The sequence below is a fragment of the Schistocerca gregaria genome, chromosome 1, assembly GCF_023897955.1.
Source record: "Schistocerca gregaria isolate iqSchGreg1 chromosome 1, iqSchGreg1.2, whole genome shotgun sequence".
Classification (NCBI taxonomy): domain Eukaryota; kingdom Metazoa; phylum Arthropoda; class Insecta; order Orthoptera; family Acrididae; genus Schistocerca; species Schistocerca gregaria.
The window spans coordinates 165043060-165187238 of record NC_064920.1 but is presented as its reverse complement, the minus strand read 5'-3'; the positions used below and the strand labels follow the sequence as shown (position 1 = coordinate 165187238).

At 41.7% G+C, this 144179-nt stretch overlaps 1 protein-coding gene across 2 annotated transcripts; it reads right to left on the bottom strand.

Annotated features, from left to right (window-relative positions):
* Positions 1-97693: 97693 nt before the first annotated feature.
* Positions 97694-131771, bottom strand: LOC126336059 (sulfotransferase 1C4). Of its 2 annotated transcripts, XM_049999546.1 has the most exons (8): positions 131694-131771; positions 131373-131417; positions 123313-123412; positions 122858-123056; positions 120567-120693; positions 120206-120300; positions 105023-105206; positions 97694-99940 (listed from the first exon to the last, which is right to left on the bottom strand). In XM_049999546.1, the coding sequence occupies exons 1-8, from the start codon at positions 131737-131739 to the stop codon at positions 99819-99821; spliced, it is 918 nt and encodes a 305-aa protein (XP_049855503.1). In that variant the 5' UTR covers positions 131740-131771; the 3' UTR covers positions 97694-99818. The 2 variants fall into 2 exon arrangements, with proteins under 2 accessions (XP_049855503.1, XP_049855499.1); XM_049999542.1 differs by lacking the exons at positions 131373-131417; positions 131694-131771 and adding an exon at positions 123941-124249.
* Between the last annotated feature and the right edge of the window lie 12408 nt (positions 131772-144179).

Genomic DNA, 144179 nt, shown 5'->3' with positions numbered 1-144179 from the left:
GGAATCATTGGCCCATTTTTCAGATCTGAAATGATTACTGCATCACGCTATCTGGACATTCTTCGTGAATTTGTGGCGGTACAAACTGCCTTAGACGACACTGCGAACACCTCGTGGTTTATGCAAGATGGTGCCCGGCCACATCGCACGGCCGACGTCTTTCATTTCCTGAATGAATATTTCGATGATCGTGTGATTGCTTTGGGCTATCCGGAAAATACAGGAGGCGGCGTGGATTGGCCTCCCTATTCGCCAGACATGAACCCCTGTGACTTCTTTCTGTGGGGACACTTGAAAGACCAGGTGTACCGCCAGAATCCAGAAACAATTGAACAGCTGAAGCAGTACATCTCATCTGCATGTGAAGCCATTCCGCCAGACACGTTGTCAAAGGTTTCGGGTAATTTCATTCAGAGACTATGCCATATTATTGCTACGCATGGTGGATATGTGGAAAATATCGTACTATAGAGTTTCCCAGACCGCAGCTCCATCTGTTGTTGACAATTGTAACTACTGTAATTTCGAAAGTTTGTCCGCCTGAAAATGTACTGTTGTCCCAAACATATTGCAACAAACGGTGTATTTCTATCGCTGCTCGTTTAGTTTGTATTGCCGTTTCAAATATACCGGTCATTTTAGAAGCACCCTGTATGTTCAAGAGGGTGAAGTGTGGTAGGGAATGGGTACTGGCAGTTGGCAAGAGGACAGCTAGCAGGAGGACGTATTCAGACAGTTGTAGTTTGGGTATGTGCAATGGATTTGACCAAGTGGAGAGGAGCCTCTTGTAGCTGTAGATGTAGGGAATATGCGGCAGTTCTCAGCAGCCAGGAGGCCTATGTCAGTGCAAAGTCTAACAGGAAGAAGAAAGTTCTGGTGCTAGGTAGTTCGCACGGTAGAGGTGTGGGACAGCAGTTGCAGGAAGTGTTGGGGAGTGAGTACCGGGTCACTAGCGTCGTCAACCCTAGTACAGAGTTGTCTCAGGTGACTGACAGCTTAGGGGAGTTATGTAGGAATTTTATGGAAGAGGATCAGGTAGTGAGAGTGGGTGGAGCAGGCAACAGTCTTGACGGAGACGGGAAATATTATGTTGGTGGTGACCTGGTAAAGATTGCTATTCAAACTGGTGGAACTAATGAACATTTCCTGCAACTGTTTCAGCGTCATGATCGGCCTCATCTTAATGCGGCTGGATAGGACGCAGATGGTAGAGGGCATGGGTCACATTTCAGTGGTGCCAGTTGCATCTATCGGTAGATCGAGTTTCACTAGGCCTGCACCTCAATCGGTATGGTAAGGGGAGACTGGCAAAGCTTATAGGCGGCAGTGTAGTCGGTGGTGGTGGGATCAGTCAGGGAAAAATTCCTGTAGTAGTCAGAGTTGCTCCTTTTTAGATTGAAGTCAGCTGATAGGTATACCTGCTTAAATGAGTCCCTCTAACTAAGGGCTCACCTGCAGAGGATGTTATACTTCTAAGTAGAGAAGGAATTAGCATATTTCATCAAAATATAAGAGGTATTAGGGATAAAGTTAGTGAACTGCTTGTAGATGTTGACTCTGATATTATTGGTATGTCAGAGAACCACTTAAATAATTTGATACTTTAGAGGCATCACGGCACTGCACTGAACAGATATTTGAATGTTTTGCAGGGACAATTGAATTCAGTGAAACTACACTTCTAATTGTTGTTGCTTGTAGGTCCCCTAACTCTGATTTCAGAACATTTCTGCTCAAGATAGAGAGGGTTCATGATTCACTTTGTAGGAAGTACCAGAAATTAGTCATATGTGATGACTTCAGTATAAATGTTGTATATGATGTTACAAGAAAAAGGATGTTGGTAGATCTCCCAAATTCATATGATCTGATGCAGACTGTGTTTCTCCCAACAAGGGTGCAGGGCAACAGTAGCACAGCCATAGACAATATTTTTATTCATTCTTCATTACTAGATGGGCATTCTGTTAGTAAAAGCGTGAATGGCCTTTAAGACCACGATGTAAAAAATTTAACTCTAAAAGGCCTTTGTACTCAAACAAATATCACATGTAATTGCAAGCTATGTAGGAAAGTTAATCCAACAGCAACAGAGAGTTTTTTAAACCTTGTCAAGGAACAAGAGTGGCAGGATGTTTATAGTGCCAATAACATAGATGATAAATACAATGCTTTCCTTAACACAATTCTCATGCTCTTTGGGAGTTGCTTTCCATTAGAACATTCTAAACAGGGTACCAGCAGTAATGGGCAGTCCGGGTGGTTGACTAGAGGGATAAGGATATCATGTAGAACAAAGTGGGAATTACATGAAAATGTTAGAGGTAGTCACAATCAAGCTACAGTAGCCCATTACAAACAGTATTGTAAGGTGCTTAAAAATGTTATTAGGAAGGCAAAGAGTATGTGGTATGCAAATAGAATTGCTAATACACAGGATAAAATTAAAACCATATGGTCAGTTGTGAAGGAAGTGTCTGATCAGCAGCACAAGGTAGATGATATAACGTCAGTTCGTAGTAAAAATATTTCTGTTACTGATAAATCAGATATATGTACAGTATTTAACAACCATTTTCTGAGCATTGCTGGTGAATTAAACAAAAATTTAGTTTCTACAGGGAATCATATAACTTTCTTGGCAAATGCCTTTCCGAGATTGATGTCTGAAATATTCCTCTGTAAAACAGACAACGAGGAGATTGAGTCAATAATAAAATCACTGAAGACTAAGGACTTTCATGGTTATGATGGAGTGTCTAGCGGAATATTAATGTACTGTGCTGCACCTGTTAGCCCTGTATTTAGCCATATTTGTAATTTTTCTTTAGAAATGGTAAGTTTCGTGAGTGGTTTAAGTACGCAGTAATAAAGTCACACTATAAAAAGGGAGAAAGAGATAATGTAGACAATTTTAGACCTATTTCTATGCCATCAGTGTTTGCAAAAGTTACTGAAAAGGCTGTGTATGTAAGTATAATTGATCATTTTATATCACAAGATTTGCTATCGGATGTACAGTTCGGCTTTAGAAGTCGTTTAACAACAGAAAATGCTATATTCTCTTTTCTCTGTGAGGCACTGGATGGGTTAAACAAAAGGTTTCGAACGCTGGGCATATTTTTTGATGTAACTAAGACGTTTAATTGTCGTAAAATATTGCTCCAGAAGTTGGACCATTATACGGAATACAGGGAGTGTCTCACAATTGGTTCACCTCTTACTTTAGCAAAAGACAGCAAAAGCTCATTATTCACAATGTTGAGTGTGGCTGTGATGTGGGATCTGAGTGGGGTACTGTCAAGTGAGGGATGCCCCAGAAACAGTGGTCTAGGAGGAGGGGAGCAGGATGGAGAGAGGGGGAGGGGAGGGATGGGAGTTCCCTTGAGTGACCTTGATCGCTGCCCAGTGTTTCGCAAGGGGTTGGAAATGGGGATGATTTTGATTATAAGTCGCCCATTATGAAACCTGACACGAGAAGTTGTTATGAGCTTGAGATAACATCGTTATTTGGACCAGAACCCACTTTGATGACCTACTTCTTACAGTTACGGTGTTCTGTTATCACCAGAAGTGATGTGTCGCCCAGTGTATACGTGTCTTTAAATGAGTCCTGCCCTACTACTTTGGACACCACTAAGGTAGTATTATAATGAAGTAATTGTTTTCTAACACTCTGGTAATGCAGGGACAAGTTCCATACAGTGAAATGTAGACATAGCATGTTGCAAACGTTTACTTGTTTAAATGATGCACTGTAGTATTGTTAAAAATCAAAAGTATCACATTTATATCTTCTTCTTCTTATTCAGTAGCGCTACAGCCCTTGGTGAGCCTTGGCTTCTTCAACAATCTTCCTCCAAACTTCTCGGTTATTTGCTGCTCTTTTCCACCCCCGGACTCCCATATTGGTGATATCCATTATCACCTCGTCGATCCATCTTCTTCTAGGTCTCCCTTTCCGCCTAACTGAATGGATCATACCTTTCATCATTTTCTTTAGAATTCTATCCTCTACCATTCTCTCCAAGTGTCCTAGCCATCGTATTCGCTGTGATTTCACAAATTTTACTAAGTCCCTGCCTTGTATTAACAGTTGTAATTCGGCATTGTAGCGTATTCTCCAGCCTTCTTCCTCCCTTATTGGCCCATAGATTTTGCGTCGTATTTTCCTCTCAATGCTTCATAGTGCATTTTTATCGTGGTACGCTTCGCCTTAAAGTTTTAAATAGGAATGGGAGGTGGTTATATGTTGGAATCATTACAGAAAATACCATGACATTATTAAATTACAGTAGTTCAGACAATAGAATAATGAGCCCCTTTGAATTTCCTGCAATATTTTAGTCAGACAGAGTAATGTCAAAGTGTCTTACTTAGTTTTGGATCATAAATTAATATGATACTTTTTGCCAGTAGGATAACTCCGCTGCTAGCACTTCATCATCCGATGACAATAGGGTACAGCGCATAATTAAAATGATTGACATAATTGGCCTTAAGAGAGAAGGGGAAGGGTAGGAGAGGGGACGATTAGGGAGGGAGGAGGAGAGGAAAAGGGTTGACTTTCCTGCCATTTTTAAGTCATTCTTTTGGGCGAGATCAAGAGTGAACTGTGATCCTGAATTTGGTACAGTAGATTGGTTACCTACATTTTAACGACATTTTCATATCATAAAATTTCACTAGAGTCTTCGGCTTCGGATGGGAGCTATCTTGATACGTGATTGGTATCAGGTTACATTGTGACCCTGAATTTAACATATACAGTCGCCCTAGAGGTGCAGGTGGTCACATTGACTTAGATACACTGTATATGTGGAGTCTGTTCTTTCCAACATGCCCAAAAGAACGGACACCACATGTATAATTAAGCTGAGGACAGCCAATGGTCACTTCAGTGCAGATGCACACCATTCTCGAACTCTTATGGGAATCGGCGAGTGCCACAAATAATAAGGATAATAGGCAAGGGCACTTCATAAGTGGTGAGTGGGTAAGTTGGGAATGTAGGTCTGACGGGGGCACGCTTGGGTAGTCCATGCAATTGCGATGACCACTGGATCTGGATGGGGCAGTGGTCAACACATCTGCCTAGTAAGCAGGAGACCACGGTTCAAATCACTGTCCAGCACAAATCTTCAACTTCCCTCATTGATTTAACTCAATGACCGCTTGATATTAAGGCCATTAAGTCCTTTGTGCATTGACTTATATCGTTATCTGTTACTATTCCCACAATCCTGTCCACACAAGACTAAAAGTAATGAAATGTTTTCTAACGTTCCGTATTCCATGAAGAAAGGTGATGGAAATGAGCGTTTGGCGTCATTGACCGGGAGCCCCCTAACAGGGCAGGTCTTATTACATTCGACGCCACATCGGGCGACCTACGCGCCGGATGGCGATCAAATGATGAAGATAACACAACATCCAGTCCCTGAGCGGAAAAGCAGCGACCCAGCCGGGAATCGAACCCTATATATATATATGGCCCGGGTTCGAGATTATATATGTATTGTTGATCATTGTGTTTGGTCGTTGCGGACGTCACATGACATCAGTTCAAGTTCGTTTGTTGATCCTTCCGCTCAGTTTCTTATTACAGAGGCCAACCGGCTCTCTGACCGAACACGCTAAGCTACTGTGCCGGCTGACCATTCATTCAGCTATCGGGGCGGACGCACGGGTCCACGACGTTGGGAACACAGATTTACTTCAAATTTTTTACACATTTAGAAGCCCATTAAAACAACACAATGCGCAAAGTAGTAAGATGCGCTACTATGGCAATTCCGAGAAAATGGAAAGAGAAGTTTTGCTCGTCTAGGCCGTCCGGAGTGGCAGAGCGGTTGTAGGTGCTTCATTCCGGAACCGCGCGACCGCTACGGTCGCAGGTTCGAATCCTGCCTCGGGCATGGATGTGTGTGTGATGTCCTTAGGTTAGTTAGGTTTAAGTATTGCTAAGTTCTAGGGGACTGATGACTCCAGATCTTAAGTTCCATAGTTCTCTGAGCTTTTGCGCGTCTATTATGTAACTGATGTGTTTGTAGGTAGGTGCCTACCCTCTGCAGCTTACCCTCTGACCAATCACACTGAGCTACCGTGTCGGCACTCGACTTGACCACCATCAGCTCTCACGCCAGGTACCTACCTACAGACACATCAGTTACATAATAGACGCGCAAAACTACTCTTACTAGTATCTTGCAATTGCCAGAGAAGTGCACCTTACTAATTGCACATTATGGTGTTTTAGTGGCCTGCTGAAGGTGTACTAAGTTTGAAGTAAATCTGTGATTCCAAAGTCGCGGCCTCCCCTTGTTAGTGAAAGTGTCCCAGCAGGGTTCAATCTGTGGTAAAGGCGACAGGTAGGCACACCCCATATTGTCGAGTAATGGGTGTCAGGATGCTTTTGGTCAGATAATGTACACTGTCGTTGCTGCGTAGTTCTATGGAGTAAGCCCGAGAGCGGTTTATTTGTGAGGACATGATCTCCATAGCTCAACCTCAAGTGCGTTTTTGCAACAGCTAAAAATGTGTGATTTTCCTTACTTCCAGATGTGTTGTCCGCATGCACATTTTCAAGGTTTTCCACATTATATGACATAATATCACTGTGACGTCCGGCATTATGTATACTTACTGACGTGAAACACTATTAGATACGGCAACAATAAAGTTTACATATATTTTAATGTGGACACAGACGTATTTAGTCTAAGAACGTAAATAAACATTAGCCGTGACGATACCTAATCGTGTTTTACGTCAGGTAGGTAGTGCAGAAATTTGAAGCTATTTTAAACCACAGACAGTAGTGTCAAACAGAAGAAAACAAGGAGAATGTGCTTGCATACTGCTCTTCTAAATGTAGGTAAAATAAGATGAAAAAGGCAACCACAGACGGTGTTTGAAGCGTATAAAACGAAAAGCATATGGAAAAATGAATACTTCTTTTTAGTTGTTGCCAAAACATATCTGAAATACTGTTAGCAGTGACTGACATTAGGACGAAGAACCTTCGGCCATGTGTTGTACAGTGATCTGCGAAGTATGTAAGTAGATGTCGACATTATGAAAACAAAACGCAGAGACACGCGTTATGAGCCTTATGTAAGTTCAGTGCAAGGATGAAAAACGAGCTTCACGGCTAAAAAATTGCCTGTTGAATGCTGTCTCGGATTCTTCGGCTGGCGTTTGTTTGATAACTTTTCCTCTCACAAAGTTTTAAACATGGCTGCTTGGTTCACTGACCGTTTATAAATTAAAATAGAAACAAATGAGCCCTCGGTTACTATTATTTTTAGTCTTATTGACCAGGTGTCAACACTTCTAACAGTGCTTTCATCAGAATTAAAACAATTAAAATTTCCTATAACATAGTTACAAATTTATAGGAAAAGACATATTTTGTATAAAAAGTGTAAGTACTGACTAACAATAGAAGACAGAGGCAGTACTTATATGTCACATATAAAGCCCTTCTGGCTTGTTAATTTTTTATACAATTTTTATATGTGAGATGTAAGTATTGCCTCTTTCTTTTATTGTTAGTCAGTACTTTCACTTTTTCTACAAAAAATTTCTTTTCCTATAAATTTGTAACTAGGGTAAGGTGGGGTAAATCCGACCTAGTAATTTCTTGTGTCTATAAAACGCTTATCCGAGGTTGGGTCTTAACGTTATATACGTTAAATTATAGGTAATATAAAGGAGCAACTGTTTGCAAAATATTTTTGTTATACCATCAATAGTTTTTGAGATATCCGTATTTTAAGAAACGTCCATTTTTGCCATTTGCAAAAATGGTTGGGGTAAATCCGACCCTCTATTTGTTTGGCTGATTTTGCACAGAAATAGTTCTAAATGAACATTTTTTGGGAAATAATTATAAGCAATTACGTCTTTTGCATAAACGAACAAAATGTATTCAAAAAATAATGTTTAGAGAACTAAATGTATTGAACGTTAAATGAATGTAAGTTTAATGGGAAAAAGATTATTTCATTGACGGCGGTGCAACAGCAATGTCGATCTCGGAATGTTAAAATCACGAATGACAGCTCGTAAAGACATTCCCATTTGCATTGCAGCAACTGCTCGGCGAAAATAGTTTTGACTGCGTTTTGTCGTTTTTCGTTTGTAATTTCGTACCATTTTCCTAAAAATGAACAAAAATTCACTTTGTTTCCATAAATAAATAATTCCGTACTCATAGACTTTAAAAATATGCGGTCTGATTTATCCACCATGCCATTTTTCATTTAACACACATAGAAACAATTTACACGAAATTTCCAACAAAAACGATATATACACTGAATAGGTCACTAAATGCACTACAAAATCACTTACCGTTTGTTTTGCGATCGTCTTATTTAATAAGTTAAATCTAGTGATAAAAATGGTTCAAATGGCTCTGAGCACTATGGGACTCAACATCTGAGGTCATTAGTCCCGTAGAACTTAGAACTACTTAAACCTAGCTAACCTAAGGACATCACACACATCCATGTCCGAGGCAGGATTCGAATCTGCGACCGTAGCAGTCACGCGGTTCCGGACTGAAGTGCCTAGAACCGCACAGCCACCGCGGCCGGCAAATCTAGTGATACAATTTCCACAAAAATTAAATTGAAACAATCAAAAACACACTTGTTGTCTTTTGAGTGTCTAAATGTCAATTGCGGCAAAGTTGTGAAGGTGACATTTTCGTTATTTCGAATGCTCTATATGGTAACACTAATGCGAAATCGCTCCGGTTTGCCATTTCTCACAAATAGAGGGCGGTCGGGTTTACCCACCAGGTCGGATTTACCCCACTTTACCCTATGTTATAGGACATTTTAACTGTATTAATTCTGATGAAGGCAATCTTAGAAGTGTTGAAACCTGGTCAATGACACTAAAAATAATAGTGACCGAGGGCTCATTTATTTCAATTTTTCCTCTGACGTTTCGCCAGCTCTAGTGGTTGGCATTGTCAAAGCTTCACACTCCATTGCTGGTGGTGGTTGGAATCGAGTTCGTAGCCGCAGACTACATGTACCTGACGCGCCAACGCCCAAGGACTTTTCCTCGGTCATTACCTCTGCTATTCTCCCATTGCTATCGGCAACGGAGGATCGCCGCAGCACAGGAATTCAAGATCCGTTCACCTTGAGGCTTTCCTCTATCTTGTTCAAGCTGTTGTCATGTTTTGTGTATTTCTGTAGCTTCCCTGAACAATCGGATGTAATAGCTCTTCTCTACAGCAAGATCTTCCGTGTCGGTGAGTTTCACTATGTGGTCGGTCTCACACAGCGCTTGCTTAGCCACGGCAGATTTCTCCACCTCTCCGAACCCGCAATGCCTGGGCTTTTGCCGACTGACCGTCCCGTCGTTCCAAGATAGATTTTTCCAGATGTACATGGCATATGATATATTCTCGACATTGCAAGTGGGTTCCTTTTTTCCTTTGCCGATCTGAGAAACTCTTTGATCTTTTTTTGTCGGAATATAATGTAAGATGGGCATGTCATTTTGATTTTTGTGTTATCGATGTGTAAGTCAGATCTAGTTACGTTACTGTTAAACAATATTTGGTCTTGAGTGAGATTTTCACTCTGCAGTGGAGTGTGCGCTGATATTAAACTTCCTGGTCGATTAAAACTGTGTGCCGGACCGAGACTCGAACTCTGGACCTTCGCCTTTCGCGGGCAAGTGCTCTACCATCTGAGCTATCGAAGCACAGCTGCAGTTCTACCAAACTTGCACTTGCCAGCGAAAATCAAAGGTCCCGAGTTCGAGTCTCGGTCCGGCACACAGTTTTAATTCTGCCAGGAAGTTTCATATCAGCGCACACTCCGCAGCAGAGTGAAAATCTCATTCTGAAAACATCCCCCAGGCTGTGGCTAAGCCATGGCTCCGCAATATCCTTTCTTCCAGGAGTGCTATTTCTTCATGGTCCGGAGTGCTATTTCTTCATGGTTCGCAAAAGAGCTTCTGGGAAGTAAGGGACGAGGTACTGGCAGAATTGAAGCTGTGAGGACGGGTCGTGATTCGTGCTTGGGTGGCTCAGTTGGTAGAGCACTTGCCCGCGAAAGGCAAATGTCCCGAGCTCGAGTCTCGGTCCGGCACACAGTTTTAATCTGCCAGGAAGTTTCAATCTTTGGCCTTGTTGTGGTACAGTCTTTGCCTCTGCATAGTCTGATATACTCTTAATTGAAGTGTGGTACGTGATGCACGTATACAGTAGTGCTGTACTGATTGTGATTGTATCTGCTACATGAAGATTTATTGTAAAGGACAGCAAGGATGACCGTGATGTATACATTGAAAGGCGAAAAGAATATAAATTTTGAATAACATTTTAAAAGAGAGAGAGAGACAGAGATAGAGAGAGAGACAAAGAGAGAGAGAGAGAGAGAGAGAGAGAGAGAGACGAAGTTTTAGGTAAGATTGCAGCTCGGTGCAGCTAGCTTGTCGGAATGATTATTGTCAGCTACTCAACTTTTTTCACTTGCTCAGAGCTGCGAGAACCCCCTCCCTCCCCCTCCCGCTTTCCTGAGTGATGCATTAACAAATAAACTGATTAAACTGTTTGACTTCTTTTATTGAAATTCTCTGTTAACGTTCTACCCTGCCGGCCGCGGTGGCTGGGCGGTTCTAGGCGCTTCAGTCTGAACCCCGCGACTGCTACGGTCGCAGATTCGAATCCTGCCTCGGGCATGGATGTGTGTGAGGTCCTTAGGCTAGTTAGGTTTAAGTAGTACTAAGTTCTAGGGGACTGATGACCTCGGATGTTAAGTCCCATAGTGCTCAGAGCCATTTGAACCATTCGTTCTACCCTATTTAAATCATTGTTCACTTTATTAAGCGTAGTATTGTTCAGATTAATATTATGTGTGAACACCACGCAAAGGTTTACTCTGTCTTTTTGAATAAATATTTCATTATAAAATCGTTGGCTTGGAATATTATTTCACAGAAATAGTTCTCTCCCCGTCCCACTGTTTATCATGCGTCAAATGGTATGCAACACATGGAATATTTATTTAAAAATAGAAACCTAGCTTAGCCGCTGCCTGCTTGCTGTTTGCTGCTGTGCTTTCGAGAAATCTACAACAATATTTTGAAGACGCGAAATAAGGGGAAATTTTGATTAGCGCCAAATAACTGTCTTACTACCGTTGCGCATTTAATATAAACACAAATTGTATTCGGACCAGTTACACTTCCATTAAAATTAGGCTCTCTTCAGTCAAAGGTTAGCAAACGACTTTAAGTTGGATAATAGTTTGTGGGTAATAGGTTCGATAATACGTAGACTTTTCGTGAAGTGAAAGGTAAATTTGGGCTCAGTTTCACACAGAGACACATGGTGGGAAACTTAACAAGAAATGGTCTTTACGCCGTGTTTGCCAATATACTGTCGATTCTATTCTCACTCTGGAAATGTATAGCAGAAAGGCCATACCCGACATTTTTCTCTCCGATGTGTCACTTTGCCGAGTGTTTGAACCTGTAACACTTGTTATATAACTGATGGAGTACCCATTGCACCTCTGGAGGCTTTCTAGGTGTTGCATCTCACGACCGAGGTGCTGAGGTTCAGATATTCATCTTGCTCGCGTTACGAACGTGTTAATCATACCTCTTTTCTACTCGGTTCGTGATCTGATAGTTTGTGCAGGTATCAGTCCATGTATGTCGGTTTTCGATTCACGCTGTGTCTCACGTTTTCAGCGTCCCTCGTGACCAGCGCATCTATTAATGCTAATGTTGGCCCTTTCCTACCTCCATGGTAAATTTTATGTTGGTATAGAGACTGTTCAGGTGTGTTAGGAACTCACAGAGCTGTTCGTCACCGTGACTCGGCACAACGAAAGTATTGTCAACGTATCTGTAGCACACCTTAGGTTTACAGCGTGCCAAGTCCAGCGCCTGACCGAAAAGTTCCACGAAGAAATTAGCCACCCCTGGACTGGTGGACTACCCATGACGACACCTAGCAGCTACTCGTAGAAGTTGCAATTCCACATGAAATAGCTGGTGATGAGATATGCGTGAAAGAGTTTGGCGATGTCTTGAAGGAAAATGAAACCGATATACTCCAGAGAATCAGTACATGGCACTTTAATAAACAAAGAAACAAAATCAAAGCTGACCAAGATGTCGTTTGGTCCTTTACTTCCCCCAGCTTTTCAATGAAGTGTTGTGAGTCCTTTATGTACGTGTCAGTCTTTCCTGCGTGCAGCTGGGGCGGAGAAGCGAAATGTTTCGCCAGTTTATACTTCAGTGCTTCACAATTATATCGAAGTTTCCTCTCTGGTCGGAGCTCAGTATTATCTACTATGTGTACGATGTCGGCGCAGAAACGAAGTGAAGTAAACTTCAAGAAGCAGCACCGCATTACAGGGTGTTACAAAAAGGTACGGACAAACTTTCAGGAAACATTCCTCACACACAAAGAAAGAAAATATGTTATGTGGACATGTGTCCGGAAACGCTTACTTTCCACGTCAGAGCTCATTTTGTTACTTCTCTTCAAATCACATTAATAATGGAATGGAAACACACAGCCACAGAACGTACCAGCGTGACTTCAAACACTTTGTTACAGGAAATGTTCAAAATGTCCTCCGTTAACGAGGATACATGCATCCACCCTCCGTCGCATGGAATCCCTGATGCGCTGGTGCAGCCCTGGAGAATGGCGTATTGTATCACAGCCGTCCACAATATGAGCACGAAGAGTCTCTACATTTGGTACCGGGGTTGTGTGGACAAGAGCTTTCAAATGCCCCCATAAATGAAAGTCAAGGGGGTTGAGATCAGGAGAGCGTGGAGGCCATGGAATTGGTCCGCCTCTACCAATCCATCGGTCACCGAATCTGTTGTTGAGAAGCGTACGAACACTTCGACTGAAATGTGCAGGAGCTCCATCGTGCATGAACCACATGTTGTGTCGTACTTGTAAAGGCACATGTTCTAGCAGCACAGGTAGAGTATCCCTTATGAAGTCATGATAAACGTGCTCCATTGAGCGTAGGTGGAAGAACATGTGGCCCAATCAAGACATCACCGACAATGCCTGCCCAAACGTCCACAGAAAATCTGTGTTGATGACGTGATTGCACAACTGAGCGCAGATTCTTGTCAGCCCACACATGTTGATTGTGAAAATTTACAATTTGATCACGTTGGAATGAAGCCTCATCCGTAAAGAGATCATTTGCACTGAAAGGAGGATTGATACATTGTTGTATGAACCATTCGCAGAACTGTACCCGTGGAGGCCAATCAGCTGCTGATAGTGCCTGCTTACACTGTACATGGTACTGAAACAACTGGTTCTCCCGTAGCACTTTCCATAAGTGACGCGGTCAACGTTACCTTGTACAGCAGCAACTTCTCTGACGCTGACATTAGGGTTATCGTCAACTGCACGAAGAATTGCCTCGTCCATTTCAGGTGTCCTCGTCGTTCTAGGTCTTTCCCAGTCGCTGGCTGGAATGTTCCGTGCTCTCTAAGACGCCGATCAATTGCTTCGAACGTCTTCCTGTCGAGACACATTCGCTCTGGACACCTGTCTCGATACAAACGTACCGCGCCACGGCTATTGCCCCGTGCTAATCCATACATCAAATGGGCATCTGCCAACTCCGCATTTGTAAACATTGCACTGACTGCAAAGTCAACATTACCTTCCTTCAATTGGGCCAACTGGCGGTGAATCGAGGAAGTACAGTACATACTGACGAAACTAAAATGAGCTCTAACATGGAAATTAAGCGTTTCCGGACACATGTCCACATATCATCTTTTCTTAATATGTGTGTGAGGAATGCTCCCTGAAAGTTTGGCCGTACCTTTTTGTAACGCCCTGTATATCACTCTTCCTAGTCAAACGGATGCCAACTCTCGAGCTAAGTGGAATTTGCCCCACGGCGCGTTCAACGTGCAGCTCTGCGTTGTATTGACTCGGGCCGGCCGCAGAGCAAACAGGATTTGTGCACACTGCACCTAGCAAATAGGCCAGGAGATACTGCGTAGCTATGCCAACAGCCCATTATAATTACCAAGTTAACGAGATGCAAGGCGGAATTTCCTCGTTGTTTTGTTTGTCTTTGGTCAAGTAACGGAATGATGCACAAGCATTAAGAAAGACCGTGTAAACATTCATGATATGGTAGCCTAGACAAAATCAGCGGCCTCCTAATTATGCAGAATTGTGGTCTTTTGTTTCTTTATTGTATCATCCTGCATACCCAGAGCGAGAGGCCGGTGCTCTGCCAACATATACGACCGAAAAAAATGCAACACGCTCAAAGACAACATCATTTTCATAATTGTTTATTTACACGTCAAGTTCCGTAGGACCATATTCAGGAGCAACTCTCCAAGGCACATGAAATTACAACATAAAAGTAATAGCAGATAGAAATAAAATGTTTATGAACCCAAAAAAAAGTCTGGCCATAAGTTTCAGTAAACGCAATCAACAGTAACATAAGAATCAGCTTAATTTTTCAAGGAGTTCCTCTACAGAATAGAAGGAGTGATCTCATGAGGAAAGTCCTCAGTCTAGATTTGAAAGTGTGTGGATTACAGTTAAGGTTTTTTAATTGTTGTGGTAGTTTATTGAAAATGGATGCAGCAGTATACTGCACACCTTTCTGCACAAGGGTTAAGCAGGTCCGACCCAATCGCAGGTTGGATTTCTGCCGAGTATTTACTGAGTGAAAGCTGCTTCATCTTGAGAATAAGCTGATATTGTTAACAAGGAACGACAGTAAAGAATATATATATTGAGGGGCCAATGTAAGAATGCCCAGACTAGTGAGCAGAGGTCGACAAGAGTTTCGCGAAATTACACCACTTACTGTCCGAACTGCCCGTTTCTGAGCCAAAACTATCCTTTTAGAATGGGAAGAGTTACCCAAAAAGATAATACCATACGAAATAAGCGAATGAAAATAAGCAAAGCAGATTAATTTCCGTGTCGAACGATCATATACTTCAGATATCGTTCGAATACTAAAAATGGCAGCGTTAAATCTTTAAGCAAGATCCTGAACGTAAGCTTTCCACAACAGTTTACTATCTATCTGAACACCTAGAAATTTGAGCTGTTCAGTTTCACTAATCATTTGCCCACTCTGTGAAATTAGAACGTCGGGTTTTGTTGAACTGTGTGTTAGAAACTGTAAAAACTGAGTCTTCGTGTGATTTAGCATTATTTTATTTTCTGCAAGCCATGAACTTAAGCTATGAACTTCACTGTTTGAAACCGAGCCAGTGGTGCACACAATATCCTTTACTACCAAGCTAGTGTCATCAGCATATCAGCATATCACTTACATAAATAAGAAACACGAGTGGCCCGAACACTGATCCCTGGGGCACCCCCCCCCCCCAACTTGACCGTACCCCACTCAGACCCCACATCACAGACCACAGACATTCTCAGCATTGTGAATGATGACATTTTGCTGTCTGTTGCTAAAGCGAGAGGTGAACCAATTGTGAGATACTCCCTGTATTCCGTACTGGTCCAACTTCTGGAGCAATATTTTGTGATCAACACAATCAAATGCCTCAGTTAAATCAAAAAAAATATGCATATCGTTCGAAACATTTTGTTTAACCTATCCAGTATCTCAAAGAGAATAAAGCATTTTCATTTGTTATACGACTTCTATAGCTGAACTGTAAATTTGATAGCAAATTATGCGATATAAAATGATCAATTATCCTTACATACACAGCCTTTTCAGTAACTTTAGCAAGCACTGATGGCATAGAAATACATCTAAAAATGTCTACGTTATCCCTTTTTCCATTTTTATCGAGCGGCTTTGCTACTGAGTACTTTAATCGTTCAGGAAACTGACCATTCCTAAAGGAAAAAATTATTATGGCTAAGTACAGGGCTAACATGTGCAGCACAGTACTTTAATATTCTGCTAGGGACTCCATCGGTTGACCGGAGTGGCCGAGCGGTTCTAGGCGCTTCAGTCTGAAACCGCGCGACCGCTAGGGTCGCAGGTTCTAATCCTGCCTCGGGCATGGATGTATGTGATGTCTTTAGGTTTGTTAGGTTTAAGTAGTTCTAAGTTCTAGGGGACTGATGACCTAAGAAGTTAAGTCCCATAGTGCTCAGAGCCATTTAAAAAAAAAAAAAAAAAGGAAGTGGTTAAAATGACTATAAGCACTATGGGACTTAACATCTGAGGTCATCAGTCCCCTAGAACTTAGAACTACTTAAACCTAACTAACCTAAGGACATCACACACATCCATGCCCGAGGTAGGATTCGAACCTGCGACCGTAGCGCCTAGAACCGCTCGGCCACACCGGCCGGCCATTTGAACCAGGCACTCCATCGTATCCATGAGAGTCCTAAGTCTTCAGTGATTTAATTACCCCTTGTCAGTATCACAGAGGAGTACTTCAGACATCAGTCTCGGATAGGCATTTTCCAAGAGAGTTATATGATTCCCTGTAGAAACTAAATTTTTATGTAATTCACCAGCAATGCTCAGAAAATGATTGTTAAATATTGTACATATATCTTATTTATCAGTAACAGGAATATCTTTACTATGAACTAACTTTAAATCATTGACCTTGTGCTGCTGGCCAGACACTTCTTTCACAACTGACCATATGGTTTTAATTTTATCCTGTGAATTAGCTATTTTATTTGCGCACCACATACTCTTCGCCTTCCTAACAACATTTTTAAGCACCTTACAATACCGTTTGTAATGGGCAAGTGTAGCTTGATTGTGACTACTAACATTTTGATATAATTCCCGCTTTGTTCTGCAGGATATCCTTATCCCACTAGTCAGCCACCCGGACTGCCTTTTACTGATAGTACCCCGTTTAGAACGGGCAAAAGGTGCCCAAACAGTTGCGTCCACATGCAATGTACGACATGTCAGTTACTTTATGGGCAACAAACGAAAACATACACGTCACCATAGTCCTGTCCGCCCCTGGTAGCTGAGTGGCCAGCGCGACGGAATGTCATACCTAACGGTTCGGGTTCGGTTCCTGGCTGGGTCGAAGATTTTCTCCGCTCAGGGACTGGGTGCTGTGTTGTCCTTATCATCATCATCACATCCCCATCGACACGCAAGTCGCCGAAGTGACGTAAACGCGAAAGACTTGGACCACGCGAACGGTCTGCCCGACGGGAGGCGCTAGCCACACGGCATTTCCATTATTACCATAATACTGGAGTAGACAGCAGTCGCACACATCAGGTGAGTCCTGTCAGAACTGGAGCCTTCGACTTTGAGAAAGTCAAGTAGTTCACCGGAATCTCAACTGTGGTGTCACCGCCAGACACCACACTTGCTAGGTGGTAGCCTTTAAATCGGCCGCGGTCCGGTAGTATACGTCGGACCCGCGTGTCGCCACTATCAATGATTGCAGACCGAGCGCCGCCACACGGCAGGTCTAGAGAGACTTCCTAGCACTCGCCCCACTTATACAGCCGACTTTGCTAGCCGATGGTTCACTGACTTCTACGCTCTCATTTGCCGAGACGATAGTTAGCATAGCCTTCAGCTACGTTATTTGCTACGACCTAGCAAGGCGCCAGTATCCGTACTATTGATATTGTGAATCATGTACCATAAAGAGCGACGTTCGTCATTAATGGATTAAAGTTAAGTATTCCACCAGCTACGTCCGTTTATCTCAATTCTAATTCCCTTGTCATGTTCCAGACCTCACGCCAGCCTGCGTGAGCTGAGACGCGTGAATTTCGGCCTCCTTTAACCATACGGTTGGCTCTCCTGCCAACCACAACATCAACCTTAATATATGAGCAAGACAAATTAAGGCTCATCATTGCGAGACGTTTCCGGTGCTCTGCCTGCCAATACTCATGAATAAAAACCACCTGTTTGGGACATTACCCATAATGGAACCAAGTTTGGATCTACAGGATCTCCACTAGATTGGGTTAACAGTGGTCGGCTCTCTTTATCTTGAACGACCTAGTTTCTCCTAAGTTCCTGTCCGTCGAGATGAACTTCCAATCAGTATGACGCCCGTTGCCAAACTTTTCGCTGTACATTCGTTCGACTCTTCAGTCACTGCATCCTGTTGTCTCCACATAAAACATCACTCACTTCCAATCACAATTAAAAAGCTAAGAGACACAGACATCTGCAGTTTGTGGCATCATGTGCAATACCTCAAAAATTTTTGTACAAAAGATTAGCACACACCTACGTGTGCTGTTTTCGTAGCCGTACAATGTCTAGACATACAACCCATGTGTGCACAAGCTTGCCTGGGGTGATGGAGGCTGCTGCATCCACAATTCTTCTGAACAGATCTCCAAGGTCACTTACAGGGGAGGCAAACACAATGATATTCACATGAGCCCATAGGACGAAAGCTAGAGGGAGATCGCGTTGGTAGCTCTACTAGTCCATCACGTCATATCCATCTCTGTGAAGATCCTCGGTCCAAGAAGTCACGAACATGTAAACTGCTGTGCGGTGGTGCACTGTCCTGATGGAAGATCACATTTGGCTAGTTGCTCAAGCGTTTGTCAAGCTTTTGTCGCTCTTCGCTCTCTGAAGAAAAACGAACCTACTGTGTTGTGTTTTATCACGCTCACCTTTTCGCTGTCTCTGGCTGGTTCCCAAAAATTGTTGTCTTTCTTCGAACCCCAGATGCGAATGTTGTGCCGACGAAACTTCCAACATATGTGGAAGGTTGCTTCGTCATAGAAAACATTTTCTAGACAGTTGGGTTCTTGCCTGATCCAACCGGAAATCTCAAAAGCGCACTCTTGTCGAAGCTGAAAGTCGACTCACTCCATTGGATGCGTAGTTGGAGCTTTGTAAGCCTACAAGTGAAGTAGTCTATTACGTAGCCTGTGAACCGTTAAGCGAGAGATATTTGTCTCTCGTAATGCACGGCGAACTCAGTTTGATCGGCTTCTTTGTAAGGCCTCTCTGATGTCCTTTAGCATTTCATCAGATGTGGATTTGCTGCCAAGCCTCTGTTTACACTACGTATAACTAGGAACTTGTCGTACCATGCCTTGATTATCTTAATGTCTGGTGAACCCCTATGAAATTCGCGTCTGAAATTTCTTTGGACAGCAATACTTCCGCGTACCAGACCGTGCATTCGCTTCTCTCTCGACGTGCAGTCATTTCCAGTACTTTTTCACCTGAAACAAAACAAAAGGAAATGTTTAGAAAAAAAAAATCTACACATAAATTTTTGAATTGCTTTATATGATGCCGCAAACCGTAAGTATTTATGTCACATAGTTTCATTTTTAGTTGCATTTGGAAATCAGGGAGATTTCCTGTGAGCACCGTAATATCAAATACAAGTCTTCAAGATCCATTAACGAACACGGATTCATCTTTGACAACCAATCGTCATCTGTAAACAGCGGAAAAATTTCGCACTGCACACATCATAGGTGATTGTATATTGCTTTTCAAGACACTCCACCAACTCGTCCAGCAACATCTTACTTGCAAAGAAACTTAACCACGTTACAAACTTGCACATAATGCCCGTAACTCATTTAGGACATTCATTCCCTACCCTTGTCTCCATAACTCAGAAAGCAGAAGCGGTGCTAGCCTATCCGTCACTGAGGTGCGAGCATTATCTTGGCACCCCTCCTACCCCTCGCTCCCTCCACCGCCAGCTGGTGAAGATGACTAGCGGGGCTGCTAATTCACTCCTACTACTCCAAAATTTATTGGCATAATTTTGTTTTAGCATTTAGGAAAAAACACATATTATTGAATCTTCATTTACTATCGCACATACAGAACGAAAATAGAATTGCCCATTCAGTTTTGAAAGAAAATAACAAGAAAATATTTACAGAAAAACCACTTCTCGAGTTTTTGTACTCGGAAAATCCGTCATAATGTCACTGGTTTCAACAATGATATCGTGTTCAGTACTAATCAAAAGTAAACAGCTTAGTCTACTTTGCGACAACGTCGACTTGAGGTAATTTTTTATTATTTTTAATGTAGAAAAGGGACTTTCACTGCGAGCTATTGTCAAATTCGGAAATACTGGAAATAAACTGTTTGAAAATAATTAATTTAATGTTTCCAGTGAGGTTGTGCAATCATCTACGAATAATGGTAAAGGTTCTATTTCAGTAAACAGATCGTTTTCATTAATATCGGGATTGACGCTGCTGCTCAGTTTATTTTTTAAACTTGAAGAGAGGCTTTTACTTTTCTTCTGGATCTATTTTTGTCCAGTTATATAAATTCTGTAGAAAAGATAAAGCCGCTTGGTTTTCATTTAAAAATACGAAATGTTAGTCAAATTTTGTTATACCGGTGTCCAGCAAATAATGGTAAAAATATATTTTCAAATGTTTCTTTATGGCTATCTGTCCCCTCATAGATAAAATGCTTTTTCCTGGGACGTGGAGGGTCGGAGGGAGAAACTTTGTCTCGGCATCAATCTCTTCACTTACTTCTCTTGCATTACTGATCATTTCTTTGAACGCGGATTCAGACCGAATTGTGAGCATTTGTTTTTAGCTTAACATATTATTTTGCCCGCTTCTGAAAGAACAACAGTTGATTTTCGTAAGGCTTTGCTACAATGTTAATTTTGGACAGTTTGTCGTACCAGATAACTACGGAGCAGATTAATTTAAAAAGACTTTAATTTTGGCCATATTTCTACCTTCAGTCTCTCTATTATCATCAGAGTAAATGTTATATAAAGCATCACAGATCCTTCCTAAGTTGAAACGAAGTGCTGTCAACGCTTTGACTCTGCTCTCTCATCGCGTGGAGGACAATGGCTTCTAAGTTAGAGTAGGTACTTCGCTAATACGTATTTGCCAACATACTGTGGACACGGCAAAAAAATGAGATTTCTTGAATAATAGAAAAAAGTTGTTATTTTTAGTGAACTTCGGCATCATCCACTTCTAAATTTAGACTGCGTGCCGGGCAAGGGATGTAGACTGCACGTGGGATAGGGTTAGTATTCTTTTCTCGCCTCTCATATTCGCACCATTACCATAACCTGTACCGCGCACATCGGAAATCAGTATGGCATGTTGAAAGACAATCTAACAGAAGTGTAGCTAACTCCTGACCAGTAGTATGTCTGATAGTGAAAAATCCCAAAAAGTATTCCTTTGCAACAGCTTTCTTTGTACAGGAATTAAGAAAAACGAATCGAAACACTACTGAAATTGTTCTTCGTAAGCTAAGCCGGGTTGGCAGTCTAAAGTAATAGCAAAACATTGCGACTGTTTCAAGTTAAAAATAATATTGTTTTTAAATCTGCTTTTATCAGTAAATAAATAATTTCCGTTTGGATTTTATGGCAGAGAAACGTCTAATGTGGGTCTCAGTTTTTTGGACGCGAGCGACGTAATCGTGTAATATCATCGAAATTAGAAACACACTTATTTAGTTATAAATGATTCCGTTATAAGGTTGGAAAAGTTTTTCTGACTTCCCCCTTAGCGCTAAACATTGTCGTGCTAAAAAGTAAATTAGATGAATTATTCTTCCTAACAGAGCTATCCATCTTCTTTTCTCGTGTTCAGTTTCAGATTGGGGCATGGAGTCTTCAGTTCTTCCTTTAAAAATATCAGTGGTTAAATCCAGGAATCTACTGACACTCAACAGATGGCCTACACTGTTTTCGTTACGTTCTGCACTTCTAGACAAGCGCTGCCAATCTTTGTAAACTCTTGTATCATTGAAAGCAGTGACATCGTCATTAGAAAGTTCACGTGAAAAAAATAAACTGAATTATATTATTTTGAATATATGAGCCAGTTTCTTTTTGTAGTTTTGTTATACGATAACTTCTTTGTATAGTATGCATTTAAAAATTATCTTTTTTTAATATTGGTTGGGTAGGCAAATTCATTTATCTCTACTGGCCCATGATCTGTTAAACACATCGTGAGGTTATCCACTATCACTTGAGGCCATAATGCAGTATCAGTCATGGTATCTTGACTGATCATATCTGCCGAAGATACATTGCCACTTTCACAGAAATCAATTACCGGCGACGGTGAAGAAGTAACTGCAAAAACTTTTTGATTTCTCCCTTTAACCATATCTTCGGAAGCAGAAGTTGGGCCTGTTACGGAAATAAAAGCAAATATATTCGATAACATACTATACAGTTCTTTATTGTCTCCAAATTCGTGTCTAGGTAAATTATTAGAAAAGCAAAAGGCTCAGCCACGTGTAAATCAACATCCCAAAACAACTCAGCATTCGGAGTCAGCAAATGTAGACGTTAAGCAGAATGTAATCGATTAAATTATCGGGCAACTCACCGGGATAATGAAATGAACATAAAAAACATCATTTTTTTTAAAAGGGCTGCAAGTGATCGGAAAAAGAAACTTTCTGGTGCACAGAGCAGGAAAAGAAAACTGAAGAAAGAAGAGAATATAAAGCAGATTACTAGTTCCTTAGAAAGAGTGACGAAAAAAGGGTGACGAAGAGATGATTCACACAGTGAAGAAGTAGCTTCGTGGCCAGAGCGAGGAATGACAGCTACAGAGCATACATGCCCTCGTGTCTCAGTGAAGGAAGGAGATGCAGCGAAATGCAGGAAGATCTGCAGCGGGTAGGCACGTGGTGAAGAGAGTGGCAACTGACGCTTTAGATAGACAAATGTAATGTATTGCAAATACATAAAAAGAAGGATCCTTTATTGTATGATTATATGATAGCGGAACAAACACTGGTAGCAGTTACTTCTGTAAAATATCTGGGAGTATGCGTGTGGAACGATTTGAAGTGGAACGATCAAATAAAATTAATTGTTGGTAAGGCGGGTGCCAGGTTGAGATTCATTGGGAGAGTCCTTAGAAAATGTAGTCCACCAACAAAAGAGGTGGCTTACAAAACACTCGTTCGACTTTTACTTGAGTATTGCTTATCAGTGTGGGATCCGTACCAGGTCGGGATGACATAGGAGATAAAAAAGATCCAAAGAAGAGCGGCGCGTTTCATCACAGGGTTATTTGGTAAGCGTGATAGCGTTACGGAGATGTTTAGCAAATTCAAGTGGCAGACTCTGCAAGAGAGGCGCTCTGCATCGTGGTGTAGCTTGCTCTCCAGGTTTCGAGCGGGTGCGTTTCTGGATGAGGTATCAAATACACTCCTGGAAATGGAAAAAAGAACACATTGACACCGGTGTATCAGACCCACCATACTTGCTCCGGACACTGCGAGAGGGCTGTACAAACAATGATCACACGCACGGCACAGCGGACACACCAGGAACCGCGGTGTTGGCCGTCGAATGGCGCTAGCTGCGCAGCATTTGTGCACCGCCGCCGTCAGTGTCAGCCAGTTTGCCGTGGCATACGGAGCTCCATCGCAGTCTTTAACATTGGTAGCATGCCGCGACAGTGTGAACGTGAACCGTATGTGCAGTTGACGGACTTTGAGCTAGGGCGTATAGTGGGCATGCGGGAGGCCGGGTAGACGTACCGCCGAATTGCTCAACACGTGGGGAGTGAGGTCTCCACAGTACATCGATGTTGTCGCCAGTGGTCGGCGGAAGGTGCACGTGCCCGTCGACCTGGGACCGGACCGCAGCGACGCACGGATGCACGCCAAGACCGTAGGATCCTACGCAGTGCCGTAGGGGACCGCACCGCCACTTCCCAGCAAATTAGGGACACTGTTGCTCCTGGGGTATCGGCGAGGACCATTCGCAACCGTCTCCATGAAGCTGGGCTACGGTCCCGCACACCGTTAGGCCGTCTTCCGCTCACGCCCCAACATCGTGCAGCCCGCCTCCAGTGGTGTCGCGACAGGCGTGAATGGAGGGACGAATGGAGACGTGTCGTCTTCAGCGACGAGAGTCGCTTCTGCCTTGGTGCCAATGATGGTCGTATGCGTGTTTGGCGCCGTGCAGGTGAGCGCCACAATCAGGACTGTATAAGACCGAGGCACACAGGGCCAACACCCGGCATCATGGTGTGGGGAGCGATCTCCTACTCTGGCCGTACACCTCTGGTGATCGTCGAGGGGACACTGAATAGTGCACGGTACATCCAAACCGTCATCGAACCCATCGTTCTATCATTCCTAGACCGGCAAGGGAACTTGCTGTTCCAACAAGACAATGCACGTCCGCATGTATCCCGTGCCATCCAACGTGCTCTAGAAGGTGTAAGTCAACTACCCTGGCCAGCAAGATCTCCGGATCTGTACCCCATTGAGCATGTTTGGGACTTGATGAAGCGTCGTCTCACGCGGTCTGCACGTCCTGCACGAACGCTGGTCCAACTGAGGCGCCAGGTGGAACTGGCATGGCAAGCCGTTCCACAGGACTACATCCAGCATCTCTACGATCGTCTCCATGGGAGAATAGCAGCCTGCATTGCTGCGAAAGGTGGATATACACTGTACTAGTGCCGACATTGTGCATGCTCTGTTGCCTGTGTCTATGTGCCTGTGGTTCTGTCAGTGTGATCATGTGATGTATCTGACCCCAGGAATGTGTCAATAAAGTTTCCCCTTCCTGGGACAATGAATTCACGGTGTTCTTATTTCAATTTCCAGGAGTGTATATTGCTTCCCCCTACTTATACCTCCCGAGGAGATCACGAATGTAAAATTAGAGAGATTCGAGCGCGCATGGAGGGTTTTCGGCAGTCGTTCTTCCCGCGAACCATACGCGGCTGGAACAGGAAAGGGAGGTAATGACAACGACACGTAAAGTGCCCTCCGCCACACACCGTTGGGTGGCTTGCGGTGTATAAATGTAGATGTAAACGTAGACGTAGATTATGTGGAAAAATGGGGAGCGTAAAAGAAACATCATTTTTTCTTGTGTGTACGTTTCACTGTGCTCAATAAATAGTTGTTGAAGAAAAAAATATGATACATTACTTTCTGGGCGACCTCGTATATCTGTGGCATCGATGAACATAGACGCATCAATGTCGTAGGCCATGCACTTCGCAAGTTTAGCGGCTTCATTACACCAACGGTGTCTACTTCAAGTGACCAATGACCACGCACGTCGGCCGCCTGGAGAACTCGGCTTATCGCAAATCGCCACAACTACGGCCCGCAACGCGGGCTGAAGTCAGTTTCGCTCCGGGTAGCCAGCTCAAGCTACCGTCCTCTCACCGCCGCTGCACGACATTTCTACGCTCAGCTGGACTCTGTCGAAATTATCACATTGAGCCCCTGTATTCCTGTGGGACTTCATTAGCAGCTTTCGACAATAGGTGATAGACTGTGAAACGTTTCTCAGGTTGTATTTGCTATCGCAGCCTATGTCGTGTGGAAAGGTCAAAACTTGTTCGTGTTACTTACTACACAGTGTCACTGACTGCATTCTGAGGCAGTCGCTGTATTTCTGGAACTTCCAGGAGTCAGTTTCTCCTACTTCCCTCATTTTGTTGAATACTACAAATTTTTTTCTGATACTGAGATTCAGCGTCTTACATCTACATCTGCATCTACATAGGGAGGGCTAGCCATGACAAAACTCATCCAGCTGGTGTGCTAGATGTATGAGAGTGGCGAAATACCCACAGACATCAAGACGGTTGTAGACCTAGTAATCCCAATTCCAACGAAAGCAGGTGGTGGCAGGTGCGAATATTACTGAACTATCAGTTTAATAAGTCATAGCTGCAAAATACCTACACGAATTATTTATAGAAGAATAGAAAAACTGACAGAGTCCGACCTCGGGGAAGGTCAGTTTGGATTTCAGAGAAATGTAGGAAGATGCGAGGCAATACTCACCTTATGACTTCTCTAAGAATACAGGTTAAGGAAAGGCAAACCAATGTATATAGCATTTTTAGACTTAGAGAATGCTTTTCACAATCTTGACTGGAATACTCTCTTCGAAATTCTAAAGGTAGCAGCATGGGTAAAATACAGGGACCGAAAGGCTATTTGCAACTTATACAGAAACCAGACGGTAGTTATAAGAGTCAAAAAGCATGAAAGGGAAGGATGGGTTGAGAAGGGAGTGAGGCATGGTTATAGCCTATCTCCGATGTTATTCAGTCTGTACATTGAGCAAGCACTAAGGGAAACCAAAGAAAAATCTGGAGTAGAAATTAAAGTTCAGGGAGGATAAATAAAAACTTCAATGTTTTCTGATGACGTAATTCTGTTCAGAGACAGCAAGGGGCGGCAGAGCACTTGAAAGGAATGGGCAGCGTCTTTGAAGAAGGATAGAAGATGAATATCAGCGAAAGCAAAACAAAGGTAATGGAATGTTGTCGAATTAAATCATCTTATACTAAGGGAATTAGAGTAGGAAACGAGACTCTACAAGTAATTAATATAAGAAAACATGATCTGCAGTAGGCTGTAATGTAGATGGTCTTTATTTAAATCGTGCGTTTAGCTAATTTCGACGCCTCTTCTTTCAAGCACCTGTAAAAACAACGATAAGTAACACATTACACCCTCACATTAATATACGATCTTACTGTGCACAATTCCTATTTACATGTTTAATATTACGTATTACATGTCGTAAATGTCAAATTATTTTTCACTCCACGTAAAAGGTAGACATATTCCATTCTTACATTGGAAGTAATACACTCCTGGAAATGGAAAATAGAACACATTGACACCGGTGTGTCAGACCCACCATACTTGCTCCGTACACTCCGAGAGGGCTGTACAAGCAATGATCACACGCACGGCACAGCGGACACACCAGGAACCACGGTGTTGGCCGTCGAATGGCGCTAGCTGCACAGCATTTGTGCACCGCCGCCGTCAGTGTCAGCCAGTTTGCCGTGGCATACGGAGCTCCATCGCAGTCTTTAACACTGGTAGCATGCCGCGACAGCGTGGACGTGAACCGTATGTGCAGTTGACGGACTTTGAGCGAGGGCGTATAGTGGGCATGCGGGAGGCCGGGTGGACGTACCGCCGAATTGCTCAACACGTGGGGCGTGAGGTCTCCACAGTACATCGATGTTGTCGCCAGTGGTCGGCGGAAGGTGCAGGTGCCCGTCGACCTGGCACCGGACCGCAGCGACGCACGGATGCACGCCAAGACCGTAGGATCCTACGCAGTGCCGTAGGGGACCGCACCGCCACTTCCCAGCAAATTAGGGACACTGTTGCTCCTGGGGTATCGGCGAGGACCATTCGCAACCGTCTCCATGAAGCTGGGCTACGGTCCCGCACACCGTTAGGCCGTCTTCCGCTCACGCCCCAACAATGTGCAGCCGGCCTCCAGTGGTGTCGCGACAGGCGTGAATGGAGGGACGAATGGAGACGTGTCGTCTTCAGCGATGAGAGTCGCTTCTGCCTTGGTGCCAATGATGGTCGTATGCGTGTTTGGCGCCGTGCAGGTGAGCGCCACAATCAGGACTGCATACGACCGAGGCACACAGGGCCAACACCTGGCATCATGGTGTGGGGAGCGATCTCCTACACTGGCCGTACACCTCTGGTGATCGTCGAGGGGACACTGAATAGTGCACAGTACATCCAAACTGTCATCAAACCCATCGTTCTACCATTCCTAGACCGGCAAGGGAACTTGCTGTTCCAACAGGACAATGCACGTCCGCATGTATCCCGTGCCACCCAACCTGCTCTAGAAGGTGTAAGTCAACTACCCTGGCCAGCAAGATCTCCGGATCTGTCCCCCATTGAGCATGTTTGGGACTGGGTGAAGCGTCGTCTCACGCGGTCTGCACGTCCAGCACGAACGCTGGTCCAACTGAGGCGCCAGGTGGAAATGGCATGGCAAGCCGTTCCACAGGACTACATCCAGCATCTCTACGATCGTCTCCATGGGAGAATAGCAGCCTGCATTGCTGCGAAAGGTGGATATACACTGTACTAGTGCCGACATTGTGCATGCTCTGTTGCCTGTGTCTATGTGCCTGTGGTTCTGTCAGTGTGATCATGTGATGTATCTGACCCCAGGAATGTGTCAATAAAGTTTCCCCTTCCTGGGACAATGAATTCACGGTGTTCTTATTTCAATTTCCAGGAGTGTATATGAAATAAGTACAAATTTCACGAAATATTAAAAATGAGCAATCCATTAACGCTTACGAACCAGACTTAAGGAATACCTTATATTGTAGGCCACTGTAACTGAACTGTGTACACATTAGGTCAATTTGTAAGCCGTCAGGTTGTTGATTGTCTGATACACAACACATCAACTAAGTTTGTCACGCCGGCAGTATATGTAATGTGTCTCTGACATTTACAGTGTTTGGATGTATGTGTATCTTTGATAATTAAATGTCAGCTTTTGTAAGCTGTCAAGCTGCAATATGCAGAGCAAATTTCCCAATGTGATGTTTGAAACTGTCACAATTATGACATCTAATACGTGATATTATACATATAAATAGGAATTTTGCACGGTAAGGTGGTATATTAATGTGAGGTGTGTAACGTGTTACTTATACAAACAATGTATGGAGATATATGCGGACAATGTAATACTCTTTCACGTTGGTTTTACAGGTGCTTGAAAATGACAAGTCGTTGAAATCAGCTAATCACACGATTTAAATAAAGATCGTGTAAGTTACAGCCTGTTACTGACCACGTCTTATTTATTATTTTCTTTTATTAACCGTTTGGATGCTGTGAAACCCCCCCCCCCCCCAAAAAAAAAAACAAAATTAATTATAAGTAGTACACGAGATTTGCCATTTGTGCAGCAAAACAAGTGATGTTGGCTGATGTAGAGAGGATACAAAATGCAGACTGTTAACGGCAAGAGAAACATTTCTGAAGAAAAGAAACTTTTTAACATTGAATACAGATTTAAGTGTTAGGAACTGTTTTGTGGAGGTCTTTGTCTGAAGTGTAGCTTTGTACAGAAACGAAACATGGATGACGAACAGTTTAGACAAGAAGACAGAGAGGTTTTTGAATTGTGGTGCTACAGAAGAGTGCTGAAGATTGGAGAGGTAGATCGCATAGCTAATGAGATAGTACTGAATAGAACTTAGGAGAAAAATATTTGTGACACAACTTTACTAAAAGCAGGCATCGGTTGATACGACAGATTTTGAGACATCAAGGGATTGGAGCGAAGTGTGTGTGTGTGTGTGTGTGTGTGTGGGAGAAGGGTAAAGCGAGACTAAGAGACGAATATAGCAAGCTGATTCAGAAGTATGTAGGCTGCAGTAGCTATTCGGAGATGAAGAGAATTTCACAGAATAGGGCATCATGGAGAGCTGTATCAAACAATTCTTGGGACTGAAGACCAAACAACAATGCCTGATGGTCACTAAATACTGCAGTCGTGAAAGTGTTTGTTTGCTGTAGGTTAAAGATAAGGGCGACGGGGTGTTATTATCATGTGAGTCACGCAGCTTCAGTATCACTGATCATAAACATTACGTATGTAGAGCAGTATTTATAAATGACTCTGAGAACTATTGGACTCAACTTCTGTGGTCATCAGTCCCCTAGAACTTAGAACTGCTTAAACCTAACTAACCTAAGGACATCACACACATCCATGCCCGAGGCAGGATTCGAACCTGCGACCGTAGCGGCCTCGTGGTTCTAGACTGTAGCGCCTAGAAACGCACCGCCACTCCGGCCGGCGCAGTATCTACATCTGGCCAGTACATAAAGACAATACAGTGTGTGAAAGGGGGGTAAGCATTTATTTAGATCATCGACGAATGGCACAAATAACTGGATCTACAGCAGAAACGACGTAAGCAGCAACAGAAAGTGCTGCACTTGCTACAGCAGGACAGCGACACTTGTAACAGCAGCTGACAGTTAAAGTGTCTTTTGCGCGGCTGTTACTCGTGTCTACAACGACCAATCGCGTAACAAATTGTTAGCGTTTCTATGGCAAAGTCTCAGTGCTGCCGCAGTTCTAGGCGGTTATAGTTTTCAGGCATTAGTGACTGTAGCCTTCGTCCTTCGCGAGTAAATACTGGCAACTGCTCTCTTAAATGACAGGTATACTGTCTCGCCTTATGAAGTATACCTGTTTATACTGAGTTGTAACACCTAACGCTACTAGATGACGCTAGCAGACGACATTACGGTGTGAGCGCACACGGCTCAGCACTGCCGATCGCAGATGTATTGCGGGAACCTTCCAAGTTCGCGCGAGAACCAAGTTTGCTGTTGCACATGTGAGTCGCATTTTCAAAGAAAGGAACGTTTTAAAATAAAAAATCAATCTTATTTGATCCATTATAAATGGTTTTTCAAAATCAATATTACAACAATTCTATTTTTACATGAAAGAAGGACATTTATCTGTTTCAAAATAATTTCCACCTACATTAACGTACTTTTTGTCAATGCAAGTCCTCAAGCACTTACAAAGTGCATAAATTCCTTTAGAAAAAAAATTCTTTTGGTAGTCCGCGCAACCACCCACGCAAAGCGTGGCGTACCTCTTCATCAGAACGGAACTTCTTTCCTCCCATTGCGTCTTTGAGTGGTCCAAACATATGGAAATCACTTGGGGCAAGGTCTGGTGAGTATGGTGGATGAAGAAGACACTCAAAATGCAGGTCTGTTATTGTTGTAACTGTTGTAAGGGCAGTGTGGGGCCTTGCGCTGTCATGATGCAAAAGGACACCTGCTGACAGCAATCCACGTCGCTTTGATTTGATTGCAGGCCGCAGATGATTTTTTTAGGAGATCTGTATATGATGCATGTAATGCTCCAAAATGACGGCTTTCTCGTCCCAAAAGAGAGTCAGCATAACCTTCCCTGCTGATGGTTCAGTTCGAAACTTCTTTGATTTTGGTGATGAGGAATGGCGCCATTCCTTGTTCGCTCTCTTCGTTTCCGGTTGGTAGAAGTGAGCCCAGGTTTCGTCCCCAGTAACGATTCTTGCAAGGAAGCCATCACCTTCTCGTTCAAAACGCAGAAGAAGTTCTTCACAAGCATCAACACATGGTTCTCTCATTTCAGGAGTCAGCTGCCGTGGCACCCATCTTGCAGACACTTTGTGAAACTGGAGCACATCATGCAGAATGTGGTGTGCTGACCCATGACTAATCTGTAAACATGCTGCTATGTCATTCAGTGTTACTCGGCGGTTCTCCTTCACTATGGCTTCCATTGCTACAATCTTCTGTGGAGTCACAACTTGTTGTGCCTGACCTGGACGAGGAGCATCTTCCACTGAAGTCACACCATTTGCGAACTTCCCACTCGATTCGTAGACTTGGTGCTGTGACAAACATGCATCACCGTACCGAACCTTCATTCGTCGATGGATTTCAATATGTCTTACACTTTCACTACGCAAAAACCGAATAACAAAAATGGTTAAAATGGCTCTGAGCACTATGGGACTTAACTGGTGAGGTCATCAGTCCCCTAGAACTTAGAACTACTTAAACCTAACTAACCTAAGGACATCACACACATCCATGTCTGAGGCAGGATTCGAACCTGCGACCGTAGCGGTCGCGCGGTTCCATACTCTAGCGCCTAGAACCGCTTGGCCACCCTGGCCGGCCCAAATAACAGAACGATATTCTTCCCTGGTGCAAGTCACAAGTGGGGCGGCCATATTTATACTGACACTGCGACAGTATATGTGCATCTGCACTATGCTGCCACCTACAGGCCATTCTGCACGCTGTTTGTAGCACGCTCACCAACTTACAGGATAACGCCAAATTTCGATTTGTTGTTACAAATTTAAGGTAGGTGCTGCGTCAGAGCCACAAGGAGAGTGATCAGATTGTTCTCGGCTGTGGGAAGTGATGAGATCTGAGTGTGATGAGCAACATGGGGGCGGGGACTGTCGTGTGGCAAAACGATCCCTCTCCTGAGAATGGCATTACTTTTGTTTTGGATCTCACGTCACAGTTTCTTTTAGATCTCACAATTAATGTCTGCGTTGATTGTACTACCCTGAGGCAGACAAGCAGAACACCCTGCCTATTCCAAAACACTGTGGTCTTAACTTTTAGGGCTGAAATTGTTTGATTGAACTTCATTTTCTTAGGTGACGTTGAATGTCTCCATTCCAAGGACTGGTGTTACGACTCCGGTGTACGTGGACTCTGGCTTAAAAATTTGCACCTTTCTTAATAGGTCCTCAGCTTTTTACGATTTACATAAACAATCTGCTTGATGGTATTGACAGCGGCCTGAGACCGTTTGCCGATGATGCTGTAGTCTATAGGAAAGTAGTATCACACGAAAGTTGTGAATAAATAAATGAGGATTTGCAGAAAATAATTGTGTGGTGTAATGACTGGCAGTTATCTCTCAATATTAGTAAGTGCAACCTACTGCGTATAATATGGTGAAAATCCCAATTAATGTACGTGTACAAAATAAACGCCCAGTCTTTGGCAGCGGTAACGTCCGTCAAGCATCTGGGTGTGACTATTCGAAATGCTCTCAAATGGAATGATCAGATTACACAAGTAACGGGCAAGGCGAACTCTAGATTGCGGTTTATTGGTAGAATCCTGAAGCGATGCGGTCCTCCAACAAAGGAAATTGCTTACAATACGTTAGTTCGTCCAGTCTTGGAGTATTGTTCATCTCTATTGGAGCCTTACCAGTTGGGTCTGATTCAAGAGATTGAGAAGGTCCAAAGAAGAGCGGCAGTATTCGTGACTAGTACATTTAGTCATCGCGAGAGTGTTACAAATCTCTTAGAAAGTTTGAAGTGGGACACACTTTCAGAGAGACGGCGCCCTAAACAGGAGAAACTGCTCTCTAAATTGCGAAATCCGATCTTCACCGAGGATGTAGAGCATATATTATTACCACCAACTTTCAAATCGCGCAATGTAAGGGAAATAAGTGCTCGTACTGAGGCGTTCAGACAGTCGTTTTTCCCTCGCGCGATCCGCGAGTTGAACAGAGAGGGGGGGGGGGGGGATATGACTTTGGCGCGAATTGTGTCCTCCGCCACACACCTCTTGGTGGCTAGCGGAGTATATATGTAGATGTAGACAATACTGCTGGAGGAAAGTCATTAACCTTGCTACAAGACTGGTTTTATGGAACTGTCAGCATTTTTGGAAACTAACTTGCGCACGTCTTGCAGTACTGAAAGCATTCTGCGAGTTTCAAACAAAACACTTCTTGAGGCGTGAAGAAATGTAAGATTACGCTACGTGAGACTGATGAAATCGTGTAGCGTTTGTCTTCTAGCTCTTTTTTTTTTTTTGTCGAGTTTCTGCTGCAGGTCATCAGTAAATACGGACGATGCGCACTTTTCATTTCTCATCGTGTACATTTGTGCGGCTACCTTTAAATGCTGTGCATAACTTTCTAATCACTCTAGCATTGTAGCGTTGTCTCCGTGCCCTTTACTATCTACGACCAATCTCGGCATGTTTCAGGTCTGTTGCTTGTAAGAAACCAGTAACAGCGCGTATTTTACAGTCAGCGGCAATTTCAATTGGCTGAACTATTTTAAACACGCATAAACAAAGGTTCATGCAAGTTGCAGCTACCTTAATGGCGTTTCTGGATAGCGAACAGGTGAATACACTTCGCGATCATGTGCAAAATGATGACCTCAATGTATAAAAATATGTGTTCTGCCTTACGGCGGGTCTTGTCACGGCGGAAGCCTCGTCAGAGAGGTCCACCGCCTGAACGTCTGGGGAATTGATTTCAGTGGTGGTTTCTCGTTGCCTTCCACTGATAATGAGGTCGACACAACACCCAGTCCCCGAGCGGAGAAAAATCTCCGACCCAGCCGGGAATCGAACCCCGGCCCCTTGGCGTGACCCACCGTCGCGCTGACCACTCAGCTTCCACGGCGGACCCTCAGTGTGTAACGGCTGTATTTTAAAACGGTACTTACTTAAAAAATTTGCCTCGTAGTTTCCTGCGCAAAAGGGAACTAGTCGGTACCTGCACACCTGAAGGCATTTCAGGATACTGCCATTCATTTCAGTGATATTAAATAGATTAATCAAACACACGGATAGTCTCGTCTCATGTAAAATCGCTGAGTGAGGCTAAGGCTTCCCTCCAGTCACTTGTTGACCAGTGTGGTGTGGCAGTTGAACATAGCAAAACGAAAGCTGAAGTTTGAAATTTCACGCTCAAGAAATCATTCAGGCAGGAAAATAGTACAAACAATCCGTCGTTCGACCATCGAGAAGACTCCGTATGGACGACACAGTAGTAAGCATCCCTGGAGTAGAGAAGCAATTGAAGGAGTTGAAAACAAATAAGTCACCAGGTCCTGATGAAATCCCTCGTTGGTTTTCCGAAGAGTATTCTATGGCGTTGACCCCTTACTTAGCTTGCATTTATCGCGAATCTCTCACCCAGTGCAAAGTCCCTAGTGAATGGAAAGAAGCGCAGGTTACTCCTGTGTATAAGAACGGACCCGCAAAATTACTGACCAATATCCCTAACATCGGTTTGCTGCAGAATCCTTGAACGTATTCTCAGTTCGAATACAATAAATTTTCTTCAGAGCTAGATGCTTATGCCCATGAATCAGCATGGTTTTAGAAAGCATCGCTCGTCCGAAACTCAGCTTGTCCTTTTCTCGCATGAAATACTACGAAGTATGGACAAAGGGCAAAACGAAGATTCCATATTTGTAGATTTCCGGAAAGCGTTTGACGCGGTGCTCCATTACGGGCTGTTAAAGAAGGTACGAGCATATGGAATTGGTTCACAGAAATGTGAGTGCCTCGAAGACCTCTTAAGTTACAGAATCCAGTATGTTTTCCTCGACGGCGAATGTTTATCAGAGACAAGGGTACCGTCAGGAGTGCTCCAGGGAAGTGTGATAGGACCGCTGCAATTCTCTCTATATATAAATGACTTGGCGGACAAGGTGGGCAGCAATATGGCGTTGTCTGCTGACAATACTGTGATGTACGGTAAGGTGTCGTCGTAGAGTATTGTAAGAGGATATAAGATGATTAGAAAATTTCGAGTTGGTGCGATGAATGGCAGGTAGCTCTAAATGTAGCAAAAATGTGGCTTAATACGAGTGAGTAGGAAGAACAAACCCTTAATGTTCGGATACAGCATCAGTAATGTCCTACCTGACACTGTCACGTCATTTAAATATCTGGGCGTAGCATTGCAAAGCGATACGAAATGGGATGAGCATGTGAGGATTGTACGAGGGCAATTCCAAAAGTAAGATATCCTATTTGTTTATAAGTACAGAACTCTGTTTGTGTGGCAGTTGGTCACACTGTTATGAAGAGTGCTTCACAAGCTGTGTGTAAACATGCGCACGCCGCGCTGAGGCGCTCACTCTTGGATTGGCAGCCGTTGAGAATGGAGCTCCCGTTGGATGTTACCGCCAAGTGCGAATTGCGGGCAGTTATTCGGTTTTTGAATGCAAAGGGCACTGCGCCGATTGAAATCCATCGCCAATTGACGGAAGCGTGTGGTGAGCCGTGCATGGATTTCAAAAATGTTCCTAAGTGGTGTAGAGAGTTTGCAGCTGGTCGGACCGAAATTCACGACGAACAGGGGAGCGGGAGATCGTCAATTTCTGAGGAGACAGTGTTGAAGGTTGAGCAAAGCATGCATGAAGATCGGCGGATCACCCTGGATGATCTCTTTACGTTGGTTCCTGAGGTTTCCCTAAGCACCGCTCACAGAATTTTAACGGAAACGTTGAACTAGCAGAAGGTGTGCGCAGGATGGGTGCCACGCATGCTGCCTGAGGACCACATGCCGCAACGAGTTGATGCTTCCCGCGCATTTCTTCACCGCCTTGCAGCCGAACAGGACAACTTTCTGGACTCAATTGTCACGGATGACGAAACCTGGGCTTATCACTTCACACCTGAGATCAAGCAACAATCACGTCAGTTCATAACTTTCTGAACAGCATGGCGGCGAGCTGGTATGACATGGGCATACAAGACCTGCCACAGCGTCTACAAAAATGTATCGACAGAAATGATGATTATGTCGAAAAATAGCGAAATGTCCAAGCTGTAAACTGGTGTAAACCATTGTAGAAATAGACTGGTCTATATACTTATAAAGAAAAAACAGGAGACCTCACTTTTGGGATTATCCTCGCAGTAGGAAAGACGAAAGGTCGACTTGGTTTGTTGAGAGAATTTTAAGAAAGTGTGGTTCATCTGTAAAGGAGACCGCATGTAGGACGCTAGTGCGACGTGTCCTTGTATACTGCTCGAGTGTTCGGGATCCGTACCAGGTCGGATTAAAGTAAGATATCGAAGCAGTTCAGAGGCGGGCTACTAGATTTGTTACTGGTACGTTCTAACAACACGCAAGTGTTAACGGAGATGCTTCAGGAGCTCAAATGGGAGTCTTTGGAGGGAAGATTACATTCATTTAGAGTAAAAATACTGAGAACATTTAGAAAACCGGCATCTGAAGCTGACTGCTGAATGATTCTGCAGCTTCTAACGTACAGCGCGCGTAAGGACCACAAAGATAAGATGCGAGAAATTTGGCCTCATACTGAGGCATATACATATAGTCGTTTTTCCCTCGTTCTGTTTGCGAGTGGAACAGGAAAGGAAGGGACTCTTAGCGTCTTAAGGTGGACTGCAGAGTATTAATGTAGATGTAGATGTAGTTGCTACTAAAAATAATGACGTTCCAGTAGGCTTAAACATTAATGTCAGTTGCGGAGTACATGCGGTGATTTAGTTGCCCCTACCATTTTCTTTCTGGCCTTTATGAACCACCCACGAGTTTTTCATATTCTCCCTCTCTCAATGTACGCGAACTATCAGTCCTATAGAAAAAAAATAGGCATGACCTTTCTGTAGGAAGTGTAATGCTGTTGAATTTTGTACTGGATTTTTTTTTCTTTTTCCAGTAGATTTTCATTTTGGCTGACTGTGCTTCTGTTTTGATCATTTGCAGGCAGGACGTGGAACTGGCGTAGTAAGCGAAAGAAGGTTTTTAGTAATTTTGACTTTTTCTCTGAAAACTCATCCATCCTGAATATCATCAACTGAACTTTCAGCTTCCTGTACATCGTTTTTAACTTGGCTTGCCCAATTTGAATACGATTTAGTTTTTGAAATTGATGAATGTATGCGGGTTCATTCTTTCCAGATGACCAAAAAACATCATTCTCCGCTTCCTCATGCTGGTAACAATGTCTTCTGTATGTTCCTATAATTCAGAGTTGTGTCTTCGGCGGGATTCACCGTTTTCTTTGATAGGGCCAAGGATTTTCCTCAAAATTTTCCGGTCTTTTATTTCAAGTTTTCGTAGTGGTCCTTTCTTCGTCATGTATAAACATTCTGACGCACACAAAGCTGACGGTCTAATTACGGTGTTATAATGAGAAAGTTTTAGGTTTAAAGACAGGCTTTTGCTTTTGTATAAGTCTTTGCACAGATGAAAAGCACCTTCTATTTTAGAACACCTACTTTCTACAGCTGTATTATCTAAACCGTCAGATGTAATTATTTCTCCAAGATATTGAAATTTCTTCGACTGCTTGATTTTCTCTTGTTGTACTTAAATATGAGGTGGAATGTGTTTGACGTTTGTGATGGCAAACAAAGTTTGAGTTTGAGACATGTAGTTCTGAGAGCCGTAGAAATGTCTAAATCTTTCCTCAGCGGCAATATCTGTCAGTAACCAGAGGCAATAATATTCCTAACTCCGGTTAAATGCTGGAATTCGTTATCGCTGGACACCACAGTTTTCGAATCATTCAAGAACAACACGTGACCTACAAACGCGTCCCCCCCCCCCCCCCCCCTACTCCAGCCCCATGCCTCAGGATTTCAAGTATGTTGTTCATGGCACTCCCTCCTACCACTGTACAAAAATTTCCGACTATTCCCGATATTCAACTTTTTTTGTCTCTACTGATGAGGCTATTACATCACTGATACGGTTATTTGTAGCATATGCCTATTGCTGTTCAATTCAAGTAATGTATCCTTGATGCCAAACGAAATAATAAAACAAAACTGATACGGCGACTACTTCGTTAACATTATTGAAGTCAGTGAGGCTAATAAACGAAAAACGACTTTGTTAAGCGTTACGCTGAAACTGATTACGCTGACTGTTCGATTCAAACTGAACCCCACAACCATAGTAGTTTTGCAGTCAGAAGGCCTCTAGCGAAAACGTATCCCAATTCAAAATTTAATGAAATTAAATTTTCTACAAAAAGGTGCCGTTCATTTTTTCTCTAGGACTAATACACTACTCGCCATTAAAATTGCTGCACCACGAAGACGACGTGCTACAGACGCGAAATTTAACCGACAGGAAGAAGATGCTGTGATATGCAAATGATTAGCTTTTCAGAGCATTCACACAAGGTTGGCACCTACAAAGTGCAAGCATGAGGAAAGTTTCCAACCGATTTTCCATACACAAACAGCAGTTGACCGGCATTGTCTGCTGAAACATTGTTGTGATGCCTCGTGCAGCCACGTCTCGATCCCTGAGTCAACAGATGGGGACGTTTGCAAGACAACAACCATCTGCACGAACAGATCGACGACGTTTGCAGCAACATGGACTATCAGAGCGGAAGCCATGGCTGCGGTTACCCTTGACGCTAATTACAGACAGGAGCTCCTGCGATGGTGTACTCAACGACGAACCTGGGTGCACGAATGGCAAAAACGTCATTTTTTCGGTTGAATCCAGGTTCTATTCACAGCATCATGATAGTCGCATCCGAGTTTGGCGACATCGCGGCGAACGCACATTGGAAGCGTGTATTCGTCATCGCCATACTGGCGTACCACCCGGCGTGATGGTATGTGGTGCCATTGGTTCCACGTCTCGGTCACCTCTTGTTCGCATTGACGGGACTTTGAACATGGACGTTACATTTCAGATGTGTTACGACCCATGGCTCGACCCTTCATTCGATTCCTGTGAAACACTACATTTCAGCAGAATAATGCACGACCGCAAGTTGCAGGTCCAGTACGGGCCTTTCTGGATACAAAAAATGTTCGACTGCTTCCCTGGGTAGCACATTCTCCAGATCTCTCGCCAATTGAAAACGTCTGGTCAATGGTGGCCGAGCAACTGGCTCGTCACAATACGCCAGTCACTACTCTTGATGAACTGTGGTATCGTGTTGTAGTTGCATGGGCAGCTGTACCTGTACACGCCATCCAAGCTCTGTTTGACTCAATGCCATTGCGTATCAAGGCCGTTATTACGGCCAGAGATGGTTGTTCTGGGTACTGATTTCTCAGGATCTATGCACCGAAAGTGCATGAAAATGTAATCACATGTCAGTTATATATTTGTCCAATGAATACCCGTTTATAATCTGCATTTCTTCTAGGTGTAGCAATTGTAATGGCCAGTAGTGTAGTTATGAAAATCTCGCGTGTAGTTTAAGAAAGCCAGATATAACATTACGGGTTGCGTAAAACGACATCCAGTATAACCGTTGGCATACAGATCACTGTGCGACATATTTTAGTAGAATGTGTTTCATTTTCAGGACTGAGGGCAGTGGCAGATTTGCCGACAGATCTGCCTTCTACTTTAAGTGACGTTCAGATGAATGTGGTTAGAGTTATAAGGTTTTGTGATACGTGTTAGTGTGTTAACAGGGTGACCGGCTCAACCACGGTTTTTGTAAGTGCTCAGCCAGTCACATTACCCTAAGCTGTTTTTAGCCCTCGTATTTGTTGTTTTAATTTTAATTTTGGTACCTATTACGAGTTTCACAGACTGGCTCACCCTTGTTTTTTTGTAAGTGGTCAGCCAGTCACATTTCCCAGTGCTGTTGTTTTAGCTCCTCGTCATTTTGTTTATGTTAGCACCTTTCAACCTTTCTCCAATGTCTTACGGCGTGTCAGATCGAATGATTGTGTGGGTCAAAGCGAGTGACGTGGTAGTGTGTGTGTGTGTGTGTGTGTGTGTGTGTGTGTGTGCGTGTCATCCTGTACATAAACTTCTTACTGTGTGCCATTTTTAGCCATTTGGTCCACATTCGTTCCTTTTAATATTATTAAGGACGTTGATGACCTTGCCCTTGTGCGGCCATAGCCTCCAAACCCACACACACACACACACACACACTCATCCAATACAGACATTCCACCCGCGCAGCATTTGCGAGGTGAATACCAAAAGCGGGACCTGCTAGTGGTTCCCAAAGTTCCTGCCACCAAACAGCAGAGTGTAGACGTAGATGTAGATTGTGTAGTAGCAGAAGTTTTCTTTACTATGTTAATTTATGCAACACATGACTGAAACAGAATTTGGATCTCTTGTAAGAAGGCACACCATACCCCTCAGTTTACTATGGCACACCATCTCTCTTTTTCATAGTCATATTCTGAAGATCTCAGAATTTGTAACTGGAGATGGCAGTTCCATCATGTAGTAAAATATCTCCTTCGCGACAAGTTGCATCACTGGAAAATTGAGTTGGAAGTATGTACAAATGTGATTCGGATAATAATTCATCCAGGTTAGACATATAACTCTTCTGTCACTACACCAAGTTCTGGAATGTACATTAGTGAGGTGACCCTATTCAAATGCGAGTAACGCAAATGTCACTACACTGAGGACTTCGTTCTGTGTTGAGTTTGAGACATGTAGTTCTGAGAGCCGTAGAAATGTCAAAATCTTTCCTCAGCGGCAATATCTGTCAGTAACCAGAGGCAATAATATTCCTAATTCTGCTCCATGAAGAAGAATACCTGAGTCTAGAATAGTGCAGTCAGCTGAGTCTTCAGAACGCGGCCTCTAGCCTGATGACAGGAGAACGGACACGCGGGCGGTCAGGTTACACTTGCTCCCACAAGATATGCTCGTAGTTTAAGTGGTTAATTAGTGCTTTTGATGTTTAAGTACTTCTAATTGGTGGAGCGGAGGAAAGGCCAAGCGGCCGCCACAGTTTAACGGTGCCAATACGTTCCTTCCACCGACCGGAATAGAGGTATGTTACACAGACAGAAACCATTATTACTAACGAAATGCTTCGCAAGTTAAATATTGAACAGAATGACGGTGATTTTCAAGAACTCAGAGCAGGAATATCCACACTGTCACCTACGTCATTCACAAAGATGTACAACGTTAATTATTTTCCAGTAAAAATGAGATATTTCGACAGCGTCGAAGGAAATGGATGGGGACTAGGGTTTAACGTCCCGTCGACGACCTCGTCATTACAGACGAGGCACGGGCTCGGGTCGGGGAGGATAGGGAAGAAAATGGACGCTGCACGTGACGTTACTTTTGGAATGTTGTTTTCATTATTAACTACGTAATTTGGTTCGTCCCTCGACTATAGTTACATAAAAATTGCTACTCGAATTCTACATCGCCACCGTAGAGTTGTGGCTTGGCTAATGTTCATGTCTCCAGCACTGCTGATCATAGGCACGTGGCGAGAACATACGAATTTCGCGAGCCGAACAGTCACTGTCAAAGGAATTATCCCAGCATTGGTCCTCAGCTACTCAACGAAACGACATAAAATCTAAATCTTGACAGCTTCACTGAGATGTCAATCCCAGTCATCCAGAATGCGAATCTACCGTCTAAGCCACTGCGACATCTCTGTTTATGCCAACGATGCCTTCGCACTACTGTTTGGTCGAAATATCCTATGCGGGAGGACGAAAGAGGTCACGACAAACGGAGGTTTGGAATGTACAGTGATGGAGAAGAAAATTGCCTGTACATTTTTCAGAGGAATCGTTTTGGCATTACCTTAATCAGACTAGATAAATCTCACAAAACCTGAATGAGATTTTCACTTTGCAGCGGAGTGTACGCTGACGTGAAACTTCTTGGCAGAATAAAACTGTGTGCCGTACAGAGACCTTTGCCTTTCGCGGACAAGTCAAGTTTGGACGGTAGGAGGCGAGGTACTGGCGGAAGTAAAGCTGTGAGTAGGGGCCGTGAGTCGTGCTTGGGTAGCTCAGTTGGTAGAGCAATTGCCCGAGAAAGGCAATGGTTCCGAGTTCGAGTCTCGCTCCGGCACGCAGTTTTAATCTACGAGGAAGTTTCTCACAAAAACTAATTATGCATAACCGAATTCAGTTGTCTAGAATACTACGTTTATGCCCTAACTACTGCACTATCTTGCTCATCGTAATCTCTTCACATCTGCATCTGGCGTCTTGACACAAATAATGTACTCACTACAGCACCATATCTCATCCTGCACTATTGGTGGGAGACTAGCATAAACAGGATTAATGAACTGACATCCAAAAAGAGGCAGATGATAACACCAGGGTTAATAATGCTTGAGAATCACAGAGTACTGACAAGTCATGTCACATCATTTTCAACGGTGAAACTTAGTTCTACACTATCTCAGACGATCATCTTCGGCAGTTAGGGGACCTTCTACTGCCAACGTCTGGGAAGGCACACTGGTGTTATGCCTATCTTTACTGTAGTAATGGGACAAAGTGTGTTCCGGCACAATGTCTTATGAGCCCCTCCTCGATCTGTCACTTTTAAGATCACTCCCTCTCCCTTTCCCCTCTGCACACTTTCGATGTAGGCTATTAGGGTTGTTAGCCAGTGTTTATTTAGGATATAATTTATTATCTTCAGGCATTATCCTATTGCTAGGAGGACAGATGTCAGTGTTTATTCAGGATCTAATGTATTACACAAACCATTATACTCATTACTATAATTTATTACCCAATTCAGGCAGGCAGTGGGTGTTTATTTAGAATCTTACTTATGACCCAATATGTCTCCCGTAATCAAATATTACGGTCCAATACGGTGAAAGGTCAATGCATCACCAAGACGTTGGGTACTCAGAGTGACATTTAAGCCCACCCAGAGTCACCCCTGTGGTGTCACAGCGGACATTTGGAAACAGTGGGAAATGAAACCGCTCCAAATGTGATATATTTCATATTGCATGATCCATTTATTTAAAGAGATGGGTAAGAAATGAGGGTTACTATAGTTCCCACTACCCATTTTCAACTACTTTTCAAAGTGATCCAGCTACCTACTTTCAACTACTTTTCAATATCACTCAACTACCTTTCAAGATCGTCATCCGAAGACATTTGTAGATGGTCATAAATACGAGTTTTATTATGTTCAAGCAGTCATCGATGGATTTGTGGTGTGGATAGGTTGGGACAGTGACGTTTATTGATCTAAAAAATGCTGCTCAGGGCCTCTTCTGATCCACTGGACAATTGGCGACAAACGCCATTTTTTGTTGTTATACAACTGATCTCCGCAATAACCCTAGAATGTGTTGTCATTCTTCTATTAGGTAAGTGAGACCATCTCCCTCTTATATTTAGTTTTTACATTGACTCCCAAAACTTCTGTAGCATATTCCGATTAATTGCTCTTTATACTGCTTTTTCTACGGGTTTTTCGAGGTATAGCAATAAATCTGTGTAATTTACTAAATTGGGAATTGTAATGGATTCTGATAGATCTCTCCAACTGTAAGAAAAAAATGTCGCACCACGAAGGAATTACCCGAATAGGACGGAAATCGGTAGATGTGACGCACATGTGTAGAAAAACAAGTGATTACAATTTCAGAAAATTCGGATAATTGATTCAAGAGAAACAGCTTCACAAACTGAGTAAGTCAATAAAGCGTCGTTTCACGTCTGGCCCTTAAGCAACCAGATATGGCATTGATTGACAGGGTTGTTGGATGTCCTCCTAACGGATATCGTGCCAAATTCTGTCCAATTTGGGAGTTACATGGTCAAAATCCCAAGCTGTTTGGAGGTCCCTGCCCATAATGCTCCAAACCTACTCGGTTGGGAGGACATCCAGCGACCTGGTGACTTAGCTAACCAAAGTGTTGTTTGGCAAACAGGAAGACAAGCAGTAGATCTCTCGCCATGGTGGGCGGGCATTATCTTATTGAAATGTAAGCCCTGGATGGCTTGGTGTGGAGAGCAACCTACGGTCGTAGGTTCGAATCCTGCCTCGGGCATGGATGTATGTGATGTCCTTAGGTTAGTTAGATTTAAGTAGTTCTAAGTTCTAGGGGGCTGATGACCTCACAAGGGTTACATCCCCATCGCACCTCCCTCAGATTTAGTTATAAGTTGGCACAGTGGATAGGTCTTGAAAAACTGAACACAGATCAATCGAGAAAACAGGAAGAAGTTGTGTGGAACTATGAAAAAAAATCAAAATATACAAACTGAATAGTCCATCCGCAAGATAGGCAACATCAAGGATAACGTGAGCTCAGAAGCGCTGTGGTCCCGTAGTTGGCGTGAGCAGCTGCGGAATGAGAGGTCCTTGGTTCAAATCTTCCCTCAAGTGAAAAGATTAGTTTTTTATTTTCGGACAATTATAATCTGTCCGTCCGATGCGACGTAACTGCGCCGTAGTATGGGGACGCTACACCTAAAAAACATCGAAACACACGACGTCAGTCGACTACAGCGCACGGAAGAGAGAGTATTCCTGCTAACGAGGCTCCCTGGCTGGCAGTTGACTGTTCGCTACTTTGGACGAGAGTGCATTAAATACATGAGATGTATTCCGTGGGCAATATGAATCCAGCAAATATAGCTCGCGACTTCAATAGCAAACGCACGGTTTTGCGGTGCGGTTGCAAAACACAGACACTAAACTTATTACAGTGAACAGAGACGTCAATGAACGAACAGACAGATCATAACTTTGCGAAAATAAAGAAAGTAAACTTTTTACTCGAGGGAAAACTTGAGCCGAGGACCTCTCGTCCCGCAGCTGCTCACGCTAACTGCGGGACCACGGCGCTGCTCCTATCCTTGATGTTGCTTATCTTGCGCATGGACTACTCAGTTTGTGTATTTTGTTTATTTTTTTCGTAGTTCCACACAACTTCTTCCTGTTTTCTCGATTGATCTGCGTTCAGTTTTTCAAGGCCTATCCACTGTGCCAACTTATAACTAAATCTGAGGGGGGTGCGATGGGGAGGTTCCCTCGTCAGAAGTCAAGTCCCATAGTGATCAGAGCCATTTGAACCATTTTTTTGAAGAGCAGTACAAGGGGACGTAGATACCGTCGACATATCGCTGTGCTGTAAGGATGCTGTGGATGACAACCAAAAGCGTTCTGTTATGAAATGAAATGTCACCCCAGACTATCACTCCCACTTTTTGGGCCTTATGGTGGGCGACAGACGGGTTGGTATCCCATTGCTACTTAGTGCGTCTTCAGACACGTCTTTGATGGTCATCGGAGCTCATTTCGAGGCAGGACTCATCACTAAAGACAATTCTACTAGTGAGATTACAGGACGAAGACGAGTCTGGAGACGTCATGGAGAGTGGTGGGATACCATTATGTGCAGAGCCCTCCAATCACCTCGGGCCAGTTGCACAGAATTTGGCACGATACACCTCATGAGGACATCCAACCAATCTATCAATCAATGCTAAACCGGACAACTGCTCGCATAAGGGTAAGAGGTAGACCAACGCATTACTGACTTGCTCAATTTGTGGAGCTCTTTTCGTGAATAAATCATCCAATTTTTCTGAGCTTGTAAATATTTGTATGTCTTTACATGTACATCATTTCTATCAATTTCCGCTCTGTTCAGATAATACCTTTGTGGTGCGGCGTTTATTTCTATTGTACACACACACATATATAGGAAGTAATTGCAATTTACAACACAAGCATTGGACATTAATGTAAACACTAACTGTAAGAGGAAGGTGACACCACATATATATACTACTATAGGACAGTGATGAAACATTCTAGGATTTTGTATAATGATCCTAGAATGTTTCATCACAGTCATATAACAGTATACATACGTGGTGTCACCTTCCCCTTACATCTAGTGTTTACCTTAATGTCCACTGCTTGTGTTGCAGATTGCAATTACTTCCTCTGTATAATGCTTTTTCTAAGTACATCAGTAAATCAGTGTAATATTGTTAAAATGGGATTTTTAATGGATTCTGATGAACCTTTGCAATATTGGTGACTGATGTCACTGTTCTGAACAACACTGCATCAGTATTTACTTCATTTGAAAACGAATAATTATTGCTATTAGAAGTAGTATAATTTAGGTTGATTAGCAGCTGCAAGTACATTGGTAAGAGCAGTCCATTCATTCTTATATTCCCCTGAGCAGCAGGTCAGATGTTGACGTTCGATACGTGCAAATGATTAGTGTAAACTGACAGGTCTAATCCACGGTGGAGAAAACAGAGGTAGTAAATTATGTGATGTTTTTGTGGGAAGACTGTTAGACACAGAGAAAAAACTACTAACACACTGAAGTGGATACCTATTAAGGTAACAATGATCACCATATCTGCTCTTATATTCCTAACACTAAAAACTAAACTAAACAAAACTCCTCCCGAACAGGCCATGAAGGCCCAACGGCACTGGCCGGCCGCCGTGCCATCCTCAGCTCATGAGGGTCACTGGATGCGGATGTGGAGGGGCATGTGGTCAGCACTCCACTCTCCCAGCCATATTCCTAACACACTGTGTGTGTTATCTTAGAATGTTTTGTCATTCTTGTATTAAAGCATAGAATTGTGGTGTAATCTCAGTCTTATATTGTAACGTAATCATCTATGACAGCAAGTACTTACATTGCTTATTGAGTTGATGCACAGTGATTGCTTATACCTCCTGTCACTTGTGTAGTCCCCATGTGCAAACTTGCTCCCCAAGCTGTTGAATGCTTCTCTTCACATAACCATTGCATCACATTTCCTACATTAATAAGCCGTTTTGTGCTGTCTTCTGGTTCCACAGAGATGAAAAATCATTATGTGGCATGCACGAAGGCAGAATGTATGGAAAAGCAACAATTTTTTAAAACTTGTCATTATTTTAATGAGTATTTTAATAAACATACAATTCTACATATCCCCTTAACTGTATTTTTTTGGATAGAGTATAACAGTATGCATACTAAACACAGTCATGTTGCTTATCATAATACACAAGCATAATTACAGATATGTGAACATGAAAGAAAATATATTTGATGTTTGTACCAAAGTAAACATTGTTATTTCCATGTGTTAACTATCTATATTGTTTTGTCGAAAAACTTGTCTTAGTTATGCTAAAACTGATGTCAAAGTCATCCATACATTATAGTAACCCTCCATGCAAGGGTAATTTCTGAAATTAATTGTTGGTTGTCATTATCGAGTTTTTTTTATTTGGTGGCTTTATGCAGTTACTTGGATGAGACGTACTGTTCGTTTGGGAGTTACATCCTGCATTAAAAAGACTATATTAGTAAATGTATGCCACTAAATTTCCTCTGTACGTATCTGTTTTGGTGTATAGAGTACCACAATGCATACAAGATGCATATGCGTACTGCTTGTCGCAATATGCAACTACGGTTATAGATATCTGATCGCGGGTCACTATCATAAAAAAGGATGAAAACACATACAGCTTTGCAATAGGTAAAGGGCAAGAATGCAACGTAACTGTTAAGCTGCAACATAAGTGGGGGTGATGCCACTTTAATAAATATACACCACTCAATTTATCCCCTATGTAGATTTGTTTAGGTGGAAGGTAACAGCTTGCCGCGCGGGGTAGCCACGCGGTCTGCGGCGCCATTCCACGACTCGCTCGGCTCCCCCCGTCGGAGGTTCGAGTCCTCACTCGGGCATGGCTGTGTGTGTTGTCCTTAGGGTAAGTTAGTTTAAGTTAGATTAAGTAGTGTGTAAGCCTAGGAACCCATGACCGCAGCAGTTTGGTCCAATAGGAACTTACCACAGGTAGCAGCTTCTGTACAAAACACAGGCGGGTTGCTTATCGTAATGCGTTAAGTATGATTACAGATCTCTGATCGTAAGTGAGAGATTCTATCTTGTGTGAAAATGAGATTACATGTATTATTATTTATTAAAATAAATAGTGTTCCGATTACAAAGCCCGTATGGCGCTATTGTTGTAACTTAATTGTTCTATAAAAGTAAAAAAGTAAAAACAACAAGAAAGTGAGAACTTGACTCGCGACGCACCGCCGCGTTAGGCATTGCTGTATATTCAATATACAGGGTGGTTCATGAATAGTGACCGCGCCAAATATCTCACGAAATAAGCATCAAACGAAAACACTACAAAGAACAAAACTTGAAGGGGGAAACCAGATGGCGCTATGGTTGGCCCGCCAGAAGGTGCTGCCATAGGTCAAACGTATATCAACTGAGTTTTTTTTTTTTAATAGGAACTCCCATTTTGTATTACATATTCGTGTAATACGTAAAGAAATATGAAAGGTTTATTGGACCACTTTTTTCGCTTTGTGATACATGGCGCTGTAATAGTCACAAACGTATAAGTACGTGGTATCACGTAACATTCCTCCAGTGAAGACGGTATTTGCTTCGTGATACATTACCCGTGTTAAAATGGACCGTTTACCAATTGCGGAAAAGGTCGATATCGTGTTGATGTATGGCTATTGTGATCAAAATGCCCAACGGGGGTGTGCTATGCATGCTGCTCGGTATCCTGGACGACATCAGCCAAGTGTCCGGACCGTTCGCCGGATAGTTACGTTATTTAAGGAAACAGGAAGCGTTCAGCCACATGTGAAACGTCATAGACGACCTGCAACCAGTGATGATGACCAAGTAGGTGTTTTAGCTGCTGTCGCGGCTAATCCGCACATCAGAAGCCGACAAACTGCGCGATAATCGGGAATCTCAAAAACGACAGTGTTGAGAATGCTACATCAACATCGATTGCACTCGTACCATATTTCTATGCATCAGGAATTACACGACGACTCTGAACGTCGTGTAATGTTCTGCCACTGTGCAGAAGACAAATTACGGGACTATGACAGATGTTTTGCACGCGTTCTATTCAGCGACGAAGCGTCATTCGCCAACAGCGGTAACGTAAACCGACATAATATGCGCTATTGTGCAACGGAAAATCCACGATGGCTGCGACAAGTGGAACATCAGCGACCTTGGTGGATTAATATATGGTGCGGCATTATGGGAGGAAGGATAACTGGCCCAGATTTTATCCATGGGAATCTAAATGGTGCAATGTATGGTGATTTCCTACGTAATGTTCTACCGATGTTACTACAAGATGTTTCATTGCAACACAGAATGGCGGGGTACTTGCAACATGGTGGATTTCCGGCACATAGCTCGCGTGCGGTTGAAGCGGTATTGAATAGCATATTTCATGACAGATGGATTGGCCGGCAAGTTCACAGGATCTGACGTCCTCGGATTTCTTTTTGTGGGGAAAGTTGAAGGATATTTGCCATCGTGATCCACCGACAACGCCTAACAACATGCGTCAGCGCATTGTCAATGTATGTGCAAACATTACGGAAGGCGAACTACTCGCTGTTGAGAGGAATGTCGTTACACGTATTGCCAAATGCACTGAGGTTGACGAACATCATTTCGAGCATTTATTGCATTAATGTGGTATTTACAGGTAAACACGTTGTAACAGCATTCTTTCTCATAAGTGATAAGTTCACAAAGGTACATGTATCACATTGGAACAACCGAAATAAAATGATCAAACTTACCTACGTTCTGTATTTTAATTTAAAAAACCTACCTGTTACCAACTGTTCGTCTAAAATTGTGAGCCATATGTTTGTGACTATTACAGCGCCATCTATCACAAAGCGAAAAAAGTGGTCCAACTAGAACATTCATATTTCTTTACGAACTACACGAATATGTAATAAAAAAATGGGGGTTCCTCTTAAAAAAAAAAAAAAAAACGCAGTTGATATCCGTTTGACCTATGGCAGCGCCATCTAGCGGGCCAACCATGGCGCCATCTGGTTTCCCCCTTCAAGATAGACAAGTTTCGTTCCGCCTAATCAGACTAACGCAACATAAACGAATCAAAATTCTGCCATAAAAGAGAGCAAAGTACTTATTTACATACCGGAAGTGGCAAGAAACTTATTTATAAGTAATTCCGGTAAAAGGTAACAATTTAAGGTGTATTGCTCCCTTTGCAAACGTGACTTCAGCGTAGCACATACTAGTAATACAGAACGTCAGCAGCATGCCAAAATCGAAGGAAACAAAAGCATTGTGAGGAGAATTAATACAACCTCTAATATATCCAGCTGTTTTCAAATATATAGTAAGTACAAAAATTTCAACTGACGACACCACAATAGAGAAGCGGGTATCTGATGATTGAGGCAAAGGCCAAAGGTATTTAAGTCCAGGAGATAAATAAGATTCTTGGGTTTGTTCTCAGTACTCTTGCATCAAATGCGCACATAGAAAGAATTTTTCTTTTATGAACACTAAATGGTCTGATGATAGGAACCGTTATAATGTAGATTTATTGAAAGATGAATTACAAATAAGTGTTAATTTTGTTTAAACATGCGAAGATTTTGTTAAATTTGTAACAAATGATCACAAACTCAAGCTGCTGCCAAAAATGTAACGAAGTATAGTTTAAAGTAAAGAATTCTACAGACCTTCAGTTTGTTATAGTTACGAAGGATTTTTTAGTTGGTTGATCCAATAAAGCTGTTTTAAGATTTAAAAAAAAATACGTTAGACCTATTCATTTCTTCGGTTTTTTTATTAAGAAACAGTTTATCTATTCATACTGATACTAGGTGGCCTGATGGAACCTAGCCAGTTTTTCTATATGATATTGAAATAAATGCGCCTATTCGCTTTACCATACGTGCACCAGCTATCTTTCTTCGTATTTTTCAGCAATGAGGTCATGACACAGTTCCGGAGATGCAGCTTGGTGTCGTAGTTTGATTTCATTTCCACCACAATTCATTGTTTAGTAATTTTTCAGGTAGGCTAACATTTATAACAGACGGCAAGCACCTTTTCCCTGCACAAACCGATCCTATGACGCAACCTTTATTGCACGTCAGCCTTTGCCTAGGCAGTGTGTAACTTCACATTCAATCGGTGCTAGTTAGAAATGCTTTACAAAACCCCTTCTTGCGCTTGTTAAGCTTCTACCACGTCAGTAACTGAGTTTACGAGTCAGACTGCGTGTTTCAGGGCTCCATATTTTAAAATTTGATATAAGTATCAGGATGAAACTTGTTCAAAACGTCGTTTGAACTTCCAATTAAAGTTGTACAAGACGTGGCAGAGTTTCGCGTTCTGTACGAAGCCCTTGAACTTTCAGCCGCTTTGCTCGCTATGAAAGCAAATTAACTAGATATGAAGCGATACGCTCAACTTAGTCTCATATACTACTACAAATAAATGACAGGTTACGGGAATTGGAATGTATGAATATACGCTTCAGTGTATATACCATTTTCACCGTCTTCAAAATCGCTGTAAACGTGAAGCTCAAAATCACACACCTCGCACCGGTCAACACTCGATGCGCATTGCCCATTGTACGACTAAACAAGCTCAAACTTCTTGCAAGTATGCAAATATCTGAACAGACGGTGAAGATAGACATGCTCCACGACATGGTCAATTTTGTTCGTTGACAGATTTTTGTCTCGGCTACAAGAAGAAAGCCGCAACCAAAAATTAGTCATGGTCCACTGTTTTTACTAAAGTCCATAAGTAGTTATGGTTTTCCCACGCTGTCCATATCTGCAGAACACTTGCCAGGCGGTGGCTTCTACCGCCGCTAAGACGGCCTCGGCGTTGAGTTTGCTCAGCTGTTAGCAGGCCGCTGTGGCACGCGAGCTGAAGGCAGCTTCCGCACTCGGCGTCAGTGCGCAGTGAAGCTTTCGTAGTGGTGACTCACACAGGTAATTGTTATTCATTCAGTTTCCTCGTAGAAAGTGTGTGTGTGTGTGTGTGTGTGCGTGTGTGTGTGTGTGTGTGTGGTTCTGGGGCGCTCAACATCGAGGATATCAGCTCGTGTACGAAGATCAGTAGAAATGAATGTGGTTAAAACGTAGGAAATGCCATGAAAGAAATACAAGGCAGTATGAGATGAAACAGCATCCTCTTCCAGTCTCACCCATAATCACCAGCTCAGTCACTCTAGCTCACAACGAGGAAATGAACGTGAAAGATTGCAACATGTTCTAAAACTGTCAAAATACAAGTGAGATGAAAGGAAAATTAAGAGAGATTCACAGGAGTATGTAGCTGGCCGAGCTCTTACAAAAAAAAAAAAAAAAAAAAAAAAAACACAGATGAGCCAGCTACCTTGAAAATACATTGAAATGGTCGCCCGAAAATTCTAGACAGCAAGTTGAACGTTGCCCAAAACTTAAAAAGACACACCAAATTCGTGTCAATGTCATTTTAAACAGAGGACAAATCGTTTGACGAATGAGCTGTTGCTCTCTACATCTACATCTACATCTACACCCACACTCCGCTAGCCACCTGACGGTGTGTGGTGCAGGGTACCTTGAGTACCTCTATCGCTTATCCCTTCTATTCCAGTCTCGTATTGTTCGTGGGATGAAAGATTGTCGGTATGCCTTGTGTGGGCTCTAATCTCTCTGATTTTATCCTCATGGTCTCTTCGTGAGATATACGTAGGAGGGATCAATATACTGCTTGATTCCTCGGTGAAGGTATGTTCTCGAAACTTCAACAAAAGCCCGTACCGAGCTACTGAGCGTCTCCCTTGCAGACTCTTCCACTGGAGTGAGCTGATCTCCGTTGGATGTTCTCTATCTCTTCTATCAACCCTATTTGGTACGGATCCCACACCGGTGAGCAGTATTCAAGCAGTGGGTGAACTAGTGTACTGTAACCTACTTCCTTTGATTTAGAACTGGATTTCGTTAGGATTCTTCCAATGAATCTCAGTCTGGCATCTGCTTTACCGACGATTAATTTTATATGGACATTACATTTTAAATCACTCCTAATGCCTACTCCCAGATAATTTATGAAGTTAACGGCTTCCAGTTTCTGACCTGCTATATTGTAGCTAAATGATAAAGGGTCTTTCTTTCTATGTATTCGCAGCACATTACACTTATCTACATTGACATTCAGTTGCCATTCCCTGCACCATGCGTCAATTCATTGCAGATCCTCCTGCATTTCAGTACAATCTTCCATTGTTACAATCTCTCGATTGCGATGTTATCCACAAGGTCGTTTATATACACTCCTGGAAATTGAAATAAGAACACCGTGAATTCATTGTCCCAGGAAGGGGAAACTTTATTGACACATTCCTGGGGGCAGATACATCACATGATCACACTGACAGAACCACAGGCACATAGACACAGGCAACAGAGCATGCACAATGTCGGCACTAGTACAGTGTATATCCACCTTTCGCAGCAATGCAGGCTGCTATTCTCCCATGGAGACGATCGTAGAGATGCTGGATGTAGTCCTGTGGAACGGCTTCCCATGCCATTTCCACCTGGCGCCTCAGTTGGACCAGCGTTCGTGCTGGACGTGCAGACCGCGTGAGACGACGCTTCATCCAGTCCCAAACATGCTCAATGGGGGACAGATCCGGAGATCTTGCTGGCCAGGGTAGTTGACTTACACCTTCTAGAGCACGTTGGGTGGCACGGGATACATGCGGACGTGCATTGTCCTGTTGGAACAGCAAGTCCCCTTGCCGGTCTAGGAATGGTAGGACGATGGGTTCGATGACGGTTTGGATGTACCGTGCACTATTCAGTGTCCCCTCGACGATCACCAGAGGTGTACGGCCAGTATAGGAGATCGCTCCCCACACCATGATGCCGGGTGTTGGCCCTGTGTGCCTCGGTCGTATGAAGTCCTGATTGTGGCGCTCACCTGCACGGCGCCAAACACGCATACGACCATCATTGGCACCAAGGCAGAAGCGACTCTCATCGCTGAAGACGACACGTCTCCATTCGTCCCTCTATTCACGCCTGTCGCGACACCACTGGAGGCGGGCTGCACGATGTTGGGGCGTGAGCGGAAGACGGCCTAACGGTGTGCGGGACCGTAGCCCAGCTTCATGGAGACGGTTGCGAATGGTCCTCGCCGATACCCCAGAAGCAACAGTGTCCCTAATTTGCTGGGAAGTGGTGGTGCGGTCCCCTACGGCACTGCGTAGGATCCTATGGTCTTGGCGTGCATCCGTGCGTTGCTGCGGTCCGGTCCCAGGTCGACGGGCACGTGCACCTTCCGCCGACCACTGGCGACAACATCGATGTACTGTGGAGACCTCACGCCCCACGTGTTGAGCAATTCGGCGGTACGTCCACCCGGCCTCCCGCATGCCAACTATACGCCCTCGCTCAAAGTCCGTCAACTGCACATACGGTTCACGTCCACGCTGTCGCGGCATGCTAGCAGTGTTAAAGACTGCGATGGAGCTCCGTATGCCACGGCAAACTGGCTGACACTGACGGCGGCGGTGCACAAACGCTGCGCAGCTAGCGCCATTCGACGGCCAACACCGCGGTTCCTGGTGTGTCCGCTGTGCCGTGCGTGTGATCATTGCTTGTACAGCCTTCTCACAGTGTCCGGAGCAAGTATGGTGGGTCTGACACACCGGTGTCAATGTGTTCTTTTTTCCATTTCCAGGAGTGTATATTGTGAATAGTAACGGTCCTACGACACTCCCCTGCGGCACACCTGAAATCACTCTTACTTCGGAAGACGTCTCTCCATTGAGAATGGCATGCTGTTATCTAGGAACTCTTCAATCCAATCACACAATTGGTCTGATAGTCCATATGCTCTTACTGTGTTCATTAAACGACTGGGGGGAACTCTATCAAACACCTTGTGGAAGTCAAGAAACACGGCATCTACCTGGGGACCCGGTCTCTTGTCTGAATACAAAACACAGTCTACTATAATGTGGCGTACTGTGATCTACATGCCACAAACACAACACATTGGAGGGTTATCGCGCTGTAGCAAGAAGAATGCGTCAGAGGACTGCGTCCCATGTGAAGACGAGTGAGAATGACTTCATACTGTCTGCGTGGTTGGCAGGAGGGACGCCACGGCCGAGTTGTGGACTCCACCAAACGCAGTTTGTTGTCTGTTACGTCGAGCCCGTCTTCTTCCCACGGGTGCATGACTCGGTACCTCAACAACGAGGCGATAGCATGCAGAGAGATGATCTGAGGATCCCGACACGCCTCTTTGGCTGCTACGTCCGCCCTTTCACTCCTCTTTATACCCATGTCACCTGTCACCCAGCAGAGAGACACATTCTTCCCCATCATTAGTAAGCGGAGGAGAGCATCATGAACTACTGTGTCGGCTGGATAGAGGCGTTGCAGGACACTCAGGGAGTCGGAACAGACGAGGAATTGAGCAGGCACGTCACATATACCTGCTCAAGCGCCATCAAGATCGCGAATTATTCGGCATCGAAGACAGCAAGGTCTGGAGGCCACCGAATCTTGACGATATCATCAGCCAGTGGAGTCCCCCTTTTTAGACCCATCCGTGAATACAGCTACATAGTTCCTCTACATCTACATCTATATTTACACTCCGCAAGTCACCCAACGATGTGTGGCAAAGGGCACTTTACGTGTCACTATCATTACCTGCCTTTCTTGTTCCACTCGCGTATGGTTCGCGGGAAGAACGACTGCCGGAAAACCTCCGTGCGCGCTCTAATCTCTCTAATTTTACATTAGTGATCTCCTTGGGAAGTATAAGTAGTGGGAAGCAATATATTCGATACCTCATCCTGAACGCACCTTCTCGAAACCTGGACAGCAAGCTACACCGCGATGCAGAGCGCCTCTCTTGCAGAGTCTGCCACTTGAGTTTGCTAAACATCTTCGTAACGCTGTCACGCTTACCAAATAACCCTATGACGAAACGCGCCGCTCTTCTTTGGATCTTCTCTATCTCCTCTGTCAACCCGACCTGGTTCGGATCCCACACTGATGAGCAATACTCAAGTATAGATCGAACGAGTGTTTTGTAAGCCACCTCTTTTGTTGGTGGACTACATTTTCTAAGGACTCTCCCAATGAATCTCAACCTGGCACCTGCCTTACCAACAATTAATTTTATATGATCATTCCACTTCAAATCGTTCCGTACGCATACTCCCAGATATTTTACAAATGTAACTGCTACCAGTGTGTTCCGCTATCATATAATCATACATTAAAGGCTCCTTCTTTCTATGTAATCGCAATACATTACATTTGTCTGTGTTAAGGGTCAGTTGCCACTCCCTGCACCAAGTGCCTATCCGCTGCAGTTCTTAGTGCATTTCGCTGCAATTTTCTAATCCTGTAACTTCTTTGTATACTACAGCATCATCCGCGAAAAGCCGCATGGAACTTCCGACACAATCTACTAGGTCATTCATATTTATTGTGAAAAGCAAAGGTCCCATAACACTCCCCTGTGGCACGCCAGAGGTTACTTTAACGTCTGTAGACGTCTCTCCATTGATAACAACATGCTGCGTTCTGTTTGCTAAAAACTCTTCAATCCAGCCACACAGCGGGTCTGATATTTCGTAGGCTCTTACTTTGTTTATCAGGCGACAGTGCGGAACTTGTGGTGTTGTGATAGAATGTTGGGCAATGGCGTATTAAAAACATAAGCAGGAGTGGAATTTCTCCCACACTGAAGTAAACCTAAAATCTCTCTGCAGTATGCAGGGTGGCAGTCGGTTAAACCTGGCTTTGAGTGTGTATGTGCCTCACATCAAGGGATTGCAGTTCACGCTTCACGCTGATTCCAAACGGCCTATTGCCCGTGGTTTACTGGAGAAAAGGCATTCCATAGTTGGCGAGCAGTGATATGATATGCTGGTGAATTCGGAGCGGAGAGCAACTTACACGTGCCTGACACACAATGAACAGTTGTCGTCAACTAGAAAGAAGAGGTTCCCCAGTCTCAGCACAGATACTGGGTACAGGGTTGGTCCTGTAACCACCCGTTGCCAACCTGATCCCCTTATAGTGGATAGCATCAAGGATCTTCAGGTAAGAAGGTTGTAAGAGGTCCATGAGTAAGGAATTTATTGCTAGCGCACTCGAGGTTACGGAAAGAATTTTTCTGTTCGGAGGTTACACTAAATGTGAATGTCACATTTATTTTTTTTTTGTTGGGAGGTTATATTTATTTAAACTGTTGGGAGGTTACAAGGTCTCACTGAGCCGTATACCGTGCACCCATAGTCCAGCCGCAGTCTCGATGGAATGGTCACGCGATACCTGCGATATGTAAGCTACAATAGAATCGCAGACCAGAGAGCAGTTTTGGTAGTAGTAGCAGCAGTAGTAGTAGTAGTAGCAGCTTGCAGTCGGGCGGTTGGGCCGGTCGTGGAGAGCGATGGTGGTGCCTGTGCGATGTAGTATAAGGTAAAAGCAGCCACGCGCATATGTAATTTGTAACAACTGATTTTGTACTATTGTTATATCAAATACCATGTAAATGTTTTTAAACTTTTAATAATAATCTTTCTTATAAAGATAACTTTTGACAATCACTCATCTGAATTTAAAGAATTTACTAATTTCTCCTATCCATGGTCATGCTGAATATCATAAAGAAAAATCAGTTGTTTCTTTTTGTACATGACAAATCTAGCGGCCAGCATTGCACTGGGCTGTACAGGGTGTTTCAAAAATGACCGGTATATTTGAAACGGCAATAAAAACTAAACGAGCAGCGATAGAAATACACCGTTTGTTGCAATATGCTTGGGACAACAGTACATTTTCAGGCGGACAAACTTTCGAAATTACAGTAGTTACAATTTTCAACAACAGATGGCGCTGCAAATGATGTGAAAGATATAGAAGACAACGCAGTCTGTGGGTGCGCCATTCTGTATGTCGTCTTTCTGCTGTAAGCGTGTGCTGTTCACAACGTGCAAGTGTGCTGTGGACAACATGGTTTATTCCTTAGAACAGAGGATTTTTCTGGTGCTGGAATTCCACCGCCTAGAACACAGTGCTGTTGCAACAAGACGAAGTTTTCAACGGAGGTTTAATGTAACCAAAGGACCGAAAAGCGATACAATAAAAGATCTGTTTGAAAAATTTCAACGGACTGGGAACGTGACGGATGAACGTGCTGAAAAGGTAGGGCGACCGCCTACAGTAACCACAGAGGGCAACGCGCAGCTAGTGTAGTAGGTGATCCAACAGCGGCCTCGGGTTTCCGTTCGCCGTGTTGCAGCTACGGTCCAAATGACGCCAACGTCCACATATCGTCTCATGCGCCAGAGTTTACACCTCTATCCATACAAAATTCAAATGCGGCAACCCCTCAGCGCCGCTACCATTGCTGCACGAGAGACATTCGCTAACGATATAGTGCACAGGATTGATGACGGCGATATGCATGTGGGCAGCATTTGGTTTACTGACGAAGCTTATTTTTACCTGGACGGCTTCGTCAATAAACAGAACTGGCGCATATGGGGAACCGAAAAGCCCCATGTTGCAGTCCCATCGTCCCTGCATCCTCAAAAAGTACTGGTCTGGGCCGCCATTTCTTCCAAAGGAATCATTGACCCATTTTTCAGATCCGAAACGATTACTGCATCACGCTATCTGGACATTCTTCGAGAATTTGTGGCGATACAGTACATTTTCAGGCAAACAAACTTTCGAAATTACAGTAGTTACAGTTGTCAACAACAGATGGCGCTGCGGTCTGGGAAACTCTATAGTACGATATTTTCCACATATCCACCATGCGTAGCAATAATATGGCGTAGTCTCTGAATGAAATTACCCGAAACCTTTGACAACGTGTCTGGCGGAATGGCTTCACATGCAGATGAGATGTACTGCTTCAGCTGTTCAATTGTTTCTGGATTCTGGCGGTACACCTGGTCTTTCAAGTGTCCCCACAGAAAGAAATCACAGGGGTTCATGTCTGGCGAATAGGGAGGCCAATCCACGCCGCCTCCTATATATATATATTATAGGAGCAGATACATACACGTTATCCAGCGACTTCATTGAGGTAAGAATTTTCAATTTATTCAGAATGATCTTTCAGGGCCATGACGCAGCACTGCTGACGTCCAAAATTTACCAGTTTTAATTCTCAGTCAGTTAATTATTGAAAGGTTATATGTGAGCCACAATTTTATTGAGAGGTTAGACACATTTTTATTCCGATTTTACGGAAAGAATTTTTCTGTTGGGAGGTTGCACTAAATGTGAATGTCACATCTATTTCTTCTGTTGGGATGTTATATTTATTTAAACTGTTGGGAGGTTACAAGGTCTCACTGAGCCGTATACCGTGCACCCATAGTCCAGCCGCAGTCTCGATGGAAACTCTCTAAAACAGTAGGAGCCTCGTCCTGTCCACTCTCCAAGACTTGTGGCTAAGCCACTTTAAGATCTTGGCTTCGTTACATTAAAGAGCAGTATGGAAACACAGTACCAATTACCTTTCTTTCAATGCTCGTACGAATACTAATCCCTTGTGAATGAATCCGTCCGAAATAGCATTTACTATTCGTCTCCATGTCTGACGTCGCTGGAACATGACATCAAAGTTGTACTCGATCGCAGAAGGAGACTGTCACTGGAACAAATTTATTATGGTCCCATCTCCCTGCAGCGACTGTGGCTCCAAAGAAGACCTCAAGCATACTTTCTTCGGTTGCCATAGAAGACAGCGCAGGACTACGAAATTCCTGCACGAAATGAACTCCCCACGAACTTGACAACCTCATTAGCAACAAACGGTATAACCACCTCCAAGACAACTTCATACCAGAGTGTCAAAGATAACATTTCAGCTCCATATTTCGGTAAGTGATTAACAAGTTAACGAAATAATCATACTAAACTTAGAGCCTATTATGTAAAAATTGTTGTATGTGCAATTATTCAGTGTTAAGTGATTCTCCCCTACTAGGCAGTCACTGTGGGTTGTACGCTTCCGGCGTTGGGCTACAGAACTCACTGTCGCCTTTGAGAAACAGGAAATCTTCATCCTGAGCAAGTTGGCGGTATAGGGCAATGCCAAGTCACTGTTATATTCCTTCGTTACCAATCCGTTATATCAGGTAAGACAACTGTCCAGTCAAGTAGCCAAAGGGGGGTTCAGGGGATCCAAAAAAACCCTCTCCCCTACACCCAATCACCTAAATGAAATTACAAGTCTAGTTGCTGTGCACTGAAGCTGATTTCCAGTCATACAAGGGAAAAGCTACAGGCACTATCGATAGTCAACAAGGCCATCGACAGATTTAAACTATCAATATATCGATAGCCTTATAAGCTGCTGCACCTCTGCCGAGACCAACATTGTTGGCCTTACTTGAGCTCTACATAATTAAGAGACCAATTCATACAATACAACAGGTGTTAACATGCAGGTGTTAAAATGATTAAAACATAAAAGTGAATGAAAAGTCCAATAGTCCAGTGTAGCTGTGTTTATTTAAATCGATTAGAGACTCACATAACCGCTTACGTTACTTTTAAGTTGCATCTGGTGTATGTAAGTGCTATGTCATGTGGTATAGGGAGTTGTTAGAGAACGCCTCAGAGTGACAGCGTGGCTAAAAATTCTCAGAGTTTCTCAGTTGATAAAAGCCATCATCAATTACGAATGTTCTGTCTGTGTTAAAAGGGCGAATTAACGTAACTTTACCGATTAAAATATGTTCCCGTCGGCCTACGCAACAGACGATGTCCCTCGTAAATGTTATCCCGGATAATGTTGGGCCCGGTTGCCGAAACGTTTGTGTGTGTTTGCCACCAACATGATAGTAATCGTACGTGCTGACAACACAAGTTAGGATGTGTCCGCTGTGTTGTTGGAGCGTGCGCGGTGGCTACCGTCCGGTACTTAAGATCAGTTGCCAATTTACTAAATACTTCAGTTCATACTTACAATTGAATTTAATGTAAAGAGCTGTAGTTTATTGTTTTTGGGCTGCGGGCAGGTGAAGTACACTACTGGCCATTAAAACTGCTACACCAAGAAGAAAGCCGCCCGCGGTGGCCGTGCGGTTCTAGGCGCTGCAGTCCGGAACCGCGGGACTGCTACGGTCACAAGTTCGAATCCTGCCTCGGTCATGGACGTGTGTGATGTCCTTAGGTTAGTTATGTTTAAGTAGTTTTAAGTTCTAGGGGACTGATGACCTAAGATATTGAGTCCCATAGTGCTCAGAGTCATTTGAATCATTTGAACCAAGAAGAAATGCAGATGATAAACGGCTATTCATTGGACAAATATATTATACTAGAACTGGCAACTGATTGCATTTTCACCGCCTGGGCATTGAGTCAAACAGAGCTTGGATGGGGTGTACAAGTACAGTAGCCCATGCAGCTTCAACATGATACCACAGTTCATCAAGAGTAGTGACTGGCGTGTTGTGACGAGCCAGTTGCTCGGCTACCATTGACCAGACGTTTTCAATTGGTGAGTGATCTGGAGAATGTGCTGGCCAGGGCAGCAGTCGAACATTTTCTGTATCCAGAAAGGCCCGTACAGGACCTGAAACATGCGGTTGTGCATTATCCTTCTTAAATGTAGGGTTTCGCAGGGACCGAATGAAGGGTAGAGCCACGGGTCGTAACACATCTGAAATGTAACGTCCACTGTTCAAAGTGCCGTCAGTGCGAACAAGAGGTGACCGAGACGGGTAGCCAATGGCACCCCATACCATCACGCCGGGTGATACGCCAGTATGGCGATAAGGAATACACGCTTCCAATATGCGTTCACCGCGATGTCGCCAAACACGGATGCGACCATCATGGTGCTGTAAACAGAACCTGGATTCATCTGGAAAAAATACGTTTTGCCACTCGTGCACCCAGGTTCGTCGTTGAGTACACCACCGCAGGCGCTCCTGTCTGTGATACAGCGTCAAGGTTCAAAAAATTGGTTGAAATGGCTCTGAGCAGTATGGGACTTAACATCTGTGGTCATCAGTCCCCTAGAACTTAGAACTACTTCTACCTAACCAACCTAAGGACATCACACACATCCACGCCCGAGGCAGGATTCGAACCTGCGACCGTAGCGGTCACGCGGTTCCAGACTGAACCGCCTAGAACCGCAAGGCCACACTGGACGGCGCAGCGTCAAGGGTAACCGCAGCCATGGTCTCCGAGCTGATAGTCCATGCTGTTGCAAACGTCGTCGAGCTGTTCGTGCAGATGGTTGTTGTCTTGCAAACGTCCCTATCTGTTGACTCAGGGATCGAGACGTGGCTGCAGGATCCGTTACAGCTGAAACGTCCCCTTAGAAAAATTATACAAGACTGTGCTTAAACTGACACACAATATTTTTAGCGCAACGCAATCTGACTTTCAAAAATCCCTACAAAAGAATGGCCCTGACTAACATTAACCTATTTCTTTCACAAGTCATTTACCTCACCAAAAATCTACATTACTCGAACTACTGCAATACAGCGAGCGCCACTACTGCCAGCGAAGTAAGACTACGGAAGGCACTAACTACTGATAGGCATAGTTAGCGAATGAAATATTTTAATAGAGAACAGACAATGTATTTACCTTAATAGTATATATATATATATATATATATATATATATATATATATATATATATATCCATGATGTGACACCCATTCTTACAAATTTCAAAACTGCGCCATCTCTCTCCCCACATGCACCACTGCTGGTGGCTCACCTCCAACTACGCAACGCTACGCGCTGTTAACGTCCAGCTGCCCAACACTACAATGGCAGACAACAATGCAAACCAGCCACAAACTGCACATGGCACAGCCAGTGATTTTCATACAGAGCCCTACGTGGCGGCGGCGTTACCAATAAAAAAACCTAACCAGCCTACTTACATAGCCCCCATGCTACCCACAAAAAAATTTACAAATTGTTTTGGGCAGTGGCCAATACAGATTTGAAAACTTTTTTCGTAATTACAATAACAAAGAAATGAAATGCACACACTTATCGATACAATGTTGGTCAAAAGCTAAAATTTTCTCACAGTCCATAAAGACAGTCCTGATCATTCATCAAAGTAAAATTGCAGGCATAGTTAGTGAATGAAAGATTTAAATACAGAACAAACAATGTATTTACCTCAATAGTCATTATATATATATATATATATATATATATATATATATATATATATATATATCAGTTCATGACATCCATTCTTACAAATTTCAAAACTCCGCCATCTCTCTCCCCACATCCACGACTGCTGGTGGCTCACTTCCAACTGCGCAACGCTACGCGCTGTTAACGTGCAGCTGCCCAACATTACAATGGCAGACAACAATGCAAACCAGCCACAGACTGCACACGGCACAGCCAGTGATTTTCATACAGAGCCCTACGTGGCGGCGGCGTTACCAATTAAAAAAACCTAAACAGCCTACTTACACAGCCATGCCGATAAGATGCCCGTCATCTATACTGCTAGTGATACGAGGCCGATTCCATATTCTGCTAACAGCCTTTGGATCTCGACAAACGCGAGCAGCCATGTCGTGATACGATAAACCGCAATTGAGATAGACTGAAATCCGACCTTTATCAAAGTCGGAAACGTGATGGTACGCATTTCTTCTCCTAACACGATGCATCACAACAACGTTTCACCAGGCAACGCCGATCAATTGCTGTTGTGTATGAGTAATCGATTGGAAACTTTCCTCATGTCAGCACGTTGTAGGTGTCACCACCGGCGCCAACCTTGTGTGAATGCTCTGAAAAGGTAATCATTTGCATACCATAGCATCTTCTTCCTGTCGGCTAAATTTCGCGTCTGTAGCACGTAATTTTAGTGGTGTAGCAATTTTAATGGCCAGCAGTGTAGTTTCTAATTACGGATAAGTTTGTTTGTAACAAGGAAGGAGAGGAAAACCGATTTTGATTCGTTCACTAGCATTATTCTAAGTTTAAAACATGTTAACACTATTATAAAAGTCTAATTACCAATCTACTGTAGTTTAATGTTAGCACTAGAGCCGTTATTTGGAGACTGGTAGAATTTTGGGAATTGCAATATTTCAGTATTTCCCAAGGCAGCACAGCCGTAAACAGTATTTCAGTATTTCCCAAGGCAGCACAGCCGTAAATATCATTACAAAGAATATTAAATATCCTTCCTTCCAGGAGTGCTAGTTCTGCAAGGTTCGCAGGAGAGCTTCTGTGAAGTTTGGAAGGTAGGAGAGGAGGTACTGTCGGAATTAAAGCTGTGAGGACGAGCCGTGAGTCGTGCTTGGGTAGCTCAGCCAGTAGAGCATTTGCCTGTGAAAGGCAAAGGTCCCGAGTTCGAGTCTCAGTCCAGCACAAAGTTTTAATCTGCCATGAAGTTTCATATTAACGCACACTCCGCTGTAGAGTGAAAATTTCATTCAACATTAAATATGAATCAAGGCAAAAAAATACACTTGGATTTGCCTGTGTAGCCCAAAAACAGATTTGATCAACGAAACATCCCCCAAACGGGACATTGTTACATTTCTTTTTTAAAAAAATCTCTCAAAATTCCATCATTAGTACCCTAAATGGCAAAATGCCGCCTAACCTGGTCAACGGGGCGGCACTCAATTACGACAACCCGTTCCAATATGGAGCGATGGGCAGCGGTTTGTGGAGAGCGGAAGGGGTATGTGATGACAGCACATTGCACAATTCGTTCGTTCTAGAAGAAGATAAATGTCACATATAAACGACAACATATGTTGTACGTCGTAGAGGACTTACAGTACTAGCAGGAAAGACTGTATACCCACATTAATATGGGTTTATGAGGCCACATACATTAGAAGTCTAGTTGAAGTGAATGTGTGAATCAATGTTAAGATTCCAAAACAGTAGCTGATAGTGTGTGTGTATTCAGTTTTATTTTATCAATAAATTTGGCTGCTACAGTTTCAAGCTGACTGTTGAAATAATAATTTTTTTTAAAAGTTGTTTATCACTTGTGAAACTGAATTATTTTAATGAAATCAACGACACTTTAATAAAATTTGAGACTCAGTTGAGGAACGTGGGATGTTTTGATGTGCTGAAGGAATTGAAATACAAGATAGTGATAGGAGAAAGGTAGCCACTGCGAAAAGAGATTTGAGCCCGTTTAACTTCTACATCTACATCCGTACTCCGCAAGCCACCTGACGGTGTGTGGCGGAGGGTATCCTGAGTACCTCTATCGGTTCTCCCTTCTATTCCAGTCTCGTATTGTACGTGGAAAGAAGGATTGTCGGTATGCTTCTGTGTGGGCTCTAATCTCTCTGATTTTATCCTCATGGTCTCTTCGCGAGATATACGTAGGAGGGAGCAATATACTGCTTGACTTTTTATACGATATTCAGTCCAACGTTAAGCCTCTTTTGCTCTGCGATAGTGAACATTATTGAGCTGTGTTTCATTACCAAAAAAGAGACAATAAATTATATTAGAATTTTAGTTCGTTTGGCAATAAAGGTATCATCAAATATAGAAATATTTAATAGTGAATTTGGACATTTCTCATATACTGACGGAAAAACAATCTCAACACCAAAAAATAATTAATGTAGAACAATGAAATTATGGGAATACATTTGTAAGTGATTAACATTGCAAGATCACAAGGTAATATGATTGCAAATGTGAAATGCTGGTACACTAATAATCGGAGTAAACGCCAGAATGTTGAAAGCAAGCACGCAAATGTGCATGCATTGTGTTGTACAGGAGCTGTATGTCAATTGTGGTATCGACTTCCATGCCTGTTGCATTTGGACGGTCAGTATAGGGACGGTTAATGCTGTTTGTGGATGACGCAGAAGTAGGTGTCCGATGATGTCCCATATGTGATCGATTAAAGACAGATCTGATGATAGAGCGGGCCAGTGTGACATGTCGACACTGAAGAACACATTGGGATGTGCTTGCGTAGAGATACAATTAAGCAGTGGTCTGCCAAGGCATGCGTTACAGAAAACAATGTCAACTAGACAAAATCCGTCCTGGATGCCACACTGTCAAAATAGTTCAGATGGCTATGAGCACTATGAGACTTAACATCTGAGGTCATCAACTTAGAACTACTTAAACCTAACAAACCTAAGGACATCACACAACACCCAGTCATCATGAGGCAGAGAAAATCCCTGACCCCGCCGGGAATCGAACCCGGGCGCGGGAAGCGAGAACGCTACCGCACGACCACGAGCTGCGGACTCCGTTTCTTCCCAAATAACTACATCATCAGTAAAAACTAAACCATTGATATCACCATTTCCTATTTCCTTGATTTCCTATATAATCACGTCCATAAGTGCAATAAAAGGGACAGTACATAGCTCTCTTGCATTCCTGTCTCTGTCCTGAACCGATATGCTATTACGCATTTGTACACAACTTATGCAGCCTTCATAAGGTGTTTGCTTCTTCCTTATTAGAGGGTTTGGAACCATTTGTTTCTCTAAACATTCCCAGATCTTACCGTTTGGCTCTCCACGGGAAACTAAATCCAATGTGATTCCAAATGGCTCTGAGCACTATGGGACTTACTATCTGAGGTCATCAGTCCCCTAGAACTTAGAACTTCTTAAACCTAACTACCCTAAGAACATCACACATAGCCATGCCCGAGGCAGGATTCGAACCTGCGACCGTAGCGGTCGCCTTGTTCCAGACTGTAGCGCCTTGAACCGCTCGGCCACACCGACCGGAGATGGCCAAATAATTCGCTTGAATTGTCCAGAACGTTCTTCAAACGAATCGTGAACAATTGTCGCCAGGTAAGATGGTACAGTGTCATCTATTACAATTCGATCGTTGTTTGGGAACATGATGTCCATGAATGGCTGCAAATGGTCTCCAAGTAGTTCAGGAGGACCCAGTCCGTTACATATAAACACAGCCAACACCATTATGGAGCCGCCACCAGTTTTCAAAAATGGTTCAAATTGCTCTGAGCACTATGGGACTTAACATCTTTGGTCATCAGTCCCCTAGAACTTAGAACTACTTAAGCCTAACTAACAGAAGGACATCACACACATCCATGCCCGAGGCAGGATTCGAACCTGCGACCGTAGCAGTCGAGCGGTTCCGGACTGAGCGCCTACAACCGCGAGACCACCGCGGCCGGCACCAGTTTTCACAATCCCTTGTTGACAACTTGGGTCAGTGGCTTGTTGGGTCCTTCCCATAATCGGAACCTACCATCCAATCCTACCAACTGAAATCGTGACTCGTCTGACGAGCCAACTGTTTTCCAGTCGTCTAGGACCCAACCGATATGCTCACGCTTCCAGGAGAGGCGCTGTAGGCGATGTCGCGCTGTTAGCAAAGGCACTCGCGTCGGTCGGCTGCTCCCATTGCCCACCAACCCCAAATCTCACCGCACCTTCCTAACGGTAAGCTCGTCGTACGTCCTGTGTTGATTTCTGCAGTTATTTCACGCAGTATTGCTTGTTCAAATTTCAGTATGTACACTACTGGCCATTAAAATTGCTAGACAACGAAGATGACGTGCAACAGACGCGAAATTTAACCGACCGGAAGAAGATGCTGTGATATGCAAATGATTAGCTTCTCAGAGCATGCACACAAGGTTGGCGCCGTTGGCGACACCTACGACGTGCTGACATGAGGAAAGTTTCCAATCGATTTCTCATGCACAAACAGTAGTTGACCGACGTTGCCTGGTGAAACGTTGTTGTGATGCCACGTGTAAGGAGGAGAAATGCGTACCATCACGTTTCCGACTTTGATAAAGGTCGGATTGTAGCCTATCGCGATTGCGGTTTATCGTATAGCGACACTGCTGCTCGCGTTGGTCGGGATCCAATAACTGTTAGCAGAATAGAGAACCGCTGGGTTCAGGAGAGTAATACGGGACGCTGTGCTCGATCCCAACGGCCTCGTATCACTAGCAGCCGAGATGACAGGCATCTTATCCGCATGGCTGTAACGGATCGTGCAGTCACGTCTCGATCCCTGAGTCAGCAGACGGGGACATTAGCCAGACAACAACCATCTGCACGAACAGTTCGACGACGTTTGCAGCAGCAAGGTCTATCAGCTCGGAGACCATGGCTGCGGTTACCCTTGACGCTATATCACAAACAGGAGTGCCTGCGTTGGTGTACTCAACGACGAACCTGGGTGCACGAATGGCAAAACATCATTTTTCGGATGAATCCAGGTTTTGTTTACAGCATCATGATGGTCACATCCGTGTTTGGCGACATCGCGGTGAACGCCCATTGGAAGTGTGTATTCGTCATCGCCATACTGGCGTATCACCCAGCGTGATGGTATGGTGTGCCATTGGTTACACATCTCTGGTCACCTATTGTTCGCAATGACGGCACTTTGAACAGTGGACGTAACATTTCAGATATGTTACGGCCCGTGGCTCTACCCTTCATTCGATCCCTGCGAAACCCTACATTTCATCAGGATAATGCAGGATAATTGCAGGCCCTGTACGGGCCCTACTGGATACAGAAAATGTTCGACTGCTGCCTTGGCCAGCACATTCTCCAGATCTCTCACCAACTGGAAACGTCTGGTCAATGGTGGCCGAGCAACTGGGTTGTCACAATACGCCAGTCACTACTCTTGATGAACTGTGGTATCGTGTTGAAGCTGCATGGGCAGCTGTACCTGTACACGCCATTTAAGCTCTGTTTGACTCAATGCCCAGGCGTATCAAGACCGTTATTACGGCCAATAGTGGTTGTTATGGGTACTGATTTCTCAGGATCTATGCACCCTAATTGCGTGAAAATGTAATCACATGTCAGTTCTAGTATAATATATTTGTCCAATGAATACCCGTTTATCATCTAAATTTCTTCTTGGTGTAGCAATTTTAATGGCCAGTAGTATAGATGAAGATCTAGAAACGTGTATGATGAACACCAGAGAAAGGAGAGGAGGTTTTGAAATGTGGTGCGGCAGAAGAAGGCTGAAGATAAGTAGATGTATTACTAATAGAGAATGGGATAGGGACGGGGGGAGTAAATGTGGAATAACCTGGATAAAGGAAGATATAAGTTGATAGGACACATTGCGACCCATCAAGGCAAAATTAATTTGCTAATGTAGAGAAGTAGGGGGGGTGGGGAGGGGGGGGAGGGAAGGGGGAGGGGAGGATGTGGAAGCAGATCATACCTTGACCACATTTCGCAAGTTCAGATGATTATCGTCCATTAGTTACTTATATACAGGAAAAGACGGAAAAACTAGTCTGGAGAGCTACGTGACCACTCAACAACACATCTGGGAGAGTACGGCAACGATTACATGAAGAAGAAGCTACGTAACTGTCTAAAGGTAAGGACATGTATTCAGTAAATATAAACTAAAACCGATTTTTAATTCGTACTTGTTCTGACAAAACTCTACCATCTGGTGAGCAAGATGTATGAGACAGGCGAAATTCTCTCAGACTTCAAGAAGAATATAATAATTCCAATCCCAAAGAAAGCAGGTGTTGACAGATGTGAAAATTACCGAACTATCAGTTTATTAAGTCACAGCTGCAAAATACTAACACGAATTCTTTACAGACGAATGGAAAAACTGGTAGAAGCCAACCTTGGGGAAGATCAGTTTGGATTCCGTAGAAATGTTGGAACACGTGAGGCAATACTGACCCTACGGCTTATCTTAGAAGCTAGATTAAGGAAGGGCAAACCTACGTTTGTAGCATTTGTAGACTTAGAGAAAGCTTTCGACAATGTTGACTGGAATACTCTCTTTCAAATTCTGAAGGTGGCAGGGGTAAAATATAGGGAGCGAAAGGCTATTTACAATTTGTACAGAAACCAGATGGCAGTTTTAAAAGTCGAGGGACATCAAAGGGAAGCAGTGGTTGGGAATGGAGTGAGACAGGGTTGTAGTCTCTCCCCGATGTTATTCAATCAGTATATTGAGCAAGCAGTGAAGGAAACAAAAGAAAAATTTGGAGTAGGTATTAAAATCCATGGAGAAGAAATAAAAACTTTGAGGTTCGTCGATGACATCGTAATTCTGTCAGAGACAGCAAAGGACTTGGAAGAGCAGTTGAACGGAATGGATAGTGTCTTGAAAGGAGGATATAAGATGAACATCAACAAAAGCAAAACGAGGATAATGGAATGTAGTCGAATTACATCAGGTGATGCTGAGAGAATTAGATTAGGAAATGAGACACTTAAAGTAGTAAAGGAGTTTTGCTATTTGGGGAGCAAAATAACTGATGATGGTCGAAGTAGAGAGGATATAAAATGTAGACAGGCAATGGCAAGGAAAGCGTTTCTGAAGAAGAGAAATTTGTTAACATCAAGTATAGATTTAAGTGTCAGGAAGTCATTTCTGAAAGCATTTGTATGGAGTGTAGGTATGTATGGAAGTGAAACACGGACGATAAATACTGTAGTTTAGACAAGAAGAGAATAGAAGCTTTCGAAATGTGGATCTACAGAAGAATGCTGAAGATTAGATGGGTAGATCACATAACTAATGAGGAAGTATTGAATAGGATTGGGGAGAAGAGAAGTTTGTGGCACAACTTGACAAGAAGAAGGGATCGGTTGGTAGGACATGTTCTGAGGCATCAAGGGATCACCAATTTAGTATTGGAGGGCAGCGTGGAGGGTAAAAATCGAAGAGGGAGACCAAGAGATGAATACACTAAGCAGATTCAGAAGGATGTAGGTTGCAGTAGGTACTGGGAAATGAAGGAGCTTGCACAGGATAGAGTAGCATGGAGAGCTGTATCAAACCAGTCTCAGGACTGAAGACCACAACAACAACAATTAGTCTGCACAGCACCTTCTCTAAACTTTTCGTTTTGTGCAGTTATCAGTCTCGATTAGTGGAGAGTTATATTCTGCGCTTTCGCGGCCCTGCCCTTTGGTGAAGCCGTAATGCGCACGGCCGTGAATCGATGTCACCAGTGTCGGATCGACAGGTGCACTGCCCCGTCTGCCATGCGGGCTGTATGGCGCTCGCCGAAGTACGGTTGTGCTGGACGAAATGCTCAAGCGTAACAGGAGCGCACACTGTCGCTTACCGGAATTTCCTGAATCATATCGGTGTTTGGTGTAAAAGTTAAACACTGTTACTTTCCCGTTTGCGTTACATTACACTCAAACGCACAGAGCCGAGTGCAGGGATTTTGTTGCACCTTGCAAAAATTTCAAGGGCAGCCCGCCCTCCTCCCTCCCTCTTCCTTACAATTTTAGACATGGTCAAAAGTTTTCACACGATCATTTGTTCATAACGTCTTATTTTCACATATCACGCGTCTTTTTTTACATGAGTACTTCTTTAAGACAGAGCCAAGAATGGGACACTAGTCGATGAAACGGGAGTGAAAAGTTTACAGTGTAATACAGTTCATTTTTTAAGTTATAAATGCAAAATTAAGTTACATCACCCGCAGACTAAAACTAAAACTAAAATCTGTTCAATGTTTCTCGTCCCTAAGCGGAGAGGGGCGTTCGGCGCGAAGGGAGAAACACCGCGAGCGCTACGAGGAGAATAACAATCGTGGTGTAGAGGCAAGAAGTGTTCTCGCTGTGCTTTTTTCACTCAAAGTTTGCGCCTCGAAGCGATTGCTTGCTCTGGTGTAAACGACACGTGTGTGATACAGGTTTCGTGAAAACTCGTATTTACACAGACGTTTGTCTTCACATGCGGTACTTATACGTAGCACGCTACAAAGAAACGAACTCACCCCTGTTCACTGCGCACTGAACGACTGTCAACTGCAGCGCTGAAAAGTGGTACATTGCATACTACGGTAGAAGCTGCAAAAGACTCGAAACGTTCCGAATTAAGGCAACGGATTCAGAGTATCAAATAACAAGAAAAGTAACCCAGAAAAGGTAGCCTTTTTGGCCGTTAGACAAAGCACACGTAGGCCTACGCTACAGCAAGTCTTTATTAAGAAAATGAATGAGAAAGCACGACACACATAAAAACCTCAAAATTAATAATAAACATACGTTACCTTATATCTTCGACGTCAACGTGCAATAGCCACTCATTCACGACAGGTGGTAGCCACTAGCAGTGGAGAGTATACAGGGTGTTACAAAAAGGTACGGCCAAAGTTTCAGGAAACATTCCGCACACACAAAGAAAGAAAATAAGAAACGCTTACTTTCCACGTTAGAGCTCATTTTATTACTTCTCTTCAAATCACATTAATCATGGAATGGAAACACACAGCAACAGAACGTACCAGCGAGACTTCAAACACTTCGTTACAGGAAATGTTCAAAACGTCCTCCGTTAGCGAGGATACATGCATCCACCCTCCGTCGCATGGAATCCCTGATGCGCTGATGCAGCTCTGGAGAATGGCGTATTGTATCACAGCCGTCCACAATACGAGGACGTAGAGTCTCTACATTTGGTACCGGGGTTGCGTAGACAAGAGCTTTCAAATGCCCCCATAAATGAAAGTCAAGAGGGTTGAGGTCAGGAGAGCGTGGAGGCCGTGGAATTGATCCGCCTCTACCAATCCATCGGTCACCAAATCTGTTGTTGAGAAGCGTACGAACACTTCGACTGAAATGTGCAGGAGCTCCATTGTGCATGAACCACATGTTGTGTCGCACTTGTAAAGACACATGTTCTAGCAGCACAGGTAGTGTATCCCGTACGAAATCATAGCGGTGAAACGAGGAAGTACAGTACATACTGACAAAACTAAAATGAGCTCTAACATGGAAATTAATCGTTTCCGAACACATGTCCACATAACATCTTTTCTTTATTTGTGTGCGAGGAATTTTTCCTGAAAGTTTGGCCGTACCTTTTTGTAACACCCTGTATAAAGTGTGTCGGGGGGATGCGGAAAACTGTGCAGTACTTGTCGTAATGCGGAAACGATGCAATTTATCTGACGTCCAAAAGGGCACGATCATTCGCTTTCAGGCCTAGGATGGAAGCATTTTCGAAAATGCTAATTTTGTAAATTGTTCACGCCATGCCGTTGTTAAAGTATACCGTGTATGGTAAAATGGTGCTATCCAAAACCAGTGTCGAGGCAACCAGAGACCATATATTACAGGGAGAGGGGGGGGGGGGGGCGATGGCTGTGAAGATGTGTACGAGTGAATAGACGTGCAGCTGTTGAGCAATTGACCGCCCAGGCGAACCAAGCGGCTATAGACAGTGGCTCTTCTACGACCGTTCAGCGAACGTTGCTGCGTATGAGCCTATGCGGAAGATGCCTTCTTCATGCACCCGTGTTGGTTGCCGTTCATTGGCGACAAAACGTGGAATTTGCATGCCGAGACCGCAGCTGGGCTTCCACTGAGTGACAACAGATGGCCTTTTCAGATGAATCACATTTTATGCACCATTATTGGAGAATTGGCCTTTGGTTTGTACATCCCTGAACCAAACGTCGGAAGGGTCGAGGCCGGAGAAGAGAGCGTTGTGGCCTGGGGAATGTTTTCGTGGAATTCCTGGGTGAATTCGTCTTTCTGGGAGGCACGAGGTATCAACACGAGTATACGTTTATCTTCCTCGGCAGGATGATAACCCCATACAGGAAACTAATGCGACCTGTTCTTGAGTACTGCTCAAATGTTTGGGATCCATTCCAGGTCGAATTAAAGGAAGACATCGAAGCAATTCAGAGATGAACTGTTAGGTTCGTTACCCAGCAGATGGTATTTAGTTTAAAAGACAAGTTTCCATCAGATGATCCTAGTTGTGTTAAATTTTTGGGGGTGTATTTGGATAATAAACTTTCTTGGAATCCACATATTAAGTATATTAGTGGTAAATTGTCTAGGGTAATATATTTGTTAAGGCAATTAATGCACTGTGTACCTAAAAATTATGTTAGAGTATCTTACTACTTATTTTTCCAAAGCATCATATCCTATGGTATTATTATATGGGGAAACTCCACTTGTGTGCATAATATACTATTGCTGTGAAAGAAAGCTATTAGGATAATTACAGGCTCACCATACAAGGCTCATTGTAAACCTCTGTTTACTCAACAAAAAATCATGACAGTAATAAACCTATATGCTTATTATGTTTTAATCTACACAAAAAAGAACTTGCCTAAAGTAGGACAAACAGCTGTATCTATACACCCTGCCACAGACTACCAAAACCAGTTAACAGTTATGAACTTATGGGCCACAAATTATTTAACAAACTTCCACAAGCTATACAAAATTTACCAGAGCAACAATACAGACAAACACTTTATGACTGGTTAGTTGTAAACCCATTCTACAATATAAAGGATTTAATGACCTGTGATATTAAACTGTAATGTTAATAACAATTCTGTTCTTTTATAGCACGTACTGTATTGTATTATGCATGTGACTTTGTCTATTGCTGTAATGGCTTAAAGACAATAAAATTATTATTATTATTATTATTATTATTATTATTATTATTACCGGTAGGTTCGAACAACGTACAAGTGTTAGGGAGCTGCTTCAGGAACTAAAATAGAAATCCTTGTAGCGAAGGAGAAGTTCCTTTTGGGGAACACTGTTGATAAAATTTAGAGAACCGGCATTTGAAGCTGACTGCAGAAGAAGTCCTCAGCCGCCAACACACATCTCGCATAAGGATCACGAAGACACGACATGAGAAATTAGGACTCATACGGAGGCGTATAGATAGTCGTTTTTCCCTAGCTCTATTTGCGAGTGGAACAGGGGAGCAAATGCTTCCCTAAGTACAGTCAATGCGTTATGTGTACGAAACAGAAAACAGGAAATGGAGGACGTCAGGGTCAAGGAACGAAAACTGAAGTATATGATGAAAACAACTGCCTCAGAGGAGGAATATAAACTGCAATTGGAGAAAGCACAATGTCCTGCATGTGTGAAACCAAAGTTTACATATTGTTTTAAACATAGTATATAAAATATCTGCAATTACAGTAATCAGTAATTACTTGCAGTCATTCGTCAAGTAATCTCTAACTACTTCCATGTCCGAATCCGAGGAATACATTTCAGTATTGGAACTGTTATGTGCTAAGTTTGTAACGTGGCGATCAAGAGACTCCACGGTGTCATCAAAATGCCACATTTTCTCCTCTTTTCTTATGGCGTGCTGTTCTTTATCGCGCCACCGTTCGGCAGTTGCGTATGACAGAGCTTCGTCCATTAGTTCCAGTACGTCTGGCACCATAAGTGTCTTCATTTCTCTCGACAGACCCCTTGACCTGACTTTACATCAGTTCTATTGTATTCAGATTGTAGTGGTACGATAACAACTGAAAAAGTGCAGCATTTGTATCGTATGCTCTATGCCGTGAAAATTGTTTGCCATGTGTCTACGATGCTGGCAACTCTGGTTCGTTTGAGACCACATCTGTGAGTTTCATAGTTCGTCCAACAAGTTTAATTTGTAATGATTTTTGATTAAAATAACCTTTATCAACAATCTTTCATAAAATATCGATAATTAAGAATTTGTATTTGTAATAAAAACTGGAATTTTGCATGTGGTGTGTAATTAGAAACAAAGATGCGCATTTCCCATAAAAATGATATGTGTCAATTAATGTTTTTGTGATTTTATATTTAAATGATGTAGGTATTTGCACTGAAGAGAAACTAAAAAGAAACAGCACATAGGAAGATTCTCATGCTCGATCCACAGATCCATTTGTTCAGTGTTATAGATTACTCCGCGCGTCGAAAAATCTAACACGCCTTACGTTTAACTGAGTCGCCTTGTCACGGTTCGCGCGGCTCCTAACGTCGGAGGTTCGTGTCCTCCCTCGGGCATCAGTGTGTGTGTTGACCTTAGCGTAAGTTAGTTTTTAAGTTAAAGTAGTGTGTAAGCTTAGGGAGCGATGACCTCAGCAGTTTGGTCCCATAGAACTTGCCACAATTTTCCTGTCTTTAATAAACAGTTACTCGGAAAACCTTGAAGCAGATTTTCTACGTGAACTTGTGAAAAACTTTAAGAACAACCTGCTTCTTGTCATTTTAACGGTGTTCCACGTGTTTGTTTCGCAATGGAGCAGAAAGCAGCGTCAGCCATTTTTTTCCTGTATCTATCAACAATGCGACAATTAAACACAAAGCGCTTACGGACGGCAACTGCAAACGAATTGTTAAACTTCGTAGCTTAAGTATAACGGAGTATAACTTTGATAGCTATTGCTACATTAGAATATCTTAACGTTTCATTTACAGTAACACAGTAGTTAGGTACGTAATCCAACAAACGTACCGTCACGCCACCAGTGTGCTTTTTTTAAGGACGTCATATTCGCCGTTGACTGTAGAAATTATTTCTTTCTCTATTGCAAATTCGGCGCTTGAGCCATTTTCAAGTGGTATTGTAGCACATGTCAGACTTTAAAATCCTCCGACATGTACAGGGGAAGTGGTGGCAATGTGAAACAGGATTTTAAAATCCTCCGACGTGTACAGGTAAACGGTGGTAATATGAAACAAGGTTGTAATATGAAACACCGTAGTATTTGGAAACTAATAACACCATCTAGCGGCAGCTTCAGTTATCACAATCGTAATGTTCTGTTTCCGCCACTAGAGGCAGCAGAGATCAGTATCTCATTGTGTACGGCCATGAGTAAACGCACATTGTTTTCCAACCTCTAAAAAGTTTTTGCAAGGTTACATTCAAATATTTTTTGCTGCTACCTTTATTTACAAGTTAGCATATGGTTTCTACTTTACGATTTAGTGATAGAATTAAACCTTCAAATGATAATTTTAGTTACTTGAAATGGTTTATCAAATGCCTAGTTTCATTGGTTAGCTTCGAAAATGGCATTGAGGTGTTCCATATTACAATCCCTCTTTTGTTCTGTAGGTTACACCATGCCAAGATGCATGTTATGGCCTGAAAAAAGGGGAGTGTGAGAGAAATGGCGCTCTGAAGATACTCTTCAAGCAATAATGGCAGTCAGGGATAAAACTGAAAATGAAAGAACAAGATGTTTCAATTTATCAAAAGCCACACTCTTTAGAAAGGTGGCTACAAAGGATATAGGTACAAATACTTTAACACATGAAAAATTGCGTAGGAAACCTGTACTCCCCCGAGAAACTGAAAAGGATCTTGCAGAGAATTGCGTACTGAAGGAAAAGAAGTTTTATGGACTTACTCGTAATGATGGGAGGCGAATGGCTCATCAGCTGGCACTAAGAAATGGAATCAACAATCCATTCACTGACAATATGGCTGGAAGGGCATGATTCAATCACTACATGAACAAACACAAGAATCAGTTTTGAGTACCAAACTCTGAAGGGGCATCACTTGCTCGAGCCACTAGCTTTAACCAACACAGTGTCATGAAATTTTTTGTTATTCTCTGGATTTTATCTTCATTGCTGATGAGTCCAGTCTTAGTGCAGTGCAAAGATAAATTCCACATGTAATTGGCATGAAGGGAAGAAAACAAATAGGAGCCCTTACTGCTGCAGACGGAAGAAGTCTGCTGATAATCATCGCATGCATGAGTACAGATGGCAACTTTGTGCCTATGACGATGAGTTTTCCACATACCAATTGGACAAACAGACTGATGAAATGTGGACTTCCTGGGCTGTTGGAAAATGTCATCCTTCATGCTAGGTATTATCTATTCACTGAATGGTTTACCCACTTCATTAAACATACAAAACCTACAGCCGAATCTCCAGTATTGCTCATATTGGATTGACAGTATTCTCACACCAGAAATATAGCTGTCATAATAAAAACAAAAGATAATCATGTGACCGTTCTCTGCTCACTGCCTTCTACTAACCACAGACTACAGCCCCTCAATTATAGGACTTTCATGAGCCCACAAAAGATATACTACAGTGAGGTGATTAGACAGGCACTAAGAATAGATGGTATGTACATCAATGATATTGAGGAGAAGTTCGGAAAGGCATATCTCAGAATCCAAAGTGGTGCAGTAGTAGTCAATGGATCCAAATTTATCGGCATTTATGCACTAAACAGAGGTGTCTTCAGAGAAGTGGATTTCATTGCAGCTGAACATGAAGCAGAGCAGGTTCCTGACAGTGGTGAAGCACTTTGTAATGATGAAGATCATAACCTATAAACTTCTGGAATTGATACCAGAGGTGATTCGAAGATAGGCGATTGGGGGATGGAGGGAGGGTGAAGAGAAGAGCAGACAGCAGGTCCATCAACATCTGTAGACTATGTCAAGCCATAACACATCTCTCCAGACCAAAGTTAAAAAAAGACGTCAGGCAGAAGTCAGAGAGCGCTTTCAGCTGCTGTCCTAACCGGTTCGTCCTATAAGAACTCACTGCAGTGTTCCATAGACAAGACACAAATTCAACTGAATCTACAGAAGAAATAGGATTCGATTCAGTTATCTCCCTGTTATGGGCCTAACAAAGGTCTCTGAGATCAACCAGGAACATGCAAAATGTCAAACAGACCTACAAGAGAGAAACTGTTGGCATCGGGAGACAAAGGCTTTTCTCAACAACAAAAAGAAATGCGGAGGAGCCGGCCGCGGTGGGCTCGCGGTTTTAGGCGCGCAGTCCGGAACCGTGCGACTGCTACGGTCGCAGGTTGCAATCCTGCCTCGGGCATGGATGTGTGTGATGTCCTTAGGTTAGTTAGGTTTAAGTAGTTCTAAGTTCTAGGGGACTGATGACCACAGCAGTTGAGTCCCATAGTGCTCGGAGCCATTTGAAATGCGGAGGAAAGTTCGCAAGCAAGAGGAAATAGAACTATCATCTGGTTGTTCGAATCTAATGGAATCTGTTTGGAAAGAAGTTGCTGAAAACAATGATCTAGACTGTCTGTTCTGTGGTGAGGCATTGAAAAAGTCAATATTTGGAGAACTTTGGGTTCATTGTGCCATGTCTCTGGAATGGGCTCATACATTTTGCAGTGTATGTGAGACTGAAGTGTTCATTAGCGATTTTTGTTCATGATGAAATTCAAATTGTTGTTTATAGCTCGTAAAAACAATTATACTACAAATTCACACTGTAATTTGCGAATTTTTTCCATCTCACAATACAATTTTATAATTTCATTAATAAAAACGTAAACTGGCATTGTTTATTTTATTATTTATTTTAAATGTTTCATGTTACCACCCCATTTCAAAATGCTCTTAACTTGTAGCAATTAATTATTTAACAGTTTCATTTTTCATCAAAATCATTGATGATTCTTTATAATAGATATATAAACTGACATATGTGACGTTTTTGTATTTTAAATTAAGTATTTTGCTTTATACAAAAAGGTGTTCCATTTTACAGCTGCTTCCCCTACATGTCATTGTGAAAAATAGGCCCTTTCACTGTAAAAATAGAGCAACATCAGGGGAGTGTGGAGTTCTACAGTCAGACATGAGCTGAAGCAAAATCTTTTGCAGTACCTCTTGAAAATGATCCAAAGGCCGAAAGTGCAAAAACAGGTCTAAATAATTTCTACAGTCAATGGCGAATATGATATCCTTTAAAACATTCTATCTGATCACAAGAAGTTAAACACCAGAGTACATGTGCTACGGCTGTTGACCAGTCATCACGTTTGTGTTCGTTTGTATCAGGATTATTCTTATGATGAATGAAGTATAGTGTGCTATAGCAAGTGTTGCGACACTGCAAGTCATTCAAATCATAGTTCTTCTGATGTGCAAAACGAAAGTTTGTTTACCAAAATGGCGTTAGACGAGAACAAGTTGTATGTAACTGGATATCTAGAGTGACCTACTACATGAACATTACGTGAATAGTACCAGAAAAAGTAACACTTGCAAAGAACTTGGCGAGCATATTGGAGTAAATATAACATAGGAATAACTACATGTGACATACTTTGATTTTCTTTAATGGATGAATAGGTTTTTAGTTTTTTATCACTATTTCGCTTTGCGAACTTGTATCTGAATAACATTGTTTACGAAATTGACTCCTATATGAAGAAGGTATTAGTAATTGACTCTCTTCATTCTCCATTGTCAAACAATACCGTATTGTGTCAGAAAAATGTACAAGACTCAAGTGTCAGTAATCACTTTCTCTGAATGTTGTAGCTGAGATAGATCTGGCGATAGTAAATCCAGGATTTTTGGCACAGTGTATCAAAAGCGTTTTCTGACACACTTCAGTCTGTTTGTTTGCAGTTTTATTGCTAAATCTAACCGTGAAAGGATTTGCGCAGCATTATTCTTTTCAAAGTCACCAACGATCACATATGTAAATTCATAGTCTTCTTTCTCACGTAACACAGATATTGTCAGATCCATATAACTTTCGTCCGTTTTACTAGGAGTTTGCCGAACGACTTCATACAAAGTTTCCTACGTATTGTCGCGGCACTGCAGTTTATATGCGATGTACTACAGGCTGAACTACATGCAATAAAATTGTCATAACTTCTGAACGGTTCGCATTAGAACATTCAAACTGCATGGTTGGGCGCAGTGCATGATGGGAATTAGTATGCGCATGCGCACGCGCCTTATTGTTTCGGCCATTTGCACGTCAAAATGTCACAGTACAGCCTGCCTGAACGGATAACGCTTGTAAAGGCCTAATACTCAAGCAATAACAGCCCAACTGCGGGTCAAAGGAAGTTTACTATCGAGTTCAAGCTGAATACAACCGGCCCAAGTATGCTAACAATCAAGAATTTCACACGCAAGTTTGAGAGAATGGGTAGTGTTAATGATGACAGAGTTGGCAATGTCGGTCGTCCAAAAATGGTGAAAACACATGAAAATATCGAGAAGACATGCGTTGTGTTTCAAACCATCCTTGGAGATCTATCAGACGAGCTGCACAACATGAGGGGATCAACCAGGAGACACTGCGACAAATTATTGTAGAAGACCTGCGTCTCTTATCAGACAAAATTTAAACCCATCAGGCATTTAGCTCCAGTGCCATAGAACAGCGGTTGTGTTTTGCTAACACTATTGACCACAGAACTGACAAAAATACTTTGGTGGGAATGTGGTTTGGTTTAGCGACGATTCCCACTTCCATTTGGATGGGTTCGACACTAAGCAAAATTAGCGCATTTGGGGAACTGAGAATCCGCATTTCGCCATCGAGAAGACTCTTCACCCTCAACAGACGACTGTGTGGTGTGCAATGCCCAGTCATGGAACAATCTTTGCAATATTCTTTGATAGTACGATGACTACCGAACAGTATGTGAAGGTTTTGGAAGATGATTTCGTCCCCATTACCCAAAGTGGCCATTATTTCGACAATATGTGACTCATGCAAGACGGAACTCGGCCCCATCGAAGAGAGAGAGTGTTTCATGTCTTGGAGGAGCACTTTGCGAACTGCATTCTGGGTCTGGGACACCCACAGGCCACTGGCATTGGCCTCCATATTCTCCGGATCTGAACACGGCACTCCTTTTTGAGAGGCTATATTAAAGAAAATATGAACAGCAATAACTCCAAAACCAGTGCTCAGCTGAAAACAGCCATTCAGGAGGTCATCGACGTTCCGACACTTCAGTGCATCATGCAGAATTTCGCGATTCGTCTACACATCATCGCCAATGATGGCAGGCGTAACAGTCATGTCATAACCTAAATCTGAATATCTGTAGCGACATTTACATGTCGAATAAAGAGTGTGCAATCCGTATTTTGTAACTAATTTAGGATTTTTTTCATTCAGTACAGTAACTGTCACCCTGTAAATAGTGCACATTGCACTGCACCGCTATGTTGTTTAGTTCCGCTCTGTGTAGTGCTACCTTTAACCTGTGATGATGAAGGTAAATCGTCACCTACTGATGACTTACCCTGATTTATGTCTGCATCTGCATTCGTGCATGAATCATCTTAATCAAAACCTTTATACTGAAAAAAACTATCTAACGAAAATTTAAATTTTTACCTAATTTTCACTTTCAGCTGTCTTTTCCTATACCAACTATCTTAAAGGCACTTCCTGCTGTCAGACATTGTAAGAATTATTACATCCGCAATATGCCTAATATTAACATGTCACGTCACAGCGAGAAACCATTTTCACATTAAACCACTAATTGCTGCTCACATTTATCACAAGTATTGTTTTTTCTTTCCTGGGCAGTCTACAATAGGAATGATAAGATTGGTAACAAATGGTTCAAATGGCTCTGAGCACTATACTACGACTTAACATCTGAGGTCATCAGTCCCCCCAGACTTAGAACTACTTAAACCTAACTAACCTGAGGACAGCACACACATCCATGCCCGAGGCAGTATTCGAACCTGCGACCCCAGCAGCAGCGCAGTTCCGGACTGAAGCGCCTAGAACCGCTCACCAACAACAGCCGGCAGACTGGTAACAGGCCGGCCGAGGTGACCAATCGGTTCTAGGCGCTACAGTCTGGAACCGCGCGACCGCTACTGTCGCAGGTTCGAATCCTGCCTACACACCTACAAAATGATTTTTCGACGTTAATGGAAAAAATAAATTGCGTGTGGCAAATGAAATAAGTTTCCTACAACTATGGCACCTACAGACCTATATCAGCGACGCAAACCACAGTTCGACCACTACATCACGCTTCATTTGCTGCCTAACTCTTAGCTGCAGTCCACTAACAAACGAAGCAGGCGAACACTGTTTATGTACAATGAAACTGCCAATTGCTGGCTGCTGACAACAGGTAGAGGAGAGTTGGCAACGCCGCCGCGGAGACAGAGTGGCAGAGCCGGAGGCAACAATTCTGGCGCAAGTCATGTAGCGACCAACACAGCAGAGCACTGCATTGTTGCCCGTATCGTCGGTGCTTCTGCTATACAAAGTAGAGGATAATAGGACAGTGAGTGACTTGTAAAGGATGTTCATTTTAACTGAAGACATTGAAATATCTCGAAAACTACACATCAGATCAAAAAAAGTTATAATTCCAATTTGTTTGTCTCGAGGGGGACATCCAATGATACCAAATTCTACTCTCCCACCCCACCCCCTGTGAGCGCGTGGATGATAGGTACATGTGCAGGCAATAAACACTCTGCAAGTATTGTAATGTTTAGACACACTATCTGTTCTGCAGCTGCATGATATACGATCTCCGGTTGTCGTGCACTCCCTGTTTGATACGTCATAGTTCGTTACACAGCCATGGTGGCAAGTCGAGTAATCCCCTGTTCGATATTTGGAGGAATACAGAGTCTCGAATGGGATCTCCAATTGGAGAAGTTACTAAATACTGGCCTGTCCTAGCCTCGTAGCATGTAGGTGGGGCCCCATGTGTCATCTGATATTCAGGGGCCATTGGGTAGCAGGTCGTAAATTACGATTGTGTACCCACTGTATGAACAATTCGTGCAATGCAGTTTAGTTGCTTCAGCTCGAAAATATGGTGTAATAAGTTTTCTCGATACGCTCTTAACATCTATTTACTATGGCTTCAACATGAGAAGAAAAGGAAATGAGGGAAAACTTATAAGAAGTTAGATACAACGCAGAAAAAAATTAGGAACCGGCCAGAAGAGCAATGTAAATGGTATTACTGACAGATAAAAAGGAGAGAGAGTGGTGCGGGAAAGATGCCATGCATCTTTCCCTGTATAAACGCTACCTACTCCCAATGACTAGGTTCAAAATATTGTGGCATGTGACAAGCAGCAACATTTGCTGAAATGTCATTGAGGACACACAGTTGGTAGCCCCTTGTTTGATCTGGGTGGTCGGTGCTCAACAGTTGCACGCTTAGTCGACCCTACACATATCTGCAGTCGTAGTTCACGCCCGTCATCTGTGGCCCCTGATGCACCACAGTTGCCTCTGCGCTGGTTTTGGATAGCGCCATTTTGCCACGCACAGTATTCATAACTATGACGCCACGCTGCCATCCTTAGCTTCCACTCTTGGCACGAAAGCCAACGACCATACCCTCTTAGACACCGGATAAATCACTTCGTTTCCTCCTTACAGCGACAGCACTGTTTCAGTCTCCACCGACACGCTTTATATAACCTACACTGCAAGTGCTGCCACGTGCCGTTTGTGATGGTTATTGCACGTTGACGTCAAACGCAAGTGGTGGCAGCATTAACATGACTGGACCGTGTTTTAATCGTCTGAAGCAATACAATTTTTGTGTGCTTCTTGTCAAATTTAATATTTGGGGCACGACACGTTTTCAGAGACACCGTCACAGTTATATCAAAATTTGCGCCTTCATGTAAAATTTATGCGGGCGCCCTCGTGTACACTTACACATTTTTACTCGTATCTTAATGATACTGATTCTTTTCTTCTCTTTCGTAACCCTATCCTGTACCTTCATGTGGATGTGGTCGGCGTATTTATTACTGGATTTGGCGACGTTTAGTGGTAGCGTGTGGCCCTATGCCTTTCCTGTCTACCTCCAGAAGAAATTAGTGTTCCTCGCCTCTCTGCGTATAGTGTCATCCCATGATTTATAAATGTTTGTGAATTGTATAATTGAGGCCCTGTATCCACATACCAAGTGTACCGGTATGAAATGAGCGTTAAGATACAAATGAGTCGATAGGGAGCATTTGTTGTGAACGGGCCTTAACCTTTTTTTTTTTTTTTGCTTAGTATGACGTCTGTCAAAGATGTTTAGTATACATCAAGTCATGGAACAAACAACATCATATGTTTTCATCATGTAAACAATGTCGAATTTTGTACCAGAAAGTGATGATTTGCGGAAAGCATTAATTTTTTTGTTTTCATTTCAAAAAAATTGGTGCAGAGTCGCATCGAATACTTGTCGAGTCATATGGTGATCATGCTCTATCAGAAGCAACATGCAAAAGATGGTTTCAACGGTTCAGAGATAATGATTTTGGTGTAAGACATGAAGAACGTGGAAGACCACCAAAAAAGTTCGAAGACGCCGAATTTCACGCAATATTGGATGAAAATGATACTTTGAGTCAGAAGCAAATGGCAGCAATGCTAAATGTTGCACAACAAACAATTTCTAACAGTTTGAAAGCTATGGTAAAGGTCCAAAAGTGTGGAAAATGTGTGCCACATGAATTGAATGAAAGACAGATGGAAAACCGAAAAACCATTTGTCAAATTTTACTTCAAAGACATGAAAGAAAATCAATTTTTCATACAAATGGAACTGGCGATGAAAAATGGATTTATTTTAAGAATTCTAAACGGGAAAAATCGTGGGTTAATCCGGGACAACAATCAACATCGACAGCAAAACCAGATCGATTCGGCAAGAAGACTATGCTCTGTCTTTGGTGGGATCAGAAAGGTATGGTGTATGATGAGCTTTTAAAACCTGGTGAAACTGTGAATACTAAGCGCTACAGACAACAAATGATCAATTAGAACTATGCATTGGTCGAAAAAAAGGTCAGAATGGGCCAGAAGACACGGAAAAGTAATTTTTTACACGATAATGCACCTGCACACAAAGCAAAACTGGTTCAGGATACAATCAAAACACTTGGCTGGGAGGTGCTACCCAACGCACCTTATTCACCAGACTTGGCACCTTTCGACTACCATTTCTTTTCACCAATGGGACACACACTGACTGAGGAAGACTTCGATTCCTACGAAGGAGTCGAAAATTAGGTGTCTGAAAGGTTTGCTTCAAAAGACGAACATTTCTATTGGCGTGGTGTCCACAAATTGCCAGAAAGGCTGTCAAAATGTATAGAAAGCAATGGTCAGTACTTTGAATAAAATGTTTTTGCTTTTCAGTTCTAGTCAGGTGCGGAAAACCGCGTTAAGGATACTGATTTCATGTGAGGCCAATTTCATTAATCCCAGATTTTTCTAAAGTATTGGCATGTGTAGTTTACTATCAGTTATTGTTACAATGCAAAAGCGCTGTTGTCCCAAAAAGCTATGCAGAATCGTGGTTTGCTGAGTGAGCGACGGGCAGGGGGGGGGGGGGGGCGGGGAGGGGGGGGGGGAGGGTAGCATCGATGCTCGGCTCAAGTTTGAGCTAGGATCACGGGGGAAAATTCTTGTTTAGTCTGGACCAGCGGCCATTTACATAGCCATTCGGACGTCTGTCTTACTATAGCTATGTTAAGCAACACTTGAAGGATGAACCAGCGCCGGGCCCAGGCAAATTATGCGAATCGATTAATTCCTCCACCTCCTCATCATCATCATTTAAGACTGATTATGCCTTTCAGCGTTCATTCTGGAGCATAGCCCCCCTTATACAATTCCTCCATATTCCCCTATTCAGTGCTAACATTGGTGCCTCTTCTGATGTTAAACCTATTACTTCAAAATCATTCTTAACCGAATCCAGGTACCTTCTCCTTGGCCTGCCCCGACTCCTCCTACCCTCTGCTGCTGAACCCATGAGTCTCTTCGGTAACCTTGCTTCTCCCATGCGTGTAACATGACCCCACCATCTAAGCCTGTTCGCCCTGACTGCTACATCTATAGAGTTCATTCCCAGTTTTTCTTTGATTTCCTCATTGTGGACACCCTCCTGCCATTGTTCCCATCTACTAGTACCTTGTTGATAAGGTAACCTGAATCCACCCAGCTTTCGCTCCCATACAACAAAGTTGGTTGAAAGATTGAACGGTGCACAGATAACTTAATCTTGGTACTGACTTCCTTCTTGTAGAAGAGAATGGATCGTAGCTGAGCGCTCACTGCATTGACTTTGCTACACCTTGCTTCCAGTTCTTTCACTATGTTGCCATCCTGTGAGAATATGCATCCTAAGTACTTGAAACCGTCCACCTGTTCTAACTTTGTTCCTCCTATTTGGCACTCAATCCGTTTATATTTCTTTCCCACTGACATTACTTTCGTTTTGGAGATGCTAATCTTCATACCATAGTCCTTACATTCTGATCTAGCTCTGAAATATTGCTTTGCAAACTTTCAACCGAATCTGCCATCACAACTGTCATCCGCATATGTAAGACCGCTTATTTTGTGTTCACATATCTTAATCTCACCCAGCCAGCCTATTGTTTTCAACATATGATCCACAAATAATATGAACAACAGTGGAGACAGGTTGCAGCCTTGTCTTGCCCCTGAAACTACTCTGAACCACGAACTCAATTTACTGTCAACTCTAACTGCTGCCTGACTATCCATGTAAAGACCTTTAATTGCTTGCAAAAGTTTGCCTCCTATTCCATAATCTCGTAGAACAGACTATAACTTTCACCTAGGAACCCGGTAATATGCCTTTTCTAGATCTATAAAACATAGATACAATTCCCTGTTCCACTCATAACACTTCTCCGTTATTTGCTGTAAGCTAAAGATCTGGTCCTGACAATCTCTAAGAGGCCTAAACCCACGCTGATTTTCATCCAATTGGTCCTCAACTAATACTCGTACTTTCCTTTCAACAATACCTGAGAAGATTTTACCCACAACGCTGATTAAAGAGATACCTCTGTAGTTGTTACAATCTTTTCTGTTTCCACGTTTAAAGATTGGTGTGATTACTGCTTTTGTCCAGTCTGATGCAACCTGTCCCGACTCCCAGGCCATTTCAATTATCCTGTGTAGCCATTTAAGACCTGACATTCCACTGTATTTGATGAGTTCTTACTTAATTCCATCCACCCCAGCTGCTTTATTGCACTGCAATCTATTGACCATTTTCTCCACTTCCTCAAATGTGATCCTATTTCCATCATCATTCCTATCCCATTCTACCTCGAAATCTGAAGCATTACTGATCGTATTTTCACCTACATTGAGCAACTGTTCAAAATATTCCCTCCATCTGCCCAAGGCATCCACAGGATTCACCAGCAGTTTTCCTGACCTGTCCAAAATACTTGTCATTTCCTTCTTACCTCCCTTTCAAAGACTGGTAATTACACTCCAGAATGGTTTTCCAGCAGCTTGATCCAATGTCTCCAACCTGTTTTCAAAGTCTTCACAAGTTTTCTTCTTGGGTGCTGCAATTATCTGTTTGGCTTTGTTTCTTTCTTCAACATAACTTTCTCTGTCTACCTGAGTTCTAGTATGTAGCAATTTTTCATACGCCTTTTTTTCCTTTTACAGGCTTCCTTGACTGTGTCATTCCACCAAGCTGTTTACTTCATCCTACTTTTACACACCACTGTTCCAAGACATTCTTTAGCCGCTTCTAGTACTGTGTCCCTGTACCTTGTCCATTCCTTTTCCAATGACTGTAATTGACTACATTCAACTAACTGGTACCTTTCGCTGTCATGTACTTGTGCCTGATTTCCTTATCCTGAAGTTTCTCCAATCTTATCCTCCTACTTTCGGTCTGACGATCCCAATTTCACTGCAGATTAAATAATGATCAGTGTCATCAAAGAATCCCCTGAATACACGTGTGTCCCTTACAGCCTTCCTGAATTCCTTATCTGTTATTATGTAGATCTGTTATTATGACAGATCTGGTTCCCCTGCCTTCCCAAGTATACCGGTGAATGTTCTTATGTTTAAAAAAGGAGTTTGTGATTACGAAGCCCATACTGGCACAGAAATCCAGGAGTTGTTTCCCGTTCCTGTTGGCCTCCATATCCTCTCCAAATTTACCCATAACCTTTTCATACCCTTCTGTTCGATTTCCAATCCTGGCATTAAAATCCCCCATGAGCAGAACACTGTCCTTGTCCTTTACTCTCATATCACTGAGTGCCTCATAAAAACTATCCACCTAATCTTGATCTGTCCCTTCACAATGCGAATATACTGACACAATCCTAATTTTCTTGCTAGACACTGTCAAATCTATCCACATCAGTCATTCGTTTACATACCTTATAGCAACTACGCTGGGTTCCATTTCTTTTCTGATGTAAAGCCCTACACCCCATTGTGCTATTCCTGCTTCGACTCTTGCCAGGTAGACCTTGTATTCTCCCACTTCCTCTTCATTCTCACTCCTTACCCGAATGTAACTAACAGCTAAAACGTCCAGCCCCATCTTACTTGCAGCCTCTGCCAGCTTTAACTTCTTCCCTGAGTAGCCCCATTGATATTAATAGCTCCCCATCTCATTACCATTTGTTTACCAAATCGTATCTTAGGAGTCCCTGGTTTGTCAATTAGAGGTGCGACTCTGTCACCTCCAGAGGTCCGAGGCATTTTGCTCTGATTGTTGCCAGCATCGTAATTCCTTTTGGAAAATATTTTAACAGAGTCGAAATTAATGCTCAGTTAATGGCATCGTTTGTGTGTGCAAAGCATGCAAAAACACATATTTCAGTGAGGTTTCTGAAAGCGCCAGCCGGCCGAAGTGGCCGAGCGGTTCTAGGCGCTACAGTCTGGAACCGCACGACTGCTACGTCGCAGGTTCAAATCCTGCCTCGGGCATGGATGTTTTTAATGTCCTTAGGTTAGTTAGGTTTAAGTACTTCTAAGTTCTAGGGGACTGATCACCTTAGAAGTTAAGTCCCATAGTGCTCAGAGCCATTTGAACCATTTTCGAAAGCGCCACTTCTGTACTTGGAACTTGGTGGATCGATTCCAACTTTTCTCAAAGGTAGGTAATTGGATAAAGTCAAAACGATTTTCTTTATCCAGTAATCTCTATCCGTCCCCAACACACAGAAGTCTAAAGTCAGCTGAATGTAGCACTGGTTTTTCTGGGAAGTTCTTGAAGCACACCACTTTTATACTTTAAACTTATGACTGAATGAATGAAAACTGTTTAAAGTGAATCAAATAAATAAAAGAACGCAATCTTACGATAAAATGGAAAGCTAGGTTTAAATATCTAGCTTCATTCGGATTTGACGTTTTTGTGATTTTTTAAATGTTTCAGATTTAAGTGAACCGCATCAAATTTTGTAGGACTGTAAACAAATACACATAGCTAATTTTGATTCTGCTGTTTTGCAAAAGCAATATTCATTGCCACGATATAAGCTACATGGTACGAAAGACAATAAAAAGACCTACACTGGATCAGGATAAGGGCTTCACTCAAATCTCTTTTTGTAAACTAAGCAAAGCTTTTGACTTGGTAGGCCTGTAGGGCATACACCATTTCTAGAAAAATTCTATGGCATTGGAGGTAACAACCTTAAACTCTTAACACTATCTGCAGAACTGTAGGAAAGTTGTCTGTGTCGGCAAAGAAATGTCCAGTATATAACAAGTTAAGGCAGGTGTTCCACAGGGATCTATACTGGGCCCTTTTTTCTTCTTAATGATGGGTTGGGTTGTTTTGGGGAAGGAAACCAGACAGCGAGGTCATCGGTCTCGTCGGATTAGGGAAGGATGGGGAAGGAAGTCGGCCATGCGCTTTCAGAGGAACCATCCCGGCATTGGCCTGGAGTGATTTAGGGAAATCATGGAAAACCTAAATCAGGATGGCCGGACGAGAGTCCTGTGTCTAACCACTGCGACACCTCACTCAGTTTCCTAATGGATAATGATATTCCATTATTTATTAAATCCATTACAGTGCTATATGCAGATCATACAATTTTTATTCATAACATTTATGATTTAAGTAGCCTTAAAACTTGTGTTGTAAAGACATACAGTACACTACTGGCCATTAAAATTGCTACACCAAGAAGGAATACAGATGATAAACGGGTATTCATTGGACAAATATATTATACTAGAACTGACATGTGATTACATTTTCATGCAATTTGGGTGCATAAATCCTGAGAAATCAGTACCCAGAACAACCACCTCTGGCCATAATAACGGCCTTGATATGCCTGGGCATTGAGTCAAACACAACTTGGATGGCATGTACAGGTACAGGTGGTCAAACAGCTTCAACACGATTCCACAGTTCATCAAGAGTAGTGACGCGTATTGTGACGAGCCAGTTGCTCGGCCACCATTGACCAGACGTTTTCAATTGGTGAGAGATCTGGAGAATGTGCTGTCCAGGGCAGCAGGCGAACATTTTCTGCATTCAGAAAGGTCCGTACAGAACGTGCAACATGCGGTCTTGCATTATCCTGCTGAAATGTAGGGCTTCATAGGTATCGAATGAAGGGTAGAGCCACAGGTCGTAACACATCTCAAATGTAACGTCCACTATTCAAAGTGCCGTCAATGCGAACAAGAGGTGATCCAGAACCTGGATTCATCCGGAAAAAATGACGCTTTGCCATTCGTGCACCCAGGTTCGTCGTTGAGTACACCATTGCATGCGCTCCTGTCTATGATGCAGCATCAAGGGTAACCACAGCCATGGTCTCCGAGCTGATAGTCCGTGCCGCTGGAAACGTCGTCGAACTGTTGGTGCAGATGGTTGTTGTCTTGCAAACGTCCCCATCTTTTGACTCAGGGATCGAGACGTGGATGCACGATCCGTTACAGCTATGCAGATAAGATGCCTGTCATCTCGATTGCTAATGATACGAGGCCAATGGGATCCAGTCCGGCGTTCCGTATTACCCTCCTGAACCCACCGACTCCATATTCTGCGAACAGTCATTGGATATCGACCAAAGCGAGCAGCAATGTCGCGATACGATAAACTGCAATCGTGATAGGCTACAATCCGACCTTTATCAAAGTCGGAAACGTGATGGCACGCAATTCTCTTCCTTACACGAGGCATCACAACAACGTTACACCCGGCAACGCCGGTCAACTGCTGTTTGCGTATGAGAAATCGGTTGGAAACTATCCTCATGTCAGCACGTTGTAGGTGTCGCCACCGGCGCCAGCCTTCTGTGAATGCTCTGAAAAGCTAATCATTTGCGTACCACAGCATCTTCTTCCTGTCAGTTAAATTTCGCGTCTGTAGCACGTCATTTTCAGCGAAGTTTCGATCATCGTTACTCGTGGTTTATCGACAATGACTTTCGATTTTCCACTGACAAAACCGTTTGCGTGAATTTCTGACTGCACAGTGGGTTCCTTTCACCGTCTTTACATCTTGGGGATGTTGCTCTTCTGTTCGTTGAAACAACGAAGTTCCTGGAGCTCACGCTTGATGGAAAACTTCCTTGGTCCTCCCACGTGTCTTACCAGGCTGCACGCTGTATCCAGTACCTCAGTGTCCTTAGTGTCCTCAACGGTACTTCTTAGTGAGAAGATTGGACCACCCTCCTCCATTTGTCCCGATGCCTTGTTTGTTCGAAACTAGACTATGAATGTTTCATTTATTCATCTGCACGTCCTTCCACCTTATGCTGTCTTAAAACAATCCGCCATCACAGAATACGTTTGGCCACTGGTGCCTTTACACTAGCCTGGTTGAGAGTCTTTATGCACAAGCTGCCAAACTACAACTATCTTAACAGTGTGATGTTCTCCTCAGCAGATACACATGCCATTTGTCTTCCATGCTCAGCCACCCATCCTATACTCCCTTTTTCAACGACACCCTTACTGCCAGTATGGGGCATGCCGTTCTTCTCTGTTACCTTCTGAAGTTCGCTTTTGGCAGCTGCTATGACAGCTTAACTTCACGCTACTTGCCACGTTACAGATGGGTGTGAACCTTTCACCAGGTTGTCTTTGTGCGGTGGCCTGTGTTCATCTTGCACTTCATTTGCTTCCCAATGAAACCACTTCAGATTCGACCTATCACTGTAAGTTCCTTGACATTTGTACACAACTTAGCAATAGCACCTTTTAAGTCAGAGGGTGGGTGTGCCTTCGTCATAGGCACCAACTATTTTCGGTATTGGCTTCCAGAAAACTGCTCAATATTTAAAGCAGAGATCTTCACCCTGTATCAGGCCACCCAGTACATCTGGTGCCATAAGCTCCAATTATCTCAGTGCCGTTCTGAGCCTCTGTGTGCTGTTCACAGTTCATTGCTTAGTTCAACAGGTCCTAGAAAGCTTCCACTAGCTAGCTGTTGAGGGAGCCACTGTAGAGTTCATATGGGCTTCTGATCACATTGGTCTGATGGGAAACGAGGCTGCTGACGTTGCTACCAAAGCTGCAGTCCTCCTACATTGTCTCTTTCATTCCTTCTGATGATCTCTGGCTTGCCATCTGTCGCCAGGTGATGTCACTGCGGTATCTCTTCATGAGACCAAGCACTGGAAAATTAAATTTCTACCAGCAGACTGGCCGACCCCCTGTTCGCTATGAGGAGATCACATTAGCTAAGTTATGTGTTGTGCGCTGTCTTTTGAGGCATCGCCATTTGTTTCGTGGTGATTCCCCACCACTTTATGTTAATAGTCATCAGCCTTTGATGCTTTGCCATTTTATAACCGAATGCCCTTTTCTTTTTAACTGATTATGTCCTAGTGTATGTTTTTCCATCTGAGTTATCGATCATTTTAGAGAACGACGCGCGAGATGTCGACCGCATTTGCTTTTTATCCATCGTAGCAATAGGACAAAGAAAATTTAATCTTTGGTTCCAGACCTTTGCTGTTTCTACAGCGTATTTTGTTGACCTACCCCAAGAAGAATCCTTGTTTTCAGCTCTCTTTTCTTCCGTTGATTGGGCTTAAGGTGTAGTCGCTTTTAACTTCTTTTTCGTTTTAGTGTTCTAAGGTTATGACATGGGCGCTTCTGACCTCATTGGTTTTTGCGCACTAAAACAAAACAAAACAAAAATATTTGTGCATACCGTATTGGAGTAATGTGCCCGCCCGCAACGTTAGAGACTTTTATCTCACCACCCGTTTCTGATATAGCATCAGTGCAGATGCAGATCACGGACCTCACTGCACAGGTTGCCATACAGCGAACATGACTTTGCAGTCGTCGACCTCAATGACATTATTCACCGGGAAAACGCAGCCGATCACCTTTTCCAAAGATGATTTCCTGGTACCACAGAAGTTTTGGACCTCAAGCATAGGAACACACTCCACCATGCGAGATGGGAAACATGACAGGAAATTAATAATGACGGCAAATGGCTTTCTCAATAGCAGCTGTTGATTGTTCGTCACTGATCTCTTTACTAAACTCCATAGCTGCCTGTCTCACTGTAACAGTGATGGTTGTCACTTCTTACCTGCCAAAAGATCAACAATGAAGACTTACGGTCGCATGAGACATGCAGCAAACATAGGTCTACATTGTAAAATCGAGTGGGAATTTAGCGAATGTGACGCTTCCCATAATAGGAGCCGACTTTCTGTCATTTTATAGCCTGCTACCCGTCCTTGAACATCGTCAGCTACTTGATACCATCACCAAGCTGTTCAGTCAAGCAAGCATACATCACAGTGGGCAGTACAGCTATGGAGAAGACCGCTGGTGACTCTCCCTACATATAACTTCTTAAACAGTTTCCATGGATCACCATGCAGTTACTGATGGTAACACCAGAACGGCATTCGACATTGCATTGCAACACCTGGACCACCAATGCATGCTCGACTGTGCTGCTTGATACGTGCGAAGCCAAAAGCAGCTAAGCAATAATTCTCTATCATACTTGCGTGGCAACTGCCCACCATGACACCATAAAGCAGCAGCTTGGCCTCACTACTGCACATAGCACTGAAGAAAAACAATGAATGTGTCCGTGCAGTGATTATTAATAGCTGAATGAAAGAACAATTTGGGACAACTACACGGTACCACACATTGAGGACTTTCCATTTAACATTTCTGATAAGCACGTCTTCTCCACCTTAGATTTAGTGAGCACATATTATCAGATACTGGTAGCTCCAGAAGATATTGGTAAAGCTGCTGTCGCCACAGCATTTGGCCTCTTCGAGCTGTACAATGCCAAGCAACGTTTTATTTCATGGATGGAATGATGAGAGGTCTGGACTTCTGCTATGATGACGTATTAGTTATGCTCAGTTCCGAAGCCAGTTAAATTTTAGTTATAGCTGCAGAAGCATAGTGTGCTGGTGTTGGCATCGACTGTCGAATGCTGGGAGTTATGTGATGGTCATATTAATGCAAATGTTTTGTTACAACATATTCACTTTATGGGGATAACTAATTTACTGAGCAGGCAAGGGTAGAACAGGAACAGTATTAATTATTTACTTCATAGCAAATCGTTGCCAACACCGCCACACTACGCCGCTGCTGTTGTAAGCAAAACTAAACCCTGAACCCGAACATCTGCGCCAGATATTTACACGCATTCGTTCGCATAGCTGCTTCTCAGTCCTTCTAAATGCGTGTTTCATCTACATCTACATTTATACTCGGTAAGCCACCCAACGGTGTGTGGCAGAGGGCACTTTACGTGCCACTGTCATTACCTCCCTTTCCTGTTCCAGTCGCGTATGGTTCGCGGGAAGAACGACTGCCGGAAAGCCTCCATGCGCGCTCTAATCTCTCTAATTTTACATTCGTGATCTCCTCGGGAGGTATAAGTAGGGGGAAGCAATATATTCGATACCTCATCCAGAAACCCACCCTCTCAAAACCTGGACAGCAAGCTACACCGCGATGCAGAGCGCCTCTCTTGCAGAGTCTGCCACTTGAGTTTGCTAAACATCTCCGTAACGCTATCACGCTTACCAAATAACCCTGTGACGAAACGCGCCACTCTTCTTTGGATCTTCTCTATCTCCTCTGTCAACCCGACCTGGTACGGATCCCACACTGATGAGCAATACTCAAGTATAGATCGAACGAGTGTTTTGTAAGCCACCTCCTTTGTTGATGGACTACATTTTCTAAGGACTCTCCCAGTGAATCTCAACCTGGCACCCTCCTTACCAACAGTTAATTTTATATGATCATTCCACTTCAAATTGTTCCGTACGCATACTCCCAGATATTTTACAGAAGTAACTGCTAGCAGTGTTTGTTCCGCTATCATATAATCATACAATAAAGGATCCTGCTTTCTATGTATTCGCAATACATTACATTTTTCTATGTTAAGGGTCAGTTGCCACTCCCTGCACCAAGTGCTATCCGCTGCAGATCTTCCTGCATTTCGCTGCAATTTTCTAATCCTGCAATTTCTCTGTATACTACAGCATCATCCGCGAAAAGCTGCATGGAACTTCCGACACTATCTACTAGGTCACTGGAGCTTCAGAAGTCCTCTTCCTGGACTAAGCAATCAATGCCCACGGAATTCGGCCACCACAAGACAAAGTAGGCGCAATAGCTAATTATCCACTACTGGCGAATGTTAGTGAACTGTGGCGATTTCTAAGCATCACCGACTTCTACCCAAATTGTGTGGGACCATGCATTGTTAGCTGCTCCTCGGGATGATCTCCTACAGAGTTCACACAGACCAAGCGACAGACTGCAGTTGAATAGAGAAGCTGAGATAGCTTCCAACACTGTAAAGACTGCTATTGATGAGGCCATTCTGTTGGTGCACCCTTTTCCTTAATGGCTGACGCATGAGCGGCAGCAATAGGTGGCGTGCTACAACAGCAGATAGACGATCAGTGGCAACCTTTGGCTTTCTGCAGCAAAAAGCTATCTTCTTCACATCAGAATTGGCAGAACTGATCTACCTATGACAGCGAACTGGGTGCACCATATCCCCCCCCCCAAAAAAAATCATGAAATTCGGACACAAGCTCGAAGGTAGACACTTCACTCTCGTCACAGGCCACAAAACACTGAAATATGCATTTCGTCAGTGCTCAGACAAAGATTCACTATGGTAGATTCATCATTTGGACTTTGTAGGACAGTTTACGAGCAACATTGTCTAAATTTATGTACCAATTAATGTCCTAATAGATGCTGTCTCTCGCATTGTGGTGATCTTGAGTGCAATAGATTGCAAGGCACTAGCCTTTCCACAACAGTCACATAATGAGCTCCGAGCTGTATTGGCATGCCCATCTAGTCTTCAGCTCCATCGCATTCGTGTGCCACCAACAAACATGCTGTTGTACTGTGACGTCTCCTTGTCAGATCCACAAGTCTTCATGACTCACGGTTTTTGACAATAAGCAGTCGCATTGCTGCATTATCTGTCTCATCCTAGTGTCCAAGTGTCCATGCTACAGTGTAGTTGGTGGAAAAACCTTTTGTATTGCCTAAGACTGACAGATAAAATGAATTCGCAATTGCGAATAACAACTATCAGCAACTGTAGAATGGAATGACAACAATAAAAATTCATGCCGGACCAGAGCTCAGACCTGGCTTTACCACTTATCATGAGCGGTCACCTTACTAGTTGGCTATCCGTGCATGACTCACGGCCAGACCCAAACCTCTGTATGTCATCAACCATGTGTCTATGACCTGTACTCGTACATACGTTATGTATAATCCCATATGGGTCAGAGGTTGTACTTGAAGGTTGCTTGCCTAGTATCGGCAGATAAATATGATATGGCGGCACCTGTGTTGCATTCAAGTACATCAGGGCTGTATGGGTATATACAAAATGAATGTACAAGTACAGGTCATAGACACACTGTTGATGACATGTAGAGGTTGTGGTCTGCCCATGAGTTGTGCACAGACAGCCAAATGGTAAGACTGGAACTCATTATAAGCAGGAAATCTGGGTTCGAGACCTAGTCTAGCACAAATTTTCATTGTTGTCATTCCATCCTACAGCTGATGGCAGCCCTTATTTGCAATTGCAAATTCATTTGATGTGTTTCGTAATGGCTGTGGTCACTGCAATGCCTGTTTCTTTGGACCTGCATACATGTCCAAAGTAACTTTGAATTGTGATCAGAATAACATAGACACTGCAATATTGTAACATTGACAGAGACTGCAACACATTTGTCCACCAATGCTTGGACTATCAACATAACAAAATACCTTGCCATGTTAGTGCATCCCTTGGCACATTCATTCCCTCTAATTGGGTCAAATATGTCCACATATACATTATTGGATCATTGACATCATAAGAGGGATGTACTTACTGGCTTAGCATCACAGATCAATCGACTTGTTGGCTGCAGGTATTCCCCATGTCCAAGATCACTGCCAAAACCATCACAATTACATTCTTCCATGGATGGATTGCCCGTATCAGCAACCACTGGGTGTAACCACTGAACAGGGCAAGCAGTTTGAAACATACCTATTAAAGGCAGGTTGTGTAGTGCTTGTTCATCAAGTTGTAAGACTGCACAGATGGTACAATAATTAAACTTAGACGTAGTATCTTTTACATCATTTATTGCTTGTTTTATGTAATTATTCAGTTACTGATTGTTACATGTTAATGTATTCTCAGATAATTTTTTATGAATATGCCTTAAATTTACTTTCTTACAAGCCACAACAGACAAATGATCAAGCACCCCAGAGGTTTAAAGCAAGGAGTCTTGTTTCATGAAATCAAAATGCAACAGATGGTTTGTAGGTTAAAACAAAAGCTTTTGTCAGATAATCCAAGTCATGTTAATATTTGGGGTTTATTTATATAATAAGGTGTCTTGGGGTCCACAGATACAATATATTAGTTATACATTGTCAAGAGTAATTTATTTGTTAAGGGGGCTTATGGATTAAGGCCTTAAATATATAACATGCTGTTTATCATTCTTATGAAGCATAACAACCTACAATATTATTTTCTGCAGAAACACTAGTAGTATGCATGATCTGTCAATACTGCAGAAGAAAACTATTAGGGTAATATACTGTAAATCATTGTTTACTGTAAATCATTGTTCTGTGAACAAAAAATCATAATGCAGTGAACTGATATTTGTACAAAAAAAAAGAAGTTACTGGAAGCAAAATGCAAATAAAATGAGCATTACTACAGTACAAGAGAGGATAGATGTGTTTATATCTGTATAAAAGACTGTCAAAATTACTTAACAACTACCAACTCATGGGGCATAAATTGTTTAATAAGCTTCTACTGTCTGTACAACAATTAACTGAACAAACATTCAGACAAACACTCTGTGGTTGGTTAGATGCCCACCCATTTTACAATATAAGTCATTTACCAACCACAGTATAATACTGTTACATTATTAACAAGCCCATTGTTTCTTTCAAATTATCAGTTGTATTGTGTTTAGAATGAGACATTGTCTACAGTTGCAATCTCCTAATGGCAGTAAAATTATTATTATTATTATTTCTTTCTTATCTCAGATGTTATGTCTGGTCAGAAGTAGAAAGTGACGAGGACCTTGATCAAGCGTGACTTCCTTTTAACTGTACGGTATATGTTATATTGCATTTAGGAACTTTCGGGTAGTTGAACATGTATCAATAATTACAGATTTCTGTAGTTGTGTATGTAAGTTTGGATGTAGATGTATTGCATTGACGTACTGGTGGATATTGTGTGGTTTGACTCCTGTAGTTTATAGTATAATTGGTATAATGTCAACTTTATCCTGATGCCATAGGCATAGTAAGCTAATTTACTGAGATTCTTATCACCAAAATTTGCAATAACCCTAACAGCATACGTAGCCGAACTCAGACGTTTCAGCAGACCATCAATGTGTTGCTTCCAGTTTAACCTCTCATCAATGGACACACCTAAAAATTTTGAAAATTCTACCTTAGCTACAGACTTCTGTTCAAAGTCTATATTTATTACTGGAGTTGTGCCATTTACTGTACGGAACTGTATATACTGTGTTTTATCAAAATTTAAAGAGAGTCTGTTTGCTGAGAACCACTTAATAATTTTGTGAAAAACATCATTTACCATTACATCACTTAGTTCTTGGTTTTTGGAAGTTATTACTATACTTGTATCATCAGCAAAAAGAACTAACTTTGCATTCTCATCAATATGGAATGGTAAGTCATTAATGTATATCAAGAACAGTAAAGGACCTAAGACAGAACCCTGTGGGACCCCATGCTTTATAGCCCCCCATATTACTATAGTTTTGACTTCATGTATTGGGAGTGCTGCTGTTGCATCACATGACTAGATGCCCTGTGAGTTTAATTATATGAATGAGGCCCATGGGTCTCCAAAGATTGCCCATCCTTGACCCAAAACATCATCTCATTCGGGAAGATGAGGTTGTACACTGCACACAAAATATGCATGTCAAAGCAGCCAGCTTACATTCTAACTTATTTTATCTTTACAGGTACTTTAATAAGTGCACTGTTCTCACACGGCAAGCATTACTTTTTAGAGGAGCACGTTATCTGCAGCAGAAAATTTGTAACAAGCCTTCAACAGCTACACAAAATGTGGACATTCACATGTAGTTCCTGCTAGTTTTCTACATTCGATTCAACTTGCGTAAAAAGAGACACCATTTAGCAAAACAAATTCTAATGTTTTATTGTTATTCTTCTACAAGTTTTACAGGAAATCTGAGGTCAGTGTGTTTCAAATTTTCTTTTATCCATTCATTTGCCCTTTCATCCAACTCAGGTGTGAACTCATCAGTCCATGAACCATTTTGACCTGAAACATTTTTTCATGTTTGAGACATAGACTAGTTCTATACAGTTTAAACACATCTGTTACTTATTATATCATATTTTTCCTTCTACTATTATATTATTACACCACATTACATTAGTCATTTCCTGTGAATACCTACAACAGGGGACCCTGCAATGCAGAAAGAAGTCATGACACATATTTTATTTAAGTCTAATTTAATGAAATGACCAAACATAATTAAATGTTATTTTGTAATATTGATAATAAATAACCTAAATGCTATAAATGTAGATTGCCTTTTGTAACACCTTCTGCATACATAAATAAAAGAACAAGTAAAACAAGGTCAACACATTGTAATAATAATATCTAGGAAATATTTTAGGAAAGTATTTTTGTATAGTGTAGCCAGGCACAGACAAGAAAACAATAAAATCTTCTGAAATGTAGTGCTACAGAAGAATGCCAAAGATTACATGCACAGAATGATAACTAATGAAGAGGCACTGAATAGAACCAGAGAGAAAAGAAATTAATTGCACATTTTGATTAAAATAAGGTGTACATTGATAGGGTATATCATAAGTCACATCTGAACAGTAATGATTGGTAGTGTGAGGTAGCCAAGATTTAATTATAATAAAGAGTTCAAGTCAACATAGATTGAAGTTTTTTCAGTTAATTTAGTTTTTAGTAGCTTCATGTTCCACAAATCATTTGCATGATAAATTGCAGTGATGTGGAATGAGTCATTTTATGTTCACATCTCACATTAATCTGTAAATACAGCTACATGCTGAACATATATAAGCTTTCACTCTCTCACTTTCACACACACACTCTCTTTCTCACACACACTCTCACTCTCTCTCATACACACACACTCACTGTCTCACTCTCTCTCTCCCTCCACTCTCTTCTCTCTCTCTTGAAAAAATACAAATAGGAGTTAGTAATTGGTGCCCCCCACCTTCCATACATAACAATAATGCAAATTCTTCCACAGAATACGAGGAGTTGTCAAGGAGAAACTTTTCCTTTAAATGTTACTTTACTGTCTGTCAGACATTTTATAATACTGGTTGAGTTGTCAAAAAATTTTAATTGCAGCGTTGTGCACCTCTTTTTGTGTTAAAGACAGCTTTACTGTGGAGTAATGAATGTCACTTTTACTTCAGGCATTGAAATTATGTACATCACTGTTCCTTTTCAATTGCACTGGATTATTTACAACATACTTCATGAAGGAATACAAATATATTGTGAAGCTGTAGTCCTAATGCCTAACTCCTTACAGAGATATCTACAAGATAATCATGTGTGAGCACTACATATTATTCTTACAGTACGTTTTTGAGCTACACTTTCTACCTTAAAGATGAGCTACCCCAGAACATTATCCCCTGCGACATGACTGAATGAAAATATGCAAAATATGTCAACATACTGACTTATCTCTCACCAAGATTTGCAATGATTTTAAGTGCAAATGTAGCTGAGCTAAGATGTTTTAGGAACTTCAATATCATATGTACTTTTTTCAGTTTAAATTCTCATTGATATGGACACCTAAGAATTTTGAAGTTTACACCCTACTTATTATTTTCACACCATGTGTTACACTTGTCATTGGTGTAACACTCTGATTGTGCAGAACTGAATATATTGTGTCTTTTTAAAAAGAAGGATGAGACCATTCACAGAAAATCAGTCAGTAATACTTTTAAGATTACCACTTCTTCTGTTTCTTAATACTTGGCTTTATTACAATATTAGTGAAAAAAGATGTGCAAAAACAATGTAATTCTGCTTGTTGTATGTTAGACAGAACGTCGTTTGCATGTATAAGGAACAATAGCAGACTTAAGATTGAGCCTTGGTGAACCCCATACATGATTTCTCCCCAGTCAGAATAATGTTGTAAGGACTACATTGGCTGAATTACTAACCACAACTTTATGCATACTTTTGGGTTTATCTGACATTATCTATTGGCTGGCTATATCATCAGTCCCATAACATTTCAATTTATCTAGGAGACAACTGTGATTCACACGCTACTATTATTCTTGAATACGTCACCTTCTAAAAAGTTTTGGAAAATGATGTCAGCAGTTAAAAGAAATAAAGAATAGCACAGGGAAGACTGTTATGGAGAGCTGCATGAAACCAATTTTTAGACTGAAGACCAAGACACAACATAATCTAAAACATTAATTTTGAGTGTTTGTGTGAAGAGACTCTTCATTGGAATAGAAGAAGTTCATCAACAATATTTTCTGATCTATTATGAAGTGATTCTTCTTTCTTTTTTCTTTTCTACTTTATTTGGAATTCCTTTTTCTGTCAGTTCACACTTGTTTTGTTATAGCTTGTTTTAACAAATGTTTCATTTTCAGTATTATTCTTGGTAACAAATTTGCGACTTGCAGAATGCATCTGTAGTAGGCATTTTGGGAAATACTGGTGATGAAGGAGCCTGCAAATATTTATTGGCAGTTGAGAACCATAGCTAAGGGTCACACTCATTGAACAGAGGCACGTGGGCAGAGGACTGGCATGTCTAGATGTCAAACAAGTGGCTTACACTTTAATATCACTACTCCTGATGAGCTGTGCACAGTGACTGATGAAAATATGAAACCCATCCATTTGCAGTTGCTAATCATAAGCCATGGCAGGGGTGGGGTATGGGCATGGAGGGGCCATTGGTGATTGGCTGGGTCCATAATCAAAGAGCATGGTATATTAGTGTTGGCATTTAGCTGCACCATCACACCCGTAATTAGTGCTCCAGGTATAGAAATGTCAGAGCAGGGATGGCATGCTATGCACTCGAATCAGTGTAGCTGGGCTTGGTGGAGGAAAGGAGCACAGTGTCAGCAGCAGCATGTTGCAGGTGAACGGGAGATGGAATGGGGGGTGGGGGAGTGGGGGCAGGAAGGAGGGATGGAATTGGTCACAAAGTGTAGCATGTAGCATGTAGCATGTAGCGTGGACTGGTGCACTGAGTGGAAGTTTTCTCCATGTTGGCTAATGGTACTCAGTGTGTGTGAGCATACAAGGCATGCTGTGGCTGTGTGGAACATGTCAGGGGAAAGCATGGAACAGACTACCAAATCTGGGCTGATCGCCATGGCCACCAGTGTGGAAATAAGTTTTTTCCTCACTTGTTCTGCTAATGACTATCATAAAGCTAACTGCTAAGGGGTAGGCATGTTGGGTATGGAAGGAGAGAAAACAATTTAAATGCACTGGCAAACAAATGGTCCATTTAGTGGAATAAAATGTACTTGGTGGATGGAGGCTATTTAGCAGATTATCATACTAGATTGCTGGCAGCAATATGTCAACAAGAAAATGTAGAAAGATGCAGAGATGGTTAAATGTACACAATGGTCCAGCTGTTGTGTCTAGACCAGACACATCTCACTACTAACACAAATTCACATCCTCAGTTTAAGGTGAGAGGTTAAATGGAATAGTTATGTGGTGAATGTCTAACTACCAGTTAAGTGGCATTAATAAGGGCAACGTTATTTCACATGTGTAGGAAGGCCACTTGTGGAGAAGTATATAAAGACTTGCAAGCATGCTCTTGTGGGCAAACACACTGCACCATTTATTGGAGTGTCTGGAAGGTGCCGGAGTGCTGTCTTGCTGGTATTAACATTGGTGGTAATTGAGAAGCAATGCTCAGTGTCACATCTGGAACAACTGTCTGGGGAAGGGGGACATGGGTGCCTGATCATTTAAAGAGGTAGGCCCACTGGTTCTCCATCATAATGTGAATAGCCTGTAATGTTCAGTGATAGTGTCAGATGTTTTGTTTTCTGGACATCCATACGGGAAGTGTCAGTTGTGGAATAAAGGCTTCTGTCTGCCCTTTCTACCTGGACAAACCCACCTACTGTAAAGACATCACTGGGGAGAGAGTCCATGTCATACCAGGGTCCTCATTACATACTAATGGTTTGGCACATGCATCTTCTGCTGTAGCATTTGTGTCATCTGCTCGAGCAAACAAGTGGCAGGTGTGAACATTGGGGAGTGCATCACCACAGCTGGATACAGAAGTTGATTTGAGTGTTTCATTTAGTTTCTTAAGATTTACTACTCGCCTTTGTCCTTTCTGTTTAAAATATCATCTAATGATAAGTTTCTAAGAAGCCTAAACCAGGTGTAACATTTGTGTGACCTGAGGCTGAAAAGATACAGTAAAAGAATTTTGTACACCCTTTTTATTTATAGACCTTCCTATGTTTGATGGAAAATGTTCTTTCAGGTTCACTTTTTTCCCCAAGCTACAGTTTTTCTTTACTGGTAGCAGTTGTAGCACTTTGTTTTGGAAGGCTTTAAAAAGACATAGTGAAAACATTGGAAAGCATTGGGACTGGATAGATACTGCCTTAGTCTCACTGAACTCTGCTGACTCTTAATTGTGCAAGTAACTTCTTTCGAGACACATTCAGATGGAGACCATACTATAGATGATGCATAAGTTACATCTATGGCTATTTATGTATGTCTCTCTCCTGCCTCCTCTCCTCCCAAGTGACTCCTGAAGCTCTGCATTAGCAAGTTTCACATAGCATCTTACTCAAGTTTTGCATTATTGCTCAAAGAGTTACAGTATTGTCACACTTGTGAGAGGAGCATTGTCAGTTTTGTGACTGGTGCCAGTGTTTTTCAATAAGTGATGCCAACTGTTGTCTGCAACTCCAGCTAAAATTATATTACCATTTTTCCAAGGTCCTTGGAAGAAAGGAAGGAAGATGAGAATTTAATCCCCTGCTCACTTACAGTATTAGAGTATTTTAGTTTTCATTAATATATGCAAAAGAAATGGAAATGTTAATTAAACACCTAAGATCAGCACAATGTATTTCATGTGGCAGAAGAGCAGGATCCAAAAAAAGGAGGGTGCTTCTATTTTGAAGGGAGAACACTAAATTTTCATCTTCTTTTTTGTTATATTCACAATAAATTTTATATCTCACAAGTGGTGCATCTGAATCTGGTAGTAAATTCTATGACCTAATAAAAAAAAGTAGGTAAAGTTGATACTAGCTGAGAAAATGCTTGACTTGTTGATAATACCTTTCCTTATAAAATCCTGCTCTCCATTCTGCAGCAGTCCAATGTCTTTCAGCTGATCCATGTTGACTGCTGTGTTTTTACGGAAATTATTTATATGCAAATATGATGTGAGCTCTGATACCTGTTCGTCTGTTAGAGATTTCCCAAGGAAGGCTGCCACTCTTTCAACAGTTTCTGAAATGTCCTGCAAGGAGTTAGTGATTAGTTTAAATATACTTTCAGCACATGAATTGCAACCGTATAACTGTATATTCCTTAAAGCTTTTAATGCTTTACATTAAACTATCACCATAGTATCAATAGACACAACAAGCAATAAATGACAATGGGAAAACACACACACACACACACACACACACACACACACACACACACACACACACACACACACTATGGCACATGTCCTGCTGCAAGTGCCTTCAAAAAGTGACTGTCAGAAATAAAGGAGCACTGTGGGCAAACCTGGAAGTTTAAATGAAAATTTAAGATAACCTGATTAGAGATTCCTTCTACAAATGAACTGATGATCGCAAAAACGTCTGATTTTCCAAATTGAGAAGAAATTCAATTTTTTATACACATATATAAAATCTTTTGGTGTACTCACCTTCTGAAATTGATCTCAGTTGCACTTCCTAATAATACAATTTGGGGAAAAGCTTATGTTGCTTCTCCACTAAATGAATATCGACTGATGATTGATTATACTTAGAGAAGGCAGGTGTTTCATCATCAAAGCATATGGATCTCAAAGTGGCAATCACTCTCTACTCTCTATATGAAAATAAATATACAAATACTACAAAACATTTGACCTGTTGATCACTTTTAGTAAAATTCTTCACACAAACATCATCTGCAGTGTCACAGTCTACCTCATTATTCACACACTGAAAGAGATTTTGTTGAAATCAAAAAGAAATCCTGCAATATATATTCTATACCATTTTCTTCACGTCCTCCAAATTTTTTAGTCTACTGGAACAGCCCAGAAGGATAACATAGAGAGGTGGCCAAATTCTGTACATGACTGATTCCCTAAACCATCAACAAATTTGTTGACAGTTTCATGCCCCTTCTGTCATGAACTGTACTTAAATTCCATATATTCACTAAGGAAAAAATTAATTTTCTGTTGAGCAGTAACAATCTTTCCTAGTTATTGTATGGTTGCAGGACTTTTCTTAAACAGCCTTTCCACCAACTATGACAATCCAAAATGTGTGGGAGCTTCAAATTTCATCACTTGTCTTAATGTATGACTTCACTGCAATTTGCTTTTCCTTCACACACAAATAATTTAGACATTTTGGTCTTTAAGTTATGATATCAACCAACTCATAAATATCTTGAATGCAAATTTTTGGTAACATAGATTCTGTATAAAAACAAACAGGAGACTGACAATATCATCATGTTGCAAGCACAATTTAGTTGTGTGCTTTAGTTTCCCATACAACTTACTTGCTGTCATTTTCGAACTTGTAGTTCTCTTTTAGCTGTTTTCCTCACAGATAATGTAATTATATGCCTCCACATTTGGAAAAGAGCTCCTCACATTTCATGCTGGCATCAACTTCAGTTTGACCAAATCTGGGACCAAAGTTTTCATTAAAACCAATAAAATACAAGTAATGATGATGTTGCACAGCAGAATAGTAACTACAGGAATAAAATTTCATTTCTAACTGATGGAAACATTGCTAAGTGGGGCACATCTGCTGGCTATGCAACTGTGTCATAACCAAATGTTAACATGCTAGATGTGAAGCACAATCGAGCTGGGAGCTAATATTCAATACTTTGACAACAGTGTGGAGCAAAGAGAATGCTGTACTGTAACAAGGCTAAATGTAGTAATTTCACCTAAAGATGTCATAAAAACACCTTTCAGGGTGCAAGCTTCACATATTGGCTCTCAATGATGTCATGCAACAGGTGAGGGGTGCAACATTGTCTTTATAATATATAGCATTTTGAGACTATTCAGCAGTTACCAGTGGTGTTCTCCAACACCTCCCAATGCTCCACCTCTCTGCTCACCATCTGATAGTATAAAACCATTTTATTTTATTAAGTCTGTCTATCCACATTTATTATGTAAATGAAGTGTGTAATTTTGATGCCTGTTTTCTCCTCACGAATATCAATGGTTAACGTTTCAGAGAGACGGTCTGAAGATAATTTTTTATAAAATCGAAACCAGTTACCACTTTGAAATGTGATTTTAAGTTTTTAATAAATCCTTGCAATTAAGACATTAGTATTTTAACTGCTTTTGAGTTTAGTTGTACAACAGGACCAACAACTGGTGACCTCAACATTCTCTAAACTAGGAACAAGTTGCTCAAAGACGATAACTTTCATGGGGAAGTGGAGGGGGACAAGGTGCTTTGTGTCCCCTCTCCAAATGTTTAGAAGTAGGGGCCTCGCTTCTCCAATGTTCAAACATACATTTCTCAGCACCATCCTCCACCTCTTTACTGGGAAATCTGTTAAATTTGCATTTACATTGTTGCATAATAGTACATAATAATTAAGAATGCAAAAATGCTGGTTGACAAGTTATTGAGAATTCATCCCTGCTACTGCTCTAACCTGTACGCGTGATGAACTGTCATTCTGAGAGGGTTTTCCCTTCATCTGTATTGATCTCGCATTTTTATTTTGCCCCTATACAGAGGCATGTGGGGGCAGAAGCTTGTGATCAGACTGTTGCACATTTGCTTCTTGAACAATCCCCTCCTCTTTCTTGCAGAGCAGCCAATTTACAGTTTATAAAAGAAATGAATGTTTAATAGATTAGTGCATAGCAGAAGTAACAAGAAAATTGTTGATGAGTCACTAGAAGGACAAGTACTGGTAAAGATTCTTTACTCATTTTTATAAATAATATTGAGAATCACTACGTACAACACCATACATGAATCTACACTAATCATACAATGGCTCCTTACTGCTAGGGCACGCAATACTGTTATAGCATTGCTGTTGGCAGTGACAACAAACATTCCGGAGCATCTCAAAGTCAGCCAACTTTCACCGAACAGCCAGGGACTAAGTAAAAGTGTCCACCTTTTATTAATTTATATCTAACCCCACTAATAAGTCAGAACTGCCTCTGAGGTGCCTTTAATTTTCATAAAGCCAAACTGATTGTCATCTAACACATTCCCAATTCTCTTTTCCAATCTTCTGTATTTTATTCTTGTCAGCAACTTGGATCCACAAGCTGTTAACCTGATTGTGTGAAAATTCTTGCACTTGTCAGCTCTTGCTATCTTCAGAACTGTGTGGATGATATTTTGCCATAAGTCTGATGGTATATTGCCAGTCTCATATATTCTGCACACCAATGCAAACAATCACTTTGTTGTCACTTCCCCCCAACGATTTTAGAAATTCTGATGGAATGTTATCCATCCCTTCTGCCTTATTTGATCCCAAGTCTACCAAAGCTCTTTTAAATTCTGATGCTAATACAGGACACCCTATCTCGTTTATATCAATTCCTGTTTCTTCTTCTATCACATCAGACAAGCCTTCCCCCTCATAGAGGCCACTACTGTACTCTCTCCACCTATCCAATCTCTCCTCTGCATTTAACAGTGAACTTCCCATTGCACTCTTAATGTTACCACCTTTGCTTTTAATTTCACCAAAAATTGTTTTGATTTTTCCATATGCTGAGTCAGCCCTTCCAACATAATTTCTTTCTCGATTTCTTCAGATTTTTCATGCAACCATTTCACCTTAGCTTCCCTACAATTTCTATTTATTTTTCCTAAGGAACTTGTATTTCTGTATTCCCAAATGTCCCTGAACATTTTTTTTTTTTCAAAAGCAAAACCTTTTGCCTTATTATAATTGATCTGTGCAAACTGCTGACTGCATGAGGGCTGACAAATATGATGCTTTATTTTCATGAAATAGTGTTTTTTTGTCACTGCCACACATTCATCAATACTTTTGTCATTGTTTTCTCATACAGCAACTCTAACACTAGCTGTAGGTTCACCATCATCAGTGCATCAGTACTTTTCTTCCAAAGTATTAACTTGTCCATTTTAAACAGACCAGTAAGGGAGACAAGACTGATTAGTAATCCATATGAGTCACAGTAACACACTGTCCACCGTGTGGTGTGGCATAGTAGTGCATGCACCTCAAACGATAAGAGGTTTGGAGTTGGACATAGATTAATAAGACATGTTCATAGGATTTGTCAACCTGGAAAAGAGTTTGACAGTGTCAAATGGTGCAAGAAATTTGACATTCTGTGGAAAATATGAGTAAGCTCTGAGGAAAGATGGGTAATACACAACATATACAAGAGCCAAGATGGAATAATAAGAGTGGAAGACCAAGAACGAAGTGCTTGGACTAAAAAGGGTGTATGCAAGGGATGTAGTCTTTTTACCCTTACCATTCAATCTGTACAGCAAAGAAGCAATGGTGGAAATAAAAGAAATGTTCAAGAGTTGAATTAAAATTCAAAGTGAAAGGATATCAATGATAAAATTCAATGATGATATTGCTATCCTCAGTGAAAGTGAAGAAATAGATCTGTTGAATGGAATGAACAGTCTAATGAGTACAGAATACGGATTGAGAGTAAATCAAAGAAAGATGAAAGTAATGAGGACAGCGAGAAACTTAACAACAGGACTGGTGGTCAAGAAGTAGAGGAACTTAAGGGATTCTGCTACCTAGACACCAAAATAACCCATGACAGATGGAGCAAAGAGGACATCAAAAGCAGACTGGCACTGGCAAAAAGGCCATTCCTGGCCACGAGAAGTTTACTAGTATCAAAATAAGACTTAATTTGAGGAAGAAATTTCTGAGAATGTATGGTAGTGAAACATGGACTTTAGGAGAACTGGAATGGAAGAAAATCAAAGCATTTAATATGTGGTGCTACAGAAAAATGTTGAAAATTAGGTGGACTGAGGTAAGGAATGAGGAGGTTCTGCACAGAATCAGAGAGGAATAGGATGTAGGGAAAACGCTGACAAGAAGAAGAGACTGGATGATAGGACATATGTTAAGACATCAGGGAGTAACTTCCATGGTCCTAGAGGGAGCTGTAGAGGGTAAAAACTGTAGAGGAAGACAGAGATTGGAATACATTCAGCAAATAATTGATGATGTAGTTTGCAAGTGCAACTCTCGTATGAAAGGGTGTATTGCAATGCCTGTGAGAAAATTTGAGAAGGGAACAGCCTGTAGTGTGGCGAGACAATTCATGGCTCTTGCATCACAATAACATGTTGGCACATTTATCCCTGTTGGTGTATGACTGTTGCACACAAAATGAAATCACTGTGCTGCCTGCTCCTCTGTACTCTCCAGGCCTGGCCCCTGTGGACTCTTTTTTATTTCCAAAGTTGAAAACCCTGTTGAATGGATGAATATTTGCGACAATAGATGATATAAAAGAAAATTCACCAACAGCACTTTGTGCGATCCAGCAAGGGACGTACCAAGACTGCTTCCAGAAGTTGAAACGGCGTTGGGTCTTGTGTATCAACTGTGGAGGAGAGTAGGTCAAAGGAGACCATGCGCAACAAGTAAAAGACAAGCACAGAAAAATTTTATCAACGAGGTTCCAGAATTTTTTGAACAGACCTTGTAACTCTAGGTATTGATTTGTACACAAAATTAACTTTTCCTCATCTAATGCCATGTTGGTAAACAAAATTTAATTTTGTGTGTCAAAAGAGCTATGACTGGAATGACGTGTGGTGTTCTGACTCTTGCTATACTGCACTAGTGACAACAGAACTACGTGACGCTGCATGGCATGGCATGGCATAGTTGCTCAGTTGGTCAACTTTTCCGCACAGTTTCACTGCCCCATGGGCATTCTGCCTCATATGGCTACCTAAAAACAATACTTAGTCTTTTCATGTCGTGCCACTCTGCTGCAGTGCAGTTCTGTTCAGTGCGGTCTTACCATTAGTGCTTTGCATTTCTTATGGCTGGAGATTTAATATTAGTTTTCTTTTCTGTCAGTTATGGATACGACAAATAAATTTACTAGGAGGTCATTTTATGTGGCTATGGGCAAAGATATGTTGCTCATTGTCAAATTCTCACTCCTCCTTACAGTTATTTGGACTGTTTACACATAATGTGTGTGCCTTGAGGAAATGAGATATGTGTGTTTATGTTTGTAGTTGTGTTTGTATATAGAAAAAGGTGATGATGCATGTTCTTTCTTTTTAATTTTAGGGTTTTTATTGTTCATGTTTGGTAATTGTATTGGTTTGTGGTTGGTAGGTAATGTGGATATTCTTTAAATGTACTCGCAATGGCGAATATGGACAACCATCAGCTGTCGAATGGAAAGTCAACAGTGAAAATTTATGTCAGACTGGGATTCAAACCCAGATTTCTTGCTTATCACGAGCAGTCATCTTACAATTATGCTATCCGCGCACAACTCACAGTCACACCCAAACTTCCATATGTCTCCAACAACCTGTTCTCATACTTCTATTGTGTATATTCCCATACAGATGAGACATTCTACTTTAAAGCCACTTGCCCAGTGTCGGCACATAAATACAATGTTGCAGTGCCTGTGTTACTCGAAATTATGATGCCAAGTTTCTTTGAAGATGCATGCATGTCGAAAGAAACTTTGCATCATAAAATTGAACAAGACAGGCATTGCAACATTGTATTTATCCACTGACACCAGGCAGGTGACTTTAAAAAGAAATGTCTTACCTGCATGGGTATATACATAATGGATGTATGAGTAGAGGTTGTAGACACATGTTTGGCGACATGTGGTAGTTATGGCTGGCCGTGAGTTATGCATGGATACCCAAAAAGTAAGGCGACTGCTTGCGATAAGCAGGAAATGAGAGTTCGAGACCCTGTCTGGATAAAATATTCACTGTCATCTTTTCACACTACAACTGATGGTTGCCCATACTTGCAGATGTGAATTTATTTAATGTATTTCATGATGGTTGTTGTCCCCACAGTGCCTGTTCCTTTGAACATGCATTCGTACCATAATTTGGAATAATACAGGCACTGCAATATCAAATGTCAAGATTGCTTTACTGTCGTCAGTTAGGTCATGATTTTGTTAGTTATGGGAATGAATTTTGTTTTCTTGAACTGAGGGCTTCGTTTTATCTAGCTGTGTTAAGTGAATTTGACAATATGAGTATTATGGTTTTGATATTGTGGGCTCTTTATAGGTGAGGTAAAATGTGTGGTTTTCAAAATGTGTATTGGTTGCTGATACCACAGTATACTCCTGAACTATGTAGGTCAATCAGAATTTGTGATATTGGATTTCCAATTTGTGTGTGATTAGTTTGGTACTGAGGCCTTTGTTTGAGCTATATAGGTCATGCGAAATTTGTGAGACAAAGTTTTTGGCTTGTGTTTGGGTTACTGGTACTGCACTCCTCGTTTGACCTATGTTAAGTGAAATTTGCAGTAGTTTTTGGTCATTTTCTATTTTTATTCACACAGACCACAGTGCATTAATAATGGAACTCAGCATGGAGAATAAGAGTAAATGGCATCCAAGTACATGTCGTTCAAGCTACACATTCAGTAGGAGGGTTATTAAAGAATAGACATTAAATGATAGTAAAGTAGCACTGTCTGGTGTGAAATGGCAGCAGGGAAATGCAGTGGGGCCAGTGCTTCATTTAAATGTGTTCCAAACCTTGAAAACAAAATTTGATGACATATTCCCAGTAGTTCTCAAGAAATATCCTGCAGGTAAATTACAAGGAAGGAAAAAGCTGTTATAGGGAAGATATGATATACACCTGAGCTAGATAAATAAAAGGCATTGTATTAATGTTCAGGGACTGTATGAAAACAGCTTTAGAACTTCCAGCTAAAGACCTGCTTCATGGTAACTACTTCAGAGCCAACAGGTTTTACAGAAAGGGAGTGGAGGGTGCAAAGAAGAAATATTATGACAAGTTTGTTCAAGAGGCTCATAATCCATGTAAAGCAGCTTGGACTCTGATAAATGAGCATACCTTAAATCAGTACTTCATAAGGACAGTAAGAAATATTGTAAATTAAATTCCAGCCCCAGGTTTAGAGTCCACAGCTCGTATAAAAATGTAAAGTGTTGCTTAAAAACTGGAAGTAAGTGCACCCTAAGAAAATTGTAAAAAATAGTGAATACATATAAATACTCAAAGTGAGCAGGTATCTATGGCATATGCCACACAGTCCTGAAGGAAATTATTCCAGAGCTCGCTCTCACCACTAGCCACAGTAATCAACAAATGCTTTTCCTTTGGTGTCTTCCCAGAATTCCTGAAACTGGCATGGACAGTACCAGTCTACAAAAAAGCTGATCCATGTGAAGTGTCCAGTTTCATACCAGTTTCCATAATCCCCGTCCTAGCTAAAGCTATGCAGTCTGTAATGAAACAATAGCTACAAAAATTACTTCAAAGACAATAAACTCTTTCAGGACAACAGCATGGTTTTCGTAAGAGAAAGCAAATGGACGTAATTAGGGAGGTAAGGCAAGGGTTTGAAGATAGGAAAAGTCTGGCACTGACACTCTGTGACCTCAGAAGGCATTTGACTGCATCTTGTACAAGTTATTGCTTATTAAAGTATTATGGTATTAGAGTTGTTGTGGTGGCTACTCTCCAATCCTATCTTGAAAACTGATAGCAAATAGTATCTTTTCTTGGCGCAATCTCCCAAGAACAGAAACTGGAGAATGATGTACCCCAGGGGTTCATCATAGGGCCTCTCCTGTTCCTTATTTACATTAATGATCTGGGTTGTAACAACCACAGTTTGCTGATGACACCACTTTTTTTGTGAAAGAAAAACATGCTGCACAAGCTGGAAGCTACAAATATGTTCTTTGAAAATGTCAAAGAATGGTCCATTGAAAATAAAATGAAAATGACTGAAGAAAAAACACGTCTGTTATGCAGCCTTAGCAACATTGGATACTATGATAATATGGTGGCTGTCAAACTGCTAGGACTCATGATTGACAGTGAGCTATCAATGAATGACCCATGCGCCTGTGTGTGTGTGTGTGTGTGTGTGTGTGTGTGTGTGTGTGTGTGCATGCTCCAAGCTCTCCCACATAACATACCTTCTGAGGAAGGTCTATTAACTGACTCATACCTTATAACAGAGTATTATGCACTGTTTCATAGTCTCAAAAATTGTGGCCTGCTGTTACAGGGACACATTGCAGGTTGCAAGGAAGTGTTAAGGCAATAAAAGAATGCAGTCAGAATCATTGCATCAAGAAAGACTGGAGCACCGCAAGCCTATATTCACCTGGTCAGGAGTAATGAAAACCCTCAGCCAGCACATGATTTTATACCTCATCAGTGTAAAAGAAAACCAAAGAGTTTCCACCATAAGGCAAGATATACATAGTCATGACACCCCCAAAAAGAGGAACATTGATACACCTAGCTGTTGACTGTCTGGAACAAAAGATGGTTTTAAAGTGGTTCCTTTCAAAACGTTTAACTCATTGCCCTGAGAAGTGCAATCCCTGTCACCAGGGTGTTCAGACAGAAATGTCGAATACTTTGGAATGCTTGGAGAGGTGGTAGTACTCATCGAAACAAGAAAAATAAGTCCAATGAACAAAAGCATACTTCCTGAGATAAAAATGTGTTTACAAGAAGGGCTGCGCAATGCTTAGTTGCAAAGTTTAGCACAGTCATTGTGCTGATGCTCCATCAAATGTGTTGGCAGTATTACTCACAGTACACTCCCTACCATTAGGTGGTCTGCAGTTAGTTGTCTGGTTCAAGTCATGTTGTAGGCTACATTAGTTTTTGTCATGTTTGTGTGCCTTAATGTACAACACTGTCAACCCTGGGTAGGGATCATGTTATTTTGCCTTCTACCAAATGTGATTCACTTATGTATTTACTGTTATTGTTCTGTTTGTATGTACAATTGGTGTAGTAGTACATTTACATTTTTTTCTTCCACCACTTGTTAGCATTGGAAGCCTACTACTCAGCAAGTGAAATGGTGGATACAATTTTCTGCTATAGTTTAGCAAATGGTTATAGCCTACGAGCCTGTACCCTCTACAATGAAAACTATTCACAGTGCAAAGTGTCGTCTGATAAGTGATAAGCTGTTCGACAGACTTTTCCAGTGTCTGAGGGACACAGGTACACCTGACATGGAGAAGCATGTGCTACATTCAGTGGAAGAAACCGTTGGGACCAGTGTGCGATGATTAGCAGCAGCGGAAGGCATGTCTCACTTTCTTATCTGGGAGGTACTTCATGAAGAATTGCTGTACCCATATCATCTACAGTGCATTCAGGCATTAAGGCCACAGGATCATCATCGCAGATGATGGTTACATCAATAGCCATTGCAGAGGGGGACAACAGATCCACTGTTCACATCCAAGATTTTATTTGCCAATGAAGCATGGTTCACAAGAGATGGTGTTGTGAATTTACATAACCAGAATTTATGGGCAAATATAAATCCACAAACAATTCAGAAAAGAGGGCATCAACACTGATTCTCAATCGGGTGTACTTGGTGACAGATTAATAGGGCCATATGCTATGAGCAAGGTTAACTAGGGCACATTAAATGGACTTTCTCATTAATGTATACCCTACCTTGCTGGAGGCTGTGCCATTGCAGCAATGAATAAAAATGTGGTTAATGCATGATGAGCCACCAGCACACTTTTGTCACAATGTGTGCAATCATCTGACCCAGACATTTCAAGGCCACTGAATTGTTCAGGGAATCCCCACACCTTGGCCTGCTTATTCCCAGCCCTCGAGACCCTAGACTTTTGCTTATGGGAACACTTGAAGAAATTGGTCTACACTATGCTAATCCACTATGTGTGGACAATACAGGGTCAAGTGACAGCTAGTACAACAACAACCGGGTGTACTTCAAAGGGTGCACATTTCTTATGCCAGAGGACAGAGGGGTGCATTTCCATGAATGAACTCCACGTTGAACACCTCCTGTAAATATGTGTTTATCACAAAAAGTATGCATTTCTGTAGTCATGTTTACTGGACTTTTTTTCATGTTTTGATGAGTACTACCACCTCTCAAAATATTCGACACCTTTTTTTAGTACACCCTGTATATATAATGAATATTTGTCTGAATATATGTGAAAATTGTAAATAAATCATATGTGTGTATGTAATTTTGATGCAGTCTGTCCAAACATGACTGGTAAATGATGCAGATCTAATAATAAAACAATAAATTCAATTACTTTTTAATGAAGTCCCAATTTGTTGAAAATATATGGGATCTTGTGAACAGTGACTAAAGCAACAAATATTCATTAGATAAATTAATTGCAACAGTTTACTGACAACCAGCTTCTGATGAGGAGATACTCACAGAAAAACTCTCTGGATTAATCTTACTGACTACCAAATACAAGCAGAATAAAACATTTATCACAGGAAACATTAATATAGATGTAAGAGTAAAGAGATAAACTGTGGTATACATCCTAAATACCTTAAGATCAATGAATTACTACTGCTGAAGTGAAAAAATTGACCAGAATGGAGGCATGCCTCGACAATATCATTAGCAATTTGTATAGGAATCAAGCAGAATGGGATACCATCAAATTAGGACTATCTAACCATGATGGCAAATGGCTCAGAATTGGAAATCTGACACTTGATGATACCAGGATGCTAACTACATATAAGCTCACAAGGAAGAGAACATTGAAGTAATGAGAAGTGAACTGAGTAGAACAGAATGGCTAGAATACTAACCATTGATAAAGATATAAATGAAAGCGTTTCTGCATTCATATCCAATATAAAAAATACATTAGACAGTAACTGCCCTCTTGTTACTAAGAGATGTAACCATGGCAATATGCATAAACCACAACACACAAAAAAGAGGTACACCCTGCACCTCAATAAAATTAGAATCCTTCAACTCAATGCTGAAGGACAAAATTGAAGGCAATCAAGAAAACAAGAATAGATATATGAACTTAAGAAAAATATACAAATCTGTAATTAAAGCAGCAAAAATGAAAGCAAATGAGGAGTATATTTTAAATTTTAAAAACAAGCTGCCTGGAACATAGTGAACAGTGAGATAAACATGGAGAAAGAAGAAATCAGTAACCCAATTAATTGCAACACTGTCAACAAACACTTCATAAATTCAGTAACCGCCCAGGTACCAAAAAGTGATGATTTAACTGATGTGGAAGCTTTTCTTTCGCAATCACAGAATAAAAAGGATAAAAGATTTAACTGGAGTAGAATAGCTGCCACAGATATAAATAACTCTGTAAACAAGTTGAACAACTCTAGAACAGAAGACTACTATGGATTCAGTAACTTTGTAATAAATGCTATAATTAAGGAAATTAGAACTCCTCTACTCTACCTTGCAAATAAAATCCTTGATAATGGCATTTTCCCTGATTGCCTTAAAATTAGAGTTACACTACTCATATACAAAAAGTGTGACAGAGGAATGCCAGATAACTATAGACCAATATCAATTGTCCCTATACTCACCAAAATCATAGAGAGCTGCTCACACACACAGATTCACATGTTTTTTGAGAGCAATAAATTACTTAATGACAGCAAGTTTGGATTTAGAACTAATCAGTCAACCATAAAAGCTATTGAAAGCCTGCTAACCGAAATCCACAACGCTTTTGAAAGGAAACTGACCATCTGTGCAACAATCATAGACTTAAGCAAAGTATTTGATTCAGTATCACATGAGATAATTGTTAAAAAATTAGAATATTATGGTATTGCAGACAAACCACTTAATTTGATTAAGCCATACTTAAATAACAGGCAACAGTCAGTGTGTGTGAACAATGAAAGGTCATATTAAATGAAAATTAAGAGAGGAATTCCTCGGGGCTCCGTTCTTGGACCCTTCCTCTTTATTATCTATGTTAATGACTTCCCTAACTATATAGCTTGCAAAATTGTTTTATATGCTGATGATATTACCATGAACTCGACAGGTGGGGGTATGCAAGAGGTGGTAAAAAAAATTAATAAACTTTTCGAAAAATGTAGGGTGTGGTCTATTGCTAATGAGTTATGTATAAACAACACAAAAACAGAGGAAATTTGTGTTAATCTGGAGGTACGGAAAGCAGAGAATCACAGTGTCAAACTACTGTGACTAAAAATGGACTAAAGGCTCTCATGGGAAGACCATATAAGCTACCTGGTAGGAAAATTTGCAGGCGTAAAATTCCTGCTGTATAAAACTACGATATTCTGTCGTTAAAAGTTTATTGATGCTTTGCTACTATGCATTCTTTCAGTCACAGCTACAATATGGGATTCTGTTATGGGGTAATTCACCAGGCACAAACTGTATTCAAATGGCAAAAAAATGCAATTAGATGTTTATAAGGATTGGGTCCAACAGAAAGCTGTAAGGAGCACTTCAGTATATTAAACATAATAACACTCCCAAGTCTCTATATGTATAGCTGCTTAATACATTGTAAATAAAATATACAACAATTCACACATAGAATGAATTTACATTTGCCCAGCACTCAAAACAACTGCATGCTTCATATACTGTATTCTAGCCTGTTACTGACACACAACACTCACAAACACCCAAGTCTAAAGTTATATAATAAACTGCCACAATCTGTCAAAACCCTCACCCGCTTTAAATTTAAGGAGTTTTAGACCCATGGCTCAAAAATAAAGCATATTACTCAATTGAAGAATATCTTGGAAGTAATTTGAAAGGAATGTATAAACAATGAAATAATGTAACTATCATTAACTAAATGTGTAAAACCATATAATTATTTCTTGGCCGGCCGGAGTGGCCATGCGGTTCTAGGCGCTACAGTCTGGAGCCGAGCGACCACTATGGTCGCAGGTTCAAATACTGCCTCGGGCATGGATGTGTGTGATGTCCTATGGTTAGTTGGGTTTAATTAGTTCTAAGTTCTAGGCGGCTGATGACCTCAGAAGTTAAGTCGCATAGTGCTCAGAGTCATTTTTTATTTCTTGAACATAAACTGTATAATGATTATCACTGAAATTGTCTGATTAGTAAGAAGTTTATGTATTTATCTATATGTAAAATGATGATGTGAGTAATATGTGCAAATTACTAACTACTAAAAAGATGTATGTTTATGTATGCATAATGTATAATGTAAAAATTAGTAACAACTATACTTTTATGAAATATGTAAAATGTATTTTGAATAAGCGAAATGCATGGTAATCATGCTGAATGGCTAATAAATAAACATATGAAACAACATAATGAAAGACTGTTAATGACTTTTAAGGAAAGTGGACATCAAATTAAGAATGTAAATAGTGAACTGGTAACTGGTGATATGAAACCCAGTCAGCTGCTTCAGAAAATGGAAGTTTATGGAGGAACAAAACTTTCAGACAAAATTTTGAAAACTCTCTGGCTAGACAAAACTTTCTGGTAGTGTCCAAAATATTCTAATAACTTCCAAAGAAAATGTTTACCCGTACTATTACCTACTTTAAACAATGTTCATACAGCTCATTTCTGCAGAACAATAAGATTATGTACTTTGGCTGCAATGTCCCAGAAGATAACTCCATCAGACAACGGGAGTTGCAAAAAAGGCATCACTTTCTTTGTAGGGTCAACATAATTGGAAATAATTCATCCATACATGAAAGGTTTCATTAATGCTATAACATTCCAGTTTCCCAAGTAAGATTTTATACTAAATGCAGTCAAATATTTGATCCAGGATGCTTCAACAGGATACATAACATTTTGTGACAGTTGGTAAACAAATTTAAGTTAATGTGGGTAATGTCCTTATACCCATCAAACTCAGTGATTCATCCTCAGAAGAGGACACAAGCTTGTACTAAAATTATGAGTAGTGTCCATTCCTCATGTTCTGTTTAATGTGGAGGATAAATTAGCTGTAAAGCACATTGTAGTGTCATTGACTTAACATTTTGTGCTTCCTCTTTGAAGTAAGTTGTTTCACTTTGTTCTGTGCTACATATTTTACATTTCATTTTACTGCATATTAATCTTCATGAAGCAATTTAACTAACACAAAACACTATAAAACTGTTATTTTGAATACATTTATTTGCGCTTCAGTAGAATAAATTTCAAAAATTTTATTTTTACCTTATTCATTTCCTCATAAAACAAAAACAGCAAATTTGGGTGTTCCCTCCTCTTCCATCCTTCAGTGACATGTGTCCAATAAGGTGTCCATGGATCTAGAAAAGTTCACATCCTCTATAGAAATTCAGAATTACATTTTAGTATCTACTGTGCAAACAAATTAGTTTTGTTGACAATTTTTTATATTTTCAAATAAAATGGCAGTTTCCTTGAGAAAGAAATCCTCTTACTGAGCTTGTTCATTTATTTCATATTTGTTTCGACAAATAATTCTTAGTTTTTGTGCAGGGATCATGAAGTTCATACTTTTCACTAGAAGTGGTGTGAATATTTGAACAAGGACTTATTCAGATATACTTACGGAGATTTTTTTCAAAGTAGTCCCAGTACTTTTTAAAATCCCCTCGATATCCTTGTGTACGGAAGAGTCTATTTAGATGATAAAATGATACAGCAACATCTTTTGGATTTCTTGCAACATAGATCACCTGTAAAAGTGGTCAAGTATTTTTACTTAAATAAAATTTCATAATTATGTGCTTAATATAATTCCCTCTGTCAAACAAAATGCACAGAGCAACTTCATACACTCCATCAAGAAACAAGGAGGATTTCTAATTTCTCCCAATTCCAGAAGCTAAGAGACTACAGTGCAGTTCAGAATAGTGTATAGACTGGAAATTTTAAAGTTATGATTTAATGATGATTAAATTAAAGATCATGAAAATATCAAATGTATTTTCCACTCTACAATGGTGTGTATATTATTGTGAAACTTTCCGAATTCCTTGCCTTTTATAGAGAATTCTCTTGCTGCCTGAGTTACCGAACATTTCTCCCATGACTACCTCATAGCTTCCGTCTGCTAGTTTATCACCCCTAATTTCCAACAAAATATATCCTATTGGAAGTTTCTCTAACACTTAATGTTTGAAACGACAAGTTTATAGCACACAAAAAGAAATTATTTCATGAATTTTCTTTATGCAACTGTAGTTGACCATATTTTCATCTGGCACTATTAGAGAGCAATAAAGGTAATGATTTAATGTGTTGTTCTGTGGACAGATAAGGAACCATGTGCTGAGTATGGAACTGTTGAGTCCATTACAAATGTATTTGGCTTGCTGAAAAAGTGGTCTGTTGTTTCTAACGTTGTTTCACAGAAATAAACATTGTAAAATGCCAGCATGGCATTGAAAACACGACATGCGTAGCAAGGTTGCACTGTGGTCAACAAATGGCAGCTTCTCAAGAATTGGTCAATGATGATAGAATGGTACACATGCTCAGCATTTTGGTTCCAAATGGCAACAGCATGCAGATTCTGGCCTGGACCAGCTGATCAGATGAACTGCATTGCTGTTTACAAGAATTGTCAGACATGTAAAAGTTATGTTCAGTGATGATATAATAAGGGAATAATCAAATAAAATGAGGGGCATGTGAAATGTTATCAGACTAGCAAGTTGTGGTGTGCTGCATAAAAGAGAATATATCTTTATTATTTGTTGGAGACAATGTGACAGACTCAGAACTGGCTCTCAAAAAATTCATTGACTACTTCACACCACCAGCTGAAACCATCATTCAGGTAGACTCTTAAGAACCACCCACATATTTTTACAGAAGGTCAGTGGCTACAGATGACTGTATGAATATGTATATCAAACAAACCCAGATGGAATTAAGAGTAAAATAAAAGCATTAAATCGTGAAACCTCAAGTAGCATTCATTAAGCAACAAACTCACCTTAAAAGCATGTACTTAGCACATAGTAATAACACTGTCAAAGACATTCCTTTTTTGTTTATATTGTATGTTATGTTATAATATTTTTCTAATGGTATCAGGGAAATGCACTCCTCCAGTAGAAAAATTCTCATGCTCACACCTCTCATGCTCACCAACATTTATTCCAAAATGAGTGAAAATTGTCCTTCAATTAGATTCAGTACGCTGTTCCTCTCTAAAAGTACTGGAGAGTTTATGAAATACCATTGTGCTCACAGACTCAATGAATGGGTACTCCTGGCATCCACTTCCTTGTGGTAGAGAGGAGGAAACATTTGAATATACAGACTGTTATACTTTGGTGGTTAATAATGCGAGGACTGAAAGACTCCTATGACCTCTCAGGAGGGTTGATGAGTGGGTCTCTTGTCCCTCAAGTAAGAAATTACATCTAAAGGTGGATAAAACTATAGTTGGTCAATGGCATAAAATGAAGAAGGCAAGGGGAAACCACTCCATTAAAGATCCACATGTATATCCTTAGTATTATCATCATAGCTATGACTGAGTTCAAAGCAAACTGTTCCAGATATAGTTCTTCATTTGGATCTCTGGAGAGAGCTATCTGATCTATACAGTAAGATATGCACGAGGAATGCACAGTCAATGACACAGTGGGAAATGACACAATGCCATCCAAGTAATGTTAGGCTAGAAAGACGACCTCCATTAATGGGTAATTGTCACCTAATACGGTCTTTAACAGATGTTATCTAATTAAAAAAATTTATGAATGCTGGTAAAAACTAATGTAACCAAAATAACAACAGTGCTTAGTACTTACCAGAAGCAATTTTTTACCTAGCAGACATTTCAGTAGACAATTCACAAGTCTATTGCTATATACATGTGTTTACCTTGCATCCTTCTTCTAAAAGATTTTGCGGCAAGAGACTAAATGGAAAATGTGTTTTGATGAAGCGAGGTGATGGCATTTCACTAAGGACTTCATATCCTGGCTTACTGAGTTTTTCTATTAGAGCCTGTTTTACTGGATCACCTTCAGACTGGTTAAGAAGCTCCTTCTTCACTTCATCATGCACAAATACGCTAAATCTGCAGAAAATAAAAGTCAGTCAGTTTTTAGTGTGTCATTGTGAAGTTACCAGAAGACTTTCTATGGTTTTTACAGTTCTGTTCTATATATATATATATATATATATATATATATATATATATATATATATATATATATAAGTGAAAGTGATAATAGTTAAGTCACCTTAAATAATTACTGGAGATAAATATTGTAAATAGACTGTGGTGTAAAATATTTTTAGTGTACTGAACTTATTGTTAGTAACTCACTCACTCAAGGAAAGGAAATCTGTCAACCAGAGGAATTTTGGTAGCTGTATTATAGTCAAGATCATTTGCTATCAACCAGACTAATTCTTGTGTCCATGTTGTTCCTGGAGATAGAAAATGTTGCTTTTCTTCACACCATAAATAATATAAAAATCATGTACCTAGCAATATATAAAATGTACTAACAAAAGAAGTTATTTTTTACCACTTTGGAGGAAAAAAAAGAAAAAGTGTAATCAATTTTTCTAAATTGGGTCAATATGGCATCTAATAAAATGTTCCAAATAGCAGCAAGCAGGTGGAAATTTGACATTTGTGATAACCAAAAAATATATGATATCCTCAAAAGATTTTACGTGATGTTTAATTGACAAATGGTATATACTCAGTCTGAAATAAGCTTTTGAAAGATGACTGAAGCACTGTTGTTGTTCTGGATTATGTGAGAAAAACTTAGTTTCATTTATTAATTTAAGGTACTCATCCACATTGCACAATGTAAGCCTGCTATTAACATATTTTTTTTTTTTTAAATCACACTCAAAACATGCATAAGTTATCAAAAGTAAGTATTGTGGTGCTATTCAGAAATGAGGCATTTAAGCAGTAAATGCTCATCTAAAATATCCTACCTGATCTAGGAAATGTTACCACCCATGTGTCATCTTTCCGTACACTGAAATTGTAGAAATTAACTCCTTCAGATGCATACTTGCTTGGGAAAAACCACTGGTCATCACCTACTTGCACAAAACCAGTTCTTTCCCCTGTAAAATCTTCTAATAATTGTTTGTTTATATCCGGGCTCACATATTTAATAGACAATGGAAATGCTGTAGACATTTCGGAGATTTAAGACCTTAAGCCTTAAGAGAGATAAACAACTGCAGCACAGTCTAGCCGACTTTCCATCACACCGATGACTGAGTGTTCTTTGTAACTGAGCTGTTCTTATATACTGTGCCTGTAGAAAGCAGAGAAGTTGCTGAGATGTGCAGCATTGTTGGTGAAAGTGGGGAAGGAGCTTGACCTGCTTAAGAACAAAGATTATATTTCTCTTTCTCTCATCCTCCAATTTCCTCTCTATTGTTATCTCTTGGTGTTTGCTAGCATCATATTATGTCACAACAAATGTACACATTAAATGTAAAATAGTTTTATGGAGAGAAAAATATGTAAACCTTATTGTCAGTTGTTCTCTTCAGAAATAGCTCTACATGTTGTCACTGAAAATAGAAGTAAAACAGAATTACCAATTCACCAAATAAAAATGGAATAATGTCTTCAAAATAAACAAATATATATTTGCTGAGTATTCAGTGTTTCTTACCACAGGCAACTTGTACTAATTGTAAAGCACTATCAATTATGTAAGAATGTGCTAATATGCTGCATCAAATGAATAAATTACCTATGAGGCTACAGTAAAGAATGACATGTAGCTATTCATCTTTTATTCTTTATACTGCTCAGAAAAATTCCTGGGTGGCATAGATGGACGTAACCACAATGAGGAAGAATTTTGCTATTTTCTATAGAAACATACACCTCTCTGTAATTACAACACTTCTGTTTAATACACAGAACGTTTTTCATAATAAAAAGACAGCACAATAATAAGTAATTAGATGAAGTTCATTTCATTTAAAACATGCATGTACTTATTTATTTGCTGTCCCTGGATCAGTCCAACAAATGTGACTATCCGTTCCATTCCTGTCATTTTAAACACTTTAAAAATGACCTTTAGATTAATTGTTTATAAAAGATGGTGCTGATATAGGCAACTGAGGCAAAGGGTGGCCATGTTAGAAGCTTTAGTTGATTCAGGGGCATGATTATAAATAAATATTCTTTAGTATTTTTCATGAAAATATAAAAAGCCTTCAAAATCATTAGTCACTAAAAAGCAATAGTTCTCTCTTTTTTTGTCCCATGTTCTCAAAATATGCTGCCTGACAAAATGTGAAGCACCAAAGAAGGGAGGTGGAAATGAAATAAAACTTTTCAGGTTGAGAGGATGTGGAATATTATATCAGAGACTATGAAATTGAGTCAAATTTACAAATAACTTGGCAGTATGAGCCCACTTATCAGTACAACATTTAACAAGAATTTACTAAATTCAGAGTGGGAAATTATTCATATCGGTTCCCACCAGATTTTGTAGTTTGCTTATTTATGTTCTTGATTTAAATACATACCAAACATACCTACCAGATGCTGTCAGGAAAACAGCTGAACATGCTTACAACTGGTACACAGCAAACAGCTTAACTCTTAACCTTAAAAAACCCATATTATGCAATTCCAGGAAAATAAAAATGACTTAAAAATAGCAGCAGTGGTAGAGATCACAACTTATTGGAAAACGCAATAAGCTCACTTCTGCACTCATAAATCTCTCATTTTGTTGACCAGTTGTTGGCACTGGTAGCACACTTTGCAGTATATCACTCAATACTCTCATAGAGCAGTGCAGCAGTGTCAAAGTTCTATGTAAATTTGACTTGATTTTATAATCTCTGACATAACACACAGAAGCATGGATGAAAAATATTGTGTAAAGTTGATAACATATTGTTGAAGGCTCTGCGGAGACTTTGGGAATCTTACAGCTACATGCTGATGAGACATAACATGATAAGTAAAACTAATTCAGTATAGATTTTCCATCTTTACTTAGGTTCAGAATGGAGTTGGTGTTCTGGTGTAGAAGTCTTTAACAGGCTGACAGAAGAGATCAGGCAGAAACTTGGCAAAACCAAGATATTCAAAAACAATGTAAAGAGTATTATTAAACACTTGTCTTAATATTGGGTGGATATTTGTACTCAGGGATGTTACATCTAAAAATAATTCCTGTAATTATTATGGAACACAATGTGTGAATAAATGAAAATGTATGAATGTGATAATTTTGAGCTTTGAGTATTGGGTGCATCTTATCAGAATATCACTTGAAAGACAGTAGTTTTGCATTGAAGGTTGCAAGATACTATTTCCTTATTGTGGTACTAATACAAGAAAAGGAGAAATGACCCTACTCATAAGCAGAATGCAACAATCTAGACTTAAATGAATATTGTGCAGCTGGAACTGAAACAAATGTTTGTATATGCCACAATAAAAACAACAGATGCTATCTTGAGTGAATATTATGCATTTGATAATGAGCAATGTGAGTAACTTTTGTTTGGTCCTAAAGTTTGTTATAATTGAAAAAGAAGGAAAATCTGTAGAGGAAATGAGAAGTCCCTGCTGTGAATCTATATTTAAATCAAATATAATGAAAAGCAGTGTGTATATATTACACATGCCTGTCAATTTTCGTGTTGATTATGAGTTTCTGGTGAAGTTTACACAGTAGCAATGCAAAAATGCTAGTTGAACCCTGTTTTGTAGGATAAAACCCTGAGACAGCTTGTAATAAGTTAGAAACAAATCCCTATATCACCAGCAATCATTGACTTAATTACTGTTCCAAGACATCATAATGTACACTGTAGCCCAACATGAGATTCGCAAAAAGTAACCACTCTAAAAGTTAACTGTATGACAAAACCCAATTCTAGTGCCAAGTCAGCTGTGTTTTAACTCCACACCTGCCTCAGAGAGTCATAATTTCCTAATAAGCTTTCTTTTCAGGTCACAGAGCAATCATTCTACATGCTAGATGTTTGGCAGAGGAGAGATTGGTCCAATTATTATGTAGTCAGTAAGAAAGAGATAAGGGAAGAATCAGCAAATGAACACATGAGTGAATGTGTGACTTTACACTGATGAGCCAAAACATTATGACCACTTATTTATAAGTGTGTCAGTCCATTTCTGGATCGCAGTTAAACAATTATTGTGTGTGCCATGGATTCAACAAGTATTTGATAGGTTTCCAGAGGCTTGTGGCACCAAATAACTACACACAGGTCATACACTTCCTGTAATTTGCGAGCAGTCGGTTCGTGGGAGTGGAACTGGTACTTGATAGTGGCCCAATTGGATTTTGTCAGATTCAGGTAAGTCGAATTTGATGGCCAAGACATCAATGTGAGTTCACTATCAGACTCCTCAAATCATTGCAGCACAATTCTGGCCTTGTGACACTGACAGTTATCCTGGTGGAAGGTGCCACCACTGTAGAGGAAGACATCAAACATAAGGGGTTACAGGTGGTCCTTAATCATGTTCACGTAGTCCATAGCTGTCATGATGCTTTTGATTAGTATCACAGGCCCCATGGAAGACCAGGTGAATGTCCCAGATAACATAGTATTGCTGCCACTGGCCTGCATCCGTGGTGTGCTGCATATTTTCAGCAACCGTGCACCTGGATGACAGCATATACGGACATGACCATCAACCTGGTTTAACAATAAATGGTATGCATCCGACCAGGTGACATGGTTCCATTGATCCATGGACCACTCTTAATGATTCTGTGCCCACTGGAGTCATAATAGACAATGTTGTTAGGTCAACATGGGAACACATAGTGATCCTCTGCTGTGGAACACCATATTCAACACTGTGCGCTGAACGGTGTGCTCCAAAACATTTATGCCTGCACCAGCACTGTACTCTGTCATCAGATGTGCCACAGATTGCTGCCTGCCCTGCCTTAGGGAGTTGATGCTCTTGACAATAACAACTGAACAGCCAACCAGCTTCGCCATCTCTGAAATGCTTGCTGCCAGGCACTGAGCCACAACAACCTGGTTTTTGTCAAAGCCACTTATGTCGATGGATTTCCACATTAGTGGCACTTATTGTCACTATGAGAGTTCTCCATTCATCTCTGCTCCACTCATAGACTTTTCTTACTGCATCATGTGCCCTCAGCACCACCAAGCAGTAAACAACCTCACGGTGGGTAGTTGTCACAATGTTTTGGCTCGTCAGTGTGTTTCACACAAATGAATCCCACTTCAGTTTGTAGAATAACCCACATACTTCTCTGGAAGCAAGTAGCAACTGGTAGAATTACAGGAACATTGAGGAAAGAGACTACAATGATATTTGTTGTAGATGGTGAAAATAACTGTAAGATGATCAGTGATTTGCACAATCACAATAAAGGATGCAAAAATAATTATTGTGTAGATTTTGCCTCAGTTTGATTATGCTCCATTGTGGAATTATGTACCTTATTGCAAAGATCTTCAGTGAGTGCCCTTATAACCTAAAATAAGAAATCAGAAATCACTATCAGTTCAAAGAAAATGAAGTAAAGACTTCAGTATCCACTTTTTATATCAGTTACCTATTACTTAAATTCAAAGATTGAAGTTTCTCATAAACCACAAGGAAAATAATAATGTTATTTGGTAAAGCTCCTTGACAAGTGGGTAGTGTATTTGTAACCTCCTTTCCCCAAGATTTTGCTAATTCTTAACTCAAACAGATGACAACATCCTTTGTACAAACCCTAGCTATGATGCCTGGACAAGTATGTCTCTTGTATTTATGAATATTAAATCAATTAGTCCTTCTATTTAAGTGAATAGAGTGCTTTCAAAACACAACTGTTCATACAATTTATTTTGGTTGCTGAGTTCATACAAGTGTAACACTTTCTAACAATGACTAGACCAACCAAGCTCATTTTAGCAGAAATTTCAGTTCCACCTTCATGCCGTGTTGCTTATCCAAATTAAACTGTCAGTAGCCTTAATTATTATTTTATAATATAGCCAATCAATGGATGCTTCTGGTTAAGAATGTCAATACTGACTGTCTGTTGATTTTGTGTGTAATCAAACTCAAATTTTGTCAAAACCTCCTAACTGTTCTTCTGTTTGTGTTCATTAGGATATAAATCATAAGCAAAAATGATGATGTAGTAAGTACAAATTTATTTTGCTAACCAGTTTCTGCTTAGTGCATAATTATATTATAATGAGCAGCTAGTTATAATCTTGTGGTGACCTTGTAAGCCAAAAACTGGCAACAAAATAAATTAATACAGCAGAACAGAATAATTTTGTTATTTTCATTTATAGCATAAAGAAGACTTAGAACATAGATAACCTTTCAGAGAAATCCTTCATTAGAGTTAACAAAACACACATACTCTCACTTGTGTTCGTACATGTGTTCTGTTAGCTCTGTAACTTTCACTATGTTATTGGCTACTAAAAGGCTCAACTGAATGAGCCTAGGGAGTGTGAACAATCTCCACACTGAAACTTCTGGCAGATTAAAACCATGTGTGACTCGAACTTGGGACCATTGCCTTTTGCGGGCAAGTGCTCTACGAACAGAGCTACCCAAGCACGACCCAAGCCCCATCCTCACAGCTTTACTTCTGCCAGTACCTCATCTCCTATCCTCCAAATTTTACAGAAGCTCTCCTGTGAATCTCGCAGAACTAGCACTCCTGACAGAAGGGACATTGTGGAGACATGGCTTAGCCACAGCTTGGGGGTGTTTCCACATTGAGATTTTCACTTTGCAGTGGAGTGTGTGCTGATATGAAACTTCCTGGCAGATTAAAACTGTGTGACGGACTGAGACTCGAAATCGGGACCTATGCCTTTCGCGGAAAAGTGCTCTACCATCTGAGTTACCCAGGCATGACTCATGCCCCGTCCTCACAGCTTTAGTTCTGCCAGTAGCTCATCTCCTACCTTCCAAACTTTACAGAAGCTCTCCTGCGAACCTTGCAAAATTAGCACTCCTGAAAGAAACGATATTGCGGAGACATGGCTTAGCCACGGCCTGGGTGATGTTGCCAGAATGAGATTTTTACTCTGCAGTGGAGTGTGCGCTGATATGAAACTTCCTGGCAGATTAGAAACATGTGCCGGACTGAGACTCGAACTCGGGACCTGTCTTTCCTTTCTTTCAGGACTGCTAGTTCTGCAAGGTTTGCAGGAGATCTTCTGTAAAGTTTGGACATTAGGAGACGAGGTACTGGCAGAAGTAAAGCTGAGGATGGGACATGAGTCATGCTTGGGTAGCTCAGTTGGTAGAGCACTTGCCTGCGAAAGGCAAAAGGTCCCGAGTTCGAGTCTCGGTCTGGCACACAGTTTTAATCTGGCAGGAAGTTTCATATCAGTGCACACTCCACTGCAGAGTGAAAATCTCATTCTGGAATCTCCACATTATTTCTGCATCCACATCTGCACTCAGTGAACTATTGTGAAGTGCATAGTAGAGGGTAGATAGCACCGTACCAGCTATAGCTGTGTTCATCATACTTTTTCGCTCAAGATCCGATACTGGCATTGTGGATTGTCATCTTGAGCCACATGTACATTTTGTAACTAGTATAAGTTCATATATTTTTATATGTGGTAGCTTAATATATACACACATCGGTGTGCTGAAATTTCCTGGCAAATTGAAACTTTTCGCTAGACCGAGACTTGAACACGCTATCTTTGCGTTTCATGGGTAAGTGCTCTACCAACTGAACTATCCAAGCATGACCTGTCCTCAAAATTTAACTTCTGCCAGTATCTTGTCTCCTGCCTTTCAAACTTCATGGAGTTTGTGTCTTAGTCCAGCTCACAGTTTTAATCTGCCAGGAAGTTTCACATCAGCACGCACTCTGCTGCAGAGTGAAAATTTCACTAGTGTGTTGGTTGTAAGCTATTTTGTATCTGCGCCAAATGGTCACATTACATAATTTAGTACCAGATACTTTCTGCACAGTTGTAACTGCACCACTGAGTGGACTACACCTGCAGTATTGGCTAACCATTTTGTATCCACATGTTCACATTTAAACATATGAGGTATTGCCCAGGCGAAAATAAGCGTTAATGACTTGCTCTTACCACATGTACTTGGAAGTACTAACTATCCTAAAAAAATACTACTCCTAATAGCTAGAATTATTAGTCTGCAAATGAAATAAATACTGATATAATGTTGTTCAGTACTTTGTACTCACTCACCAGTAAAATTATCTGTCCTTAAACTCGTTACCCATGGTATACAAATCTTATTAATAATTGCTAACCTATATAAATTATATATTATGAGTCAATAATACACTAGCTAGAATAAAAGTGCGAACATTTGGCCGCCACCCCCCCCCCCCCCCCCCCCAGTACTGACCTTTCAGAACACTTTGTTTCAGCTGCTCTAGTTGATTGCTGCCACCTTCAAGAAGACCCAAGTTTTAGACTAACAGAAATTGTACATTCATTTAAATACATTATGCAATATAAGCCACGATCACAAATGTTAACTAAATGTTTTAAATGTTATTTTCCTTGTAGTCGTTGCATTGTATTACAGCAACCTTAATTTCATATTCCTCGATACAAAAGTGTACCGCATTTGAAAACAACGGTCTATGTAATGTGCATTCTCATATCCATGTTACCTCCATATCAAAATTTATATCATAACAGCTGATCGGAACAAGTTACATACACCCATGAGTTGTCAGTGCTGGTATACAAACAAGAAAACGTTCCATCTGTCAAACCCTCTAGCCCTGCAGGGGACATTCTACTTACCTGTCTGCCCCTGCAGTTAGCTGCCAACTTTACGTAGTCCATGGTCGAATTCACCAACATCATTTAAAATTAAGAAAGTCTTAATATACAGGGCGAATCAAAAAGAATAATCCGATTTTTAAAAAAAATCATAACTATTATGTTATTTGAGATAAGTGCGTGAACAACATACTGTTGGAAAGAGCAAACTCTGGAGTTTTACATGGTTCCTGCTAGGTAGCAGCAGTGTGTGCCCACTTCAGTTCTAGTAAAGTAAAATTGGTGTCGGGATAACAGAAAGCGATTTGTGGTCTACGTTTTGTGCAGTGCGGGTCAGTAATAACTGTTCAGCGTGACTTTCATACTAGGTATGGTGTGGATCCTCCTACAGCAGAGAGCATTAGACGATGGCATGAACAATTCCGAGAAACAGGTTGTTTGTGAAAAGGCAGATTACTGGGGCGTCCCTGAGTGTGCAGCTCGACAGCTCAACATGCCCTCGATGTCTGGCGTGAGTTGCGTCAACGTTTAGACATGAAACAATACAAAATTCGGCTGCGGCGAGCTCTTTGTGAAGGTGGCAGACAACAACGTGTGGAGTTCTGTAATTACGTTCTTGGCAAGATGGAGAATGACAGTTTTGTTCCATTCTTAGTGTTTAGTGATGAGGCAACATTCTATTTAGATGGAATGGTGAACCGTCATAATGTGAGAATAAGGGGTACAGAACAACCACATGAAGTTGTACAACAAGAGAGACTCTCCAGAATTTAATGTGTTTTGAGCAGTTTCACAGAAAAAGGTGTATGCTTCATTTTTCTTTTTGCCGAGAACACTGTTACAGCAAGTATCTCGATATGCTTAAGAACTTTCTTTTCCCACAGTTGAAGGCTGATTCGAATGACTCGTTTACCAATAGTATGGGGCACTGCCACACTGTCATCGAATTACTGAATGATGGCTCAGTGGCACTGGACCAAATGATTCAGCCCTACGTTACTAGCCTCCAAGGTTACTGGACCTGACTGTATGTGATTATTTCTTGTGGGCGTTTATAAAAGATTTTGTATTTCTTGTGGGCGTTTATAAAAGATTTTGTTTATGTGCCTCCGTTACCTACAACAATGAATGAACTGAGACATCACATAACAGCAGCTGTGGAAGCTGTAACTCAAGACATGCTCGCTACAGTGTGGGTATAATCTGAATATCGCATTGACATATGTCGTACATCTCAAGAGGGGCATATTGGTCACCAAGGTATGAAAAAAAAAACTTTTTGAGTTTCCCGTTCAATAAAACAAAATTCATTTTATATATTTATTAGTTTCAGAAATATAGTAGTACCAAATCGGATAATTCTTTTTGATACACACTGTATTATGCCGGCCGGAGTGGCCGTGCGGTTCTAGGCGCTACAGTCTGGAACCGAGCGACCGCTACGGTCGCGGTTTGAATCCTGCCTCGGGCATGAATGTGTGTGATGTCCTTAGATTAGTTAAGTTTAATTAGTTCTAAGTTCTAGGCGACTGATGACCTCAGAAGTTAAGTCACATAGTGCTCAGAGCCATTTGAACACACTGTAGGCCTATTATTGTTTCCATAAGTAATTATCCTTTGTTATTGAGCAGGAAAACTACACCCTTAGGCTTTTAATGTTAGTTGACGTTTTAGATTTGGCTGTTAGTTGCTAGGTGCATGTTGTTATAAAATACGGTTGAGAACCGAGGGTTGCACGAATACTTGATTCCAGGGGGATGTGACGTGTGGGCCGCAGTTTGACGACAACTGCTACAGAATCTTCCATAAGGTAGTGAAACGAATGACTGGCGACATGGGCCAGAGCTAGAGAAATTCACTGACACACGCGACTCTGACAACTCTGACGACGACCATCTCAGACATGGCAAAGCTGGTCGACTGCTCATGTGCTGCTGTCGTGAGTATCTTGTGGAAGGACGGTGGGACAATCGAGAACGTGACAAAAAGTTGACGCCTCATCACAGAATGTGGAGGTCAGAGGCCTGCACACTCAGCAAAACAGAATCGTCAACGATCAGTGTTAGATTTCACAATAGAGCTCCGTGCTGATGCAGAACTATGCGTAATTTATGTCTGTCACGTGCTGCAACAGTGCTGCCACATCGGCTGCTCGCTGCTGTCCTGTTACTTCGCAAATGTTGTTAACGTGTAAAGCGGAGCAGTGTTGGATTGGAAGTGGCTGCTGCGAGAGCAACTGATTTTAAATGACAAATGACAACTGCGGCAGACGACGCGTTTTGTAGCCTCGAGTGTATGCTCCGTCCATCATAAGAATATTAACTTCATGTAAACATTACACCATGCGTTCTTTCGTGTTTGCTGGAATCTCATTGGATTTCGTTTCCCGTGGAGCAGAAGTCACTCTGTCTCGTGTACAGTCAAGTACGATAATAAGAATACGTTTAATGCTGTGCGTTACGGGTACATCGACTCAGCGATAATACAGGTCAACAGCTTTAACGGCACATTTAACTTGGAAAGCACCGGTCGGCCATCTGGTCCAACTAACCTCCAGTGATGTGGTCACTTGTAATAAAGACGTAAAGAGAGACGAGCAGAGAACAACATAACCTTGAATGTCATTTAATTTTTGAACAAAAGGAAATAAATGTAAAATTCAGGCGACACGCATCTTAGGTAAATGTAAATGTCGTGTGACTAGGGCCTCCCGTGGGGTAGACCGTTCGCCGGGTGCAAGTCTTTCGATTTGGTGCAACTTCGGCGGCTTGCGGGTTGATGAGGATGAAAAATGATGACGATTAGGACAACAAAACACCTTTCTTTTGTAACGTAATAAACTTTTATTTACAAGTTAACAATTGCATTGCTTTGATGAATGGTACGTTTAAGTTTCACACATACAATTTTCGTATCGTTTTTTAGAGTATTTTCTTGTGTTTTCTTTTTTCTTGTTCTTTCTGATAAGCAAGTTTTGTTTCTAATTATCTACTTGGTTATATTTGTTTGTTGTGTAGCCTGATTTATGGCAGTGCTGTGGTCTTTTTGTTTTTAGTTATAGTTCTGTATGCGATTGTTAGTGCTGTCTTTCTGTCTTCCCAAAAAAAAAAAAAAAAAACTGATGACATTTAGTGAGACTAATTTTGATTGGTGCCAAATGATGGCGTCCTTTAAATTTGGTTTGAACTTAGTGACTATGACATACATCTATGGGTACTCTCAACAAATATATATACATTGCTGGCCATTAAAATTTCCACACCAAGAAGAAATGCAGATGATAAACGGGTATTCGTTGGACAAATATATATATATGCCGTTTGTGTACCAATTTTAGTTGAAATCGATCAGGGGTTTGGGAGGAGATGCTGCACATACATACACACGTGCTCTTTTATATGTATAGATATTCAGAGAGAGAGAGAGATACACTAATGGCCATTAAAATTGCTACACCAAGAAGAAATGCAGATGTTAAACGGGTATTCATTGGACAAATGTATTATACTAGAACTGACATGTGATTACATTTTCACGCAATTTGCGTGCATAGATCCTGAGAAATCAGTACCCAGAACAACCACCTCTGACCGTAATAACGGCCTTGATACGCCTGGGCATTGAGTCAGAGCTTGGATGGCGTGTATAGGTACAGCTGCCCATGCAGCTTCAACACGATACCGCAGTTCGTCAAGAGTAGTGACTGGCGTACTGTGACGAGAGGGTTGCTCGGCCACCGTTGACCAAACGTTTTCAAGTGGTGAGAGATCCGGAGAATGTGATGGCCAGGACAGCAGTCGAACATTTTCTGTATCCAGAAAGGCCCGTACAGGACCTGCAAAATGTGGTCGTGCATTATCCTGCTGAAATGTAGGGTTTTGCAGGAATCGAATGAAGGGTAGAGCCACAGGTCGTAACACATTTGAAATGTAACGTCCACTGTTCAAAGTGCCGTCAATGCGAACAAGAGGTGACCGAGACGTGTAACCAATGGCACCCCATACCATCACGCCGGGTGATGCACCAGTATGGCGATGGCGAATACACGCTTCCAATGTGTGTTCACCGCGATGTCACCAAAAATGGATGCGACTATCATGATGCTGTAAACAGAACCTGGATTCATCCGAAAAAATGACGTTTGGCCATTCGTGCACCCAGGTTCGTCGTTGAGTACACCATCGCAGGCGCTCCTGTCTGTGATGCAGCGTCAAAGGTAACCGCAGCCATGGTCTCCGAGCTGATATTCCATGCTGCTGTAAACGTCGTCGAACAGTTCGTGCAGATGGTTGTTGCCTTGCAAGCGTCCCCATCTGTTGACTCAGGGATCGAGACGTGGCTGCACGATCCGTTACAGCGATGCGGATAAAACGCTTGTTATCTCGACTGCTAGCGATACGAGGCCGTTGGGATGCAGCGCGGCGTTCCGTATTACCCTCCTGAACCCATCAATTCCATATTCTGCTAACAGTCATTGGATCTCGACTAACGCGAGCAGCAATGTCGCGATACGATAAACCGCAATCGCGATAGGCCACAATCCGGCCTTTATCAAAGTCGGAAACGTGATGGTGCGCATTTCTCCTCCTTACACGAGGCATCACAACAACGTTTCACGAGGCGACGCCAGTTGCCCTGAAAAGCTAACTTGCATATCACAGCATCTTATTCCTGTCGGTTATATTTCGCGTCTGTAGCACGTCATATTCGTGGTGCAGCAATTTTAATGGCCAGTAGTATACATATGGAAATGTATGAATAGCGAGAGGTAGTTGTTAGATTGTGATTGAGAGAGAGAGAGAGAGAGAGAGAGAGAGAGAGAGAGGAAAGCATTTGATATTTGATAAATAAAGTCATATTTGCATCGAGTCAAAATTGTTTATGGCCTGCACGATTATTGAAATGAATTGCAGTCGCATTGCTTATTTGGTATGGTACTTACATAAACACCTTTTGGACACACAGAAGATCTCCAGTATTTTAATACTTTTCCCTAGTTGTGTGACGCTGTAATTTGTTGTGTCGCACTCTTTCACATATGAGAACACAGATGATGCACTGCCACTTTTTACGCAAGCACACACATTTAACCCGCACTTTAAGAATGTTGGAAGATGGGAGGGTGTCTGCGTCAGCAACAACGGGGGCTTGAGGGGCTATGGCAGGGTGTAATGTGGTGGCTGCGGCGGCGGCGGCGGCATGTGGGGACGAAGGGCGTCCTTGAAGGCGGCTTGCAGCGTGATCTGCTGATAGCTCTGGAACGTCTGGCGGTGATAGTTGTTTTTCAGCCTGGCTCTCCCGTGCTCCTCCCAGACATCTGTGAGGAACTGCACCGCGTCCGTCTGCTTTTTTCATATTATAGCATGCGCTGTCAAGTGTCCACACGGTCGCAACGCGCTTGAATCCCAGTCCCTGAGTGGAGAAAATCTCCGACCCAACCGGGAATCGAACTCGGAGCCTTAGGATTAACATTCTGTCGCGCTGACCACTCAGCTACCGGGGGCGGACACAACTTACGTGATCTGAAGGGAAACATGCTCTCGATCTTAGCTAACGTAGTACTTTAATTAAAAATGAGAGTGATGAAATTTCCTGACTTTAAAAGCATATTTTTTTCTGCATGAGCTATATGCGCCGTAAAAGAACACTGCTGGGATTTAACTATGTAGTTAAATATTGAAGCCACTGAAGGTATTACAGTCAGTCGTCTGGTAATCTCTGAACTTGTTCCGTAGAAGAGTTCACATTTCCTCCTCCGCTTTTATGACGTGTTGTTCTGCATTTCGCCATCGTTCGGCAGTGACGTGTCACAAAGCTTCGTGCATTAGGTCCAGTAAGTTTGGAATCTTAAATGTCTTGTTATTTCTCGCAACAAATCCCTTATCTTGCTACAGATCAAACATACTGGGATCAGATAACAGTGGTACGGTGGTAACTGTAAAAATGCAGCATTTGTACAGAGCGCTCATTGTCGTGAAAATTGTTTTCCTTGTTTCTATGACGCGTATCACTCTGCCTCGTTTGAGACCACATCTGTCCTACAAAACAGTGGGCGTATTCAAACAAAGAGTATTTGATGTTTCATTTTTCTCCAAAAAATTTAATTTTGTAACATTTCCTTAACTTCAAAATTTGTAACAATTCTTCATAATACATCGATAATTAAGAATGTGCGTTTGCAATGAAAACCAGAATTCTGCGCGTGATCCGTAATCAGAATCTAGAAGACGTGCATCAAATAAGTGTTGGTTTAGTATAAGTTAATTAGCACATTTTGATAAATTTAGTATTTAAATGATTTAGGTATTCAAACAGAACAAAATGAATTGTTGTTCACCACGGATTACGCACCACTGCCCACACGAATACCGGCTAACGACACTACCGATTCCGCCACGATTACAGTTATAATTGCGCCTGTTATATTTATTATATCGTCTTTCTCAACAAACTTCCAAGCTCAGTTTTCTCTGTAATGTTGTGGAAAACATTAAGAACAACTTGTCTCAAGCCATTAACGGTGTTCCGCGCGCGTATTTCACTACGAAGCAGGAGGCTGTGTCATCCATGTGAAGAGCGAGACAGTCAGAGCACATGTAACGCTTAGAAAGACTGTGACTGTTCACGATTTTTGAAATAAAAATTACGAGTCTGAAGTATGATTAAGAAAAACGTTGATGGCTGTTAATACATCAGAATGGGCTGGGGTTGTTTGGGGGAAGAGACCAAACAGCGAGATCATCGGTCTCATCGGATTGTGGAAGGACGGGGAAGGAAGTCGGCCGTGCCCTTTCAAAGGAGCCGTCCCGGCATTTGCCTGGAGCGATTTAGGGAAAAATACATCAGAATGTCTTAAAGTTTCATTTGCAGAGACATAGTAATAAAATATCTAATACATACCTACTTCCAAGAGCGGAACAGCACCAGTGTACGAGAGTTACAGCTGCTGACCAATCACCGCATTTGTGTTTGTTTACATCAGGTTTATTCTTATGATGTAAAGCGTATAGACTCGTGTGCTAAGCTTGTACTTCTCCATCACTTACGTCTTCAAGTAATTAACCTGTATCGGTATGTAGGTGCCGAACGAAAACTATAAACTACCATTTGCCGTGCAAGGATTTTTTAATAACGCTAAATTATGGCCCTACAAACTTCAGAAGAATCAAGTGAGATATGTATATAATGAAAGTCAAAATCACCATAAGTTCTATTGTTTATTTTAAATGATTCAAATGGCTCTGAGCACTGGAGCTCTGAGGTCATCAGTACCCTAGAACTTAGAACTACTTAAACCTAACTAACCTAAGGACAGCACACACATCCATGCCCGAGGCAGCATTCGAACCGGGGACCGTAGCGGTCGCGCGGTTCCAGACTGAGGCGCCTAGAATCGCTCGGCCTCACTGGCCGCCTTATACTAAATCATCACACAAAACGACCGCAGTAGTAGAACTGAAGTATAACACGAACATGTTTAACAACATCCTATTCACTGACAAATTATCACACGAACATCAAACCGTTGAAGTAGCTAAGGTTGGCGGTATTTGAAGACAATGAACCGATAGGTAGGTTACTATATTGTTAGCACAATGATCCGTTTCCGCGATGTGACGACAGTAACATTCTAGCGTTTACTGAGTACATTGCGACCTAAACTCGCCGAAGCCGATAGCGGAGCTTACCCTTTTTTCTTAAAAAAAAAAAAAAAAGAGTCGTTGTGTCGGGTGATCACTGTTAATCCCGAAAAGCTACTTATCACAAACTTTACCTAATGGTCCAGCTTGAGCTGCAAAGTAAAATGATTACTTCTCACACTGAATTCTGCGAGATTTCGAAGCCGTTCTCTCACTAGCAGTGCACGGAAATCTACCTTAGTTCCTCCTGTCTTCCTGGTAACATTTGCCCCTCCTTCGAGAGCCATTCCTAGCCTGTCACGAGCGGTCATTCGATGGCCAGTGTCAGTTCTCGTGGAGCGTCCTCCCAGTTCTCAATAACTTTTCAACACTACTACGTCAGACCAGGCTGACCAATGAAACTTCCACATTTTCGCGCCCACTGGCCTACAGCCAAAGAAAATAATGTGTTTTGGCTCTGTCCTGTCTCAAAAGAGCGCATTAGCATATTGTTTCCGACGACCCTCCTAAGTCCTACACTATGTGATAAAAAGTATCTGGACACCTGGCTGAAAATGACTTACAAGTCTGTGGCTCCTTCCATCGGTAGTGCTAGAATTCAATTTGGTGTTGGCCCACCCTTAGCCTTGATGACAGCTCTCGCAGGCATGCGTTCAATTAGTACTGGAAGATTTCTTGGGGAATGGCAGCTCATTCTTCGCGGAATGCTGCACTGTGGAGAGTTATCGATGTCGGTCGGTGAGGCCTGGCACGAAGTCGGCGTGCCAAACCATCTCAAAGGTGCTCTATAGTATCAGGTCAGGACTCTGTGCAGGTCAGTCCATTACAGGGATGTTGTTGTAGTGTAACCAATCCGCCACAGGCCGTGCATTATGAACAGGTGCTCGATCGTGTTGAAAGGCGAAATCGCCATCCCCGAATTGCTCTTCAACAGTGGGAAGCAAGAAGGTACATAAAACATCAATGTAGGCCTGTGGTGTGACAGTGCCACGCAAAATAACAAGGGCTGCAAGCCCCCTCCATTAAAACCACGACCACACCATAACACCATGGCCTCCGAATTTTACTGTCGGTACTACACACGTTGGCAGAGGACGCTCACCGGGGATTCGCCATACTCATACCCTGCCATCTGATCGCCACGTTGTGTATCATGATTCGTTACCACAACGTTTTCCACTGTTCAATTGTCCAATATTTACGCTCCTTACACCAAGCGAGGCGTCATTTGGCAGTTACCGGCGTGAGGTGTGGCTTATGAGCAGTCGCTCTACCATGAAATGCAAGTTTTCTCACCTCTCGTATAACGGGCATAGTACTTGCCGTGGCTCCTGATGTAGTTTGGAATTCCTGTGTGATGGTCTGGATAGATGTTTGCCTGTCACACATTCTACATCTACATCTACATCCGTACTCCGCAAGCCACCTGACGGTGTGTGGCGGAGGGTACCCTGAGTACCTCTATCGGTTCTCCCTTCTATTCCAGTCTCGTATTGTACGTGGAAAGAAGGATTGTCGGTATGCTTCTGTGTGGGCTCTAATCTCTCTGATTTTATCCTCATGGTCTCTTCGCGAGATATACGTAGGAGGGAGCAATATACTGCTTGACTCTTCGGTGAAGGTATGTTCTCGAAACTTTAACAAAAGCCCGTACCGAGCTACTGAGCGTCTCTCCTGCAGAGTCTTCCACTGGAGTTTATCTATCATCTCCGTAACGCTTTCGCAATTACTAAATGATCCTGTAACGAAGCGCGCTGCTCTCCGTTGGATCTTCTCTATCTCTTCTATCAACCCTACCTGGTGCGGATCCCACACTGCTGAGCAGTATTCAAGCATTGGGCGAACAAGCGTACTGTAACCTACTTCCTTTGTTGTCGGATTGCATTTCCTTAGGATTCTTCCAATGAATCTCAGTCTGGCATCTGCTTTACCGACGATCAACTTCATATGATCATTCCATTTTAAATCACTCCTAATGCGTACTCCCAGATAATTTATGGAATTAACTGCTTCCAGTTGCTGACCTGCTATTTTGTAGCTAAATGATAAGGGACCTATCTTTCTATGTATTCGCATCACATTACACTTCGCTACATTGAGATTCAATTGCCATTCCGTGCACCATGCGTCAATTCGCTGCAGATCCTCCTGCATTTCAGTACAATTTTCCATTGTTGCAACCTTTCGATACACCACAGCATCATCTGCAAAAAGCCTCAGTGAACTTCCGATGTCATCCACCAGGTCATTTATGTATATTGTGAATAGCAACGGTCCTATGACACTCCCCTGCGGCACACCTGAAATCACTCTTACTTCGGAAGACTTCTCTCCATTGAGAATGACGTGCTGCGTTCTGTTATCTAGGAACTCCTCAATCCAATCACACAATTGATCTGATAGTCCGTATGCTCTTACTTTGTTCATTAAACGACTGTGGGGAACTGTGTCAAACGCCTTGCGGAAGTCAAGAAACACGGCATCTACCTGTGAACCCGTGTCTAAGGCCCTCTGAGTCTCGTGGACGAATAGCGCGAGCTGGGTTTCACACGATCGTCTTTTTCGAAACCCATGCTGATTCCTACAGAGTAGATTTCTAGTCTCCAGAAAAGACATTATACTCGAACATAATACGTGTTCCAAAATTCTACAACTGATCGACGTTAGAGATATAGGTCTATAGTTCTGCACATCTGTTCGACGTCCCTTCTTGAGAACGGGGATGACCTGTGCCCTTTTCCAATCCTTTGGAACGCTTCGCTCTTCTAGAGACCTACGGTACACCGCTGCAAGAAGGGTCAACTGTCGGCAGTCTCTGTCAGTCAACAGACCTATACGCTTTTGTGCTGTATATGTCCCTTCACGTTTCCACTTCACCATCACATCGGAAACAGTGGACCTAGGGATGTTTAGCCGGCTTGGGTGGCCGAGCGGTTCTAGGCGCTACAGTCTGGAACCGCGCGACCGTTACGGTCGCAGGTTCGAATCCTGCCTCGGGCATGGATGTGTGTGACGTCCTTAGGTTAGTTAGGTTTAAGTAGTTCTAAGTTCTGGGGGACTGATGACCTCAAAGTTAAGTCTCATAGTGCTCAGAGCCATTTTGAACTATAACAAACGGTGCTCTCTCACGACTTGATAGCAAGCGGAGGTATGAGACAGGTGACACCCAATCACCTGATCACGTTTGTAGTCCGTGAGTTCCGCGAAGCGCCCCATTCTGCTCTCTCACGTTGTCTGATGACTACTAAGGTCGCTGATAATGGAGTACTTGGCATTAGGTGGCAGCACAATGCGCCTGATTTGAAAAACGTATGGTTTTGGAGGTGTCCGGATACTTTTGATAACATAGAGTAACAGTTCACCTGCTTTATATACATGAGGGGTCAGGTACATGTAGTTTTGGGACGAGAAAGTTTGCAGTCTCACACTAATAGAATCCGCAATCTCGACTGCAGCGTTGTGCAGACAGCACAGAGCCATAAATACCTGCAGCTTTCACGGAGACTGGCGCCGTTTTCTCCGCATTCACCGCCCAAGGCTCACTGTTGCCCACTTTCTGGGATCTTTACTGTACTTAACAATGCCCTCAACGGCAGAAAAACGTTTGAGGAACGTGAGAGCGGCGGTCATCTCGAGCAGAATTTTAATGACTCCTCTGCTGCGTTACCTGCTGTCCGTATCGTGTCGACTCGCGACGAGTGTCCTTTCCATCCTGTACGCTACACAGAACAACCTTCGGGGAACGCTGTCCTACCTATCGTCGGCGTCGCCTTTTACAAACCGCGTTAATTTAATGGGCGCCTTCGGCCCGCTTTGATCCGCTGTCTGTGTGTGAAATTGCCAGCCCAGCCAAACGCAATTCTCAAGAAATAAAAACGCGTACAAGCACTGCATGTATTTGCAATCACTATCGGATAATCTTTAACAAAAATAAAGGAATACGCAATCTATGGATAACGTGAAAGTCGACGAAACCGTTAGTTTCGCCGTGTTTCAAGCTAACCACAACCTCATGCTGTGAAACGTGTCCGAGTAAAAGGTGGTCATCAATTTGTGGCAGAACTAAGATAACGATCAATTTATTCACTGCTGTTAAAGCTAACCTCTACGAGCAAGCTGAAGACAGAAATAATTTGGTTTAAGCGCTAAAGCAAACTGCAATTTCTGGCTGTCATTGTGGTTAGGTCTTATGGGACCAAACTGCTGAGGTCATCAGTCCCTAAGTCTACACACTACTTAATCTAACTTACGCTATGGACAACACACACATCCATGCCCGAGGGAGAACTCGAACCTCCGACGGGGGGAGCCGCACGGACCGTGACAAGACGTCCAAGACCGCGCGGCAGTCGCTACCATTGGTTACCTGGAACTGTCCTCACACTGGCTGCACCAGCTGCTGCGTTACAAACCGGATGGTCAGTCCTCGTTGGGACTTGACTGCACATTATAGGCGACACACGCAGATTCCATACGAAAAAGAATAAGAAGAAAACTAAGAGAAACTAAAAAAACTCAATACGATGACGAAAATGATGTGGCAAAGAACGAGAAATAAAAACATTATATTTGAACCAATTAATTGAATAAAATAATAATCAATCTCTTTTGATTACATTTAGAAATATAAAGAATTTCGTTATATTTGACTAAATCTGAACCTATGACTTTCTACATGGTCAGGTTTATACGCTAACCACTGTGCTATGCCACAACATTGGGTTAATTTGTTATATTTATGACTGTAGTGACCCAGTATGATGTATCATGTAATTAGATTG

Coding starts and splice junctions, on each gene's coding strand:
- LOC126336059 (XM_049999542.1), bottom strand. CDS start 124,151: ATGTCTACAGCATTTCCATTGTCTATTAAATATGTGAGCCCGGATATA. Junction 123,057..123,312: donor GACAGATTTCCTTTCCTTGA/GTGAGTGAGTTA, acceptor TATTTTCTGCAG/ATTTAGCGTATTTGTGCATG. Junction 105,207..120,205: donor TTTATGAGGAAATGAATAAG/GTAAAAATAAAA, acceptor AACTCCTTGCAG/GACATTTCAGAAACTGTTGA.